General features: G+C 40.7%; 2 protein-coding genes across 4 annotated transcripts in view; both read right to left on the minus strand.

Moving 5' to 3' along the window:
- Positions 1 to 52,839: 52,839 nt before the first annotated feature.
- Positions 52,840 to 109,754, minus strand: Pgm1 (phosphoglucose mutase 1). Of its 2 annotated transcripts, XM_071667201.1 has the most exons (13): positions 109,525 to 109,754; positions 98,512 to 98,658; positions 92,779 to 92,941; positions 84,914 to 85,032; positions 81,699 to 81,852; positions 79,221 to 79,313; positions 78,337 to 78,434; positions 65,823 to 65,977; positions 65,171 to 65,281; positions 59,662 to 59,802; positions 55,277 to 55,460; positions 54,987 to 55,121; positions 52,840 to 53,728 (listed from the first exon to the last, which is right to left on the minus strand). In XM_071667201.1, exons 1-13 carry the CDS (start codon positions 109,618 to 109,620, stop codon positions 53,639 to 53,641), a joined length of 1,686 nt encoding a protein of 561 aa, XP_071523302.1. In that variant the 5' UTR covers positions 109,621 to 109,754; the 3' UTR covers positions 52,840 to 53,638. The 2 variants fall into 2 exon arrangements, with proteins under 2 accessions (XP_071523302.1, XP_071523303.1); XM_071667202.1 differs by lacking the exon at positions 109,525 to 109,754 and having other exon boundaries at positions 92,779 to 92,990; positions 98,512 to 98,647.
- Positions 109,755 to 128,738: 18,984 nt separating this feature from the next.
- The window catches only part of LOC139751604 (protein THEM6-like), a 25,858-nt gene continuing 10,417 nt past the window's right edge, over positions 128,739 to 144,179 (minus strand). For both annotated transcript variants that reach the window (XM_071667203.1, XM_071667204.1), the window contains 3 exons: positions 140,208 to 140,384; positions 130,142 to 130,356; positions 128,739 to 129,943 (listed from right to left, as the gene is read on the minus strand). In XM_071667203.1, coding sequence (XP_071523304.1) covers positions 129,710 to 129,943; positions 130,142 to 130,356; positions 140,208 to 140,346 — 588 coding nt within the window. In that variant the 5' untranslated portion in view covers positions 140,347 to 140,384 and the 3' untranslated portion in view covers positions 128,739 to 129,709. The remainder of the gene's footprint in view (positions 129,944 to 130,141; positions 130,357 to 140,207; positions 140,385 to 144,179) is intronic.

The raw sequence follows: 144,179 nt of genomic DNA on the forward strand, positions 1-144,179 counted from the left end.
TTTCTTTCTAAACTGTCTTTCACTTCTTTTTTTTTTTAACGTATAGCTTCCTCTGTAAATGTTCCATTGCAGTGGTCATTGATGGAGTTACCATTGCCTCTCATCACGTCAACAGAGATGTCCCTCAGGGTTCTGCCCTATCACTCATCCGATTCCTTCTTTCCATGAATGTTCTCTCCTGAACCTTTAATCCTACTCACTTTCAATCTGATGTTTTCACTGTACACACTTCAACCCACTTTTCCTCCCTCTCAGACTCCAAAAACTCATCCTTTACCTTGCAATGAACGTAATTTTCTCCTAATTCAGACCTGTACAGACTGAGAAAGAAGTATTTGGTTAAAATTCAATACATCAAAAACGTGATTTTTATTCTCATCTCTTGTTAACTCACCTGTTTATCATTATCAAATTTCGAAACGCTTCCGTTCATCCCTAAAATAAACATATCAGGCGTTACCATATCCTGCACTCTATCCTGGAGATCCCAAGTACTGAACATCACAATCTGCCTCTCCGAAGCTGGGAGTGCTTGACAGATGGTGATGGAGACTCCTTAATGGTGTACTGCCAGCAGCACACTTGGCGTGGCTCCTCTCTCAACCCTCTTCTACTCAGAGCGGAGGCAAAAGCTTCCTGCTGTCACCTCACTTTAACCATTTCTTTTTATCCTCTGTGATATTGTTACCCTCTTTCCGCTCTACAAGCACTACAGCTGCCACTGCTCCCATGGACTTCTCTGCGTGTGTCTCAGCCCTTAAGGCCTGGATCCACCGCACGCATCTGGCTGCTGATTCCCAAAGTTTCTGAGAGTGTACACAGCCATCAACCGTTATAATGCCTCATTCTTTTCTCGAACAGCGAAGCCGTGGAATTTCTTCTTTCGTCTTGTTTTTCAACATAAATACTTTCCACCTTTAACAGTCAAGTATACAAACACCCAAGAAGCTCAAATCAATCTCTCATTTCTTGAACATTCATTCTTTCATTTTTCCTTTCATCTACGATGACCACAACTGGGGCTCTTTGTTTCGACGTGTCTTGTCGGCTCCCAAGTGAAAAAAATGATACAGTCGCGGCCCTTTTTTTTTTTTCAACAACCAACAGTACTACCAACATAAATACCCAAGACGCTACGTCCCTCACAATTTTCACCGAGAAGCAACAGTTGCAACGACACACCGACAAAGCAATTGTTGTTTGGGACTTGAACAAGAAACAGTTGTTACACCGACCCAAGTTCTCTTGTGTTGGTTCACCATCCTCGTCGTCAGGACACGGAGTGTACTGGCCTCCTTGTCAGGACGGAGGCCATTGTAACTAATCCAGGTACAAACACTCCCACCAGCTTCAACAACTATTTCTACAACGCGACACAGGCCATCCTACAACCAGCACCCAAAACCAAAAGTTTCACCAACACAAGTGCTCGTACAACCATCCCCCAACACAAGCACTTTACAAGGGACGACCATCGTCGCTCCAGCACAGTTAGCAGGTTTCATTGGAAATTCGAGAAACATTGTCATTCTAGCGAGGTCCGCCTGAACGCCCCGCCTCTGTATTTAATGTTTGAAGTTTTGTTGCAGACGATCACTAGGGCCTCCCGAGGGTCCAGTGTAGGAGTTAAGGCAGTTCAAGATAACACGAGAGTCCGTGCATACTTCACGATAACACAAGGACCCAGCGTTGCCTTCAAGCAACTCTGATCACTTCTGGGGAACCTCGACCATTCTAAGATAAACTCGTCAGATGATGGGACTACTACGTATGTTGAGATGTAACAAGTATAGCATCCGCAAAATACGTCGAAATGTAATTGTCATGAGGTTCCGAGATCACGTTGACGTAACGCTGGCACGAGGTTGTAGACGAATTTGACATGACACTGGCATGGGTTCCAAGATACGATGACACATTTGTAAAGGTAAAAAAAAAATCGCAGACATTTAAAGATGACACTGTCAACCTGTGGACAGTTTATGACATTAAGGCCAAGTTTGGAGTCTCTGGGCAATTAGGAATAACTTTAACAAAGAAAAGATAGCATTAACATGTCATGGGGTCCACAAATGTCTTAAGTTATCATTAACACGATTTTGGAGTTTTAGACGTCCTAAGATACATTCTTACAACAAAATGAATGTTCTATATGTTAATGAAATAACACTTAGATAAGACAGTCGAGATGTAACAAAATCTTCTTGGCAACTGAACATATCCAGAACAAGTTGTGGAAGTAGCGGATATTATGAAAGATGTTATCGACGAGATGAAGATAATCTCAATAAGTCTTGTGACACAAGTTCCTCTGGTGATCAGATTGGAACAAGAGATTCTGAAGTTCAAGGACAATGCAAGGGAACACTGATAAGCCTTGGTGTCCGTGGACACTATATGTAACGACCACACCGGCATCCAACGCCTTGTACAACACCATAAACTGTAGCAATTATTGCTCACATCAGTTTAGTGAGCGCCTAGGCACTGGCTTCAGTATTCACGCGTCCAGATACTCGATGATCAAGTTTTTCTACCACTGGCCACTACTCAAGGTTGAGAACAGGGACGCTGATGTGGGCTGATCATTCTGCTACAAGTCCTTTCCACTTCCTATGAAAGTTGGGTGAAGAAAACCGGACGACCGAACCATCTAAGCTTTTCAAGATCTCAGGTCTTAGTTCCGCCAAATCATGATTTACAACTATTGAACAAGTATTGGTAAACAAAAGACGACAGTAAATCTGTAGGGTTTGTATCCTTGACTTTGAATAAATTCTCAGTCATGTTCGTGGTATATATATCATTACTGTCACTGGAACTTTCAGGTAAGAGTTTTCGTTTAATCGTAGATCTTAAACCTTTGGTGGCCAGTATACCGCAATAGTAAATGACTTCTCTCACTGCAATGGATAATTCAGGCTTTCGTATAGCTAACCTTAATATATAAATGCATCCATGACATTTTTAGGAAACCCGGTATTGTACAGCTGTTTTCTTAGAAATATTTACTAATCTCCGAATCCAAAATAATTTGAACAAATTTCAAAACTTACGTCACAGTTCGAACAGTAGTTATGTGCTGGGTTTTCTGGCTAACGACTTGGAGCATTCATAACATACCATGGATTCTATTTTCAGAAATCAGCACTTTTTAGAGCACTGAATATTCGTATATACGATATCAAAATCAAGAAATGAATCTACATTTCAGATACTATTGTATCAAACAAGGAAAACCCGTTAATGGTGGAAACTGCAGCGGCCCACTGTCGCCCTGCAAAGTGTTACCTCACTGACGACGCCCCGACTTGGTGGCAGGTCACAGCAGGCACCTTACCTGACCTAATAATCCCCAGAGAAACGAGTGTGGTGGCCCAGCATTCGGCCTCACATCTGGTATTACCCCGTAGGTGCGGCTGTGGGGGTTGGGCCACCAAACTCATTTCTCTGGGGATAATCAGGTCAGGTGGGATCACCCCCTGGAGCTGTGTAGTGACCCACTGTCGCACCAGAACTATGATACCAGGTGTAAAGTGCGTATTTGTCTGCACAATTCATGGTAAAATCTATGATTTGGTCAGAAAACGGTACATGAATGTGTTAATATATTTCCAATGAATTTGAGATTATGGGGACCATCACTCATTCGTGTCCATTCTATGTAACTAATGACTGTCACAAGATGAAGCCCAATAAACCAAGGTCTGTAACACAAGTCACACATGCAACGAACAAATACAGTGTTGTGACTGTGTTCCTCCTCAGCTTGCCCTGTGGTTCCTCGTTCTTTATCAAACATGTGTGGAAATCCGCGTGACCGAAGTTGTGTCACCACCGCTGTATGACAACACCGAGTTTGATCAAAGTGTTGAAATCTGGATATGTGTAATCACAGTCCAACTGAGAAATCCCTCACAGGCTCGGCCTAGCCTTAGCACTAGTATATACAGCAACCCTTATTGAAATCACTGATTAAGACACTGGCCAGCCATGTAGGTAGCCGGAGAAAACTACCTTACAAGTATCCATCTCTACACGTGTGGAAGCCGTGATGCCACCGCAATGATGATCATTTCGAAGCTTTAAATTGTCATTCGCTTGGGAGGATGGGTTCCTTTATCTCCACAAGGTCGTCACTACCTTAATAATGAAAGGACCCGCACGAGGCGAACGCCGCCCAAGCCAACTCCTCCCTCCGTACCTTCGTAAATGGAGAGGTAAGTATGGCCCCCTGTTGGCCGAAGCTCCATTAAAGAAATAATACCCTCGTGTTTCCTGGGCTGACTACCCAATGTTTTGCTGTTAAATATTTGGTAGAAGGGACGCACTAAGCGCTAAAGGTTGGGTTTTTACCGGGTCCTCTCAGCCGCAGCGCAAAAAAAATAGTTTTGTGAACGTCTCGAGTTTGTTTATGTGGAGTCAGGAGGTGGAGCAGTACAGGAGAGCTTGACCCACTACAACCTTCACTCGTGGGACTGTGGACTTCATCGTTAGTTGGCTGGCTGGCTGGATGGATTCAACAGACGACGACGACTGGTTGGTCATGAAGTTCATCATCATCATTGTTCATTTCAGATCACAGAACTCACGACAGCTTCCTGATCAGTCAAAGGTTATGTGAAAAACTGAAGAATCATTTTTTTCATGTCATAATAAAGATGAGGGGAGGAAAAAACAATGGCTAGATATATGAACAGGAAGAACCGAGGCCTGCAGTGACGCAACCGAATCTACATCGAGTTAAAGCACTCATCAACCTCTGGCCGTTATCGCCTTTTGATACACATTTGCAGCGAGACAGTGCACATGAACTTAGCATCATCCTGAACACCTGAAGGACGTGATTAAGATCTCTCGTTTCGTGTTTATGATATTCACGACCTTAATAACCTTGGCAGTCAATGAACCTAAAGCCCAAATAGCCAGCCAATCAGCCTATGGTTACGAAGTTCTCTTAACATAACAGCCAACCAGTCTAACCGGTCCATAGTTACCATGCTCTCTTAACCTACCAGCCAGCCAGCCTGTTGTGGCAATGTTCTCTTAACCGAGCAGCCAACCGGTCTATATTTACGATGTTCTCTTAACCTAGCAAACTTTATATTGCAAATATTTTGTGTAATATATAATCCAGTTAGTAATCCTCGTATCATATTTATTGTTCCCCAACATGGATTCGTCTGCACATTCATCAGCAAATGAATACAATATGACATCCAAACATTCCAGTGACAACGACCCAGCAGACCTTCCAGTGACGAGTACAGACGACGACACAGCAGTGACGTGAGCAGACAACGACCCAGCAGACCTTCCAGTGACGAGTACAGACGACGACACAGCAGTGACGTGAGCAGACAACGACACAGCAGACCTTCCAGTGACGTGTGCAGACGACGACACAGCAGTAACGTGAGCAGACAACGACACAGCAGAACTTCCAGTGACGTGTGCAGACGACGACACAGCAGTAACGTGAGCAGACAACGACACAGCAGCGATGTGAGCAGACGACAACAGTGATGTGAGCAGACAACGACACAGCAGACCCTTCCAGAGATATGAGCAGACGACGCAACGAACCCCTCCAGAGATGGATGCACACAAGTGATGTGAACAAAGAGCACAGCAGGTTCCAACCTCAGTGTGAGCTGACAACACAGCACGCTTCTCCAGTAACGTGAGCTGACTACGCAGTATGCACCTCCAGTAATTCGAGCAGAAGGATACAACAGACCTCTCCAGTAATGTAAGCAGATGACAGCAGCTGACCTCCAGTCATACGAGACGACGACACGGCAGGCTCCTCTTGTGATGTGAACTGACAAGGGACGAGTGACCTCCAGTGACGTGATCAAAGGACATAGCAGGGATCGCCAGTGATGTGAGCAGATGAGGCAGCAAGGATAACCAGTGACGTGAGCAAGCGACACAGAAGACCTCTCCAGTGATGTAAGCAAACGATAGATCAAGCCCTGCCTTTGATTTAAGCAGGCGACGTAGCATCCCTTCCAGTGATCTGAAGAGACGGCTGTGCTGACCTCTTCAGTAATGCCACCAGATGACAGTGTGTTGCGAGAGATGTCAGTTATGGTAGAGGAACCAGCATATTGTGGGAAAGGTATCGTCTATGGTGCAAGACTCTCCATGTTCCAACACGAACGTCAAGTGTGGTGCAAGACCCATCGTGCTGAGAGAGCGGCGTCAATTGTGTTGCCGGCCCCATCATGCTTTTAGAAAGGTGTCGACTTTCGAGCTAAAAGCACAGGATCTTCCGAGACGCGCGAGCTGTAGCGCAGGGACCAGTAGGCGACTGGTGTGTGAGCAGTAGCGCAGGGACCAGTAGATGACTGGTGTGTGAGGAAGGATAAAGTTGGGGGTAACGAGTATAGCTTTACCGGCATCTCCTCCGTGTGAGATAAGGTTAACTTAGACCAACTCAGCTTGGCTAACCATCGTGCCTCCCTTCAAGTACCACGAATCGTCTTATTATAGTCTGCCGAGGTTATCACATCGCAGCCAGGTCCAGGAGATGGAGTCAGTGTCTGTACCAGTCTCAACTCGCAACTGCCGCCACTGTGTGACGGTGGCAACTGAGAGCCCTACAGACAGACTATGGTGAGACGAGACGCTTGTCCCCGCCCAGGGCCAAGGCCAGCCAGGCAACCGGGAGCTGCACGATCTTCACCAAATATATTTTCCCCTGACACTCGCAGGTGTGAAAATAATTGGAAAAGTTGTGTTCAGTTTATGGGGAACGACGCCCAGGAAAAACTCAGATTCTGCTTTATTTTTCTGTCTATTGTTGCTACGTCAGGTTTAAGTCGCACGCCGCTTACTGGAGTAAGATGTAGACGAGGCTATAGAGACGAATGGTGTGTGAAACGGTTGACATGCATGAAAGAGTAGAAAGGAAAGTGGATAAAAGTGGGTATGACAGGGAATCATGCGTTACGGTGCAGATTTCGCCTCAGACTCTATGAAGAGGAGAGAATTTCGGAGAAAATGGAAAAAAACCTGGCTTTAAAGATGGCTAGGTCATCGTAGCTGGGAAAAACATGAGGTAGAAAGTTCCGAAGCTCAGAGGTGCAGGGAAAGTTATCAAAACGCCCTACCTCTTACTTAACAACGGCCACACAACATAGACATGCAGTAGGCTGCAGAATATTATGTAGTAAAGCAGGCAGCTCTCGGAAGCAAAAACCAAAGAAATATCTCTAAAAGGAAAGTTTACCAACGATGTGGCACACAGTGGGATAGCTAATCAATCGAACTGCTTTATAATCAACTCCGTCTCGTAAGAATGTACAACCTCCCCAGTTGTATAAACAAAGAAATTGTTAAGAGGAGAGATAACGGCAGGTGTGGCCAAACTACGGCCCGCGGGCCATTTCCGGAGCACGAGTGCTTGGCATTTTTATCATATAAATATACGCCTTAATTAAGTAAATAAAATTTGAAGTGATGTGAAATTACGCAAGATAATATAAGGCATTTTTACTTCCATTTTGTCTTCAATGCTATAAACAAAGTGGCAGGAAAGAGAAAACCAGTAGCTTGTAACGAGTACATTGTACTGTGTGGTCTAGGAGTACCTCTCCCACATGCGTTACGTACGAGTTTAGACTATGCACTCCACCGGGCCCAAATTTGCACCAGTTACTAACGAAATGGGCAAGAGGTTGTGCGCTGCCATTCGTGTATCTGCTATTATATCATTAAGGGATTGATACTGATGGCGCAGTCTATAACGAAGTAGTGAATGCAGAGTTTAATGATGATTAAGACCGAAACATGTTTTTCATCAGCATCAAAGCCAGAACAGTACGTTTGCTATGTTCAGAATCTATTGCAGAGATGAAAGAACAATATTCTCCGTCATTCTCATCAAAACGTATATAAAAATATAATGAATTTAACGAACTGCTACGACAAGACAAAAGGAGCTTTGTTGATAGGTACAGTGGACAATAAGAAGTATTCGCTAACGTTAATGCTACCGCTGAAGATGGTACAAAATTAAGTTATGCTATCAACGACCCAATTGTTAAACGACTTAAGCTACATGCGTTTAAACGGGCAGTTTGTAAACGAGCGTCTTGTAACCACAGCAGAAATGTTGTGTCTTGAATAGAAACAGGTATTTTCTAATGTTAGTCTCTCATGGCACACGGCAGTTACTCGAAGGATTGATGACGTGGCAAACAACATAGAGAAACAAACGACTGACACAGTGAGGCAATTTGAGTCTCGATGTATACATATGGATGAATCTACGGACGTACGTGATAATGTTCAGCTTGCCATTTTGGTAAGTGGCACGACCTCAGATATTGAAATAACTGATGTACATCAAATGCACATGTGAACACAAAGATTGTAGAAAGAACATCAGAAGTTATCACAACATTAAGAAAAGCCCTAAAAACTTTTCTAAATACGTTACGAGCAATAAATAAAATCAACGATAATACTTACCCATTACAAAATGTAACTAGCACCTTAACCAGCCTGAAATGGAAATTCTCTTAACAATTATATCGATTTAGTGTCAACTGTCTAAAATGTGTCAAATATACCACAATCACAACCTATTTCTGGACACCAAAAACAAAGACAAAAGACTAGACATAAAAGGTATTTAATGACATAAGCTGCATAAACATCAAGATAAACTAAATCTGAACAAATCATCTGGTCTTAACGATATCTTCCCCACAACAATGAAAGACGGTAGCCAGGTAAGAGCTCTCCCCATCACCAGAATTTTTTTAACAAATCGTTACAGGAAAGTTAACTACCAGTACACTGGAAACTTGCTAATGTAACACCAGTTTTCAAAAAAGGACTTACGCAATGTGTTCTTCGAACTTCTGTCTTATCGTCCTTACTACTATCCTTGGAACATGGCAATAACAACAAAATGAAACAATATTGTTGAATTCCTAGAAAATGAGAGAGCGACATCAAGGCGTTACAAAGTAATTCAAAAAACAGCAACATACCACTGGATCTTATCGAGGCTGTTTGTGATAGAGGAAGATGTCACACACAGGTTAGGGTGGTAAGAGTAAAATCGTTTACAGAAGTTTCAAAATGTAAAAACCAGCAGTTTTTCATACTCCAAGGGGCACAAATAATGTCAGTTGTGGACTTCAAAGTGATATATCTATCAAGCTCATTCTTTAACGTCTCTATGGTACTGTTTTCAACCACTAACTGGTATATCATTCCAAACGTAAATGATTATATTGGCGGAAAAGTACTTCACCTCGTTCGAAGTAACACGTTTGCCCACGAGTTTGTATCCATGGCTTGGCGAGAGATCAGAATTATGTAGCCGTAAGTAGCTAGCTACCTAGATCGAATTATCGAAACCTCTGACGATTTTTAACATCTTTATTAGATCACTTTTAACTCTTTTCTAAGCTATATGTATCTGTTAGCTTTCACTGGATTCTGTCTTTTTTTTAGGATGATTACCGCGACTGAACATAACATTCGATATGGGAACGCACCAATAATCTTTAAAAAATGAGGGAAGCGTTTTCCCGATTTAAATCCCAGAAATATTTCCGCCCTTTTTACTGCTTCTCTGCACTGGTTACTTGACTCCAAATAATTTTCTTCCACCATTAGTCGCTTAACAGAATTCAAACTATTTTACTTCTCGTTTGAACTACCTATACATACATTTTTGCAATGTTCGACATCATAATTCAAGTTCCACTTATAACCATGAGTCCATTTGTTTGTCTACGTCGCTTTGAAGTTAAACAGTCATTTTCAGGTGTAGATTTGTTTCCCAGCTTAATATCGTCAGCAAATTTCAATCATCAAGACATATGAGAAAGAGAAACGGCCCCAAGATTGATCTGTGCTACGCACTTGACACGTCTAATCATTCCGTCTTGGTCGTTATCAAACAACTGTTTACGGCCAGCCATCCAGTATCTCCAAACCACCGAAGTACAACCCCCATCTATACCATGTGACAATTTTTGTTTGTAACCAGTGATGAACTTCGACAAATCATTTTCCAGAAATTCAAATAGATGACATCCATTGTTTTACTTTTTGTCATGCATGTTCGTGACATCATAAAAGAAATCAAGCAGAAACAACAACTGGTGAGGCTTCACGTGATGAGGTGCCACAAGGCTCCACTCTGGGACCTGCACTTTTCATTATCAGCGACCTGGACACTGGACTCACTGGTTCAATATGGACAGACGACACCAAATTAGGTTACAGCCCAGTCCAAGGAAGACTGTCTGAAGATGCAAAGGGATGTAGGCAAACTGGCGCAGTGGTTAAGAGACTTGGCGAGTGATCGAGTTCATCGTGGAAAAATACAAATGATTCGATACAGTAATTAAGATTCATATCAAATGTTTAGTAAATATTTTCTAAAAACTATAGGAAGAAATAGATCTTTCAGTGTTTAATAATCATGACCTAAAATTCGGCTCTTTATCCGGCATGACCTAAAATACGGGTGCTTATGGGTCATGACCTAAAACTACAGGAAACAATACCTGGTTGTATACACTTAAGCCAAATGTTTGGTTTCATAGCTCGAAATATGAAAAATAAAACAGAAGATACAGTACTCACATGTACACACACGGGTCACACCTCGCTTATAGATACGCTGTTCAGTTCTGACCTCCAGACATACTCGCGAAAGACGAAAAACTAGAGAGACTTCAAAGACGAGCAACGAAACTAATCCAGTTTTCCAGAAAGAAGCCTTATGAGGAAAGACTCGGAGACGAAAAATCTTTCCACAAAAGTGCAGATTCTGGGGTGATCCAACAGTTTGCATAAACTGAATATAATGGATCTTGGCGTTGACCTCGATACATCGATATGACCGAAACAAAATAATACGCATTTTCTTTAACCTTAATAATGAACATGATTAAATAACACAATCCGAACACTTGTACGTCCATTGCTTCACAAATATAACACACACATATATATATATATATAATGGACTGTCCGGCACAAGTCACCATGGCTAACCGTGGACCATGGTGGTCTGTGACGAATAAATACTAGAAAGGTCACCTCAGAGTCGGGGGGTCCGTGCTAGGGGTAGTGGAGGGAAGGGCCGTACAAAGGACAGGGGTCTTAAGAGAGGAGGGTCATACAGGGTCTGGGGGGAGAAAAGGGGACAGCTGTAGGTGGGGTGAGGAGAGGGTGGTGCGAACAGGAGCCAAGAGCGGGGCAGGGGAAAGCGGAGAGCGGTGCAGGAGGAGGGAGGAGGGTGTGGACCACGCTCGGCCACAAAAGCGTCAGAGATAATCGAAGCTTCGAAACTTGGTCTAAGACCGATCGAACAAGCTATTATTGGACGACTTCAACAACAGAAAAGAATTATCCAAATTAGACAGTGGTTCAGTGACCAAAGATAACAGCATGGAGACTAAAGGAAGGAAGTAAAAGCAACGTGGGCAATTGTTTCAGAGCTGTAGAGACATAGACCACTGGTACAAACTGCCTCATGACGCAACAAATACAGAGACTATCATTGCCTTCAGCTCAAGGCAAGAGAAATACTTCAGTGATATCTAAGAAAAAAAAATCGGTCGATCCTTCTTCACAAACTGATACTTAAACTTGTCTTTCTCGGTGAGAGTCCAGCCATAGTGCAACAGTTTGCAAAATTGGCAAGGAACTTTCCCCATTCACACTTTCCTCGAAAATTCCCAGAGCAGTAATTTTCTCAGCGTTACATGGTTAGTCAACCTCATTATTTCCTGCCGGCACTTGAGCCGGAGTTATCCTCTGCTCCACTGTCCAATTTCTACCACAATTTAGAATCAGTCTGTACATAAGCTCAAACACCATCACTGAGGTCTCTTGTTATCTGCCCTTCCCATGTCCTCCTCCTTCAGCCAAATCCAAACCTTAATACCTCACCTTCCCTGCTCATTATGCCGTAATATTCGATTAAACATTTCTCTCTATGGATGATGCAACATACTTGCGTTAAAGGATTGAAGTATGTATATCAAAACCACGAAACAAATTAAACACGTGAAGTCCCTGATGCATTTTCGTGCGTATTACACCTTTAGAGGAGATAAACACGAAAGTGCACTCGAGATTGTAGTTTCATTTTCCCTCGTGGTTATCGGCATCACTGACTTCACTGAAATATATATCGGGACCAAGGCTAAAATGCTACAGACTTATGAATCATTCATCATACTTAACTACGGATCAGACTTATTTTTGCCCATCTGTGGTCTCATGAAAAACATTTTATATAATTCAAACCAAAGATGATACATACAAGCAGGTGAACAGTTTTATAAAACTTAACTAAATGAAAAGAAATGCGAAATAAATTGATTTCATAAAATATACAACAGACAAGTTCTCCAGGCTATAAAGCTTATCCACTTTATGGAAATAGAAAATTATAAAAATTACTTTCAAGTTTTCAAAACCCAATCCGAATATAGTACAAATTCCTAGTAAACTGCAAGACAACGAGTAACATACACTTACAAAATTTCACAATATCCACACAGCACAAAGCAACACGAATAAGTGCACCAGAATTTGGAAGGCACCTACACTGGACGGCGTCAGCTTCAACTCTGACTCAGGTCTTTCTTGGTCGTTAGTTCAAACAGGGATTCGTTAACAGGTGTCAACAAGACTTTACAAGACTGGTAAAAAAGTCACAAATATACTTCACACTTCGAACAGATAAATGACAGAGGCAAACGAATTAGGATCTATCTGTAGAGAATCAATCTAATTCAAATAGGAATAGATGATTTCAGTATCACAAATAAACGCTATGTTACTGTGAGAAAGCTAATGTAACTCGGGTTTACCTTATTGTATACAATGGCGCGGCTGTGTTATAGCAATCTAGCCCAGGTTTAAATTGTTTGATATGGAATGATTCAATTATGCTGATCTCTAATTCATCATTATCATTACCATGATCCATTACAGAAGTTACTGGAACGTGAATTATGTTTGGAGTGATGGCAATATTCTCAATATTTTATGAAACTTTACATGTAATTCACTCGTTGGAATACAATAGTGGTTCATTTAGACATTTCTAATCCACTCGTTGGAATACAATAGTGGTTCATTTAGACATTTCTAATCCACTCGTAGGAATACAATAGTGGTTCATTTAGACATTTCTAATCCACTCGTTGGAATACAATATTGGTTCATTTAGACATTTCTAATCTACTCGTTGGAATACAATAGTGGTTCATTTAGACATTTCTAATCCATTCGTTGGAATACAATAGTGGTTCATTTAGACATTTCTAATCCACTCGTTGGAATACAATATTGGTTCATTTAGACATTTCTAATCCACTCGTTGGAATACAATATTGGTTCATTTAGACATTTCTAATCCACTCGTTGGAATACAATAGTGGTTCATTTAGACATTTCTAATCCACTCGTTGGAATACAATAGTGGTTCACTTAGACATTTCTAATCCACTCGTTGGAATACAATAGTGGTTCATTTAGACATTTCTAATCCACTCGTTGGAATACAATATTGGTTCATTTAGACATTTCTAATCCACTCGTTGGAATACAATATTGGTTCATTTAGACATTTCTAATCCACTCGTTGGAATACAATAGTGGTTCATTTAGACATTTCTAATCAACCTGTATGAATATCAAGCACGTATGAAAAGAAAAAAATCGTGCACTGCAAACTGCAGAACTTATTAAAATACAGTGCAATCCTTTGCATACATTCTGAAGAAAAATAAATATGAAGATGAATAAAATAAACGAAATAAACTACTGTATACAACGAGAGTAACAATACATGCACAAAAAAATACCACAAAGCTGAGACATACAACCATGTTGCCCATGTACTATATAATATAAAAATGCGACACAAATCCACTAAAATACACAGAAGAAAGTGCAAGACCGTAAGATAATACAAAGTAAAAAAAAATGAAAATATGGAAATTCTCTTACATAAACATGACCTATATACCAGGATGTCCATCCAAAGACAAACAAAAGTAACATACAAGAAATAAAGAAATTCCACAAAAAGTTGTGATACAGAATGAGGGTAAAAGAAGAGCAAACAAGCATACAATAAATGTCTGCAAAGCAGGTAAGCAAATACACAGAAAATCAAGTACATATGTTCAGCACTTAATAAACAAAATAGGAGTAATAGGAAGTATAAGAGCAAATATATTATATATATATATATATATATATATATATATATATATATATATATATATATATATATATATATATATATATATATGGTTGCGAGGCGTGGGCTATAGATAGAGTTGTGCGGAGGAGGGTGGATGTGCTGGAAATGAGATGTTTGAGGACAATATGTGGTGTGAGGTGGTTTGATCGAGTAAGTAATAATAGGGTAGGAGAGATAAGTGGTACTAAAAAGAGTGTGGTTGAGAGAGCAGAGGAGGGTGTTTTGAAATGGTTTGGTCACATGGAGAGAATGAGTGAGGAAAGATTGACCAAGAGGATATATGTGTCAGAGGTGGAGGGAACGAGAAGTGGGAGACCAAATTGGTGGAAAGATGGAGTGAAAAAGATTTTGAGTGATCGGGTCCTGAACATGCAGGAGGGTGAAAGGCGTGCAAGGAATAGAGTGAATTGGAACGATGTGGTATACCGGGGTCGACGTGCTGTCAATGGATTGAACCAGTGCGTGTGAAGCGTCTGGGGTAAACCATGGAAAGTTCTGTGGGGCCTGGTTGTGGAAAGGGAGATGTGGTTTCAGTGCATTATACATGATAGCTAGACTGAGTGTGAACGAATGTGACCTTTGTTGTCTTTTCCTAGCGCTACCTCGCGCACATACGGGGGGAGGGGGTTGTTGTTTCACGTGTGGCGGGGTGGCGATGGAAATGAATAAAGGCAGACAGTATGAATTATGTACATGTGTATATATGTATATGTCTGTGTGTGTATATGTATGTATACGTTGAGATGTATAGGTATGTATATTTGTGTGTGTGGACGTGTATGTATGTGTATGTGGGTGGGTTGGGCCATTCTTTCGTCTGTTTCCTTGCGCTACCTCGCTAACGCGGGAGACAGTGACAAAGCAAAATAAATAAATATATATATATATATATATATATATATATATATATATATATATATATATATATATATATATATATATATATATATATATATATATTATCCCTGGGGTTAGGGGATTAAGAATACTTCCCACGTATTCCCTGCGTGTCGTAGAAGGCGACTAAAAGGGAAGGGAGCGGGGGGCTGGAAATCCTCCCCTCTCGTCTTTTTTTTTAATTTTCCAAAAGAAGGAACAGAGGGGGCCAGGTGAGGATATTCCAAAAAAGGCCCAGTCCTCTGTTCTTTACGCTACCTCGCTAACGCGGGAAATGGCGAATAGTTTAAAAGAAAAGAAAAATTGGAGGTGGAGGTGGAAAGATGGAGTGAAAAAGATTTTGTGTGATCGGGGCCTGAACATGCAGGAGGGTGAAAGGAGGGCAAGGAATAGAGTGAATTGGAGCGATGTGGTATACCGGGGTTGACGTGCTGTCAGTGGATTGAATCAAGGCATGTGAAGCGTCTGGGGTAAACCATGGAAAGCTATGTAGGTATGTATATTTGCGTGTGTGGACGTATGTATATACATGTGTATGGGGGTGGGTTGGGCCATTTCTTTCGTCTGTTTCCTTGCGTTACCTCGCAAACGCGGGAGACAGCGACAAAGCAAAAAAAAAAAAAAATATATATATATATATATATATATATATATATATATATATATATATATATATATATATATATATATATATATATATATCAAAGTGTGCAAGACATCAAGAAAGTTAAAACAAGCACACTTCAAATTCTATAATTACCAGCAGAAGCATTTACATATTGCACATAAATTTCATAACTATTACATTATTAGATAAACGCAAAAAAATCATATACATACATGAATAAAGTGTATACTTACATGAAATTATGTAGTCATAGATGCCCACTGAACAAGCAAGAACATTCAAAACTATAATAACCCATTCAAAATAAAGTAAAAAACAAATCATTAATGTTGCAGCAAAACAAGAAAGGAAAGACTCCAACAGATATGTAAACAGTAAATAACAAACAAGCAAATTCTTCTGCAGACTGTACAAAACAAAGGCAAAGTTTTTATACATTATACAGTACTTACCATATTTCTCCAATACCTTCAGTTCTGTAAGTAGAAAAAAAAAAGCATTCAAAAGCTTACTCACTGTAAGTCACTTTTGCTTATTTTCTAAGCTTTCTGTGACAGTTTGTAAAAGAAGTGTCTTTTTCCAGTCTATAGTTACATTTCTAAGAAAAAAAAAAACTTTTCATTTATATATCCTCATTTTCAGATAGGCTTAAGCAATATGTCATTTGGCATCCTCAACAGTACTTATGTCTAATATTCTGTTTTCTAATAACTCTAATAAATCCCGTCTATCATCCTAACAAAGAATGTTATCTATGAAATAGGGAAAAAATTTTCATGGTGATTTATTAAGTCAATGACTTTCACTATATACATCGTTTTCCTTTATATACATCGTTTTCCTTTATATACATCGTTTTCCTTTATATACATCGTTTTCTTTTTTTTTTTTGTCTGCATCTTTTTGATGTAAGTGTATATTCATGATAATGTATCTCTGTTATCTTCTCCAGTTAAATGACCATTACACAAATGACAATCATGATCTTTCAATGTATGGCATATACATCCTGCTATATGTGTCACTGCATTTTGTTCTAATTTGTCTGGAATACTTAAGAAATCACAATGTCCTTATTTGCATGATAGGGATTGAGAGTGGAGAAGAAATCTGCAAGTTGACCATGTTCTTCTACCATCAAATTATCATTCATTTGATCAGAGGGATCACAAGGACTGCTGATGCCTGTGGACTCTGTATGAATCAAGTGATCATTTGTGTTAGGCAAAATATAAATAAAGCCATCATCATCCTGGCTATATGGATCAAAAGATGTGAAAAATATACTTCAAGTGCATTATAGTCTGAGCATTTCCCATCAAATCTCATCTGCGTAATTACTTCATCAGGATTATTTGGTATGTAGGCCATTTAAGTTACCTATATATGTTATTTGTTTTTATATATTCAAAGTTATACGTACCTTTCTTTATCCTTTGGAAAAACATGAAGTACAAGTTCTGCATTATCTTTTTCCCTTTTTTTTCATACTGCGCACCAGTGTCTTCTTCCGCTCATCTTGACGTTTCTGAAAACTCGCTGTAAAGTTTTTGAAACAAACAGACATGCAAGCGCAGAGATCAGTAGTGCCATCTGTTGACCCCACGCAGAATCAAGCAGCCAGTGCCCACACGCAATTCAACCCGCTTTCCTGTCTTTCTCAGATAGTCTTTGCAATTACATACTCGTGGCTGGCAACCCGATTTCCTGAAGCTTCATAACCGCCGCTGATCAAATAAAAGGTTCAAATGAACCCAAAGGGTTTGGTATGAGGTGGAATACGAACTATATTCGGTCAGGCGACGCTCGCCTGGTCATTTCCGCTCACACCTGCGCACAGAACACCAGGTAGACCTATGATATATATACCCTGGTATGGAGAGAGCAAGCACCATGCATGCAGCTACAAGGATGATAGGTGATCCCCCTTTATTTAGAGGGAAAGGATCCTGAACACACAACAAAAACATCACACGCGAGCAAAGGGACGGTAGATGAAGCAATTTCGGGAGGAAGGCACAACGGAGAAGAGTTACTGCTCAGGTCACCCTCGTGTTACAACATCACAAGACTAAGAAATAGCAGCAAAGATGGAAGGTGATCCTACCAGCAGCGCTTACGCCGTAAGGGACAGGTTACATATAGAATGCAACACACGATCAGTTGTGTTTAGACTTCTGTCGTTCGGTTAATCGCTCGTCCCCAGTTGTGAGACCTGCCTGGACGGAGAGAGACAAACCGGATCTATTAGCATTAGCAAGACGGTCTGTCGAGACGGCACTGGAGTTTTGGCAGAATCATATTTTGTGACTAAGAGATGTTTTCCTCGTCGAGTTCACGACCACGTTGTGTATGGGACTCGCTTAACACAAGGTAAGCTGGTGCATGATTATGGCAAGTTATTGTTTTAGCATAGTCGATTTTCGCTTGGTGTCCATTCATTATTTTCCTGACATAACTAATGAAAGGTTTGTTGTCCTAGTCAAATAATTTTTCGTTAGTCCTTTAATCACCACAACTATGACAAAAATATTGTCCACTACAGCGTTCTTTTACATCCTAACGTCATCTATATTTTCATAGGCAGACATAACGTGGAAAATGTTGCTTCAAGGAATTACCACATCACAGGCGGACGACGACGTGGAGTTGTGTAGGGCTGCTGGCTGACACAGAGGATCATTCGCAGCTAAGAAATGTCGAAATCTTGGAAGATGTTCGAATACCATCAACAAGAACGGTACTCGCGAAGGGAGTAAGATTTCACATGTAACTGTCTCGAGATAACAGCCCTATCCACAATGCACGGATTGTAAATGGACTGGTTTGTGGCACATCTTGAGATGACATTCCCAGACCGACCTGCAAGATCACCGGACCTAAATCTGTTAGAGAACCTCTGGGCCCACGCAAGTAAACAGTGGCTGGGATGAGACTGCCGGAATCGAAGAGACTTGTTCGGCTACGTAATAGTTATAGAAGAGGCTTCGATTACATTCGAACGTGACTCATTTTATTAAGTCAAGGCGAGGAAGGCTCAGAGTTTCCACCACTGCAGAGAACGATGAATATACAAAGTATGAATGTGGTTTCATGATGGAATGTAGGGGGTGGCGATATGTGGTGGTGTGGTGGTTGTAATTACGTGTTGTGTGGTAATAAATTGAATGTGGTTATATGTAAATCATATAATAAAGGAATAGTTTATCTTTTTTGTTTTATTTCCTCCAATCAACGGAGGTGGGAGAGGCTCTAATATCCTTGGTCAAAGGTTCGAGGCTTCAAGTCTCGCCAGACACTTACAGTCATCAGAAGTTCTTGGCTCCTCCAAGCCCAACCAGTAATAATGTGCTGAAGGATTCGGCTCTCCATTCGAAAAAATATAATTCATAATAACCGTATCCCTGTGTATAACAGATCCTCTACATTTCTTTTGAAATCGCTGGCACTTGATACGACAGTCGGCCACAGTTCATAATGTTGAACATAGGAAAGGATAAGTTCAAGAAAATGTGGCACATCTTGAGATGACACTCCCAGACCGACTTCGAAACTTTTATATAATTGAAAAGCAACTATGCAAATATTGGAGTAAATGACAAAACAGTTAGGGGAAACTTGTCATAATATAGAATAGAAGCTTCAGTCTAGAATATATCAATAATTAGTTTCGCTTACTTTTCAAAATCAACTGGTCACCTGGGGCAGTTGGCAGTTCACGTCAATGTTACCAATCGTCCGTATGACACGGCAGGACGCTTCAGAAGTTTAGACCTTCCACTTGTTTTCCCCAAATTTCACATGGTTATCATGTATCACTGGTCGTGTGGTCACGTCCGGTGGTGCACTATACTCTGGAAATGCCACTTGCTTATCAAAAGTTTTTCTAATGTCAACAAGTCATTAGAGGAGGGATGATGTATGTTAATGTTTCGATTTCTTGTTCCTAATTTCATTAATTGGTCATAATTGTAACTATCAATCGCATATTTAACCCACAGTTCTTCTATTACTCCACTTACTTCATTAAGCCATAGATCATTTAATGTCGAAGTACATTATTAATCAGTTCCTGATGGCACAAAATTACACAAACCATGCCTCTTCAAACGTCAAGTATATCACTAAATCACCGTTCCGGTAACGTCACCAGTTACTTCATCAAACCATTGTCCTTTCAATATCGCCAAGAAAATCGCTGATCCGCATTCCTTTTGATAAACAGCCACATCATTAAACCTTTTTTTATTTACATCAGCTACAGCACCACCAGTAATTTTGGCCTAAGTTAGCCCGGGATACGTTTGATTCATTACTGTCTTCGTTCTTCTGGTGAGTTTAAACCTAGCTCTGTTTAACGTTCTGAGGAACATTCAACATCACTACAGTAACTGTGATAATGTTAGAGATGACGTTTTGCTTTACACTTTTGAGGGTTTTCAACACGACATTGTGAATCCTGGATAAAGAAATGTATCGGCGGTTGTATCCGGTGAATTGAGTCAGCGTTGGCAGCCCTGCAGCAGGTCAACAAACACGGCCATGAAGATGCTCCCTGTCTTACTCCAAGCAAATAAACAATCGTTGCAAGGAGACGGCCAATAAAGAACTAAGTCAACAACAATCACGCCAAGTCGCCTGGAGACGTTCACTGCATTCATACTGGAATCACTGCATTCATACTGGAATCACTGCATTCATACTGGAATCGGGTTTCGCCACAATAGCCATGGGAACCCAAGAATTCTGGGAAGGATATCTACGACGGGAATGTTAGTTCCGAGACCCGAGCTGCAGCCACAGATGGTGGCACACTTGTTCACAGCCACACGGGACTAGACATTTCCAGGCGCAACCAGACAATGCAACACTTTCCCAACCGCAACCAAGCGATGCCACAGCACCCCAGGTGAACCACTACCTTAGCACTCTAGGTGAACCAGTCACATAGCATCCAGGTGAACCATGCCACAGCACCCCAGGTGAACAGGTCACACAGCACCTGATGTGAAGCACTACCACAGCACTCCAGGTGAACCACTGCCAAGGCACCCAAGTGAACCAGTCACACAGCATCCAGGTGAAACGCTGCCACAGCACCCAGATGAACCACTGTCACACAGCACCCAGGTAAACCACTGCCACAGCATCCGTTTCTATGGATGACACGCTTAAGCCAAAAGCGCGTACAAATTAGAAAATGGAGGAACTCAAAATAACTAATTTGAAAAATATTGTAATGATAAAATCCTTATATCTATCAAAATTCATTTAGTATAAATCATATACCGTATACAATATCGGTTCTCTTAAGAAACCGATCAAAATAAAACCGTTTCAATCTTCTCCCAGTAGACATTCGAGTGTAAAGAGAGAGACTGAAAATTTCCTCCTAGATACTGAGAGCACCACACGCGTTCCCACAACGTGAGCCATTGCTAATGGCAATGAACACACTTCACAGAGTGAGGGTTAGTCTCCTGCCACCAGCCAGCTATGAGTCAACCTTGTGTGACCGATCCTCAGCCTTGCTTGAACCACTTGTGTGTCCAATCCTCAACCTTGGTGGAACGACTTATATTTGTCGGCTGGAATGAGCTCTCGTCACCCAGCTGTTACTGTCTGCTGTGATTCTTCGCAGTTTGTTGCTTGCAACCTGTCACCACCATTCCTGTCTCCATCTGTTGCAAGGACAATCCCACATGTGAGGCAGATACAGCTGCCTTTGCGTGGTGATCAGTTCGTCCATGTGGCGAGTTGAATCTGTCAATGGCCAGTAAAGCAATGCAAGAATAAGAGAAGGTAACTAACTATATTTTTGTGATCTTGCTCCTCGATCATTAAGTTCAGTGGTGGACTCTGAAGCTGCAGGAGGTAAGCCACTTCCAACAGCCCTCCCGCTGCTCACCACAGCAAAGACCACACCACTATCGGATTAGCAGCGGTGTATATATTTCTCTTGAACATTGGTGCTTTGAAGTGTGTTCTAGAAATCCCTGCTTCACCTTCCCTCTTGCATTCAGATCCTTGTAGTGTTAGTGCACTGGATTGGTCCATGGTAAGATCTGAGGCACTTCCAACTGGTAAAATCCTACAGAGATTCAAACTGAGTTATGTTACAAATCATCTCAGCATCCCTTCGAAGGACTGTCCATCCGATCAAAGGTCGATCACAGCTCCATAACTGGGAGAATCTGAAACTCCTCTCTGTAACCTGTTGTCGTAAAATCGTTCATATATTCTCAGTGCAGTCGTGGAGGTGGTTCTCCGCTCTCCTGCATACAAAGTGCAGATCCAATACAGATCCTTGAAGTTTTATCGGGCGGGATCCAACATCTTGAGAACTGTGGGTGACGCAGACGGCTGTGCCTCACATCCATAATCCAGCTTACTACGGACCAGCCCTGTACAGACTGTAGGAACGCTGTGCGGTCTGCCCCCTACGCTGTGTGCCATAGAACTGCAAGATGCCGATCGCATCCGTGACCCTCACTTTATTTGACATGAGGCAGCCACTTTAGACTTGGGTCAGATATTAGACTCAATAATTTCACCTTAACGAACTGCAGTGGGTCCATTACTGTGAGGACGATTGCCTGGAAGTTCCTCCCTCGTCCTATGAAAGTACACTGCCACGGTTTTGTTTGAAGAGGACTTGTAACCGTGGTATATGGCCAACCGAGATACTTGCTTTACTGCAGTCTGTAGACGTTCTCAGACACAGACTTCCTCCAGCCCGGTACAGAGTAAAGTCATCCACGTACATACTGCACCAGACGCCCTCTAGCACAACCTTGACAATGAAGTCGATGACAAGTGCAAAAAGAGTCACACTGAGGCCACTTCCCTGTGGGACCGCATCTATCTGGCTTTCCTGGTTCGAGAAACTGGTTCCCACCCAAACCCTGACTTACCTGTTTGCGAGGCAATCCTCCTGAAGGAGGATGAGTTTTTGTCAAGGAAAACTGCTGCTAGGTGATGCCGCTGAGGGAAGTAGTTCCTGATGGCAGTTGATAGTGTAGCAAAGGCGTCTGTTGCAGATCTTTCGAAATCCAATTTGGAATGGGCACAAAAATTTTTCTTCTTTAAAAATCCAAATCAACCTGAAATCAACCATTTTTTTCAAAGACCTTGCAGACGTAACTCGTGGTGGATACTGGTCTGCAGGTGTGTGGTAGTGCAGCATCCTTGCCAGTCTTGGAAACTGGGATGATATTTGCTAGCTTCTTTGATGTTGACACTGTGTCCTCCCGGAAAATACCATTATACAGAGACAACAATAAATTCCGAGAGCGCTCCGGTAAGTGAGGTATCATTTGCCATTGACTGTCATCACTCCCAGGAGCAGTTTTTCGGCAGAGGCTTAATTCAGAATCCATTTCCCCCTTCGTTATGGACAGGATATATAGGAGTCTTCCAGATCCTTTGCCTTGGAACGAAAGTGGCTTTCGTATTTCTCCTAGAGTCAGCCACATTATCTGCAAAATCAATCTTCAAAGCAGGGCTGGAGGACACTGGCGCTGATGTACCTGCGATCTTGCACATCTTATGCCATACCAGTAATAAGGATGTTGCTGAGCTGCAGGAGGACACGTACCACAACCATAAAGTTCATCTGGACCCCTTGAGCACCCTCCTTGCCTCAGTACGGCACCTTCATTAATGAACCAAGGTGGCAATGCAAGGCCGTCGTTTCAACTGCCTCCATGCAGCTTTTCTTGCTCTCTGACAGCTTGTTGACACTTATTTGACTACCAAGGTACGGGAGGTCGATGGTATCTCCCTGAACTCTTTTAGAAGTGACGATTCTGTTGTAAGGTGAATTCCGGCTGCCAGGTGGTCGACGGCTTCTTGGACAGAGTGGAAATGCTCGGCAGATTCCTGCATGACTGTAAGACACGCGAAACATATCCAGTCGGCACGGTCCAGACGCCATCACTCTATCCCACTTGCTGGGATGCCATCTACTTTCTTCAGAAGAATCAGAAGTTGTCGATCTCCATGCCATGCAAGGTCCAGTTCAGATTCTGCTGAACATATGGACCAGCCAGTGTTGGAGTAAGTTCCAATCTAGATGTAGAAATGTGTTGGATAATCGGCGTTGAGTATAGCTACCCCTGTTCTCAAGAGGGATGACCCCAGAGCTCTTTCCCCGGGCGTTGGATGTAGCGTGCCCCTAAAGGAGGCAGCGGCCATTGTGTGGGCGGCTAATGTCCCCTTAGATCATCCAGCGCGGTGGTGGGGCAGCCAGTGTCCCCTGAGAATGTCTATCGTGGTGATACAGGCGGCCAATGTCCCCAGGAACTGGCCATCGTGGTGTGACAGGCGGCCAGTGTTCCCGGGGACTGTCCAACGTGGTGGTGTGGGCGTCCAGTGTCCCCGAGAACCGTCCAGAATAGTGTTGTTAGACGCCAGTGTTCCCGGGAACCGTCCAGCGTGGTGGTGTGGGCGGCCACTGTCTCCGGGAACCATCCAGCGTGTTGGTGTGGGCTGCCAGTGTCCCCGGAGACCGTCTAATGGTGTGATGTTGGCAGCCATTATCTCCAAGGACCGTCCACCGCTGTGGTCTAGGAGGCCAGTGCTCGTTTGGGACTGTCCAACGTGGCGTAGTGGAAGGCATGAGTTCCCGGGGACCGTCCAATGTGGCGTGGTGGAAGGCATGAGTTCCCGGGGACCGTCCAATGTGGCGTTGTGGAGGGCATGTTTTCCCGGGGACCATTCAACGTGGCAGTGTGGGCGTCCATTGTCTGCGGGGACCATCCACCTGGGTTGTGTGGGCGGACCAAGGACCCTCCACTGTGGTGATGTGGGCGGTCAGCATCCCCGGGGACCGTCCAGCCTGGGCTGCCAGTGTCCCCGTGAACCGTCCAGTTTGGCAGTGTGTGCACACATCGTCGCCGGAGATGTTCTGAGTGGTGATCTGGGTGGCCAGGTCCCAAGGGACGGTCCAGCGTAGTGGTTTCGGAGGTCAGTGTCCCCAGGGACCATCGAGTCGGGTGGTGTGGGACAAGTGTCGGGGACCATTCAACTTGATGGTGTGAACAACCTCTCTGACTGCAGACCTTCCACCGTGGTGGAGTGGGTGGCCTCTCTCCCCGTGGACCGTCCACCGTAGTGGTCTGGGCGGCTTCTCTCTATCCAGGTAGCATCAAGCGAGGTGGAGTAGGCGACTTCGCTCCCTGGAGACCGTCCCGTCCTGTGGTGTGGGACGCCAGTTTCCCTGGGGACCGCCGGCAGTAAATTGGTTCCACTCTCCCACTCTCCACAACTCCTCCTCTCCCCCGACTCCTCCTCTCCCCATCTCCCATCCGACGGCGTCAAAGGCGCTCGGCAACTGAACGCAAGTTCCGCGTCCTGGAGCGCCACGCCAATTTGTTAGACTTTTTAATGAAGTCGCGAGTCTGCTTTTGATGCCGAGCTTTTCCTGGCCGCGTCAAGAGTGCTGGTGTCCCACTGCTAATATCTTAAGGAAAATTAAATTGTATATGATCGATGTTTGGCTGGAGCTGTTGCCGGACCACTCCCGTGAGCTTATGAAAAATTTGTTTTAACACTGATTTTGCTCTTACGTAAATAAAGTTTTCTTGGTTGTGACCTTAATATCTTTATATTGCTGCGCTTCTAGTCAAATGTTGGGTTGATTACTTTGGCTTTAGGACTATCATCTGCTAAGGTAATCAAGGCCATCAGTGTGATGATATACCCAACATCAGAACATATTTCTAAACACCTTCTGGTGTTAAAGATGATGATAAGACCACACACATAAACTCTCTTTGCTTATGGCCATTAGTGGCGGCTGCTTCAGGTCTTTATCGCGTGGAACAACCGCTGACAATTTCGTTCGCTGGAACATAACTAGTTAGACAATGACTTGAGTCGCTGGGTTATGCCGTCTGTTGCCGGACTTTTGATACTTGATTGGCCTCTGGCTGAAGACCTCAAGATGGGAAGAGATTTGTTGCCTCAATAAGAGTCCGGCAGGGAGAAAATTGCTGGCTCAAGGACAAGGCAGGTAGGGAATCACTGGTTCAAGGGCAAGACAGGGAGTGATTTCGTGATTCAAGAGGATCAGGCAGGGAAGGAATGGCTGTCTTAAGGGCAAGGCAGCCACCCCAACTTTATGGTTAACCATTGCCCCAACACCATGGCCAACCATTGCCCCATCACCCTAATCAACCACTGTCCAAACGTCCTGGCTCATCACTGCCCCATCACACTGCCCAGCATCCTTGCCAACCACTGCCCCGACAACCTGGCCACTCATTTTTTCTCAGGTATCAGATCAACCACAGCCCAAATACACTGGCCACCACTGCCCCAGCAGTCTAGTTCAAGAGGGTCGGGCAGGGATGGTCTTTTTGCTTCAGCAAGATAGACAGGAGGAGCCTTGCTGGCTCAGTAAGGTCAAACAGGAGGGAGCAATGCCCCGGCACCCTGGCTAGCCAATGCCCCAGCACCTTAGTCAACCACTGCCCAATCGTCCCAACCAACCATCCGCCTGTGGTCTAAACCAACCGCTGCCCCAAATCCCCGGCCAGTCATCCCAACGTCAAGACCAACCACTGCCCCAGCACCATAGGCCAACCAACCACGTCAACCACTATTCCAATACCCAAGCCTATGGCCCAAACCACACACCGACCAACCTGGTGGCCTTGTTTTGTATAATGAGCCATATACCGTCCACATTCCCTATGCCTATGCAGTTCAGTATTCATTATCATAGCACACAAGACGTATACTACGTCTTCACATGTGCCATCACCAAACGCCTCCACAACCAGACCACGTCATCACCGCATACCGCTCGCCAAGACGCCAACCCCCAACCTTCATTTTCTTATTAAGGCCCATAATATTAGGTTCCACCGCCCGCTGTACTCCGCAGGCTCCCTCGAGTGAAGGTCTCACCTCTCTACACAATTACTGTGTGTTCGTTCGACGAAAACATCAATATTCTGAGGAGAAACAAATACTAGTTGTCCAGCCTCCTCTCTGTTGGAACGCTCGCTCGTGTTTGTAATTACCTATTTGAAATTACCTATTTCTGGGGTATGTGGACTGAGGTCTGAAGTCGTGAGACCTCATCTTTGAACTTTCTCGACTACAATATCATTTTTCTAATCTTTTGTATCTTGCCAGAAATCAATTTCATTCATTAGTTATTCCTAGATATTCACAACGCTCATGGCATAAAAGTATTTCTTCACATCTTTTCTAAAACGTTTCTTGTTTACTCTTTTGTAAGGGTCTCCGTTTGTTATATATTTCTATCTTTAGAATATCTGTTTACTCTCAGCATCATCAAATTGATTCAAAAGTTTGAGAGTTGTGATCAAGTCACCCCTCACCTTTCTCTCGTCCATGATGGGCATGTTTCTGTCCTCTAACCTCTCGGTGTAACCCAACTCTTAATTCTGGTAACAAAATTTGTTGCTCTCCTTTAGACCCTCTCTGTTAGTTCTTTGTGCCTCTTGAGGTGCAATTACCAAACCTCCGGGAAGAATATTCTACTTCTGGCTGTGAATGCATTGCTGGTCATTCCCAGATCCACGTACACATAAGTACTCGTAACTCTAACATTCAGCAGCAGACAGTACACAGTTCTCCTCAGATGGCGCTTCGGTAACAGATTTGAGTGTCGACTCCCAGTTGCCCTATACACACAGATTCAGGATGCTTGTTTCCCACTACATAATATCCATATTATGGTTTTCTTTCACAATATTCCGTCCCCATTACTTTGCATTTACTCAAGGTGAATTTCATTGACCATGAGTCAAACTAACTCTGAAATTTGACCAGGTTCCCTTGTAAGCAGATGCAATCCTTTGTATTCCTTAACTGCATCATGACATTGGCATCAGCCGCAAACATGTTGAGGTTGGAGTAAAGTCCTTCTGGCAAGTCATCACTGTAGATCAAGAAGATCAATGGTTTCAGGATCAAGCCATTTGGAGCGACACCTTCGACTCCATCCTATCGAGATGGCTCCTCTAGCATGGGCCCTTTGTTCCTTTCTAGCCATATGAAATTCTACCCATCACTTGAGTCCCTCCTTTTCCCCGCCTAAGGGTCCACGTTCTTTACCCACCTCCTGAGTAGCATAGTGCCAAACGCTTTGAGATAGTCCTGATCACACAATCTAACTCCTCGTTTGACTAAAACTGAGCTCCGTCTGTGTCTATGTAACTCTCTCATAGAAATCTTGGAAATCTGTTTAACTTGATCTTTTTACGTTTTCTCTCACTTCTGCTTCGTAAGCACTTGTCCATTTGTTCTTTGACGATCTCTTCCAGTGTCAGAGAAACGGATAATGAGATTCAGTCCAAGTAAGTACACGGTGATGAGGTAGGGACAGAGTGAGGGAAGGCCACGGGTGTGACTACAACCCTGCAAGAAACACATCACGGGAACCTGCACGTGACAGAGCTCAAAGGGTCGACACTGTGCCTGATTTATCGCCTGAGCTGCACATTATTAGATTATAGTGACATAGGCAGACCGTCTGCAGGCAAGTATAAGAATCGCATTCAGACATATAGACATGGACACGCTCGTAAAATTATTTACAACATAGATCAGGACTAGATCATGCCTCTCACAAGTCTGGCCACCGCACCTGGGAAAGCGCAAAGATCTGACTGAGAGAAGGTACAAAAAGGGGCACCTGAGATGGTACCTGAGTTATGAGAAATGAGCTACAATGGGAAGCTGAGGGCTACAAAGCAGTCCACCATGGAAGAGAGAAGAGGCAGGGGTGACCTGAGTATTATCAGGCTATTGCCTTCAAGCTTCTAAATCGTCTGGATGGTACTGACTGGCAATAGTTCTTCAAGGGATGCAGCAGCACCAGAGTAACCAGAGGCCATAACGAAGAGCTGGGGACACAACTTGTTAGTAAGGATGATCTCTGATGGTCAGATATACTTGTGTTGTGTTAGGCTGGTGGATGGTTGGGCATGAATATAGTGAATGTTGGTAGTTTACAAAGGTTTCAAAGGCTACCTGAAAGGCATAGCCAGTTCAGGAGATGGGGCCTCACGAGTTTAAAAATTTTCCCTTCTTACTGCACAAATACGTAATTACTCACCCCCTGGCCCATCTATCAACCAGTCCCAAGGGAAGGATGAACACTTGAGCGTAGGGCGACCCCGAGCGATCCCGTTATGACTCATGGTCAGTAACGCTAACCATGACACCAAGTAGGCCCATATAGTCTGTGTGTGTTTGTAATTACTTTTTTGTACTTACGTATTTTTACTGTAAGGGGCTCCATCGTTTGAACCTTCTCTACCATCGTGTAACTTTTTAAACTTCTGCATGCTGTCCACACTTACCATTTCCTGTTCCAGTTGTGTGTGTGTGTGTGTGTGTGTGTGTGTCATTTTGTTTCTTGGTCATTCTACCTGTGTTTCTCTCTCTGTTTTTTGTTTTTTGTTGTTGATTTACCTCTTTGTTTCTCTTTCTGTTTGTCTGTCTGTCTGAGTGTTCGACTGTCTGTTCATGATGGCCTCCGTGCTCTGAGGAGGTAAACAAGAGAAGCCAGAAACAATGTATCTGAAGCCAAACTTGGCCCACGCCAGAGTTTCCTGACCCGACCAACTGTGAGCAGCGGACCAACTTCATCAAAGGTAAACGCTGACTTTTGATAACAACCCACCAGTGGGGGAGGAGTTGCCGGGAACTTCCTGCCGCGGGTGAGAAGCCATAGAGGCTGACGCTGTTGCTCTTGGGCCGCTCGACGAATATCACTCCAGCAAACCCAACCCCCCAGTCGACCGTCATCCTACACTCGACAATCAAGGAGTTAAGTGGAGCTTGGTTTTTGATCTTCCCCTTCGGCGGACAGAAGGGAAGATGGGGGTTGTAGACCAATAGTATAAACTATCCTAATGATCATTGCTATAGTTAGGAGTGTTAGGGGTATGGATTATCCTTCTGACTATACTTAAAGTTAGGGGAATTAGTGGTATATATCATTCCCTGGAGAGTGTTCATGACTTATGGAAGAAAAGGTCAGGAAAACACCTCCTGCAAAGGGGCCAAGGGTTAGGGTAACCACGAGAACGTGCCATCCCGCTTGTCCAGCTCAAGAGGAAGGAGACCTACGGTATGTCCCAGTCCCAGTGTCCTTTCTGAACGTACACCGAGTCAAAGGTACGTTATACTCCACTTGGCCAGCCCACCAGCCAGGAATATAGACAAGATAACCAGTCAGAGGCACAGAGGCTACACAATAGACCTCACTATCATCTGGTCATTCTGTAGGATCGGAGATGCAAGACGTGGGAAGGACCCAGCGGCCTGTGGTTGTCAGGCCTGGGTGAGCTCGACCCGAGGCTGGTAACCACAAGCGAGGGATGACATACTATGGAGGCTATGGTCTAAGTCTGTAAGGGAGCTATGGTCTACGTCTGCAGGGGAGCTATGGCCTACGTCTCCAGGGGAGCTATGGCCTACGTCTGCAGGGGAGCTATGGCCTACGTCTGCAGGGGAGCTATGGTCTACGTCTGTAAGGGAGCTATGCTTTGCGTCTGTAAGGGAGCTATGCTTTGCGTCTGTAAGGGAGCTATGCTTTACGTCTGTAAGGGAGCTATGGTCTACGTCCACAAGGAGCTATGGTCTACATCTTCATGGGAGCTTTGCTCTACGTCTGCCAGGGAACTACGGTCTATGTTTGTAAGGGAGCTATGGTCTGCATCTGAGCTATATTTTTCTCTTACATCGAGCGTTCTGGAAATGTCTGGTGGGGTAATTCGCTATGTAGCTGTTTTTAGCGGGCTAATTACTCTGGTAAATTTCAAGTGATTTTGCCTCACAAGGATTTTTGTATATGCCTAATAAAGTTCACAGAAATACACACTGAATAAAAAGAGAAGGATTTCCTAGTAACAACATTAATTGTTATCAAATATGAGGTGGGATAATACGGTCTCTCCTCGTACTATCTCTGTATTCACCTGCACATTTCGTGCCTTCTCTCGCTGCACTCAGACTCAAGGACGGCGTCAGGTTGAGTCGTTTTCCGTTCCCACAACCTAATGTTAGTCTGAGCTCTGACTTCATATCCATTCGTTTAAACTGTGGATTATAATATAGCAATGTTAACTGGACAACACTTTCACGATGCCTAAGCCTCAGTACACACAAGTCAGACAAGAATGGTTTACTGACCATGCACTGAAAAAAATTAGATTATTTGAAAGAAAAAATAAAGGCAGTGACGAAAGGTCCACTTCAGTGAAAGTCTGGACAACATAATCTAAGTTCTAAATCTAGTGATCTTTCTGAAAGCTCACGCCGTTACCAAAAAGCACAAAACGCAAAAATTCAGCCGAATCATCTGTTGCTAGACAACCTGTGTTCCAACCTGCCGTGATAATTTGGGGTGTCACAGGAGACTGAAATGCGCACGGCATTACTTATTGCTAAGCACACACGTCAGTACTGACATATGACCATCTGAGTAGCCTATGCAAAAACTGTTTCTCTGGCAGTAGAATCTCATCACTAACTCAAATCAAACGATCAAAGAGTTGTGGTATAATTAGGAACATTTTGTTTCCTCATTCTATGGACGACCAACAACGCCGTTGTGAACAATCATTATAGTTTTTTTACGACATAAATACTAAATACTTGGTCTCTGCCAACTTGCCCTTAAGACGAGAGGTGCCCTTAACTTTAAAGACAACCACAGAGAATATTTTTCATAACATTCAATTGATAAAACAAAATATCAACGACACCATAAGCCAGTTACCTAGCTAATGGCACCTAAACAGAAAACTGCCTTCCTAACTAAATGAATGATAAGACTCACTGATCACAACCGAAAGCTTCGATTTGTACCACAACCATAAGATCTAATTCCTGGGACAGATGAGAGAAATCAGACTATCACAATATCTTATAGCCATGACGTCCCTTGAGATCTAAAACAATATAATGCGAACACGTCACCTGGTGCTGTTGTCCTTCCTGCTAGAGTAGTGAAGGAGGCAAGTCGACGAACAGTGCTTGCGATCACCGATGTATTCCGGACGTCGCTACAAGATGGAAAATTACCGAATGACCAGCTGCAGGTTGGCAAACGGAACTGCAACTTACAAGCGCAAAATGTACACAGAAAATGCGATTCAAATAAACGAACCATTACTCTTCCTTTGATTCAGGTTACATATCAGAAACGCTCATCATATATATATATATATATATATATATATATATATATATATATATATATATATATATATATATATATATATATATATATATATATAACATCCCTGGATATAGGAGTGAAAGAATACTTCCCACGTATTCCCTGCGTGTAGTAAAAGGCGACTAAAAGGGGAGGGAGCGAGGCGCTGGAAATCCTCCCCTCCCGTTTTTAATTTTCAAAAGAAGGAACAGAGAAGGGGGCCAAGTGAGGATATTCCCTCTACGGCTCACTCCTGTTCTTAAAGCTACCTCGCTAACGCAGGAAGTGGCGAATATGTATAAACACACACACACACACACACACACACACATATATATATATATATATATATATATATATATATATATATATATATATATATATATATATATATATATATATATATATATATATATATATATATATATATATAATTTTCTCTACATCCTATTGCTACCGATGTTGGCGTCTTCACGACCACCTGAGGCGTCAGACAAACTCGGAGCTTTAGAAGAACCCCCATCATATGTTGCATTAACTCAGGTCATAACTACATCTGGGCTTAAGTGTGAAGGATTAATCCGGGCGCGGGAGATTTTACACGGTCTGTTGTTAAGTATGAGGCCACTCATGGACGTTGATTGAGCAACTGCACTTGGCCTATAATGCTACTCCCTATAAGTTTGGATCCTTCAAGTGGATGTTAGAAGAGATTACAAGTGTAGTATCACAAGTTTTAGTACAATTCCCTGTGACTGATTCAGATGAGAGACGTAAGTGCAATCTTGGAGGCATGCCCCTGAAGGTATTACTGGGTCTAGAGACAGAAGCGACGCCCTCAGACTTAATGACAAGCTTAGAAAATAACTGAACCTCAGTCAGAAGCATTTACGATTCCTGGATACACGCGCCAGGTTGACTCATCAACACGGTGTTCAAACCGATAAGTTATACGAGTTAGTTGAGGATATAAACAGGCAACTGGATTACCTCAACCTTTCTGTTGATCAACTTTTTTGAATTACTCACTCGTACAACTTCAGTTGATTCACTGTATGATCAAGCAGCGGACTATTCTGACTACTTTAATGAGTTTGTAGCTCATCAAAATCTAGTTGATTATAACATTATTACTCTCGTATTGTTGCTACCTGCAGAACTGGCCACACTCGTAGATCTGACGTTAACCATGTTACACTACATACCTGGCCATCATCTATCGAGAATTTATTCATTTTCTGAAGCCATTGTAATGCTGGAAGCCATTGGTATTTCTCCAAAGACAAATGTGTAAATTTCATTAGGTTAACCTTGCTTCATTCTTACAAGAACCATTCTCAAGTAGAAGCGGAAGAGTAATGGGACGTGAAATTGTCATACATTTAGGGGATTCTGCAAAGACAACCTCACCCCACGTCAAATGACATATCAATTTGTAAAGAAAGTCAAACCCTCACGGTGTGCCCTTCACATCCTCGACCTAGACTTCCTGTGAATACGTCCGTGTGATAACTGACAGTGCATGAGAGGTGGCTATGACTTTGTCTGACGAATATCAACTCAGCCCCTTACATAGGTTTTACATATATATATATATATATATATATATATATATATATATATATATATATATATATATATATATATATATATATATTTATACTAATCGCCATTTCCCGCATTAGCGAGGTAGCGTTAAGAACAGAGGATGAGGACTGGGCCTTTGAGGGAATATCCTCACCTGGCGCCCTTCTCTGTTTCTTCTTTTGGAAAAAAAAAAAAAAGAGAGGGGAGGATTTCCAGCCTCCCGCTCCCTCCCCTTTTAGTCGCCTTCTACGACACGCAGGGAATACGTGGAAGTATTCTTTCTCCCCTATCCCCAGGGGATATATATATATATATATATATATATATATATATATATATATATATATATATATATATATATATATATATATATATATTGTAAAGACAAATATGGTCTTGGGTCGTGTCTTGCCCGGGAACTTCTGTGACGTGTGTACATGCAGGAACCATTATCAGGTAATTGATGTAGACTGCTGAAGTTGAAAGCTACAACCTAGGAATCAGGAGGTATGTCACAGCTTGAAGATATAATGTTGCCACAAGTTATACTGGACCCTCCGACCACAGGGTTTCGAATGAACCTTGCGCCACGAGTGACAAGTGACGAGAAATATATAATAATTCAGTAAAATCCTCTCTTGTGGACAGCATTAGAACTAGTTTTAGTCATTGTGTTGAGCATGATGACAGGGACTTAATTGACTGTTCTGTAGTACATCACATAGCAGGCTAAGACCTGTACATTATATATCCTCCTTCACAGTACTGAAGTTGTAGGATGTGTATCCTACACATAATGTTAGTTTCCCGAGACATTCAGAATTGAGATAGTTCAGATCAAAATCAAGTCCTTGAACTACTGAAGTGCCACAGGGGATATGCGACAGTAGTGGCAGGGCAAAATAATTTGTTAGGCATTTAGAATTTCTAGATATAGATGTTAGTCATAGACAGAACGTCTGTCCTCCAGTGACGGCGTCTCGAAGTCGCGGCAAGTCACCTTCTACCTAAGCCTACTACGTCCTAGAGAAGGTGTTGCCTCCACCAGTCCTGCCAACACTCCCCGAGGTGCTCGCCGGCCGCCATATATACATATGTATGTTGATAGGGTCCTGTTGGTAAATAAAAACTGCTGCTGGAACTTGTAATTTACTACGATCGTAAGATGTTGTTAAAGTCTTGATGTTAGACACTGTCTCCTTCCTACTCTGTGCTGAGATGTGCTCGTCTCTCATGTGTCTCTTCGGTCCTCCGTCCTGAAGATGATGTGCGATTCTCCCGCTCAGACTCGTGGAAGTGTGACCAGTGTAGCTACTGCTAGGGCGGAGTAAGCAGTCTCCTGTGTTATATATCTATACATGTAGACTACGCTGGTCTTCGTCAGCACTAAAGCATTTTCACCAACGTTGTTTTGAGTCCTCTTAGGCCTAGAAGTGAAATGTGAATTTACACAAGATTGCATACACCAGTCTAAGTGATAGACAGGGAAATTTGTAATAAGAATCACGGGAATGTACGTATTCTGAGCGAGAGCACCCCACATGGTATGAGCTAACTGATATACTTAATAACTTCAATAATCTTTACCTTATATCAAGCTCTCCAAGTTTCTGAATGTCGGCAGGGTTTTCTCTACCAAACTGCAGGTTACGTCAAGTCTCTTCCTACGATCAGTAATTACGTTCATGCGTCATGAATTACCTTCCTGCCACCACTGGCAGCAGTCCATTACTCCGTTAATAGCTGTACCGGCCTATCTAAAGTACGTCCGTTCGATGTTCCAAAAGGAGAAAGCCCTTGACTGGCCTGAGTCACTTAAATATGCAAATGGTACAGCGGGACGATACCTGCCTCAATCCTGGGGGTCGTTCCCGGCAGAGCCTTTTTTAACACAGCTTCAAAAGTTCCATTAAGCCTCTCGTTCAGGGGGAAGTGTAAACCTGTTTTACAATGATAAAGCGTCAAACTTCATGCATTACTTGTGACGCTAACTGTGAACCTCTATCGCTTAAGATCTCTCTAGGGAATCCAAGTCCACAAAATTCCCGAGTGATTCTGTAATTCTTTCTATGTTCAGTTCCTGGCAGAGGTACACCACAGATCATCTGGTAACGGGATCAACTGTCAAAATATATCTTTTATCCTGGGCTGAAGTCGACCATGTTGGTCTTGTCAAATCTAAGGCTACTCTCTGAGGAGGAAGGTTGCCCTTTAGAACAGTAGGCTGGCAGGTATCACAAATGTGGCACCACCTCTCTACCTCCCACTGACTCTTGACCGTTGGACACTTTTCAGAATCGTGTCGGTAGTGCCTGGCCTCCCGCTAGAGATTCATGAGCTAGCATTGGTACTTTCTCCCTGTGTTCTTTAGACAGCGAATGTTTTCGCTGATACTCTCTCTCTCTCTCTCTCTCTCTCTCTCTCTCTCTCTCTCTCTCTCTCTCTCTCTCTCTCTCTCTCTCTCTCTCCTGTACACACTCTCACTTCCCAGTGCCGTTGACAGTTCCCTGGATAAAAGTGCTGAGCGATTCGTCAGCTTCTTGTTCCTCTGTGGTACCAGGGAGACCTTCATATGTCGTACTGTCACTTCTGATTATCATCAGTGACCTCAAGTGTCTGTCCCTCCGTCGTTGCCATCCTCTGGTCTCCATACCTGCAGCTTTCTCTTCCCCGAGCTCGACACTCTCCTCACCTGGACGTGGAGTCACTGCAACCGGGGTGGGGTCAGATACTTCTGTAGTCGCCTCACTGAAGTATTCGTTCCCTTCTCCAGGTAACCCCCCCCCCCACCCCCTCCCAATGGCTTGCTTTCACTGACATCGTCTCCATAGACCTTCGGGGAGTTACTGCTTCAGAGACATTTTCCAATCGTCAGGTGGCATATGGAGTTCTGCACACAGATGGCGTCGACTACACCAGTGTAGTACGGCGATGAGACGCGGATATGGGCAACTAGGCAAATCCGGGCGGTTTAGTCAATAAATTTCTTAATACTTTAAGTCATCTTCTTTAGTGATACGTATTTTGTCTTCGCCATCTCACCAGTACATACGATGTCTCTTATATCATGGCTCACTGGTGTGTCAATGACGACGCCGCCTTGATCATCATAGAACAATCTGCAGTCGACCAAGCCAAGACCGATCATCAAAGGTATAATCTCACCTGAGGGAAGGGTGACCACTTCTTCTGGCTGTTTCACACACAGCACTGTTTTCTCCTCCTTGTTGCCACTGTTGACAACACCGTGTGACAATAGGGCTCAGGGGTCTCAAAGTAGACGGCACAGATACGAGCTTGTCGTCCTATCTTCTCCCACAGGAAACATCTTCCTTCCCCAGACGCCCGTGAGGCAGCGTTGTTCAAAGGTGTGTTGCCAGGTGGGGTGAGCTGATTCGTCGGACGCTTCTCCATATCCTCCCTTGGGGTTCCGAGGAGTGGTCCTCTAGGTGCGGTCACATGCCTCTCTGTCAAGATAACCATTTCCGACAACGTCCTTGGGGTCCTCTCCAAAGACATTCTCAGTTCTTGGTGACACTCTCAGAAACTGTTCACTGGAGACGGTCACGGAGACCCACATTAGACTTGCTTATGCTTTACAGATCTGCCCATTGGTCAAAGTTTAGCGACATATCCGGGCAACGAACTGCACCCCAGTCCCTCCATGACAGAGTTGGTGTTCCCCAAGCCTCGTCCGATATCCCTCTTGTGTAAGGACATAAAGAAGCAGGATGGCCTATGTTAATCATTCATGAGAACTAGTTTGATCACTAGAGAGTATTGGAAGCTTCTAAAGCCTCACTAATCAATCAGCAGAGAACTCAGACGGACAACAGAATCGTCTTGTGGCCACTGGATCGTTGATCCATACCTTTCAAATCCTCTGTAGGAAAGCGTCAGCTTCGCCCACTTTCGTGTAGTGTTGGTAGTTCGGGTGCCGGGACAGAGGCTGAGGCGATGGCTGCCAGACTCACGATGCTGCATTGTGAAAGTCCAAGTTTTTAAAGTACATGATTTCTTCTCTCTACTTCTTGTTTACTTTCTCTTCAACTCACGCTCTGCTGTAGCTTTCGTTTACTGCTGTTCCACAAACCTGATCATCATTAGCTTCTTTCTAATTGCTCTAGTCTTAGTTAGGGCAGTTAGCACTGAACACAGACTCATCCCGACTTCTCATAAGCATTGTTGTGGAGTTAAGTCTCGTTGTGTGGAACTTTACGGTTTCACTTTCTGACGGATGTATCTCTCGGCTCTTTGTCATTTACAACACCGAACAATGTCCAGAGTCTGGGCGTCATCCGACAGTCACATTTACATGTTGCTGGTGTTCGAATCACGTAAAATAAGAAAAACCGTCTTATTTTCTGTATATCTAATCACAGTAACCTAACTTTCATAGCTGTTTCCCAGCCAACTCTGGCAACTTTGTCTCCATGCTAACTCTCGTAGCCTTCTCCATCCTTAACTTTCGTTGCAGTGTCTCTAAGCTACCTACCATAGCGGGGTGTCTTCAATCTACCTCTCGTAGCTGTCTCCAAGCTAATTCTCGCTACTGTGTCTCCTAAATAATTCTTGTGAACGCGTCTCCAAGCCAATCCTCGTTGCCAAGTCTCCAAGATAACTCTCGCAGTCTTGTCTTTAAGCTAACCCTCAAAGTTGTGTCTCTAAGCAGACTCTCATGGCCGTGTCACTAGGGCGACTCTCATACCCACGTCTCCCAGCCAACTCTTGTGGCTTTGTCTCCAAACTCTCGTGGTCATGTCTCCAGTATAACTCTGGCAGTCGTGTCTCCAAGCAGAATGTATGCCTCTACCCAAACAGGACCAACGTCTTGTCTTCTTACGTAAACTTAGCTGTCACGTAGCAGTTCATCCACACATGTGATACTCGGCAGAAACAATCCTTTTTCTTTGCACTTGCAATAAAGCAGAATAATTCTAATAACAAAACTGTATATTAGTTCCATTAGCAAAAATTGCAATTCATCTGAAACTCCCTGACGCTACAGATCATAATGTAAAACTCGTCTCGAACTAAAGGAACAAGATCTTAGTCAAGCAATAATTAGATACATCATCACATGGGCGAGTGTAACACAGAACGACAGATCAGCAGCCTCTGTGCCACTCCTACATCCAGCCCCTCTCTGTGGCACACGACTTCCCTGTAATCTCTTAACGACCACTGAACTATCATCATCGAAGGTGAAAACCGCAGATAATCGTAAAGGCACAGTTCGTCCTGGACCTCCACGAGATGAGACACTTAGTTATAACACCAGCGTCAGAGCCTGATCTTTGTTTGACTTGATTCTAAAGAAAAGCGGCCGTTCAAACCGTTCTATTTCGCCTCACTGTTCTCACTTCTGCTGTCTCTAAGTCTTCGAAACTCTCCTCAACTCTTACTTTCTTAAACACTTAAATCTCTTCTTTCTCATCACCAGTAATGTTTTCGTGGTACAAGATCCACCTCGGTGGTTTTTCTTACGGGCCTTAGCTCTGGTTCTTCTCTTTCAGGAATTTTGATGAATCTTGAGTCCTGACCCTCGACATCTCCCAAGCAATAGACAGGGTGTGGCATAAGTTTTAGCTAACTGAACGTTCTTGATCTGGCTTTTCTGTTTCAGTCTTCTCGCATGCGCATAACTTCCTTTCAAGCCGTTTCATCACAGTTGTCACTGATGGAGCTATTTATCCTCATATACTGTCAATAGTGGCCTGTGTGTGTGTGTGTGTGTGTGTGTGTGTGTGTGTGTGTGTGTGTGTGTGGCACTTTAGCGTATATATTCATTTTAAAACAAAATTGGAAAAATTTGTGTTATTTTGTTGTTTTGCGAAGGGGGCTAGTGCCTCCCTCCCACTGCAGACGCCAGCAAAAACTTTGGAGTTTCCAAAAGTGGACGAATCATGTCTTTAATGTATGGCAGCAATAGTTTAAAAAGATAATACTGATATTTGAATTCGTTACGAAAGCCCTAAAGGCTTTTATTTCAGTTGTTTCTGCAAAATGTGAAGAACAAAAAGCCATGAGGTGTGTGTGTGTGTGTGTGTGTGTGTGTGTGTGTGTGTGTGAGATGCCGGGGGGGGGGGGGGGGGGGGTGAGAGTGGTGGATGACGCAGTCACTAGCCTCGCCTCGCCGTGGGCTGAAAACCCGGAAAATTTTCCCTTGGCCAATCACTGGAACACCACCTACCGTTCTTTCTCCAGTCCAATCCCCGTGAAAGTATAGGTGGGACAAATTCATTATGTGACAAACTTTTAATATCTAACTATTCAAGTAAAGTGATATATATATCATTGCTCTATTAATAACTGCTTTGCTTACATTTGCTTTTATCGTACAAAGGAATACATCAAGAAAAATGACAAGATGATTCGTCTGTCCGTATGGCAGTATAGCGGGGCTGTGTGCATGGGCAACACGGCGGCCTTGTGGACCGCCTCACCTGATCACGACAAAGAGCACACATCATCCTACATCATGACCCCTTCACCTTGCCTTCAGTCCTCGTCCGTATTTGTATCAGCTTACTCTCATCATTATATTGATTTTAACTTTTTTGAGAGGCCATTTGTCATTCAGTCTCATCACCGTACCACAACTCTACACACACAGTAGTCTACGTATTTACCGAATTACAAAAGTACTTATCAGGATTTATGTTTCTGTTTCTTGCATTTCTCTGGCCAGTGTAGAGGACAGGACAGAACCTTGAGGGACACCGATATTGATAGAGAAAAGAGGGGAAGGTGACCCATCAACAACCACAGAGTTAGATCGGCCAGAGAGGAAGCTAGATACGATGGAGGAAAGCCAAAAGAGGGGAACTTAGAGATGAGACCCCGATGCCAAATCCAATCAAAAGGTTTGGATATGTCAAGAGCAACTACACATGACTCCCCAAAATCTTTCAGGGACGATGACCAGACATAAGGAAGATAGGAAAGAATATCACCAATGGATCTCGCCTTACGGAAACCGAACTGGTGATCAGAGAGAAGACTGATTTTCGAGGTGTCTAAGTATATGGAAGTTGAGAAGGTATTCAAAAACTTTGGAAATGGTAGATTTCGAAGCAATAGGACGATAGTTAAAAGGGTCGGAACGGTCACCCTTCCTAGGGATGAGATGTATCAATGCATGCTCAAGGAAGAAAAAGTTTTGGTCTTGAAACAGAAGCGAAACAGGCGAGCAAACACAAGTACAAGTTCAGAGGCACACTTTCGGTACAAGGAGATGGATGTCATCAGGACCATATGCCTTGCTTGTGTCCAGAGAAAGAAGCACTTTTTAAAAAGTCCAAAAAGAAATTACGGGGAGGAGCATAGGATTAGCAGGAGGAGCATCATGGGGTGAAGGACTGGGTCATCCAAGGTGGAGTTAAAGGAGAAACGGAAACCAGAGAGAGCTGCTTTGTCTATGGGAGAGACAGTTATAGTACCGTCAGAGCAGAAAAGTGAAGGAAAGGGTGAACGACAAAAGTTGTTAGAGATACCCTTGGCTAAAGATCAGAAAGACCTATCAGGGGATGATGAGGAGAGCTTCTCAAGTCTGTTCAATCAAAACAGTTACAGGCCTCCGTACATATGCCACACATTCCCCCCCCCCTCTCTCTCTCTCTCTCTCTCTCTCCTTGTCTTCAAGATCTTCCCCTCACATGATCATTTTGTTATATTTGTCTTTTTTCACCAGAACCGTGTAAGCCATCACATCATCTGACTCGAGAGCCACAGCTACTGCACCCATGAAGCATCAATACATCAGTGATAAAGCAGTGTCTCTCGGGGCACCGTTAGAAAGTAATTCCCTGAAGTTGCTTCAGAGCGGCAGTCCCCGTTCACCCAGCCCCCAGGATCCACCACTCAGCCCGGCTCCCGGCTTGAGGAGAGGTGGTAGATATATATACAGGTGGGCCGAGGTCCCACCCTCACACCTTCCCTGCACCAGGTGAGACGCGTTCCCTTCTCCACTCACGACCTGTTACTTGTATTTTTCTCTCATCATGTTGGTAATTCAGGTATAGCACATAACTGTCATGCAAGAATAGAGTATAGCTGCCATACAAGAGTAGTGTATAACTGTCATACAAGAGCAGTGCGTAACTGCCATGCAAGAGTAGTATACAGCTGTCATGCTGTGGGAGCAGGTGAGGAGCGGTGCTCCAAATGAACGTATGTTTACGTCTGTCATTTACAGATGGTGACGATGGCGACCGTTAACATGAAGACATTGCTGGTCCTAGTGCTGTGTCTGCTGCAGGTGGTGACGCACGCAGCTCCCGAGGTAGGTCCTAGTACTGTGTCTGCTACAGGTGGTGATGCACGTAACACAGGGGCAGATCCTAGTACTGTGTCTGCTGCAGATGACGCATGCAGCACCCGAGTTAGGTCACTCCTGAAGGTGGAGGGGCCGTGGGTGTTATCCCCCCCTGATCGTGAAAGAATAGTGACTGGTCTGCCACCTGAGAATGTGAATGGACCGTGTGTGTTCTCCCTCCCGAGGGTGAAGGGACCATGACTCTTCTCCCTTAGATTCTAAGGGTGACAGGAACGTGACTGTTCTCCCTCCTAAGAGTGGAGGGACCGTGGCATATCTCCTAATGAGGGTGAATGGATCGTGGCTGTTCTTCCTACTAAGGGTGGAAGAACCGTGTCTTCTCCCCTCTTGATGTGAAGGGACCAAGTCAATTCTCTCTCATGAGACGGGAGGAACCGTCAATTCTCCCTCCTGAAGTTGAATGATCATGTCTGTTTTCCGTCCTGAGAATAAAGGAACTGTGCTAAGTCTGTTCTCCCTCCTGAAGGTGGAGGAACCGTGGGTGTTCTCCCTCTTACGGTTGAAGAAACCCTGTCCATTCTCCTTTTGAGGGTGAAGTGACAGTGGCTGTTCTCCTTCCTGAGGGGTGAGGGCACAGTGTCTGTTCTCTATTTTGTGAGGGTGGAGGAACTGCATCACTTCCCCTTCCAGAGAATGAAAGGACCGTGCATGGTTTCCCCTCCTGAGGGTGGAGGGACAGTGTTTGTTCTCTCTCTCGATGGTGGAGGGAGGGATGCTGTTCTCTCTCTTAAGGAATGGTTGTAGTTCTTCCTGAGGCTGGCGCAAGCGTGTCAGTTCTCTTTCTTGGGAGTGATGGGACTGTGTCTATCCTCCCTCATGAGGGTGGAGAAACTGTCTGTTTTCCCTCTTGTGGTTGGATGAACCGCGTCTATTCTCACATCTGAGGATGGAGAGACCACGTATGTTCTTTCTCCTGAATGTGGAGGGTCCACGTCTGTTCTCCCTCCTTCGTGCGTGTGTACGTGTGTTCGTTCTGTGTATATGTGTGCGTGTCTGTCAGTCAGCCTATCAGTGTTACAGTACGTCCTCGTGTGTGTGTGTGTGTGTGTGTGTGTGTGTGTGTGTGTGTGTGTGTGTGTGTCCACATCATAAGATGTCGTATGTGCTCTGGTCACAGTATGTTATGCATGTACACTGGCCACAGCGTGTCACGCATGTACTCTGGCCACAATATGTTATGTACTCTGGCCACAGTATGTCATGTATGTACTCTGGCCACAGTATGTCATTATGTACTCTGGCCGCCACAATATGTCATCCATGTACTCTGATCACAGTATGTTATGCAAGTACTCTGGCCACAGTGTTTCATGCATGTACTCTGGCCACATTGTCATGTATGTACTCTGGCCACATTATGATATGTATGTCCTCTGGTTGCACTGTCATGTATGTCCTTTGGCCGTAGTATCTCCAGTATATCCCCTGGCCACAGTATGTCATTTACATGTCCAAAGGCCACAGTATGTCATGTGTATGTCTTTAGGACAGTGTTATTATCATTATCATTATCATCATCATTATTAATAACCTGTTCCCAGGTCACTGTATATGCTTCTACGCTACAGTACACGTGTATGTCCAAGGCTACAGTATATCTGTATGTTCCCAGGCCACAGTATGTTATATGTATTCCTCTAGACCACAGCATTTGTGTATGTTCCCAGGCCACAATACTTCGTGAGTATGTCTCTAGGTCACAGTGTAAGATGTAACTAACAGCTAACAACCAGTACAATGTTGTACCTTAACTCTGCCTATACCCTGCAGGAGAGACCAGTCGATCTCTTCTCATCCATGTCGGAGGTGCGGGTGGAACGAGACGCTAGCCAGAAATGCTGCTCCTGCTTAGCGACCATAACTTCAGATGGCAAGGTCGTGGTGATCACCAGATATGGACACTACGATGAGACAGGGAATCACTGCTGCCCCTGCTATACCCCGTACTAGATGCTTCCGGATAACCTCCTCTCTCTCTCTCTCTCTCTCTCTCTCTCTCTCTCTCTCTCTCTCTCTCTCTCTCTCTCTCTCTAATCCAATCATAGTCTTTATCTAAATAAAATTATAAAAACTTTTAGAAACAATGGTGTCAATGTCCTCTTTATACACTAAACATTGGATTTTGCTCCGCAGAGTCTAGACATTAATTCTTGCAATGAATCTAAAACAGTATAACGCATCTTATCCCGGCTTAAGATTATGATAATACAACGTCTTGAAGTACAGCATATTGTACACCGACTGGATCTAGATGGCTGATATAGTCAACAACTTCTGAGTCTTTGAATATGGAATATATTATCAAACGTTGATACTTATAAATCCGAGCAGACATAGATCTCTATTCCCCAAACAGTCGATAGGTCTGTGTCGTAAAAGGATAAGTCATTACAAAGGGTAACAATGTCAAATCCATTCTACTATGGTATAGAGGACTTGTCTGTTGTGTACACAGGATCTCTGGGGACCATATGGCAGTGTAAATTGGCGAATGTCCAAGCAAACGTTGTCAAGCTTCTTGACTTCTAATTGGTCTGCCTTCAGCAGGCTGCCTCACCTTGCATCCGCCATTCGTCTGAAATCTGTTGAAGATGGTACTATTGCCGTTGTTGCAATACAGTGTATCACTATAATGTCTTTTCCTTCATCTGGCTAGCACAACGTATTTCAAAGAGTCAAGGATATGTGCAGAGTGGTGAACGGCGCGACAATAGCACGTCGTGTAACCGTCTTGGTCGAAGGTGTTACCATTGCCGTCAGAACTGTGGCTTGTGGGTGAAGACAGAGGGTTGGCAGAAAAGAAGTCGACCAGTGTCGGAGATCAACAGGAGAGCATGGCTCAGTAGGTAAGAGTGCAACTGAAAGAGGTCACCAGGGGAGTCGGTAGCACATAGAGATGAAAAGTTTTCCAGACAGAAGATTCTGACAAAGTGGCCCTGTAGAAAGGATCGCTGGAACAGATATCGGTGAGGTAGAGGACAGTAGGTGTGGAGGGAGGGCACTGCAGGACACGAGTCAGCGGCAGTGAGGTCATCAGGATCGTGCTTAAAGGGAAACCTGACGAGAACGAGAAGGGAGAAAGGATGGCTGGAAGTCGGGTGTGGCAAACCATATCAGCAAAAGTGTCAAGGTGCAACGCTTTTCCAGGCCAGAGAAATGTAAGAAACAACATACCACTAGGTGATCTCGAGGCTGCTCGTGATAGTAGTAGACAGAAACACAAAGCTTGACATGAAGAGTTGAAACGCAAATTGAAGCTTAAGGAGAAATGGAAGTATATCTTCACATCAGAGGTGTTAGGATATGCAACACTCACGTGATAGACGGAGATGACCTCGTTCTTGCCATTGCGCTCGAGAGTGAAGCGCATGTAAATCCGTAGAAGCACCTTTGAAAACCCTACGTATGACTGATGCAATGATGTCTAACTCCGTAAACACGGTCGATGATGTAGTTACCAGTGTGTAGGCCCGAGTTACATGCGTTAGTCACGTGGAAGGGCAACGAGGTGAGGTAGTCCTGACAGGTACCAGTCACACACTAAGTACAGGGATCCAACAGGGTTGTAAGAGATGCTAGTTAGTGGTGTTCACTAGGTAAACTAAAGTACAGAAGCCGTAGGTCAGTTATACTACTGAGATGCCCACGTTTTCTTTTACTGACGAACGGATACTGAAGAAGACCAGAGGAAGGTTGCCAACCCAAGCTCACGATGAGGGTGTGCCATGGGTACAGTCTTGAACTGTAAGTGGTTTTTTTTTACCGTTCCCTTGGATGTTGGGAGGTAGGCTGCGATGTGGTGACGAAAAGTGCCAAGAAACTCATGTAAGTCTTTCCACAGGGTTGACTTGCACTGGCGATATTGCTCATCAGTGACTGTAGAATGTACACTGAACTGATGCGATTATGTATAATGGATTCAGTAAACACATCCAGCATCGGCAAAGCTTTAGGGTCGGTCAGAAAAGTGGTCAAAGGACAAGAAATAGCAGTCACTATGGGATGAGATGAAGAGGTCCAATAAGATCAACATGTACTACACTGAACCCACAAGAATAAACTGGAGGATTTCTTGGATGTGACGGTGGACCTTGGATCATTGGCATTAGAAAAAGCAGTGGGCCCAATGCTGTACATCTGCACTGATGAATGTTGTTCATTCTGACAGAAACATAGTAGAGTAATAGACATAAGCTGCTAGTCCTAGTCAGGTTTTAATTTTCGTTTCGCCAGTTATCTTTCCCAGATGAAGAAGACGGTGGAGACAGCCAACATTTTACGAGAGGATGACATCAGTGCATTTGCTGGAAGTTACTGATGGACTAAACCAACCGACAGACTGGCAGGTGGAGCTTTGTCAAATGTTAGCAGGCATGATAGGGTATCACCTTGCCACAGCAACTGGGAACTTGGTTCAACACCATTGAATGTAACCCCGTGTGAGACACTGCCGTCTCATATTCTCATAAGGAAGATGTTGAGAATTCATTCATGATGTCTCACTGCTGCCTTATTACCTATCTGCATTGATCCTGGACCAGTTGGCTAGTCAGGTGATAAGCCGCAACATTGCCCAAACTCTAGGGTAGGAATTGAAAATCTCCCTATGGTGCAGGCTTGGAATGTAGAATGAAGAACACAGTGGTTTGAAGTGCAATACAGGTAATTCTTAAACCAGTGGCAAGCACAGGGACATCATTGATATGAAACACTGAGGAAGGTTTACTTAGGCAAATAGGTCAGGGTTCCATTGTTCAGCAGCTGCTATCAATAAGTTATTGATAAAACCTGGGTTGTGAAGAATACTGATAACGTAGCGGTCAACTTTCATGCGATGGGTATCGTCTAGGGGACAAGCGGTGGAGTAAAGAGCAAGAAATTCCCTGTTGAGGGTATTGTGTCTACAAAATGCAGCCACTAGGAAAAGAACTCTATAAGCAGTCTCCTTCCAGTGATGTGCTGGTGAAGAACAGCGTCAATGACAGTGGAGGAAGCATCAATGGTGAAGGTGGGCAAGTAAATTGTTTCACAATCAGCTTGATAGTGTTCAAGGCATCTGCAACAGGAGTCCACATATTAAAGGTGTGGGTGTTCTATCTCAGTCCCTTGAGGAGACCATGGAGAAAGTGGAGTATGTCCACACTGTAGTAAATGAAGCTGTGTTGCAAGTTGATAACCCCAATGAAGTGTCACAGCTTCTGTGGTGACAAAGGTAACTTCTTGATGACCTTGACCTTGTCTTCCAGTAGCTGCAAGACAGCAAGCAAAACCTGCAGCAGATATTAAACACAGTTTTACTGAGGTTTATGCGGAGGTTATAGTCCTAGAGCAACGTGGAGAGTTGGCAAAGATTCTGCAAATGTTGCTCAGGCTACCAAAATGTCACTGTAGGTACAACAGGAGGAAAGACCTTTGAGGACTTAGTCATGAGCTACTAGTGTTGGGGTTGCATTCCATAGTTTAAGAGCATAAAAACAAATTCAAACAACCCAGAGGGAGAGGTTATAATGGTCTTAGAGATGTTAATCAGCTCCAATGGAATCCAAGACTGCACAAACAAATCTGTTCTGGAGATCACAGATGTATGGGTGTCATGAGCCAAGTCCTGGAGATATGGAATTTGGCAGTGATCTGACTGATCGTTGCTAGTGAGAGCAAGGTAGTTACCACAGGGGTAACACTCGCCAGGGAATCATCTGGAGATTATATATTTAGGTGAGGCCCAGAAGCCATCATCCAACTTCACCATTTTGTTGAACTTGGCTTAAGCGGCTTTCCCCTGTTCTGGGGGAGGATGTCGAAGTTTGGATTCCCCAGGGTGTGTTTGTGGTGAGAAGCAGCAAGAGTGGAAATGAATTATGCCTTAACTTCATTAGAAAGGATCAGTGCTTGGCAGGGTTGGAAAGTACAGGTTAATTACTGGTGTTAAGTTTGTGGCTGCAAAGGGGAATGGATATCAGAGATAACCACTTGTAGGTTCCATGATAAGTTTAAGATCCTCAGGAAAAACAAATCCCAGAATCAGCTGCTTCACACTGTGGAGACCCAGATCAAGGGTGAGCATGCACTATCCATAGGTAAAGATTTTCATGCCATTGGGTATGAGGAGATCCTAGTGATCCTAGTAGGCAGGATGTAGGAGGCTTGACAAAGAAAGGAAGGACAATGACTTCTGCTCCTGTGTCTATTAGGGAGCAACAGCTAGAGAGTTGGTCAGATATGACAAATGAGGCATCCTTAGTAGGAAGAGCACTGTCAAAGTTTCCCAGCCAGGTATCAGCAGACTTGCATACTGAATTAACAGCTGGTGGCTGGACATCCTCACAAGGGATTTCACAAGAATTCCTTAATAGTGGTGAAGGGCTGCTCCATGGAGTATGTTGATGTTTTGTAACTTCCTAAGCATTGGCATATCCTCCTGTAGAGTGGCTAGTGACGGGACAACGGGCTTGATGTTGGCTCATGCTACCCCCCATGACAAAAAGGGTAGCTTGTAGCATAAGTGGGTCAGGTATAGTAAGTGTTCTCTGCATTTGCATTTGTAAGGTAAGAGGAGAGCACAGACTATCATTTGCAGCAGGTACTGCAAGTGGTGAAAGGACCTAAGACAGCATGAGGTTCCTGACTTGAGGTCCGAGAAGAGCTGGTCCCAATTTATGTCCCTTAAAGATTTGGTAGCTTTAGGTAGGACCCTCTTGGCTTTTTCACACAAGTGGGTAGCAGGATCAATGCTTGATGCTGATGCAAATGTCTTTGAAAAATCTGTAGACAGCCCTACCTGGACTTGGGTGAACATATCGTCCTCAGTGATCTTGTTTAGAGTGGAAAAGGCTTCCATTTAGCACAACCATAGGTCAAGTGTGGTTGGTGTGTAGGTCAGCAGTTGGGTGTGCAATGTAGTATGCAGCATTTTTGGAATATATGTATGTTATGTTATGGGGCTTGTATCTGCATATATATTAGGACCCCATAAAAGGTGTTTTGCCTCAAGTCCCACACATACCAAAGGCACTGGCCCTGGTCCCGGCAATGCTGTTTTCCTGTGGGGCATGGTAGCAACAGGAATGGATGAAGGTAAGCAAGTATGAATATGTACATGTGTATGTATGTAATGTTTGTGTATGTGTATGTATATGTATGTAAATGTGCGTATGTGGGCGTTTTTGTACTTATATGTGGGGAAGAGCAGTGTGGTTTCTGAAGTGGTAGAGGAAGTGTGGATCAGGTGTTTGCTTTGAAGAATGTATGTGAGAAATACTTAGAAAAATGGATGGATTTGTATGCAGCATTTATGGATCTGGAGAAGGCATATGATAGGGTGGATAGAGATGCTTTGTGGAAGGTTTTAAGAGTATATGATGTGGGGAGTAAGTTGCTAGAAGCAGTTTTTACCAAGGATGTCAGGCATGTGTACAAGTAGGAAGAGAGTAAAGTGATTGGTTCCCAGTGAATGTCGGTTTGGGGGAGGGGTGCGTGATGTCTCCATGGTTGTTTAATTTGTTTATGGATAGGGTGGTTAGGGAGGTGAATGCAAGAGTTTTGGAGAGAGGGGCAAGTATGCAGTCTGTTGTGGATGAGAGGGCATGGGAAGTGAGTCTGTTGTTCGCTGATGATACAGCACTGGTGGCTGATTCGGGTGAGAGGCTGCTGAAGTTGGTGACTGAGTTTGGTAAAGTGTGTGAAAGAAGAAAGTTGAGAGTAAATATAAATAAGAGCAAGGTTATTAGGTTCAGTAGGGTTGAGGGACATGTTGTTTGGGAGGTAAGTCTGAATGGAGAAAAAATGGAAGTGGGCGTGGATTTAGCAGCGGTTGGAACCATGGAAGTGGAAGTGAGTCACAGGGTGGGGGAGGGGGCAAAGGTTCTGGGAGCATTGAAGAATGTGTGAAAGGCGGATCATTATCTTGGAGAGCAAAACTGGGTCTGTTTGAAGGAATAGTGGTTCCAACAATGTTATATAATTGTGAGGCATGGGCTATAGATAGGGTTGTGCAGAGGAGGGTGGATGTGTTGGAAATGAAATGTTGGAGTACAATATGTGGTGTGAGGTGATTTGATCGAGTAAGTACCGAAAGGGTAAGAGAGATGTCTGAGTGTGAACAAAAGTGGCCTTTTTCTTCTTTTCCTAGTACTTCTTTGCAGGAAGGGGGGTGGTGCTATTTCATGTGTGGCAGGGTGGCGAGGGGAAAGGATGAAGGCAGCAAGTATAAATATGTACATGTGTATATATATGTCTATGTATGTATATGTGCATATACGTTGAAACGTATAGGTATGTATATGTGCGAGTGTGGACATTTATGTATATACATGTGTCTGTGGGTGGGTTGGGCCATTCTTTCATCCATTTCCTTTGGGAGATGGCGATTAAGTATAATGAAAATAAATAAAATGGGTATATGAGCGGATGGGCCATTCTTCATCTGTTTTCTGGCACTACCTTGCTGATGCAAGAAACAACTATTATATATAATAAATGACTAAATAAATATTTTGAAAATAGTTTCTTGACAACTATATCCTACACGACTTCATTCTGGCTTACAGAGGGTCTTCCATGGATCTGACAGATTTGGTTTTCATTCTACACTTTTAGACTATTATTTACTATTTCACCAACCAATGCATCAAGTTTTGAGTATCCATGATTTTCTGTAGCACCATCCAAATTTTATCCAAGCACTGGGCAAGTATGAAGTGGCTGTGATGTTTCAGGCAGAAAATATCATCATGAAGGTTGCAGGTTTTGTTCGCCTAGGAAAATCCATGCAGTTTAACTCCTGTATCCTCCTGAATTTTAACGATCATAATGAAAGGCAATCTTGAAAGCTTCTGCAACATTTATAGTTTGTATACTTAGGAAGGTCAACAGTGAATATGATTTTGTGCCGCTTGTCAAACATGAAACTTTTCAGCCCTATCATAGTGTTTCTTAAATGGCAGGTCACAACTTCCCAAGGGGTTGTAAGTGGGTATCCAAGGGAAATGTAAGCAATCCACACTGAAATAATACCATATTTTTGCTCTAAGATAAAACAACTCTGAACGAACAAATAATGAAATATTTCCAGACCAATATCTTTTTAAGAAACTAAAGATCAAAAAGAAATGTAAATCTTGAAGGATGAGCTCTAGGAGCATCTGAGAGAGCACTTGTTCACTTGGAAAGATGGATAAAACACAGTTCTGACCACCAAATATAGTTTGTCACAATGAAAATTCACCCTCTTGCACCACCATAATACTTACAAGGTTGATAATTGGTGGTTCACATATGATAGGGTCGACAGAAATGCCTTGTGGAAGGTCTTTTGAAAATATGGCATGGGAGGAAAGCTACAAGAAGCAGTGAGGTATGTGTGCAAGTAGGAAGAGATGAGGGTAAGTAGTTCCAGGTAAAAGTGGGTCTTTGATGTCACCAAGGCTGTTTAATTTGTTTATGGACGAGGTGCAAGGGTCTTCGAAAGGGGTAAGTACGCTGTCTGTACGGGATGTAGGAGCTTAAAAAATGAGTCAGTAGTTGTTTGCTGATTGGTGGCAGATTTATGTGAGGAACTCCAGAAGTTGATGTCTGAGTTTGGGAGTGTGTGAAAAGATGAAGTTGAGGTAAATGACAAGGTTATTTTGGTTTAGCTATGGACTAGTTGAGGTTTGAGTTTCAATGGATAAAATCTAGAGTAAAAGTGTTTTAGATACCTGGGAGTGGACATAGCAACAAATGGGACCATGGAAGCAAAGGCAAGTCATAGGTTGGGTGAGGGGGTGAAGGTTCTAGGAGCATTGAGAAATGTGTGGAGAGTTCATTGTCTGGGAGGGCAATAGGTATATTTGAAGGTATGGTAAGCTTAACAATGCTGTAGGGATGTAAGGCATGGGATATATATGAGAATGTGAGGAGTAGGGTGGATATGTTGGAAATCAAATGTTTGGACAATGCATTGGAAGAGGTAGTTTGACCAAATAGTAATGGAATGGTAAGGAAGAGCTGTGGTAATGAGAATAGTATGGTTGAGAGAGCTGAGGAGGGTGTGTTGAAAAGCTATGTACATAAGGAGAATGAGTGAGGGGAGGTTGACAAAAGAGGGTACATGTGTCAGAAGTGGAGGGGGCAAGGAGAAGAGGAACACCAGAGTGGAGATGGAAGGATAGACTGAGAAACATTTTGAATGTTCGGGGCCTAAACATGCAGGAGGGAGAAAACCAATCACAAGATAGAGTAAATTGAGGTGATATGGTATACATGAGACAATGTGCTGTCAGTGATCTGAACTAGGGAATATGAAGCAACTGAAGGTCTGTGGGGCCTGGTTATGGGCTGTGAACTTTGGTTTTCATGCATTACACAAGAACTAGAGAATGGATGTGAGCTAGAGGCTTTTCTTCTGTTCCTAGTGCAACTTCAATAAAGTGGGAAATAGTGAACAAGTATGTAAAGAAAAATCATATTCTTGGGGTTGATATGGAGTTTTAACTCCCTGCTGAGCATGTGAAACCTCAGATGTTAATACAGCTTATCTGTATATGAGAAATCATTTATACATTGGATTGAAATACATACAACTCACCATGGTTTTATTTTCATCATGGAGGTACAATAATAAATGATGATTGAACTTTGTTGGTAAGGTCTTTTGATATTAGCTCTCATAAATTATGTTAACTCCATGCATAATACTGTTATACAAGAGGCTTCATTACACCCCCAGAAGTGTGTACAAATTATAAAAAACTGTAACCACTAAGCATTGCAAGATATAAATCTTGAATTTCTTAGAATTTCACTAATACTATGGAAGATTCTCTAAAAACAGCTTTAGTTGTTTATTTTTCATTCTACAACTGGGTGATCGATCCTCGGAAATACTAAACCTGGCCCTAGACAAATAAAAAAAAAAAAGGCAAATAAATCAAAACTAGAATAAAATCCTTTATCAAATACAGTGTTTCACTCATAATCATCAGTGGTAAAAATCATCAAAATTATTCATAAAATCTGACGTACATAAAAGAATACAAGTGACTGCATCCATTTCAAGATGATTAAGGTCTAACATAATCTCAATTATAAAAACATAACCATTATTGCACTTTGCAATCTTTTCATGTAAATGTTTCCTGTACTTCAATATAACTAGTAATAATCAAGCAATGGATGTGTAGGGAACCCATGACATCATCTGTTTCATTAAAACTCTGAGGTAATAATACTGATTTTTTCTGCTCTGACATAGGTGAAATTAATCCTCACAGCATTTTCTAATACTAGGAAGTATTATATGACATCATTCTCTATCTACGCCATTCTCATCTTTTTAAGATGATTCTTTTCCACTTAACCATTATTCAATACAATAATGAATGACAGTATTAATTTTGTGCCTATATCTATGATAGCAAACCTACAATGATGACAGGCCTTACAAGGACGTAAATTTTTGAAAACTAATGACTCTATGTAAAGTTTTAACAATGATAATAAAGGATAATAATGATCATCAGCATTAAAAATAGTAATAACAAAGACTAATAAGAAATAAGTAATGACACAACAATAATGTAAACAAATAATATTCTTGAAAATTATAAGAACTTATATATTGTTACATGTCAGGCTATTTCCTTACTGATAATTCAAAGAATTATTGTCCCACTTATGGATTGTTCACATTACACTTGCAATACTTCATTTCCCTCAATCACCGTGTTGTAGTATCTAAGTAATGACTGTGGGTTTTTGGCGACCAGTGTAATCCCCAAGTTTAGATAACTTCAAAGCAATCTCCACCAATGGTTTCAAGACTTCCTGTGGATGCAAACATAAATTTCTTAGTAATACTCCAGAGTTTGTGCTCATATAAGGTAAAATAATTCAATGGCATGGAAAATAATTCACCAGAAATATTTAACTCAAATGCTCAATTAATAATCCATAAATGGATCTCCACACATTCCACCTTAATTTAGGAAGGAAAGTAATCACAGCAAACTGTGAGGTAAAGTGCACATCAAAACATTAAAATTTATGGGAAATCCCACAGCAGGTTCATATCACTGCACTTTTTTATGCTTCTCCTTCCTAAGCACAGCAACATCAGAGCAAATAAACAAATGGTCAATCATTTGCACTCACCCAATCTCTAGCTGTCATATATTATGTACCTAAACCAGAGCCCTCCATCCATTACCATTCCCCGGAGACTACTCTATAGTTTGTCCTGACCACTTCATATACCCTGCTACATTTCACAGTATATAAAATGTCTTTAGATAGGTGCAGGGCATTAGAAAAACTCCTTACTGTGAAAGGCAACTACATAATTGCAACAACTTTATCAATACATAATCCCAAGTATGGTATATATGGCCATATACATATACATATCTACTCTGCTCCTGAGAATAAGAAATACTTGCCAATGATAACTAACAATTCAATGAATTACAATCAAAAATTCTACATGAGGGAGGCTAAGCAAATATCAACATCAAAAGAAGATAGAACTACTTGCCTTTGTAAACTTCATGGTATGCTATTCATACTGCTTCATGGCTCCTGATTAAAAGAAGGAGTTTGGCCTGACTATGAGGCACTAAACACTTGTCTGCCTGAATCATGTCAAAGTCTTGCCTTTCTTACACAAGCAATTGCAGTACAGTGCTGTCTTATTACATTGAATGTTCATCATTGAAAAAAAAATGCATGTTGATAAGAGGGATGTTTTGGACAAGGAAACAAGTGGTAATTGTACTAATATCTAAAGGCAAATTCTGAGATGGCCATGATCTCTTTGCATGACTTGTAACTTGTTTAAAAATGTAATGGTCACTGTGAGAGGGTGGTATTTTGGCAAACAATTTGTTTATCAATTGACCCTCCCTTATGAGATGTGGTCCAGTTGTACAAATGAAGGCACCTTGTCATGTTATCCATAACTCACTTGTTTGGCACATATATAAATGCACACCATAAAATACCTCTTATGTCTTACAATAAAAGACTGCTGGACTTCTGCAAAGGGAGGAAAGAGTACTACAGTCTTTTTGGTACAGCCTAGACTTACCTGAGCATCCTTTGTGAAAGTAGAAGAATCAGATTCATAACTTTCAATATACATGCGAACTGTAGCACCAGAGCTACCTGTGCCACTCAATCGGAACACAACACGAGACCCATCACTCATCAGAATTCGGACACCCTGTGGTATTAAAAGTATGAAAATTATCATTTTGTTCACCATATAATGGAAGTGATGCAAATTATATATTCACATGTGTATGAATTACAAAAAAAAAAAAAATGCATCTTTTGTTTGAAGATAATCATCCTGCTGAATGTATTGTAGAATCTAACCTGCTTCTTTGCTACAGCACCATCAATGGGGTCTTTGTACTCAAAGTTATCAATCTTAGCAATGGTATATGACTTATCCCCATGAGAGAGCTTCTTCCCCACCATGGATGCATCACCACTCATGGCATCCAAAGCAGTCATCATTTCATTGCATGGTGCACTCTCACAATTCTCATAGTCATATCTGCAAAGAGATTGCAGTAAGCACTTTAAGTTTACATGAGGGTCAAGGTATATTATATAAGCCCACATCCAAATAGTAGTTGAAAGAATGATCACGTTCAGGTAGCACACTGGCTTGCTCATACTGCTTACTGCTAGCATGGATGTCTAAGTAGTTCATCCTACTGTATCAGCCATAGTATACCATAGTATAGTCTTAGTAAAATAAACAATAGAAAGGAAAAATTTTCCTATTGATATTCCATTATCTATGAATGGCATTATCACTAAACAAAATCAAAATCTATCTTGCTTAATAATCATTTAATCATTCTCTTAACACATTCTTACAACCAGTCATCCACCATTCTAATTTCTACCCCTGTAGATCACTCTTTCTTCCTTAATAGAAGTTATCTAACTCCTTGATCACTGTCATTCTCAATTATCCAAGGAAACTTTATTCTCTCATAATGCAAAGAATTAAGAACCATTTCTGTGGCTAACTAACTATACTATCTAGCAGAAAACAATGACAGATGTTCTGTATGTCATTGCTTGGTCTCCCACACTTAAGTTATGAAGATGTAAAAAGAATGACTGTCTAAAAAAAATATCATGCATTCTAGATATAATCAAGGAGTACATAAAGACCAGAAGAGATTTTTAGTATGGAATATCTTGATCACAAATACCTAATCCAATATCAAGACCCCTACATCATTTAATTGATATAGCGTGTACAATTTTCATCCAAGCTCAAGTGAAACATCAGAATGCAATATGTATGAATGCAGAAAAATCATATAAAAAATTACAACAGACAAAGTGAGAGTAAAGCTTCGAGAATTCATATAAGGATGAAGTAAAACAAAAAGATTTTCTACATAAGAACATCTGCAAAAGAAAAGAAAAGATAAAGTTGGTCTAGACAAGAAGCAGTACAATCAGACCATTAATTACTTTTATCCCTTCATTGTCAAACAAACCAGCAAAAATTCAGAGCAAAGCTCTCACATCTGGCTTTACAATGATAGCCCTGCTTTCCTTACAAGGGAATATATGGAGTCATCACTAACATTACTCCTGTACTTGCCATAATGCAATGACGTTGCAATCATGCTTACCAACACCATCGAGACTTCAGGAGAGGCAGTGTTTAGTTTGAAATCCATTGCACACAGGGTAAAGGTAAATCTTTTTTCATGCAAATTTGCCATTTCCCGTATTTGTGAGGTACCACTGAGAACAGAGGACTGAGCCTTAGAGGGAATATCCTCACTTGGCCCAGCTCTCTGTTACTTTTTTGGAAAAGTAAAAAATGGAAGGGAAGGATTTCCAGCCCACGCTCCCTCCCCTTTTAGTCGCCTTCTACGACACGCAGGGAATACGTGAGAAGTGATCTTTCTCCATTATCCCCAGGGATAAAAAGTAATTCATGTCTTAATTTACATGGTAATTACTAATTTGAAAAATCATAAAACAGGCTGAATGAGGAAATGTTGTGAAATGTATTGAGATTCTGTGAAGAACAAAAAGTTATATCAAAAGTAAAAGAATTTTAATAAGAGATATAAACGTGTGTTACATAGAGTGAAGGATTAAAGTACTAGTCCATGAACACAACTGAAGTAAAGCTGCAATGTGACATATCACCACAGATACTCAACATCTCCAGGAATAATAACATCTCCAGGAATAATCAGCAGTGGTGAAGTAAAGTCATCAAGGTTGCTGGAATGGGTAGCATCCAAGTGGACAGTGGCAAAATCATAGTAATCTGAACTCTGTATACAGTTCTTTTAAGGAAAACCTGAAGAATTGTAAATGAATATTAAAAGCTTTGTAACAGTGTACCAAATCAATAAACATAAAACTACTAAGCATAAAAATGAAAAAAAAGGCTAATGCATCTGAGAGAAGCGAACCTATATTTGAAAAAAGGATGAAAGGCAAAATCATTTTGAAACATTCTAGCTTTTGTGCAAGTTAATGACCATAAATACAGCATCAATGAATAAAATATCCAAACATTTAAACCTCAGACAATATCAGTTAATACATGATGAATGCCCTAATAGGCCAGGAGCCATCACATGAGAACTATCATTCATGGGCTTAGTTTGAACCATCCACTGATATTATGAAATCTTGATGGCCATTAGGTGCTGCCTTGGTCACTACCCATACGTGGGCAGCATGGGTCGTAACTCGGTGATGCCTCAGGCAATGACAACATCTGATGAACATGAAGTTTGCCTAAGTACATTATGGGAGGTTTCATATGAGTGCTAATGCTCAACAGACTATTTTGAACCCCTTTGCCAACATCCTAAAAATTGTAGATACTAGGTGTTGCCTCGGTCACTTCCCATGTGTGGGCAGCATGAGTAGTGACAAAGTAACATCTCAGACAGTGACAGTTATCAATACACAGCCTACACCGCCAAGGACCTACACACATAATTCATCATTACACCTGACCATCACAGAAATGCTTTGTCTATGTATACCTTGAGAAACAATCTTTTAAATCTAAATCTTCAATATTCCCTGTAAAAGCTCTCCTGAAGGGTATGTATGGTGTAACTAAGTCTTATCAATTCGAATATAAAATTCAATAAAGTTTAGAGCTAAAATCCATTTGTGGCATTCTGTACTTTCTTATCTGAGTATATAACATAATAATTGCAGAGGTATATAAGTTTCCTGAGTGTACCAGGTAAGTTGTAAGGGAGAGTAATGACTGATAGGAATGAAGGCATGTATAAAGGATCTCACTGGGGAAGAACAATGTGGTTTTAGAAATGGTAGAGGATGTGTGGATCAGGTGCTTGTTTTGAAGAATGTGTGAGATATATTCATAGAAACAAAAAGATCTGTATGTGGCATTTCTGGTGTGAAGAAAACATATGAGAGGGCTGATAGAGATGCCTTGTGGAAACTGTTTAGAATATATGGTGTTGGAGGAAAGCTGCTAAAAGCAGTGACAAGTTTTTATCACGAGTATAAGGTATGTGTAATGTAGGAAGAGAGAAGAGTGAGTGGTTCCAAGTGGAGGTTGGTCTGTGGCAGGGGTGTGTGATGTCACCATGGCTATTCAATTTATTATATGGATGGGGTGGGGATGGAAGTAAAAGTAAGAATCTTGGACAGAGGGGTGAGTATGCAGTCTGTAGGGGATAAGGGGACCCGGGAAGTGAGTCAGTTGCTTGCTAATGACACAATACTAGTGGAAGAGTCAAGTGAGAAGATGCAGACTTTGGTGACCGAGGTTGGGTAAGCATTTAAAAGGGACAGGTTAGTTGAGATGTGAGTTTGAATGGAGAAATTTTGGAGGAAATGAAGAGTCTTGGGTGCCTGGGAGTGGACATGGAAGCAAATGGAACCATGGAAGTGAAAGTAAGTTCATAGGGTGGGTGAGGGGGCTAAGGTTCTGGAAAAGAGAGGTCATTATCTGGGAGGGCTAAAATGGGTATGCTTGAAGGTATAGTAGTCCCAACAATGTTGTATGGATGCAAGGATATTCAGAGGTGGGCAAATATGTTGGAAAGGAAACATTTGAGGACAATGGATGGTGTGAGGTCGTCTGATCAAATAAGTAATAAAATGGTAAGAAAGAGGAGTGGTAATCAAAACAGCATGGTTGAGAGAGCTAAAGAGAGTGTGCTGAAATGGTTTGGTCGCTGGCTGCCTACCAACTACTACCTACCACTATGCTTAAGCAGTACCTGTAATTATAGAAACCTCTCACCTACTGCCCTAAAGTAAGTTTACTAAAACTTCACATGCCACTCTTCAAAAATTAAAGGGATGAAAAAAAGTCTTAGCTCTAATCAGCCAAACATTTCAGTACAGCAAATGTTTTGCCATTCCCCAAATAGGGAAAAACTAAAGAATTACCCTACCTATCTCATTTATTGTCAGAAATGGATAACTGCCATAAAAAACAAAACTGCTGATCTTGTTATTCCTTATGGACAGAAAATAAATGTGATTTAGATTCAACTTAAGTGTTCTACAAATATATCAATTAAAAGTTTTCCAAGGAAAAAGCCAATTTCTGAATTGGTATGCTCAAGGGTGTCATATCTATTTTAAAAGCACAAAAATATAACTGAGCTCTTTAGCCATACAGTCAATACAAATGATTATTAAGGTATGCAGGAACCTACTGGACAAATTTGGATATTGCATTAAATTAAATACATAAATAAATGTACCTGGTGAAGAAGTTCCTGCCATATGTTCCCCAGTGACTGAGGAGGACCTGCTCCACTGACATATTTCGGACAGCTAAAATGGACAACCAAGCCAGTACTGCCCATATACCATCCTTCTCACGGATGTGGTCACTCCCTGTTCTGTGGAAATGCATCAGGATCTGTCACATCCAAATTAACTTGTCCCTCAACCCTACTGAACCTAATAACCTTGCTCTTATTCACATTTACTTTCAACTTTCTCCTTTCACATACTTTTCCAAACTCAGTCACCAACTTATGCAGTTTCTCCCTCAAATCAGCCACCAGCGCTGCATCATCAGCGAACAATATCTGACTCAATTCCCTGGCCCTCTCATCCCCGACCAACTGCATACTTGCCTCTCTCTCCAAAACTCTTGCATCTACCTCCCTAACCATCCCATCCATAAACAAATTAAACAACCTTGGGGACATCAAGCACCCCTGCCACAGACTGACCATCACCGGGAACCAATCACTTCCTACTCATACACATGCCTTACATCCTTGGTAGAAACTTTTCACCTCTTCTAGCAGCTTACCTCCCACGCCATATACTCTTAAGACCTTCCACAAAGCATCTCAATCAACCTTATCATATGCCTTCTCCAGATCCATAAATGCTACATACAAAGCCATCTTTTTTTCTGAGCATTTCTCACGCACATTCTTAAAAGCAAACAACTGATCCACACATCCTCTACCACTTCTGAAACCACACTGCTCTTCCCCAATCTGATGCTCTGTACATGCCTTCACCCTTTCAATCAATACCCTCCCATACAATTTCCCAGGAATACTCAACAATTTTATGCCTCTGTAGTTTCAACACTCACCTGTCTCCCCTTTGCCTTTGTACAATGGCACTATGCATGCATTCCACCAACCCTCAGGTACTTCACCATGATTCATATATACAATGAATATCCTTACCAACAAATCAACAACACAGTCACCCCCCTTTCTTAATAAATCTTACTGCATTACCATCCAAACCCGCCGCCTTGCCAGATTTCATCTTCCGCATAGCTTTCATTGCCTCTTCTCTCTTAACCAAACCATTCTCCCTAAACCTTTCACTTTGCACACCACCATAACCAAAACACTCTACATCTGCCACTCTATCATCAAACACATTTAACATATATATATAGGTGTAAACAGACAATAAATATTTTGTTACCACTGGACTGTATTCCTTACTGTTAAACAAACACTTTTCTAAATACACTCAGTGCAAAAAGGGGAGATAATACTTTTTCTTTCGGTAATTTTTTCTTCAGAATGGATTATTCTGTCAATATAAGAGTGGTGGGAACTAAATGATTATATTCTATCAATTAAATTAGCCTGCATTTCTGGAATTTTCTGTTTGCTAAAACTTCAAAAGCCTAGGAAATATTCACTATTAATTCATTCTATTTATCATACTTAGTCACTGTCTCCCGTGTCAGCGAGGTAGCACAAGGAAACAGACGAAAGAATGGCCCAATCCACCCACATACATATGCATATACATAAACACCCACATACGCACATATACATACCTATACATTTCGATGTATACATACATATACATACACAGGCATATACACATGTACACATTCATATTTGCTGCCTTCATCCATACTCATCGCCACCCTCCTCCCCCCTGCACACGCACGAGGTAGCACTACGAAAAGACAACAAAGGCCACATTCATTCACACTCAGTCTCTAGCTGTCATGTGTAATGTACCAAAACCACAGATCCCTTTCCACATCCAGGCCCCACAAAACTTTCCATGGTTTACCTCAGATGCTTCACATGCCCTGGTTCAATCCACTGACAGCATGTCCACCCCAGTAAACCATATCATTCTAATTCACTCTATTCCTTGCATGCCTTTCACCCTCCTGTATGTTTAGGCCCCCATTGCTCAAAGTCTTTTTCACTCCTTCCTTCCACCTCAAATTTGGTCTCCCACTTCTCCTCATTCCCTTCACCTCTGAAACATATATCCTCTTTGACAATCTTTCCTCACTCATTCTCTCCATGTGACCAAACCATTTCAATACACCCTCTTCTGCTCTCTCAACCACACATTTTCTACTACCACACATCTCTCTTACCCTTTCATTACTTACTCGATCAAACCACCTCACACCACATATTGTCCTCAAACATTTCATTTCCAACACATCCACCCTCCTCTGCACAACCTTATCTATAGCCCATGCCTCAAAACCATATAACATTGTTGGAACCACTATTCCTTCAAACATACCCATTTTTGCTCTCTGAGATAACTTTCTCGCCTTACACACATTCTTCAATGCTCCCAGAACCTTCGCCCCCTGTGACTCACTTCCACTTCCATGGTTCCATCTGCTGCTGAATCCACTCCCAGATATCTAAAACACTTCACTTCCTCCTGTTTTTCTCCATTCAAACTTACCTCCCAATTAACTTATTCCTCAACCCTACTGGACCTAATAACCTTACTCTTATTCACATTTACTCTCAGCTTTCTTCTTTCACACACTTTACCAAACTCAGTCACCAACTTCTGCAGTTTCTCAATCAGCCACCAACGCCGTATCATCAGTGAACAACAACTGACTCACTCCCCAAGCCCTCTCGTCCACAACTGACTACATACTTGCCCCTCCCTCCAAAACTCTTGCATTCACCTCCCTAACAACCCCATCCATAAACAAATTAAACAACCATGGAGACATCACACACCCCTGCTGCAAACTGACATTCACTGGGAAACAATCACTTTCCTCTCTTCCTATTCGTACACATGCCTTACATCCTTGAGAAAAACTTTTCAAAGCTTCTAGCAACTTACCTCCCACACCATATACTCTTAATACCTTCCACAAAGCATCTCCATCAACTCTATCATATGCCTTCTCCAGATCCATAAATGCTACATACAAATCCAACTGTTTTTCTAAGTATTTCTCATGTACATTCTTCAAAGCAAAACCTGATTCACATATCCTCTACCACTTCTGAAACCACACTGCTCTTCCCCAATCTGATGCTCTGTACATGCCTTCACCCTCTCAATCAATACCCTCCCATACAATTTCACAGGAATACTCAACATACTTTTACCTCTGTAATTTGAACACTCACCTTTATCCCCTTTGTCTTTGTACAATGGCACTACGCATGTATTCTGCCAATCCTCAGGCACTTCACTATGAACCATATATACAATGAATATCTTTTCCAACCAGTCAACTACACAGTCACCTCCTTTTTCAATAAATTCCACTGTAATACCATCCAAACCCACCGCCTTGCTGGCTTTCATCTTCCGCAATGCTTTCACTTCCTCTTCTCTGTTCTCCAAACCATTCTCCCTGACCCTCTCACTTCATGCACCACCTCAACCAAAACACCCTATATCTGCAATTCTATTGTCAAACACATTCAACAAACCTTCAAATACTCATTCCACCTCCTTCTCACTTCATCGCTACTTGTTATTACCTACCCATTAGCCCCCTTCACCAATGTTCCCATTTGTTCTCTTGTCTTACGCACTTTATTTACCTCCTTCCAAATCATCTTTTTATGCTCCCTAGAATTTAATGATACTCTCTCACCCCAACTCTCATTTGCCCTCTTTTTCACTTCTTGCACCTTTCTCTTGACCTCCTGCCTCTTTCTTTTATTACATCTCCCAGTCATTCGCACTATTTCCCTGCAAAATTTGTTCAAACGCCCCTCTCTTCTCTTTCACTACCAATCTTACTTCTTCATCCCACCACTCACTACCCTTTCTAATCTGCCCACCTCCCATGTTTCTCATGCCAGCATCTCTTGCGCAAACCATTACTGCTTCCCTAAATACATCCCATTCCTCCCCCACTCCCCTGATGTCATTTGCTCTCACCTTTTTCCATTCTGCACTCAATCTCTCCTGGTACTTCCTGACACAAGTCTACTTTCCAAGCTCAGGTACTCTCACCACTCTCTTCACCCCAACATTCTCTCTTCTTTTCTGAAAACCTCTACAAATCTTCACCTTCGCCTCAAGATAATGATCAGACATCCCTCCAGTTGCCCCTCTCAGTGCAATGACATCCAAAAGTCTCTCTTTCACGCACCTATTAATTAACACGTAATCCAATAACGCTCTCTGGCCATCTCTCCTACTTACATACGTATACTTAAGTATACCTCTCTTTTCAAACCAGGTATTCCCAATCACAAGTCCTTTTTCAGCACACATATCAACAAGCTCTTCACCATTTCCATTTACAACACTGAACACCCATGTACACCAATTATTCCCTCAACTGTCACATTACTGTTCTTTGCATTCAAATCACCCATCACTATAACCCGGTCTCATGCATCAAAGCTACTAACACACTCACTCAATTGCTCCCAAAATACTTACTTCTCATGATCTTTCTTCTCATGACCAGGTGCATAGGCACCAATAATCACCCATCTCTCTCAAACCACTTTCAGTTTTACCCATATCAATCGAGAGTTTACTTTCTTACACTCTATCACATAATCCCACAACTCCTGCTTCAGGAGTAGTGCTACTCCTTCCTTTGCTCTTGTCCTCTCACCAATCCCTGACTTTACTCCCAAGACATTCCCAAACCACTCTTCCCCTTTACCCTTGAGCTTCATTTCACTCGTAGCCAAAATATCCAGATTCCTTTCCTCAAACATACTACCTACCTCTCCCTTTTTCTCATCATGAGTACATCCACACACATTTAGATACCCCAATCTAAGCCTTCGAAGAGGATGAGCACTCCCCGCATGACTCCTTCTCCTGTTTCCCTATTTAGAAAGTTAAAATACAAGGAGGGGAGTGTTTCTAGCTCCCTGCTCCCGTCCCCTTTAGTCGCCTTCTAAGGCAAACGGGGAATGAGTGAGAAGTATTCTTTCTCCCCTATTCCCAGGGATATTCATACTTTGGAAAAATCATTAGTCCAGCACCTGCTTGGTCTCTACCATTTCAAACTAAAGACTTTTCACTGCAGTACTAAAATGCAATATTTCCTTCTATCTCTGTCTAAGAGTCATTCATTTCCTTTGCTTAATTTCAAAACCACTATTCAACCCTTTAATACCATAAACATACTATGCATAACTTTCTAACGTTAGCTGAGATGGCACAGGCAACTGAATGCCCTAATTAAGGCCACCTGATTAATGCTATGGACTGTGGACCAACTGCCACAACCATCATTCGTATCTATGCAGGCTCGACCGCAAGCAGCCAATTGATGTTTCATAGTCAGGAATGCTAACTGCTACATCATGGAGGTTATCCATCCTATGCTGGACACCCCACATAATCAAAATACCAAAGTCTGTTTCAAGGTCACAGTTTGTTAAAGCCATCCAAGATGTGTTATGTGAGGCCTGTGTGACAACAGCAGGAACATAGATAAGTTTTAAAACCTGTCCAGATTTTGGACTGCCACATGTACAAAAAGATGAGTAACATATAACTCACCCAAAGCTCTCTTCACCACAGATTGAGAGTCTGCCAGCATCCATTAGGTTTCCAAAATATTTCCAGCCAGTTGGAACTTCAAAGACTTCCATCCCTTTCTTCTCACCAACTCTATGAAAGAGGTATACTGTCTTAGAAATGAATTAAATAACTTTAAAATGTACATGAAATAAGATATATGAATTTATAAGAATATATTATATTACATTAGTTAAGAGCATACACATTTCCTAATTCAAAATACCGCACATTAAGAATGGTAATTCATGAATAAACTTATGTAATATGGTTGGAGTATGTAAACAATAATTTGTGCTTTCACCAATATCAGGTCTCAGAATATATAAACTTGCCAGAAAATACAGCTGCATCAACATACTGATGTATTAGCATTCTCTGATGTTGATCATGCTTCCAACAAAATGTAAGAAGAATACTAAGATCTAAATCAGTCAAATAAAGGAGGTGGACTTAACAACATATACAGTAATCAGTGCCACACCCTTTTAAACAGTGATTGCTAAAGGGGAAAAGAGTTTTGTGAAAAGAGACTTCCAATCTTATTTGCAGAAAAATATAAATCAAAGATAAATCAAGACATAAATACCATTAATTTAATGTTGTAAGTGGTGATGAACAATCCTGTCACTACCTGTCAATAGCACATCCTGTAGGCATACTGCGAGCCAATCCCTTTACACCATTCTTCTTGAAGTATGGAATACAGTCTGTGTTGTCTGCAATAACTGCCACAGAGTCTGAAGGGGTCACAAAGAATGCTTTGTGACCTAGGATCATGTTACGGTCCTGTGAAAATAAGGAAGGTGTTAAACAAATAACTTTTAAGGTATCATATCAACTGAATACTAAAAACACAACTGATGCTGAGAGAATAGATTGTGAGGGAACCACGGATAATATGACTGATCTAGAGAGAGTTAAGTAAGGCTCCACTCTTATCTGCTGTCGCACAACCGTCCATGCTAATGACCATTTTCATATTACTAAATTAATCCATAGCTTCTAATTCATCCTCCAAATTGCTGTCAAAACCTAGTATTACTTTATCTACATTTAGTTTCAAAATCATCCTCATATACAACTCATTGACCATTCAATCTAACTATCCTGTGATTTTACTATGATGGCAGCATCACTTACAAGTAACAACTGTGCAACTGATATTTTTTCCCATAATGACTCAGCAGTTCAACAATTTAGTTTCATCTCATGCAATAAATCATCCATAAAAACAAACATTTCATTACACAACTTTAACACATTCCCACAGATAATGCAAACTCCTCATTCACACCTCCATTCGCACTGAGAAAAGCATCATTTACACTACAAAAGCCCTTTAAAGTTCAAGAGTTTTTTTTTTTTTTTTTTTTTTTTTTTTTTATACTTTGTCGCTGTCTCCCGCGTTTGCGAGGTAGCGCAAGGAAACAGACGAAAGAAATGGCCCAACCCCCCCCATACACATGTACATACACACGTCCACACACGCAAATATACATACCTACACAGCTTTCCATGGTTTACCCCGGACGCTTCACATGCCTTGATTCAATCCACTGACAGCACGTCAACCCCGGTATACCACATCGCTCCAATTCACTCTATTCCTTGCCCTCCTTTCACCCTCCTGCATGTTCAGGCCCCGATCACACAAAATCCTTTTCACTCCATCTTTCCACCTCCAATTTGGTCTCCCTCTTCTCCTCGTTCCCTCCACCTCCGACACATATATCCTCTTGGTCAATCTTTCCTCACTCATTCTCTCCATGTGCCCAAACCATTTCAAAACACCCTCTTCTGCTCTCTCAACCACGCTCTTTTTATTTCCACACATCTCTCTTACCCTTACGTTACTTACTCGATCAAACCACCTCACACCACACATTGTCCTCAAACATCTCATTTCCAGCACATCCATCCTCCTGCGCACAACTCTATCCATAGCCCACGCCTCGCAACCATACAACATTGTTGGAACTACTATTCCTTCAAACATATGTCCTCTCTATATCCATAAATGATACATACAATTTCTTTTTTTTTCTCCAAAACTTTCTTCACTATTTCAGTAAAATATCTGCTCTACAAATCCTTCCACCTCCTAATTTTGTTTTGGTCATCACCAACATGGGGTTCACTTAATCTCTGACCACTCTATCACAATCCTATCATACATCTCATCGACTATGTGTGACAAACAAACTACTCTATAATTCTTATATCATTTCCATTCCCTCTATCTTTATACAAAGGAACAAATAATACCTTTTTCCAATCATCAGGTCCACAAACGCTTTTCCATTCTACCAAAAGCACTTTCCAAATACATGCAACAAAAGATTTATTGCCATTCTTCATCATCTTACTCACCAATCCATCTATACCCAAGCTTTTCAATTCTTTAGCCACTTTACCGGTCCTCTCACCACTCATCTAGCATTCCTTCATCTCCCCAACACCTATTCTACATTATCCTTAACACTAATTCTATTGTACTAAATGCCACATCTAATTTCCCATCATCTCTAACCAGCTATTCATAGCAGTCTCTTCATCTATACAAATTCATATATTGTCACACTCATTCTCTCAAACTTATCTAATACTTTCTCACTCATCACAAAAACCTCCCTTCTGTAATTACTGACCTCTTTCCAAAATAGCTTTTACCTTTATGAAATTCTCATTACCTCTTCTCTAGTGATCCACTCTTTCTGCCACCACTATCAGTACCAGCAATCCCCTTCCCATGATCCTTACCCCTCTAACAGACTTGCATCTTTTTCCATTCATTTCACCATCATCAGCAGTCTTCTTAGTAACCTTTTTTCCCTTGAACAACATTTGGCTAGTACATCTCCCTAACATCTTACTTCTCTAAAGAACTCAACTGCCTAATGATGTTTTCATCAATCTCTTTCACTTCTCAAACTATAACCTTCACTCAATTCTGTTTCAAAGGAAGGGTATGTACTTACTCCAGCAACAACATGCTTCCTGCATCCCTGAAAGACCATGAATCATCATACTCTGATATTATCTGGCTTAAAATTTGTCTCTCAGAAACCATTATTTTCCTGTTTCACCTATTGCTATCTTAATTCTTCAGACTTTACAACTTTCTATGGTCATCTAAATTCTGAGATGAGGATATGAAATCCTTTCATTCTCAAGCTGAAGTCCTCTACTTAGGAGACTTCAATGTATACAAGAGGGATTGGTTGAATCCTCCAATATTTGAGGGTAATGGGGCTGATGCCCTCACATTTTCAGTCTTCATGACTAGGATCAAATCATTACCCAATTTACCCACCTTCTAGATGGTCATGATCACTCGCAATACTGGATGTGTTTTACCTCCAACCCTTCATGCATGTTTAGAGGACTACACTCTTGTAAATGTTTCCTTACTAACTGTACCTCCTCCTCCAGGTGCATTGCTCTAAATGTCAATAATGGAACTTTAATACTGATGACTGGACCAAGTTAATGAAAATTCATTCTTGACTTTACTTAGAGAGATTACTGTCTCCTCTGGTGGTGCTTCTGACTCTGCCCTGCTGAGCATACAACTAGGTTATTGTCGCAGGACTGGAAGAACATTTCTCCTCTTCTTCTAGAACTATGTTTTATGCCAATCTATAGTTCAATCATTCCTAAACTAAGGCCATCTGGGCAAAGAACATAACCCATCAGACTTGGAAAAATTCCTTCCTCTGACCTGCATTCAGTTTTCATGTCAGCCCAAAATGACTGCAAGTGTGTTATCCTTGGGCAAAGTACTCCTATATCCAAAGGAAACACGAGTCTCTCCTCAACTTCCATGGATGGATTTTTTAATCCTAAGTCAAAAGCATCTCTAAAAGCTTCTGCTAAAATATGCTTCCTTCACTTTTCCATACCACTAAAAATTAAATGTCTTCCAGACAAACAAAGCAACACTTACTGGCTCTCTTTTTCCCTCCAACTCCACCTTTGGTGACTATGATTCCCCAACCTCATGACACACGTTTTACTCATGCTATCAAATGGCAGCAATAATCCAAAATTTCTATTGCACAGCAAAAAAAAATTCCTTTTGAAATGATAAATCAGCTTTTAAAAAAATAAAACATACACAAGAAGGTATATTATTACCTTTGCATTGGCCTAATCCAGTGCTCAGTGAGTGCTCAGGAGCTTGAATGACATGTTTTTACATCTCCTGATTAGACTGGAAGATGTGGGGTGATCTTATTTTCTTTATACTGAGCTTGGTTTCCAGTTGTACTCATATTTCATACTAAGGGAGAGTGGTGGTGATAAAGAGCATGAATATATTCACAAACATTACACCTTTCACACAAACATTGACTGTGGGGGAGATTGGCTGGTAAGAGTGAGGAGGATACCGAAGGATGTATTTCTTTCGTTATGCTGAACACTTAACTCGAATTTTAAACACACTCTTATTTTCTATAAAGACAAATCTTTGATAGTGAATAACATGAACCTAAACAGAAATATCACAACTTTCATACTACAAATAATTGAGTGCTTTGAGCCACTGGGACATGTGGGGAGGATTTTGGGAAACATTTTTCTCTGGGAATATTCTAGCTCTTTTCCTATCATCTGCATTACCCAAGGAATAGATAAAAGAAAAATTAGTAGTCAATTTCTTTCACAAATGTGAATTCAGCAGGGGCACAACCCATGCAGACTTCCTGGTTCTTTGCATAATCTTGTTAAATCATTCTGTAAATTGCTTATTTCTTCATTATATTATTCTCACATTAATCTTCTTCACTTACCTCACCAACTGATACATATAATTTCTTTATCTAATAACTCTTCTCATTCAATAATCTTTGAACTTTTCATGAAGTCACCATGTGCATGTTCTTCAGGTGGGCAACCACATGTAATGGTGGATGTAGAGACACTAATAACAGCAGAATTTTTTCTATCTTTTCCTAGTGTTGGAAAAGACCTCTGTAAATGACTAACTGTATGGCAAGTCAGCTGGATATTGAAACAGAGCACATCATTCATTTGTCAAATATCAGGCAAGGATTATGGACGAGGTGTCATCCCTCCTCTTGTTTTAAAGGAGTGTGCTTCTGAGCTTGTATCCATTTTTGTTCATCTGTAGCATCATTAGCCACAAAACTATAATGATGCTACAATACTCAATTGTTAGATGGTGAAATCATAATCCTACGTGGACGTCTAGGATAATATCATAACTGACAGTAACAATGTGTGACCTCAAATAACCTCTCCATAATCCCCAAAGGGAGCAGTTTCAGTAAGTTTGACAACCATGCCTATACAATTAACATTATTAGCATGACTGACCAGACTGCCTTTAAAATACCCTAGGCATCACTGATGGCAGCCAGTCAAGCTGTCAATTTGCCTTAAGTCTACTTTCACACACTGGTTCTTGGACAACACCATGCCTGGCACCTGAAAATGTTTGCAATGTGACACAGAGGATCAGCATTCCCAATTTGGAGCCCATGGGGCATCTCTATCAGCAACAGCAACCCCTAGAGAATGCCATTGATTCCTCCTGACGACATGGGCCCCATGGGAAATCATCAACGCTATCTTATCCTGCAGTTCCTACAGGGTCTCAGCTAAGCCTCTCTCCCCTGCAGCACAATCTAGCAAATACCACATTCTCTACAAACTTCAAAACTTTAACTTCCTCCCATCTGCCAGACTAATAGAAAATGTATGGAACCTTCTTCCATTCTGCTGCAGGATTGCATGACCTTAGCACACCACCTCTCCTGTAGTTGCACTCTGGCAAAAGATCCAGGTTACAATGAACCTCCTGTAGGACCCCTGAACCAAAAACAAAATCACAAGACTACAGCATGCCTCCCAACCTCACCTCACCTTCTTTCCATCATCCTGAACCACTCATGCCAGCTCATCATCTCCATACTTATTCATTTATCAATTACCCTGGAACCAATTTCTGTGAAAGAGTTCTGGTGTTACCCAAGACCTCCTCCTAAAGTCTCCTGCAGCATAAGGCTGCACTACTACTAGCAGCAGAAAAATGAGAACTCCTTCATGAGTGAAAAGTTCTCTGACAAGACTAATGTCAATGATAAAGCCTCGCCAAGGGAAACATTTCACTTGCAATGTAACAACTGCAGGCGGAGCCCGGAAACACCTGACCTCAATACTTACTCAATAAAGAACACTAATGTAATTGCTACTCATGTTTCTGTACATCCTCTCTCATTTCTTACCATTATAGAAGATGCATAAGACACATAAGAATGCTGATGACTCCAGAGTGACTGAGTGAGACATTTGGATATATTCACATAGTACTAATTGTCAGCCTCCCTTTACCTAATCTCACCAGCCCCAACAGCCATAATCCTACCCCTACCCCATGTCCAACAGTCTCCCACATCTGCTTCTCTATCCTCTTGTCTCTTTAACAGGTCCAGGCAATATCTAATAATGAACACACTAATCCAGCTGCCTCCTGCACTCTACTATGGCTGCTGTAAAGTATGTGAATGCTCATGATTCAATATAACTTTTAACTCTTCCTTTTCCCCTCCCTCAGCATTGAATGTTCAGCCAACTACAACATTTACTTTAGCATCATCCCCAGAGTCAAGGAAGGAGAGCCATGTGGTGTCATCAACCACAACACTATATGCTTCTGCTTAAAAACGAAGCACTTTCCATTTTGGAAACAAAATTGTAGAGCCTGATGGATGACAATTCTAACCCTTCTAACTTCAGTCCTGTTGCTCTGAATTTTGTTATTTCTAAAGTCTTTATGAGTTTCTCCTTTAACTCTAACTCCCTTGATTGTGTTGAAACTCATCTCTCAGTTTATCAGTATGGCCTTCACAAGGCAAGATCCACAAATTATAACCTTTACTAGTTTACCAAAGTCTAGTCATCCCCTCTCAGAGGTTTTGGGAAGTCGTAAGTTACAGCCCTTCATACACTTACAGCTTTTGAAAGGATGTGGCATTAGCTTCTGGTATCCAAGGCCCTTTATTCCTGCTCCCTTCTTCACTCAGTTATCTCATATCCAGCCTTCTCTCTGGCCTAATTCCAAAATTCTTAAGGATTAACTTCTACCTCTCTCCCTATCAACAGTGGTGTCCTGCAGGGTTCCATTCTGTCCTCAAGAACTTCGCTCCTTTTTAACAAGTTTCTTCAGCAAATAACCAAATACTCTCATGCACCTTAAGCTGACAAAGGATTCCTTTATTTCTTTCAAATCCACTACACCTTCTTTAGTTTGCTTTACTTTTTGTCTCATCACAACTATGTAAACTCAGAGCAGCACAGGATTTGCAGTACAGCAGATGCAGCCTTGTTAATTCTAAAGCCTCTAAAACCCAGGATCTGCTCAATACTCATTTGAAAATTTACAAACTTCCCATCTTTGACGGCTCTGTAATTTCATAAAACAATAAACGTACTTGGTACCACCATAATATCTAACTTATCTTGGAAACCTCCAATCACAAAAATAGCTGTCTACCTTTATGAAACAAGACCTGTTCAGATGCCATGGATTATTCTCATCTAAACATTTATTCAGATTTCATTAAGGAGCAATTTGTCCTTATATGAAGTATTGCTCTCACATCTGGGGAATTTTTAGCTTTGTATATTGTATATACTTACTTGTATATACTTATTGTATATACTTACTAGACAGCATCAACTCCGAAGTAATTCAGATTAACAACTCTCCCTATCAGGCATCAAACTTGACCCACTTGCCCTATGCTATAGTGCTGGTTCTCTTCATCCTTCTTCCCAACAACTGGCTGCTTGTGTGTCCTTACCATTACCTATAACATGATATACCCTCCTAATTTCTACACCACATGAAAAGTGTGTGGTAACCAGCAACTTTAGGGTGGGTCATCACAATGTCTGTTTCTTCCACTACACAATAAAGCTTTGAAACTCTTTACCCTCTCATGTATTTCTTCCAGATATGGTCCATCATCTTTTAAAAGGTAAGTTTCCCCACTTATGGCAAATTTCCTGAATCATTTTCCCTCTTCTTTACGTATTTCTCTATCTCTAACACTTTTTGAACTTCATCTAAAGCCAGGCCTTATTGAGGACTTTTGTCTTTGCCAGAACTGGATGGCAATCCTGATGAAGAATTAGCAAAGGGACTGCTTTAAAGATGACAGGGAAATGAATTCAGGGCTGATGCGAGTAAAGATGAAAGATGCATATGAAGTGAATTAGTTATAAGATAAGAAATATGCAACAGTAACTCACATGACACTTAGGCATTAGTCTAACACTTCATAGCATATTATGCTGAAACATCTACAAAACTACAATACGTTTTGACAGTGAAGATAGTGAATGAAAAATACTTCTGAAGTTATGTTTTCCTTGTTACATGTAAATCTGGTGAGTTTTGCACCTTAGGTGTATGGGCAAGTGGTGACTAATAGGGTGGTGGCATGCACAGAGCACCAGAATGGGGAGGAACAATGTTGTTTCTCAAGTGGTAGAGGATGTATGATAAGGTGTTTGCTTTGAAGAATTGTGACAAAAGCTCAGAGAAACAGAAGGATTTGTAAGCTGCATTTATGGGTCTGGAAAATGTATATGACAGGACTGATAGAGAAGCTTTGTGGAAGGTGTTATGATAATTATAGTGTGGATTGATGCTATTATCAGCAGTGAGGGTTTTTTTATTTATTCTATCTATTATACTTTGTTGCTGTCTCCTGCATTAGTGAGGTAATGCAAGGAAACAGACGAAAGAGTGGCCCAACCCACCCACATAAACATGTACATACATAAACGCCTACACACGCACATATACATACCTATACATTTCAATGTATACATACTTATACATACACAGACATATACATATATACACATGTACATACTCATACTTGCTACCTTCATCCATCCCTGTCGCCACCCTGCCACACATGAAATGGCACCCCCTCCCCATTGTGCGCATGTGAGGTAGCACTAGGAAAAGACAACAAAGGCCCATTCGTTCACACCCAGTCTCTAGCTGTCATGTGTAATGCACAGAAACCACAGCTCCCTTTCCACATCCAGGCCCCACAAAACTTTCCATGGTTTACCCCAGATGCTTCATATGCCCTAGTTCAATCCATTGACAGCACATCCACCCCGGTATACCACATCGTTCCAATTCATTCTATTCCTTGCACACCTTTCACCCTCCTGTACCTACAGGCCCCGATTGCTCAAAATGATTTTCACTCCATCCTTCCACCTAAAATTTGGTCTCCCACTTCTCGTTCCCTCCACCTCTGACACATATATCCTCTTTGTCAATCTTTACTCACTCATTCTCTCCATGTGACCAAACCATTTCAATACACCCTCTTCTGCTCTCTCAACCACACTCTTTTTATTACCAAACATCTCTCTTATCCTTTCATTACTTACTCGATCAAACCACCTCACAACACATCTTGTCCTCAGACATCTCATTTCCAACACATCCACCCTCCTCTGCACAACCCTATCTATAGCCCATGCCTCACAACCATATAACATTGTTGGAACCACCATTCCTTCAAACATACCCAGTTTTGCTCTCCAAGATAATGTTCTCGCCTTCCACACATTTTTCAACACTCCCAGAACCTTCGTCCCCTCCCCCACCCTGTGACTCACTTCAGCTTCCATGGTTCCATCTGCTACTAAATCCACTCCCAGATATCTAAAACACTTCACTTCCTCCAGTTTTTCTCCATTCAAACTCACCTCCTACCTGCCTTGTCCCTCAACCCTACTGAATCTAATAACCTTGCTCTTATTTAAATTTACTCTCAGCTTTCTTCTTTCACACTTTACCAAACTCAGTCACCAGCTTCAGCAGTTTCTCATCCAAATCAGCCACCAGCGCTGCATCATCAGCAAACAACAACTGACTCACTTCCCAAGCCCTTTCATCCACAACAGACTGCATACTTGTCCCTCTCTCCAAAATTCTTGCATTCACCTCCCTAACAACCCCATCCATAAACAAATTAAACAATCATCACACACCCCTGCCACAAACCAACATTCACTGGGAACCAATCACTTTCCTCTCTTCCTACTTAAACACATACCTTACATCCTCGAGAAAAACTTTTCACTGCTTCTAACAACTTACCTCCCATACCATATACTCTTACTACATTCCACAAAGCATCTCTATCAACTCTATCATATGCCCTCTCCAGATCCATGAATGCTACATACAAATCCACCTGTTTTTCTAGGTATTTCTCACATACATTCTTCAAAGCAAACACCTGATCCATACATCCTCCACCACTTCTGTAACCATGCTGCTCTTCCCAAATCTGATGCTCTGTACATGCCTTCACCCTCTCAATCAATACCCTCCCATATAATTTCCCAGGAATACTCAACAAAATTATACCTCTGTAATTTGAACACTCACCTTTATCCCTCTTGCCTTTATACAATGGCACTATGCATGCATTCCGCCAATCCTCAGGCACTTCACCATGAACCATACATACATTGAATATTCTCACCAACCAGTCAACAACACAGTCACCCCAATTCTTGATAAATTCCACTGCAATACCATCCAAACCCGCTGTCTCACTGGTTTCATCTTCCGCAAAGCTTTTAATACCTCTTCTCTGTTAATCAAACAATTCTCCCTGACCCTCTCACTTCGCACACCACCTCGACCAAAACATCCTATATCTGCCACTCTACCATCAAACACATTCAACAAACCTTCAAAATACTCACTCCATCTCCTCACTTCACCACTACTTGTTTTTATCAAGAGATAATGACATGTGCAAAAGTAGGTAAAGACAAGGGTGAGCTGATCCTGGGGAAGGAGCATTTGTGGTAGGGTTGAGTGATGTCACTATTTTTTGTCTAATCTGTTCATGGATTGGGTGATGATGAAAGTGAATGCAAGGGCTTTGGGAGGAGGGATGAAAGATCTTGGGAGGTAAGTCAATCACTATTTGCTGATGACATGGTACTAGTGGCAGGTTTGATTAAGGAACAGTAAAGTCAGTTTCTGAGTTTGGGGAGTGCATAAAAGGAGGAATCTAAGAAAAAATGTGAGTAAAAGCAAGATTGTTAAGTTCAACAGAACAAAGAGAAAGGTCAGCTGGGGTATGACTTTGAATGGAAAACCCTTACGAAGAAGTGAAGCCTTTTACATGTTTTAAAAAGGGCTGAAGTGGTTATGGAAAAGACTTTGACCTCTTGAAAGTCACTGACCAAACATAACATAACAGTTTATGGTATCCTCGAATTTTCAATGATGATTGGTATTTCATAGTGATCTCATAGAGGAGGTACATTATGAATGCATTTGGGTTTTGATAGTCATATAAAAGGCAAAGGAGGATAGTAAACTGTATCATCTGGGGCTGGAATGTTAGTTCAACCAGTTAATAGGTTTACATCTCACTGGCTCCTTCTATATAAACACCTGTCATAATCAGCTTGTAATCCTCTGTAACTGGTATGGAAGACAAAGACAGAGATTCTATGTCTTAACTAGTGTACCAATAATACACTAGAGAAACTGATTTAGAGAGTAACTGCCTAGGAAAAGTCCTTGCAATACTGTCCCTCACAGGACTGTTCCTTTACAAAACCTCAAAGGACCATGACTTCCCTCAGTACACAAAACCCTTGTGGTTCTAGGTACTGATCAATTTTTGATTAAGATCACCTCGTACCCTTGTGCCATCAGTAGAGAAGACATACACAGACCCCCAAAGATAAATGTCAAAGGCACAAAACTTTAATTGTTCCTGGTGTTCTGATCATCTCATAACCCTGTATCAAACCTTGTATCATGAACTGAGAAAGCAAAGTCAGATCACATGGCCTAAGGCTGCATGTCACAACTAGTGTACCCATGATACACTAAGTCGGATGGCATCTATCCAGAGAGGGTATTTGCAATACCTCATGGGGGTGTTCCTCAACTGGTTCTCAGTATATAGTATACTTTACCATAATTCTTTTCCTCATGAGAATATAAGCTTTTAAACTGAGGATTTATAGCTTTATCTTGTTTTCTTTTAAAGCATTCTCATTATGTTAGGAGGGATACTTGTAATAACTTATAACAGAGAATTTACTTGGACTCTTTGCAATTCTACCATCATATATTCAGAGTTAAGTGCTATAAGTTACTCAAGCACTAACAAAATATGGATGAAATCTCTAATTCTTAAAAGTTTTCATCTACACCAAAGTCACTGACTACTCTGTACAACTCTACTGCTCATTCTATTACCGTCAAAGTATAATCCAAACATGACATCCTTAGCCTTAGGCCCATTCTAACACTATTACTCGCAATACATTCCCTTTGTGTTTCTGGTATCACTGATTTCAGTCTGTGTTAATAAGCATAGCTTTCTTTTAACAACAGCTGACAGTTATCATGCATCCATTATCATAATATAAATTTTTAAAAATAAAGTAGATTAAGTGCTTTAAACATGTTGCAAATACATACTGATACACTAGATACATTACCAATGTAAAAGTCAATATTCACCTAATGTGAGACAGCTTCAAAGTGGTAAGAGTGCACGTGCATGCAGATACAAATGCAAAACTCGCATTTTGCTGTAAATAAGAAAATCAAATAACATCACCAACATTTACAGTTTTACACCCAAAGGTCTAACACTCATTCTAAGCAAACTGGCAGTCAGTGAGTTATCCAGCTATTTCTTTTATGAACAAATATGGACAGCCTCTGGCAATATTCAGCAAAGATGAAAAATGTATAATGAAAAAAAATCCCTAGTGACAACTTTAACTATAACTAATTCTTTCATGCCTAACCAGCAATGCTTACATAAACAGCTTTTCCTTATGCTTTGGCTGACTGAAAAAACTGCACAATCCAAAATTACAACAGCAACCAAAATCTTAATACTGTACACTAACAATGAATGCACTTCATCTTTATGAATGCCACATACACAAGTAACAAAATCTTTTAGAATCTAATCACTAGAGTAAAATTTATCAATTTTGATGAAAAAATAAAGAAAAAATATAGAACAGTTCTTGACAAACATAAGATAAAGCTTAACAAAAAAAAATAAGTTGTGATATCAACTTACCCCATCCCCATCAAAAGCAGCACCAAAGCCATAGTCCCCTCCTTTCAAAGCTTGAACTAGGTCAGCAGCATAGGTCAAGTTTGGGTCTGGGTGGTGGCCTACAAGGAACAAAACATTCTCCATTCTACAAACATTGATTTGCTCCAGAGGGATACTTTCTTAATTACTATTTTCTATGGTTATATAAGTATGGAGATTAGTTACATACAATCCTTCCACTATTTCTCTAGGTGCAGCCTATGAATCCCCCATTTACTTTTCAATAAATCAGTTTGGGATGGGCCACCATGTTCTCTGGGTCAAGAATTTTCCCCTCTTGCAAAAAGAAAAAATTTCATTTGAATATCTATGCATGATGACAAACTGCTTTATATAAGATACCATTAGTCACTGATATCTATCTCTCTTGATCTCACAAGTTCATTTCACATCTAAAAGAGTTAAATTAATTATTCTAAACTTGCTAACACTTCCATTCTCATATATCCGTAATTCATCTCTCTACCATTCTATCAAATTATGATGACAGATAAACAGATATATAGAAATAAAGATAAAAAAAGACATTGACAGATATAGATAAAGGGATGGATGGATAAAATGAAAGACAGACAGAAGGAGAGATAAATAAGTAAATGGACATATAGATAGGCATATGGACAAGTAGGTTCTATTTACTCATATAAGCCTGTATCTCCCATTAAAAGTAGTTGTAAACACACTGCTTTCATCCAAGGCCACTTGTACTTTTTTGAAGGATCAACTTGCAGACCTGAAATCACTAACCCCAACCCTGCAGGCTAGCAGAAAAATGCATGGACTCTAAACTAACTGAGGATGCCTCACTATTACTGTTCCAGTAAAACTGTAGTTTAATGACTTACCTCCAAAGTCCTCCAGTGGTTCAATGTTCACTACACTATCTGGAGTGGCTTTTAGTTCTTCCAAGAAGATGCGTCGAACATATGGACCCGTCACTGATAACAAAAAATAATAATAAGTTAATAAAATGTAATTCATATCTCTACATTTGAAAATTTCATCACTTTACAAGAAGTTTTTCTTCGATGCATTCACTCTTTTCAAATCACAACAACTTTATTATGTAATCTTTCAGCAAATCAAATGTAAATACATTAATGTTATAAAAATTCAAGAACATACTAATTTGCTTTTATGAAGCATCAATACAAAAGTCTAAAAACACTACATATCCCTTAGGATATACTATCTGACTGCAGTCTATTGAATTTCTAACTAGGAAGTCCTCATTACAAGCAGGTACACAGTGTGCAAATTCACCCTGGTATCAGGACCCTATTTATACCAAAATTTCTTTACATACAAGAATAATTCAGCCTGCAGTTGGGGAGAAAGAAATCTATCTCCATATTCCATACATGTTGTAAAAGGCAACTAAAGGGAGTGGGAGAAGAGGGTTGGACACTCCCCCTTCTTGAATTACGTTTTCTAAAAGAAGGAACAGAAGAAAGAGCAAAGCAAGGAGTGCTCATCCTCCTCAGTGGTTAAAGCTGGATGTGGGTGGCCATGGCAAAAGAGTCTCCATAACTGGTGAACTCCACTACTGCTTCTTAGCCTCTAGTGCCTCACCCTCAACAGGCTACTGGCAGAGGGCAACTCAAGGGCAATGCTTCAGATGCTCCAACCTAATGTTCCTACAGACTACTTTTACTTAATGTGTCTACCTAAATTTCCTGCCTAATACTCCAACCTACTACTTCTAATTAAAGCTCTCACTGAATGTTCTTGCTTAATGTTCCAACTTATTACTTCTACCAAAAGGTCTCACCTAATGTTCTTACCTCCTATTCTACATAATGCTCCTGTCAAATGTTCCTACCTACTACTATACCTTTTCTCATCTGAAATAAGTTACACAACTGTGAGCAATATTCTCTTTTAGTATCTCTCAGGTGATGAAGAGCTTTGGTTGCTGATGATAACCATCATTAGCAATCACTTTTGTCTCCTTTGCCTTTATACAATAACAGCATACACACATTCCCCTAGTCCTCAGGAACCTCACCTTAAGCCATATATATTTTGATAATCCTGACAAACCAATCAACAATAGTGTTACCACCTTTCTTGAGAAATTCAACTACAATCCCACCCATTCCAGCTGCTTTGCCACATTTCATTTCACAAAAAGCTTTCACTACCACTTTTCACAAACCATTAACCATGGCAATCTCGTTTTGCAAACTTCCACATCCAAAACACACTACATCTGCTATCCTATCATCTAACACATTCAAAGAAATCATCAAAATACTCACTCCATTTCTTCTTTACCTTTTTTGTGCCTGATATCACTTCCCCATCAGGCCCCCCTCATTGCTACTCCTATTTGTTAAATTGTTCTCCTAACACCATTCATTCTTTCCAAAATCTTTTCTCATTTGCTCTAAAGTTTTTCATTACTTTCTCACCCATCTCTCATTTGCCCTTTTTACAGCCCCTGCAACTTCCTCTGGACCTCCTGCCACTATTTCTTGTACATCTCACAATCATTTACACTACTTTCCTGCAGGTATTGCCCGTACACCTATCTTTTCTCCATAACTAGCACCTTAATCATCCCATTACTCACTTTCCTTCTTTAAATGCCACCATCCCGCCTTCCACATACCACACACTTCATCCACACATGAGTAATGCTTCCCTACATACCTTCCATTCCTTGTCCACTCCCTTGGTTCTCTTCACTCTCATCCTTTGCCATTCATCTCATCTCTCCTGCTATCTACATAAACAAGCCACTATTCCAAGCTCACTCACTTTCACCACCCTCTTCCTCCCATGTCATTTCCTCTTTTTGTACAGCCACTAAACATTTCCACACTTGACTCCATCTAAAAGTGATTAGACAACCTGCCAGCTGCCCCTCTAACACATCTACATACAAGATTTTCTTCTTTTCATAAATAACTATTTGTACATAGCCCAATACTTCATGCTGACTCCCTACCCCACTTACCCACATATAGTTACGCACGTCCATTTTTTTTAGCCAGGTATTCCTAATCACCATCTTTTTCAGGCACAAGACTCCTCAAGCTGAATGCCCTTTTATTCACACCAAGTACCCCATGCTCCCTAATTACGCTCTCAAATATCACATCATACTAATCATAAATATCAGAAGCATCAAAACAGGATTATGTATGATTAAATGCACTTTTTTATGAGCTTGCTTTTTTGCCCATAGTGATGTAGCAACAGGGGCTGTCTTCCTATTCTTAGCCACAACTTTTCTTTCCGTAACAATACAAATCTATGAAAACTAATTACAACATAAGTAACAAGGATCATTTTACCTTATTTGAAACAAATCTTACCTCCATGCATTGCATTTATGAGAACTTTAAGTGGTTTGCCCTTAGATCCATGAAGGATGTCTTTAATGATACCAAAGTCAAAGATCTCCTTCATGTACTCCACATAGTCTTCAACCGAATCGATCACTTCCACCGTAAATGGCCGTGAATCAACCTATGATGAGAAAAAGTTTGGTAGAAAATGACTCTTCTGAACCTTGAAAACATAAATAGAAGATACAGTAAGTAGTAAAATTTGTCCATATAATATTCTAAGCCCACAGATGAGAGTAAGCTAACCTCTAAACTAATCTCAACAAGTAATTAATCATAGTCAACTTTTCATAAATAAAGAAACCTTGTTATCAGAGTCTAATGCTAGTTACCAGCACCTCTACTTCAGATTATCTTCCCAGAACTAATCAAAATATATATGTCCACTATGCATGGTACAAACTATGTTTATGAGCTGTCTTCATCCAGCAGCACAATCAAAGGTATAAAACCTTCATCACATGGCAAATCAATGAACAACAAGACAAATGCAAATCACCCATTCTTCTGAGATTCAGGATTCCTGTAGCTATAAGAAAGTTAAAAAACATCATATGAAATGCTGCCCTCAAAACAGTATACAAAAATGATCATGAAAATGCAAAGAACTTTTGATATAGGTAAAGTATGCATAATGTTCAGAAGCAAATATTAAGTTTTAATTACAGGCAACCATAAATTGCACAATGAAAGCCAAAACTGCTCTGATTTCTTCAATACATGCAAAAGGGCTCATTTAAGAAAATTCTATGAAGTTTCTTGGCCTCCATTCTATAGGTCTTTCCCCAGCAAGCTCTCCCTCTTTCCATGCCTCAGTCATAAGGCATATCATTTCCAGACTCTTCCCAACAACTGTGCCAAATCATATGAAGAATACTAGATCACTCTTAATTTCAGCATTTCCAATTTCTGAGATTTCATCTGAGTCGGAAATAGAAGTGATGTCCAGCAATTTTTTCCATGAGCCGCTGAGTAGGGGTTATACTTTCACATATTTTTTCTTGTCAGCCTCAGAGTCCCAATCAATATCTCTAAATGCAAGACTGAGGTGAGTGTATACAGATCATATCCAATTCATATCATTTAATGCACTTATGATTACTTTGTCTATGCTGTAGTTTATGTTCGAACAGTTTAAATGAGAGGCTCAATCACAATTCGAGCAAGCAAATAAAAAATTCCTTGCTGAGCAATCAAGGTGGTTTTGCATAAAAGATAAGGCAGTCTCCAGTCATTTTCCAACATATGTCACTTCCATTTTGTATGTCAACAATCTATATTCCTTTTTTTTGGTGTCAGATGTCTCCCATCCAACCTGCAATTAATTCCTACATCTACTGACTACACTGTTAAATATTCATGATTCTGTTCATACACTATCTCACTGTACGTCTTTTCTCCTCATGCCTTAATTTTTTAGTCTTCTAATGTTAGTTTTTCACCTATTTGTTCCTTTATTTTCTCTCGTGTGTAAATTATCTCCTTTTCTTTTTCAGCCCCACCTTTACTCACTTTTTTTTCCCCTGAGGGGTATGAGTTGGAGTTATGTCAGGTCAATGTTGCTGCTATGAGAACTTTTTTCATTATCACTATTTCTTCTCCCAGTATGACCTATTTCCAGATAATAATTTTAGAAATCACCATACTTGATTTCTTTGAGTAGGTCTCAAATTTTTATCTGCTGTATAATAATTGGTGAATATACCAATGCTAAACTGCACCACTAGTGTATGCTTGATGACCTTTTCTGTACCATCCAGACCTAGGTTTCTACAGATTATGCACTTTTCACTTTGATTTTCTTCCACTTTCTATTGCCTTCATTCTCTCTTTCCTCATAATGAATCTGCATGTATCTGGCAAAAAATTTTGGAAAGAACTGCATAATCTTTATGAAATTTTATTTTTCACTTGGCCCCCTTCTCTGTTCCTTCTTTTGATAAAGTAAAACAGGAGGGGAGGATTTCCAACCCCTAGCTCCCATCCCTTTTAGTCCCCTTCTACAATACACAGGGGGATACATGGGAAGCATTCTCTCTCCCCTGTCCCCTGGAATACCAACCTACACCTTTTTAAGGAAGAAATGCATTAATAGGCCAAGTTATATATCATTTTGATTTTAACCTTGTTGTTCTAGAACACTTTCAGATGAATGGTGCTTGTTTATTTACTCATCAAAAGTAAGCTTGAAAGCGGTTCTACTCCACAACAGAAATAAGTTCCCCTCCGTTCCTCTGGCTCACGCAGCTAATATGTGTCTGTCTGTTTCATGTTCACCGATCTTGACAAACCTGGCAAGTTATTTTTGTTGGTCATTTTTGACTTTTCAAAAGGCTTTGATCTTATAGACCACTTTGTGTGATCTGGAGACTCTTCGAACTAGGACTGTGACTCACACTTCTCCGCTGGTTCTGCATTTTCCTCAACGATTGGCAAAAATGCAATACAAAATAAATTACCCAACTAAAACAAAAATGACAGATGAGTGATCCCTTTACCCCAAATTCTGTTAAAGACAGCCTCACAAAACCTAAAAATCTAAGGATAAAAGATAAAAGTAAACACCTAGGAATCCCAAATATTACCTGGAGCATTGGTTCTACATATTCACAACTGTCATTTCATTAAGTCATTTTGACTTCAAACCTGCCTATCATTCATTCTGTCCCCTAACCCATCCTTTCATATTGGCATTCTTAACCACTCTTTCTAGTTCCCTCCAAAAAAAGTACCCTTAACCTGTTCTTTATCATTACATGACACATGTGCAACCATTAGTATCATATGTACACCAGTTAATCTCTTGCTCATCCATTAAATCATTTATGCATTCACCTGCATACCCACCTGATTTCAAACTGATAGGGTTTTCATGTAAATGAATCATAATGTTCCTCTATGAAATGATTAGTGTATTCATCTGTCAACTGATCTTTCCAGTCAACTTTCATGTAAACAAAGTTAATTTGTCATCTCAGCTAAAGTGCTAACTAGTTTGAAAATCAAGCTTACATTTACCTGCACATTCTCTGAATTTCCCCGATTACATTATCTACCTTTTTAAATGCCACATCAATAATGTCATCTGTCAACTGCCTTACCATCCTAAATCACATTAATTATCAATTTTACTTTAATCAACAAAATATTGCATTACTTACCCGGAAAACTGAAACACTTACCACAAACTCTCTTTTTCCAATCAGGGAAATGTCACACCTGACATCGGGACTTATCCTGTATTCTACTATATTTTTGGAGAGTTCATAAATCTTGTTGGTAACAGCATCAGGAGCAGGGCCTAAAAACCAGAACTGTATTAAATTCATTTGAACTACCTAAGGCCTCAGTGGCTCTTCATGTAATGTCTTCTAATATTAATGAAAAGTAATTCATACTACAATTTCCTAAATATGAAGTGAAAACTTCCTAAGTAGAGCAAAACATTTGGGGTATACCATATAAGTCAACACTTCTATTCTGCCCAAATGAAGTTATCAAGTAAGGTCCTACCCCATGAAAATAAAGTGCATGTCTACATAATGGTTATATGTGCTTCACACATCAACCGAACTCTTAAATCTATCAAGATGAATTACACAATATTGATTTTCTTGCATCTTATCAAAATATTGTTAACAGAAGCATTAATAACTAGCCTACTTTCTATATTCAAAACCATCATATGATTTGTTGGTATTCTAAATACTTCCAGTCAGTGAATCTTAGCAATACTATTATCCTTAATCACCCACATTCTCTCTTCCCCTCACTGGGTTGCCTATGCTTCTGGCAAGCAACCAAAATCTTTATCTCATCTGAAATGATATACTCTTCAAAGTAAATGTGCAAGTAACAACTTCAACTGTGTGAGGGTTAATCAAAATGCAAAATAATTCAACACAGTATCTGAACACTGTTTTAAGATGCCTACCTCAACTCATACAGCCAAAAAATCACTTGTATTTACTTGAATGTTCATTGAAACAAAGTGCTATCATGCCACTTTTTTAATTCATCTAATAATAGCATTCTTAACAGGAAATAAAGTTTCATATATGGTGCAGTGATATAGCAAGCACATAATTATCAAAAGCAGTAGAAATATGGGTAGTGAAAAATCTAAAAACCTTTTCTCTAAAAGGTGGTGTCTATGTAAGAAAAGGAAAAACATATTTATATGGTGTTTTCTCTGCACGATTTGCCCACTACTACGAATCCTCCAGTGTTCACTTAGATTTGGACATTCTCCAGACATATCATTGTTAGAAACTTCTAGCCCTCTATCTTCCTGGTGGGAAATCACTGGCTTTCTTCAACTGTTATCAAACTCCCAATAAGAAAGCAGCAGTTCACTCGATTTCAGGCTATTAGTCTCTTAGCTGATCAGAGACTGCCTCAGAGATGTTATTATCAACCCACTTGCTCCTGACCAGTCACAGCTCAGAATTCACAGACTGAAGCCATCAACCCTATTGCAGCCACAGCTGTTATGGAAAATAACTATAAAAAAAAGAGGCCACGAAGAAAACAGAAAAAAATTCTTGTAGGAAGACTGCCTTTAAGAGGAAAAGTATTTCAGTCTTTCAGTATACATTTCCTTCCTCCACAATCTAACTGGTTATAATTACTATCCAGCAGGATATAAGCCTCAGGAGCCTGTATATGAGAAGGACTTTGGAGTCTGCATCATCCCTAACCTGTCCCCAGAGATTGCTGACATATATTAGAATAGCTTACAAGTACAGTACATGGATAAGGTAATATTTAGCAAGTTCTTGGTCACCACACCTTTAGACCTACAAGAACTGAGTTACAAGGATTATGAGAGATGAGTTACAGGAAAAGGCTTGAGGCTTTATCTTTGCCCATCTTGAAAAGAGTGAGGTTGAACTGATAACAACCTTTTTAAGTTTTAAAACACATCAACAACAATGACATGGAGCAGTTCTTCAAGAGATGTATGGATAGAACAACCAGAGAGCATAACATGAAATTAAGCGAGAAATGTGCTAAAAAAGATGTAAAGAAGTACTTTTATAGTATGAGAGTGATGGATGAATGGAATAAGAGGAATGAGGACACGGTAACTGCTGACAGCATACATAATTAGTCATATGATATGAGAGAATGTTCATGAGTTGGGATCCCATGAGTGCAAAACTCCCTCCTGGTACAGTACCAATAGGTAATACAAATCGGTAATTACATAATAAGCCAAATTGAGCAGAGGAATTCCCATGCTCCATGGAGCTCTAATGACAGAACAAAGTATCTAAAATTCATGTCATGAAATGTAACTAAGGGATGAGAAAACAGATCCAACTCCTTTGAAGGTCAAAAGCACAGGTTACAAGGTGAAAATAGTTTTAATAAAAGCAACGGTCAACAGGTCCATGCTGCAAATGTATGTACAAGTGACTGACATGGGTTAGTGCATGGGAATGCATCACTAAACCAATAATGTTAAGACCTATATAGGTTCCTATATCATTGTTGGGTCTCTGTGAATGAGTATTGGCCAGTCTCATGCTTAGTTTGAATGAAATTCAAGCAGATATCCTCTTTCCCCAATGGGTAACTGTTCGCTAATGCTTATGCACATTTATCTGAAGGACAGAAAAATATCAGTTATGCTTTTGATTAACGTGTTTACCTCTATACCTATACCACCAGTATCTATGAACATCTTTCTGATATTTATCCAGTACCTTTAATTGTGTTATATTCATTGTATTTACATTTCTATATGCATTTCTGGCTGTTAAACTGGTCAAGTCTCAGATCTAGCTTCTCATTTGGAGTTTTTCCCAATAGTTCTGGAAAAGTAATTTAACATTGTTTTTCCTTAAACTGACTTGCCAGAACCTCCTGAGAAATACATACCTCTCTAACATATGTAAATATATATCATGGTGAAGGCAAGAGTGAAGGTCTGTAGAAGCCTTCAATAAGGTAATGAAAGTAAGAGAGCTTGGAAAAAGGTTAGTGTGGAGTAGGAAAGACTGAGTGTACATGGCAAAAGTTAACGATGCTATGGGTAATGGGTAAGGAATAGGAAGTATTTAGGGAAGAAGTCCTGAAATGCACAAGTGAAGTGTGTGGCAGCTGATAAAGGGAAATAAGTGGTGACATGGCAAAGTCAAGTTGCTAGTGACAGAGAAAAGAGGTGTGTGGGCATTTCTTAAGGGAAGGAGTGTGAGTGTATGGGAGATGTACACAAGAAAGCAGCAGGAGGTCATGAAGAAGACATACAAGCTGAAAAGAAGGGAGAATGAGAGTTGGGGTGAGCAGGTATCAATAAATTTCAAGGATAATAAGAAAATGTTAAGGTAGTTAATAATGTAGTACAAGAGGAAAATGAGAACAAAAGGAAACATCAGTGAAGAGGAAAAATAAGCAAGTGGTAACAGGCAAAGATGAGATGATGAGGAGATGGAGTGTACACTTTGAAGATTTGTTAAATGTATTTGATGTTAAGGTGGCAGATGTAGGGTGACTGGGTCGAGGAGGTATGCAAAGTGAAAGTGCCATAGCAAGTGGTTTGGTGAAATGAAAAGAGAGAATGAAAGCCTTGCTTAAGATGAAATGTGGCAAGGAGGCAGAAGCAGACAGTACTGCTTCTGAATTCCCCAAGAAAGGAAGAGACTGGTTTGTTGACTCGTTAGTTAGGATTTTCAATGTGTGTATGGATCATGGTGAGGTGTGCAAGGACTGGCTGAATACCTACCTATGCAGTACCAAAGTATGATGGCAAGGGGTACAATGGTGAGTGTTTGAATCACAGTGGTATAAGTTTGCTGAGAGTACCTGGTAAGATGTATGGAAATGAAGTGACCGAGAGGGTGGTGGCATGCAGAGAGTTTCAGACAGGAGAAGAATAATGTGAATTCAGAATTAGCAGAGGATGTGTGAATAAGACGTTTGTTAGAAACATTAGGTAGAAGTAGTACGTAGGAATATTACATAGAAATAGTTTGTAGGAACAGGTAGAAGCCTCTGCAAACACAGCATAAGAGTTGCCCTTTGCCCATGACCTGTGAGGAACTAAATACTAAGATGAGGCATTGGAGTTCACTAGTTATGAAGGCTCTATTGCTAAGCCCCCCCCCCCATAAGGGAGCTCCTTTTGGGAACAGGCATCAAAGATATATAGATAGTGTGAAAAATACATACAGAAAAAGGCTTTGTATGTGGCATTCAAGGATCTGGAGAAAGCACAAGATAGTATTAAGAAAGATGCTGTGTGCAAGGTGCTATGAATATATGGTGTTGGAGGAAAGCTATCAGAAGCAGTGAGGAGTTTTCATCAAGGGAGTAGGGTGTGTGTGCAAGTAGGTAGAGAGAGGGTAAGAACTTCCAGATGAAGGTAGATGTACAGAAGGGGTGTGTGATGTTCTCATGGCTGTGTAATATGTTTATGGATTGGATGGTAAGGGAGATTAATGCAAGTGTCTTCAAGAGAAGGTCTGCTGGGGATACGATGCTTAAGAGATGACTCAGTTTCTGTCTGCTGATGACATGGCACTAGTGGTGGATTTGAGTGGAAAACTGCAAAAGCCGGTGTCTGAGTTTGGGAGAGTGTGGTAAAGGAGAAAGTTGAAAGTAAATGGGAATAAAAGTAAGTTTATTAGGTTTTGCAGTGAAAAGAGACAGGTTATTTGGAGTTTGAGTTTGGATTGAGAAAACTTGGAAGAAGTGGAGTATTTCAAAAAACCTGGATGAGGATAAGGCTATGAAGGGAACCATGAAAGCTGAAGTATGCCACTGGGTGGGTGACGAAGCAAAGGTCTTGGGTGTGCTGACAAATATGAGGAAAAAGAGGGGTGTCTTTTAAGGGCAAAGACAGATATGTTCGATGGTATAGTAGTCCCAATGGTGTTGTAATGATGCAAGGCATGGACCTTTGATGAGAACATAAAAAAAATAAGGTGAATGTGTTAGAAATAAAATGTTTGTGGATATGCAGTGTAAGGAGAGTTGATCAAACAAGAAATAATATGGTATGAGAGAAGTGTGGTAATAAGAGGAATATGTATGAGAGAGCTGAAGAGGGCATGCTGAGATGGCTTAGACATAAAGAGAGGATGAATATGGACAGGATGAAACAGAGCTTATATATGTCAGAAATGGAGTGAACAAAGAAAAGGAGGAACCACGAAGCAGGCATTAGGATGAAGTGAAATGCTGCGAGAGACTGAAATCTCAACATGAAAAAAAGATGCAAGGTGTGCAAGGAATAGAGTGAAATGGAACAATGTGGTATAGAGAGAGATGATCTGGTGTCAAAGGGTTGAATCAGGGATTATGAAGTTGTAGGTGAAAACCTCAGAAAGGCCTATTGGTTGTAGATTGGGGGTTCTAATTTCATTGCATTATACATAACAGCTATAGAGTGGATGCTTACTCCTAGCACTGCCTCACTAAATTGAGAAATGGCAAAAATGTATGAAAAAATACACATATGTGTGCAAATGGTTTCTTTAACTATTTATGGTTATCAGCTTGTGCAAACCTGAATGACAATAATAATAAGTTTATCAGAGTGAGAAAAACAAATGTGACTACAATGTCACTCTCACTGCTAAGCTAGAACGGCCGATCAGCCAATCAAATTAAATCATGTTCTACACAACATGTTATGGGTTAAGTCCTAGGTAAGAACAGAAGGAACATCATTTGCCTCATCCTATAAAAGCACTATTTCTAAAGCCCCCATTCTTTCCTCTCCTGGCTCCAAAGTAGGTCACCACAGGCCTAACCTCATCTTAGAATCTGTAGAAGAATCTTGTGTACAGCAGAATAACTGCCTTAATCAGTTCAAAGGTAAGTTCATCCTTTACTATTCAGTCATAAGACTGACTGGACAGCAAAACTTTCACATCATTACATTATCATCAAAAGTGTCTTCTTCCACAATCTGTGAGTGATGACAAATGCTTTATATTCCCAAAACAGACATGTAGGAAGAAAACAATGACCAACAGTCCTTACAGTCTGTCTTACCGACATCATTACTACTAACAGCTGTTACTCTTGATAACACACTTGCAATCTGCAAGCCCATATTGTATGGCAGGTGGGAGGTCTGATTATTCTCTGGCTAAACTAACCTGGTGATGCGACATATTTGACAGGTGATTCTTCTGAAAGTCACTTGTGGCTGTTGGACTATCACTGAGGGAGGATTGCATTAAGCTTCTCAAAGCTTCATAAATTGTTACATCAGTCAGACAGCCTTAATCTGTTATCAGTTCCAAGATTGTAAGGGAAGTATTCAGGGATTTTACATCTTTTAGTATCTTTGTGTAGGGTATAACCATCTGTGTGTCCATGCACCTAAAGCAGTCTGGATAACACATTTTTCATGAGCCCTTTAATGACATCTTTTCACATTCATCTCTCCATTTTCAAGCAAGTTGCCTTTCTTTTCTAAACTGATTCTGCATGAATGACTTAATAAAGTGTCCAAACAACCCTCCAATTTAGGGGAGAATCAGTAATTCCAATGTATCAGTTGCATGTCATAGAAGGTGACAAAAAGGGGCCAGAGTAGGAGGCTGGAAATACTTCTCTACTATATTACTACTCTGCAAGTATAGAAACAATGTAAGAAGCTAAAATTGGACTTTTCCTCAAAGGCTTGGTCATCTATTACTGATGCTACCTTATTGAGATGGGAGACAGCAAATTCATGAAAGAAAAAAAAGATATTTTTATATGGTGTTTCCTCAGCCAGATTTGCTCACTGCCAGGAATCCTCTGATGTATTCTTAGCCAGATTTGCCCATTGCTAGGAATCCTCATGTATGGTTGACATTAAATGAACTTAGATATATGAAATTGTGAGGCAGAGTTTCATTAAAATGTGGGATCTTTTGACTGATCATATTTGAGGCTTTTACTATGATCTAAATCAATATCTGATACTCTTCACTTTAAAAAATGTATTTGGAGCACTTCATATCCTACTGAAGCACATTCTGAATATTTTCTTTAACCACTTTCACTTTCATCTAAGACCTAGCAACACTTTCTCAAGTTCAAAGATATTTCATTTTCCCACAGAGCATCTCTATCAACTCTATCATATGCCTTCTCCAGATCCATAAATGCTACATACAAATCCATTTGCTTTTCTAAGTATTTCTCACATACATTCTTCAAAGCAAACACCTGATCCACACATCCTCTACCACTTCTGAAACCACACTGCTCTTCCCCAATCTGATGCTCTGTACATGCCTTCACCCTCTCAATCAATACCCTCCCATATAATTTACCAGGAATACTCAACAAACTTATACCTCTGTAATTTGAGCACTCACTCTTATCCCCTTTGCCTTTGTACAATGGCACTATGCACGCATTCCGCCAATCCTCAGGCACCTCACCATGAGTCATACATACATTAAATAACCTTACCAACCAGTCAACAATACAGTCACCCCCTTTTTTAATAAATTCCACTGCAATACCATCCAAACCTGCTGCCTTGCCGGCTTTCATCTTCCGCAAAGCTTTTACTACCTCTTCTCTGTTTACCAAATCATTTTCCCTAACCCTCTCACTTTGCACACCACCTCGACCCAAACACCCTATATCTGCCACTCTGTCATCAGACACATTCAACAAACCTTCAAAATACTCATTCCATCTCACATTGTGAGAAGCCAAAAGCTATCAAAACCAACCTAAGGGAAAAACATTCAATCTTTTCTTTACAAATCATGATGAAGTGATGCACACATGATACAAGGATCATAAGCTGCAGAAGTATGAATAATAATGTCCACATGCCTCATAAGAATGTCTATTCAGTGATACAAAAATTCACTGGGACACCATACTCCAGTATCTCAAAATATCAGCTATGAGCTGGAAAGCTTTCCAAAATTCCCACATAAATGTTGATCCATGAGAACTAATGTTTAAAATCTGAATCTATCTAATTTCCAGCAAGGGAAAAAGAAAAGGTGCAGTCCATTCTGACAATCTATGAGATAAACAATATTCAACTCCAAAATTGAAAACAAAAATTTCTTACCTCCATTAGAGATGTTGAATTTTATGCCAAAGTCAGCATCTGGTCCACCAGGATTGTGGCTTGCAGTGAGGACAATACCAACAGCAGTTTTGTACTTTCGAATCATACATGACACGCACGGGGTGGAGAGAATACCATTCTGACCAACCAGCACTTTTCGAACCTATCAAACCATTGATTTTAGAATGCAAATCTCATCTTTCATTCTGAACCTAAAAAAGAAGTATAAATGATAATCACCCTAAAGAAAATTTCCATATCTAACTATCATTTATCATAATCTGTCTAGAAATAGTACTTTTTCACTACCAAAAAATGGTGCAAACAATCTCCCTATGTATGTTTAGCCTGACTAAAGTGTTTCAATTTGTCAAGAATTGTCTTAATCTTTTCTTACTTCCATACTTCTACCTTCCTATGTTACAATCCTTTTTCTTTTCACTTACCCTATTTCTGTATTAAAAGCAGACACCCACTTAGGTGATGGACAAACCAAAATGAAAAAAATCTAAGCATATGCTCCAAAGACTGCTTTCAGATATTCAACTCTAATGGATGTTGAGATGGTCAATAACTGAAGCAGACAGTCAAGATTTAGTATATATAAGCTTCCCTTTAATGAAACAAGTTGCAGACATAAATCCAAAGAACAAGAAGAGAACTGACATCAACAACAGACTTTTTGTCACCAACAATTACTTCTGGGTTACAACTTTAACAGTCCCTTCATAAATCCCCCACAATAATCCACTACCCTTAACCTCTTAACACCCCTAGATGGATATTTACACAAGCTAAATGATGCCTCAAGACAAACATCTATGCATAAAATGTGGGACATTCAAGGCTGGGTGGTAGCTGAGGTGGCAGTGCACAATAAGCTCTCTCCACATTTAGACATCTATAAACCATTCCAATGAGAAAGCATATACATTGAGTTTTCTCGGAACTGAATTGAGTAGCTTTACATTATATTTAGAGTACCAGGCACAAGATGATCCTGAATCATTTAATGGTAATGATCTGTTTTTGGATTGTATGGATAAGGTTTTTATGGCCACTTGGTCTTTCTGCTTCAAAAGTTAAACAAGAGGAGGCAAAAGAAAGTGTCCTAACAAAAGTGGGGGCAGTATTGCCGGCATCTGGCTAATCTTGGCAACGCTGCGTCTAACTGGTGCAGCAACTAATTTCTAAAAAATCTGTAGCTTTGCTGCTATCAAAATTTATCAATAAATGAAACTGATTACAGCAAAAAATGAATTATCATATAAAATAAAACATAATGAAAATAAGTAATCAATATTTTGGAGTTGAAAAAATAAAGGATAAAACATGAGCCTCACTTAACACTCAGGCCTTCTTAGAGCACTGTGCTGAAACATCTACAAAACTTCTACATGTTATTGCAGTGAACTTAGGGAACAAAAAATACTTCTGAAGCACTTTTTCATAAATAAATAAATATCTTTAACAATTTTTTTTTTTTTTTTTTTTATACTTTGTCGCTGTCTCCCGCGTTTGCGAGGTAGCGCAAGGAAACAGACGAAAGAAATGGCCCAACCCCCCCCATACACATGTACATACACACGTCCACACTCGCAAATATACATACCTACACAGCTTTCCATGGTTTACCCTGGACGCTTCACATGCCTTGATTCAATCCACTGACAGCACGTCAACCCCTGTATACCACATCGCTCCAATTCACTCTATTCCTTGCCCTCCTTTCACCCTCCTGCATGTTCAGGCCCCGATCACACAAAATCCTTTTCACTCCATCTTTCCACCTCCAATTTGGTCTCCCTCTTCTCCTCGTTCCCTCCACCTCCGACACATATATCCTCTTGGTCAATCTTTCCTCACTCATTCTCTCCATGTGCCCAAACCATTTCAAAACACCCTCTTCTGCTCTCTCAACCACACTCTTTTTATTTCCACACATCTCTCTTACCCTTACGTTACTTACTCGATCAAACCACCTCACACCACACATTGTCCTCAAACATCTCATTTCCAGCACATCCATCCTCCTGCGCACAACTCTATCCATAGCCCACGCCTCGCAACCATACAACATTGTTGGAACCACTATTCCTTCAAACATACCCATTTTTGCTTTCCGGGATAATGTTCTCGACTTCCACACATTTTTCAAGGCTCCCAAAATTTTCGCCCCCTCCCCCACCCTATGATCCACTTCCGCTTCCATGGTTCCATCCGCTGACAAATCCACTCCCAGATATCTAAAACACTTCACTTCCTCCAGTTTTTCTCCATTCAAACTCATCTCCCAATTGACTTGACCCTCAACCCTACTGTACCTAATAACCTTGCTCTTATTCACATTTACTCTTAACTTTCTTCTTTCACACACTTTACCAAACTCCGTCACCAGCTTCTGCAGTTTCTCACATGAATCCGCCATCAGCGCTGTATCATCAGCGAACAACAACTGACTCGCTTCCCAAGCTCTCTCATCCCCAACAGACTTCATACTTGCCCCTCTTTCCAAGACTCTTGCATTTACCTCCCTAACAACCCCATCCATAAACAAATTAAACAACCATGGAGACATCACACACCCCTGCCGCAAACCTACATTCACTGAGAACCAATCACTTTCCTCTCTTCCTACACGTACACATGCCTTACATCCTCGATAAAAACTTTTCACTGCTTCTAACAACTTGCCTCCCACACCATATATTCTTAATACCTTCCACAGAGCATCTCTATCAACTCTATCATATGCCTTCTCCAGATCCATAAATGCTACATACAAATCCATTTGCTTTTCTAAGTATTTCTCACATACATTCTTCAAAGCAAACACCTGATCCACACATCCTCTACCACTTCTGAAACCACACTGCTCTTCCCCAATCTGATGCTCTGTACATGCCTTCACCCTCTCAATCAATACCCTCCCATATAATTTACCAGGAATACTCAACAAACTTATACCTCTGTAATTTGAGCACTCACTCTTATCCCCTTTGCCTTTGTACAATGGCACTATGCACGCATTCCGCCAATCCTCAGGCACCTCACCATGAGTCATACATATATTAAATAACCTTACCAACCAGTCAACAATACAGTCACCCCCTTTTTTAATAAATTCCACTGCAATACCATCCAAACCTGCTGCCTTGCCGGCTTTCATCTTCCGCAAAGCTTTTACTACCTCTTCTCTGTTTACCAAATCATTTTCCCCAACCCTCTCACTTTGCACACCACTTCGACCCAAACACCCTATATCTGCCACTCTGTCATCAGACACATTCAACAAACCTTCAAAATACTCATTCCATCTCCTTCTCACATCACCACTACTTGTTTTCACCTCCCCATTTACGCCCTTCACTGAAGTTCCCATTTGCTCCCTTGTCTTACGCACCCTATTTACCTCCTTCCAGAACATCTTTTTATTCTCCCTAAAATTTACTGATAGTCTCTCACCCCAACTCTCATTTGCCCTTTTTTTCACCTCTTGCACCTTTCTCTTGACCTCCTGTCTCTTTCTTTTATACTTCTCCCACTCAATTGCATTTTTTCCCTGCAAAAATCGTCCAAATGCCTCTCTCTTCCCTTTAACTAATACTCTTACTTCTTCATCCCACCACTCACTACCCTTTCTAAACAGCCCACCTCCCACTCTTCTCATGCCACAAGCATCTTTTGCGCAATCCATCACTGATTCCCTAAATACATCCCATTCCTCCCCCACTCCCCTTACTTCCATTGTTCTCACCTTTTTCCATTCTGTACACAGTCTCTCCTGATACTTCCTCACACAGGTCTCCTTCCCAAGCTCACTTACTCTCACCACCTTCTTCACCCCAACATTCACTCTTCTTTTCTGAAAACCCATACTAATCTTCACCTTAGCCTCCACAAGATAATGATCAGACATCCCTCCAGTTGCACCTCTCAGCACATTGACATCCAAAAGTCTCTCTTTCGCACGCCTGTCAATTAACACGTAATCCAATAACGCTCTCTGGCCATCTCTCCTACTTACATAAGTATACTTATGTATATCTCGCTTTTTAAACCAGGTATTCCCAATCATCAGTCCTTTTTCAGCACATAAATCTACAAGCTCTTCACCATTTCCATTTACAACACTGAACACCCCATGCATACCAATTATTCCCTCAACTGCCACATTACTCACCTTTGCATTCAAATCACCCATCACTATAACCCAGTCTCGTGCATCAAAACCGCTACACACTCATTTAGCTGCTCCCAAAACACTTGCCTCTCATGATCTTTTTTCTCATGCCCAGGTGCATATGCACCAATAATCACCCACCTCTCTCCATCAACTTTCAATTTTACCCATATTAATCGAGAATTTACTTTCTTACATTCTATCACATACTCCCACAACTCCTGTTTCAGGAGTATTGCTACTCCTTCCCTTGCTCTTGTCCTCTCACTAACCCCTGACTTCACTCCCCAGACATTTCCAAACCACTCTTCCCCTTTACCCTTGAGCTTCGTTTCACTCAGAGCCAAAACATCCAGGTTCCTTTCCTCAAACATACTACCTATCTCTCCTTTTTTCACATCTTGGTTACATCCACACACATTTAGGCACCCCACTCTGAGCCTTCGAGGAGGATGAGCACTCCCCGCGTGACTCCTTCTTCTGTTTCCCATTTTAGAAAGTTAATACAAGGAGGGGAGGATTTCCGGCCCCCCGCTCAATGCTGTAATCTTTAACAATGTAAAGTTAAATATGCCTTTAAATGATTTTAAAGATGTGAATTTTGAGGGCTGGAAAGGATAACTTAGATGGTCGCTGAGGGGCTAATTCAAATATTTACATAAAACACTGACTGAGGCATAATCATACTGCCTTTTTATTCAAACCATAAAACACATTCCAATAGCAGAACCCTAATGTTATCTTGTTTGACTGTGCAGTATCATACTGGTAAGAACAACTTCCTTAAAATCAATGCTGTAATCCATACTTTACCTCTTTCTCTGCATTCGTCCTAGCTTGGTAAACCAAACTCTCACTTACTTCAAATCATCACTCATCTGTGTTCACCCTACAACACTGCCAATGTCCATATATCTTGCATGCAGTGTTTGCACAGTCTTATCAGGCTAATTCACTTTTTCTTTTACTGATGCTTTATTGATAATCCATTATAATTCAAAGAGATCGAACACAGAGTCACATTTCGCTCCAAAATAATATACATAGAGATAATAATATCTGTCTGCTTAATCAACAAGCTAGTATTCAATCTGAAATTTTCAGAAATGCCAAGTTGAAGAAAGGTCTTACTTAAGAGGTTGGGGTTAAACTTATAACACAACTTGGTTAAATTAGTAACAACCGTCCAGTGGTTAATGTGTAACACCTTGGTGCACATACTACTCAAACCTTGTTGACCCACTTCCCAGGATTTTGAAATGAAACCTCTTAGTAAGTCTGCAGAGGTCCTCCCTTAAGAACTGGATGGGATTTGTTCAAGGGAAACTGAAAGATGTTCCCCAGAGTAAAGTCAGAAAGGAGGAATATTTCGAGTAATAATCTGGGAATTATGAGGAAAGAAAATAAGTGCAATGTTCTAATTACAAGGGTCTAGCTCTTCGAAATGTACTACACCACAGGTTCTCTTCTAGGTTTTATAAGATTTAGCTCCAACAGTATTTCCCTTCTCTTTTTGATCTGCATTAAACAATTATATCTGTTGAACATACCCCATTAGCTGCACACATCTTGATGATTATATCAACAGCTTTCTTGCCAAAGTAGCGTCCATCACCTCCAACTACAAGTGTGCAGCCAGTGAGGGCACCACCCATGGCACTCAGGATACATTGTACAAAGTTTTCTGTGTAGTTCTCCTGTTAAAGATAAAGTATTTGTTACATAAATATATTTGTGATTACAAAATACTTACCAGTCTCCTGAAACAACAAAAAGGAACCAGTATAATTCATGTCATACAAGGACGAAAATCAGACAAGCAAGTTGGTAAAGTTATTCAAGAATTAGACAAAAAGACTGGCAAGAACATAGTGGGTATACAAGAGTGTAAGCAGCAACTACAAACAACGAAGTAAAAAAAAACTACCATAAGAGCTTGGTTGGAAACTGAAAAATGAGGATTAAGACGAACCCTAAGCCGCCAGTACATATGTGAGAAACATCTAACCCCGACATATATAAAAAAAACGGTTCTGATGAGTTACAGCCTTAACAGAAAGCATTGCCTGATCTACCCTAGATCAGATCAAGTAACATTCTCCAGACTGTTTCTCTTAAAATCCTTTTCAAAATTACTATCATAAAACCATATGATCCCTTTCATGGGGCTCTAACAGCGCGAAAGCTGCACTCCATAGAGAAGCAAGAAAATGGTGGAACCCTTTCTAGTGAGAGGGACCTCAACAAGGATATATTCCTTTCCATCCCTTGATGATGATAGAGCCTCAGTAAAAGCAACTTCTCACTAGGAGCATAACCACTTGCAGGTGAAGCTCTGTTGTACCTACATAGCCTTATCTCACCTAACATTAAAGAGGGGAAAAAATGGAAAACCTTTCTAGGTCAGGCTAAACTAAAGTCAGAACTTTCATGAATCCATAAAACAACAAATCATACTTTTCCCTCCTACCGTAAATAGCATAGTCTTGGGCTACAGGGGCCTCTGGAGAGAGATATCTTGGGCAACATCATGACTCTTTTATAGATAGAGGTCCTTCGCTGGTTATAAATAAATAACATCTTATCTTTTAATGCTTAAGACTCCAGTCATGGACAAAAGTCCACATGAAGGCCAGGCCTTAATTGAAATATCGAGAGAATATCAAAAGGGAAAAACAAAAGACAAGGGAAAGTATTTGCGAATTTAGAAGCAAATGAAAAACCTGTCTTTTAAAATATGGCAGGTCATGGTTATTGGGAAAGATATAAGAAGGCAGAGAGTTCAAAAGCTTCAATGTGTAGAGAAAGAAGCAGTTATGGAAAAAAAACACCCTTAAGTTACCAATGGCCACATAGTAATCAAGTGATGCAGCAGCTTGCCAAGTACTGCATGGTTTACCAAGTGGTGGGGGCACACAAGCAGCTAGCTCTCGGGAGCAAAACCTGAAGTACAGGTACACCGCCGATTTTTAGGCAACTGATGGTTCGGCGCCTCCTTTAGTCCAGGAAAAAATTAAGTGAGAGAACTTGAAATTACCTCAGCCACCAGACTAGTTTACTGGGCAGCCATAGATGTGCTGAGAGGGGCAACTAATGGGATGTCTGATCATTACCTGGTGAAGGTGACGGTGAAGATTTGTGAGGCTCTTGGAAAAGAGGAAACATTATTGATGAGAAGTGGATGGTGAAAATATGTGAGCTTGGAAACAAAGACTTGTGTGAAGAGATACCAGAAGAGATTGAGAGTAAAATGGCAAAAGGTGAGACTAAAATAAAGCTATGGGAATGAGTGAGGAAAGGAAGTATCCACAGAAGCAGTTTTAGAAGTGCAAGAAAAGTGTGTGGCATGTGGAAGCTGGCAGGGAGAGAGGCAAGAAAGGGTGCTGAGTGGTAAGATGATGAAGTTAACTTGCTAGTGAAAGACAAAAGAAAGGTGTATGGGTATTACTAACAACAAAGGAATGCAAATGATTAGGAGAAATACAAGAGAAAGCAATAGGAGGTCAAAAGGAAGGTGCAAAAGCTGAAAAAGAGAGCAAATGAAATTTGGATAGAGTAAACACCAACAAACTTCAGGGAGAATAAAAAAGTGTTTTGGAAGGACATCAATAGTGTAAGAAAAACAAGAGAATAAAGGGAACATCAATTAAGGAGGTAAATGAGGACATGATAACAGGCAGAGATGAGATGAAGAGACAGAATGAGTACTTTGAAGGAGTGTTGAATGTATATGCTGAAAAGATGGTATGAATACTTTGAAGGAATGTAATATGAGTTTCATGATTGAGTAGCAGATGAAACGTGTGTGAATTGAGGAAATATGTAAAGTCAGAGAGTCATGGCAGGTGGACTGATGAAAAGAGAAGAGGTAGTGAAAGCCTTGCACAAGATGAATGTGGGAAAGTGGCTAGAGTAGATAGTATTGCACTTGAATTTCTTCAAAACAGGGGTAACTGAGCCATTGGTTGGTTACACAGGATTTTCAGCGTACGTATGGATCATGATGAGGTGCATGAGGATTGGCAAAATGTGTATATAGTGCTACTGTATGAAGGCAAAGGGAACATAAGTTAACGTTCGAATGACATAGGAATATGTTTGCTTGAGTGCACAGGTTGTACCTTTCTAAACAGGTGCTTTGTGGTCTGGCAACTCCCATGGTCAGGCACATTTTAAAGACGCAGCCATTAGTTTGTGGATCTGCCACTAGGGTGGAGCTGTTAGCAGTGCTAAGGCACCAAAATTTGTTTACACTGCAGCTGAGATAATCAACAGTCCTGTTAATTTCATATAGCCCCAGAACAAGTGTATAAAGCTAACAAATCTGCCCAGTATTGGCATCGTATGCCATGAAAAACCCTTGCCCAAAATATTGAGGAGTCTCCATCTGGAGATAAGGAATCCAAAGAAAGGGTAACAATTCTTGGCTGCACCAATGCTGCAGGAACTCATAAAACCAAGCTGATGGTAACTGGTAAGTGTTCACCCAAGGGGCTTTAAATGGGATAATTCCTGTTTTCCAGCATTTTCTGTGGTCCAGCAATGGCCAGGTCCCAAGACAACCTGATTAAAGAGGTACAACCTGTACCAGGTAAATTGTATGGAAGAGTGGTGATTGACAGGATGGTGGCATGCTGAGAGCTTCAGATTGGGAGGAACAATATGGTTTCAGGTGTGGTAAAGTAAAGGATTTGTGGATCATATTTTTACTTAGAAGAATTGTGTAGGTATGGATGTGGTAACTGATAGGGTAGTGGTATGCACAGAGCTCCAGACTGGAAAGGAATAATGTGGTTTTTGGGGTGGTAAAAGGGCGTGTGGATCAAGTGGTTGCTACGAAGAATGTGTGTCAGAAATGCTTAGAGAAACAGAATTTGTGTTATTTATGCATCTGGTGAAGCCATATGATATGGTTGACAGAGATACTTTGAAGGTGTTATGAATGTGAGAGGAAAACTGTTACCAGCAGTGAAGAGTATTTATCAAGAGAATATGGCTTGTGAGCAAATAGGTAGAGGGATGGGTGTGTCATTCCAGATGGTTCTGTGTCATGAGTGTGTGATGTCACTATGGCTGTTTAAGCGGTCTATGGATTGGATGGTGAGGGAGATAAATTCAAGGTTCTTAGAAAAAGGTGGTCATGTGGTTCCAGGTGAAGATGGGTCTGTGTCAAGGGTGTGTGATGTCACCATAGTTGTTTAATTTACTTATAGATCAGGTGGTGAGGGATATAAATGCAAGGTTCTTAGAGAAGGGCATGCATGCAATATGTTTGGGGTGGGGGTCCTGGAAGGTTAGTCAGCTGTTTGCTGATAATAAGACACTGGTGGCAGATCTGAGAGAGAAATAGGAAAAGTTGGTATCTAAGTTTAGAAGGCTGTGTGAAAGAAGAAGTTAAGTGTAAATGTAATTAAAAGCAAGGTTATTAAGGTCAGCAATACAAAGGGACAGGTTAATTGGGTAGGAATTTAAATGAAAATTTACAGGAAGTGAATTGTTTTAGACACCTGGGAGTAGATATCACATCAAAAGGAATTATGGAAGCTGAGGTGGGTCATAGGGCAGATGAAGGGGCAAAGGTTCTAGGAACACTGGGTAATGTTTGGAAAGAGAGGTCACTATCAAAAGGGACAGAGATGGATATGTTTAGAGGTACAGTAGTCTCAACGGTGTTATATGGATGTGAGGAAGAAGCTGTAGACTGGTTTTCTTCCTCATATATATTGATGTTGCTGATAATGGCCTGCACTGTACGATATCAAAATTTTCACAGATGATATAAAGCTGGAAAATAAATCTACAACAGAAAATACATATCTGCACCTTCAAATTGACAACAGAAAAACTGATGAACTTGGCTCACAGGTGACAAAAGAATCTTAATTATCAGTAAGTGGATAGCTTTACAGACTATAAGTAAAATCAAGAATGAAAGCTATTGTATGAATTCTGAAGAGTTACAAAATGTTAATGAAGAAAAAATTTGGGTGTAGTAATTTCTGGTTATCTAAAACCATGTAACCCTTGCAAAGAAGAAGTAAAAATGGGGAACAAAATGCTTGGGTGCATATATAGGACTTTCAGTTTTAAGTCTACATACAGTATAGTGGACCTCCAGTCCTGTGGTTCTATTCTTTCCTGGAGCGATTTATTGAAAATCTGGGTTAATGGTGCAGCAATCGTGTCTGACGTTTTTAATGACTTGTGGATAGAAACGATCAGGACCTTGGCTTTTATTAGGCTTCAAATCATCTATCTGCATTAGCACTTCTCTAACTGTGATGGCAAACCCTCATATCATCTGAGAGCAATTCATCACTGTCTCAAAATTCATGTCATCTTTCTAGTGTAAAAGCAGAACTTGTTCAGGGTTGTTGCCATGCTTTTATTGTCCAAAATGGATTCACCATTCTTGTTTACTAAGGGTCCTATTGCACTTCTTATGTGTTTCTTATTAATTATCCCTGGGGATAGGGGAGAAAGAATACTTCCCATGTATTCCCTGCATGTCGTAGAAGGCAACTAAAAGGGGAGGGAGCGGGGGGCTGGAAATCCCCCCTCTTGTTTTTAATTTTCCAAAAGGAGGAACAGAGAAGGGGGCCAAGTGAGGATTTCCCTCAAAGGCTCAGTCCTCTGTTCTTAACACTACCTCGCCAACATGGGAGATGGCGAATAGTATAAAAAAAAAATAATGATATATCTATAAAATCTCTTAGGAACTCTTATTACTATCTCTTGCAATACTCACTTTGTATTCTCTCTTGGCATTTTTTATAAGAGATTTCACTTGTCTCCTGATTGTCTTATATTGCACTGAAATATCTGGGTCATTCTCCAATTTCTTAAGCTTACAAAGTTTATTTCTGAATCATATAGCTCTTGCAATATCTTGTACCATTCAGGATTGTTGTTGGTTTTCTTGTCTCTGTCATGCATGGGAATAAATGTGACTCAACGATGCATAAACTGAAGCTTAAAACTGGCCCATCTGAGCATGAACCAACAAGGCTGAGGAAATTACATGGGTGGGAGGGAGGTAATGAAATTGAGTGAGCTTGCAAAAGAGACTCATGTGCAGAGATTCCAAGACAGACTGAATGAAGAATGGCATATGGTGAGAATAAATGAAAGAGGGGGAGTGGGCAAAAAGTAGAAGGTATTTAGCAAAGCAGTGCTTAGGTGTGCAGGTGAAATGTGTGGTATGTTGCCATAACAGAAAGGGCAATAAGTCATGGCATGGAGAAGTTGCTAATGAAAGACAAAAAAAAAGTGTATGGAAGGTACCTGAAGGAAAAGAGGAATGTGCAGGGGTTAAAAAATAAAGCAAATGACAGATGGAGGTGGGAGAATATCTTCAAACTTAAGGGAGAATGAGAGAATTTTTGAAAGAAGGCAAACAGTCCAAGAAAAATAAGAGATCAAATGATAGCATCAGCAAGGGTAAAAGATGGAATATGGTGACAGGCAAAGAAAAGATGAAGCACGCATTCTGAGGGACTATTGAATGTGTTAGATGACAGGGTGGCAGATGTAGAGTGTTTGGGAAGAGCTGACATGTGGAGTGAGAAAGTCATGGTGAATGGTTTGGTGAAGACAGGTGATGAAAATCTTGCTTCAAAGGAAATGTGGCAAAGCAGCTGTAGTAGATGGAATTTCAGATGAATTTCCCAGGACAGGAAAAGACAGTGTTGCTGATTGGCTATTCAGGAGTTTTGATATTTCCATGGCCCATAGTAAGGTGCCTAAGGACAAGCAGAATGCTTGTATAGTGCCATTCTATAATGGAAAGAGAGATAAAACTGAAAAAATTAATTACCATCATACACTGTATAGTCTTCAGGCATTACATTTCTATCACATCCACCCCCTTCCATACATTTGCATTTAGGATACATGACTCTCATGACAGCATCAGGATTACTATACCATGAAACAGACCCATCTTTGTCCTCACAGACAGTGACCTCACATTTTACATATTCCTCAATGTACCCAGGGCCTTTGCCTCCACATCCAACCAATGGTTTACTTTAGCTCCCATACTCCATCTTCTAACAACTGTACTCCCCACATATTCGAAATACTGCACTTACAGCAGGTTTTCTCAATTCAGACACACTCAACTATCTCTTTCCTCTACTAAACCTTACTAACTTAATTTTACTTACATCAACTCTCAACCTCCTCCATTCACACACTCTCTCAAACTTAGACACCAGCTTCTGGGGTTTCTCACTTTAGTCAGCCACCAAATTCAAGTCATCTGAAAACAGTAACTGACTCCCCTGCCAATGCAAATCCACCCCAAGACCCTCAAATTTACCTCCCTCATCACTCCATCCATAAACATATTAAACCATGGTGACTTTACACACTCTTGCCAAAGAACCAAGTTCACCTAGAACCACTCACCCTCTTTTCCTCTTACTTATAAATATACCTTACTCTTCACAAAAACTCCTTACTATTTCTAATAGCTCTCCTCCTACACAATATACCTGTAGTATCTTTAAAAAAGGATCTATATCAATCCTATCATACAAGGATCTATATCAATCCTATCATACATTTTCTCCAGGCCCATAAATGCAACATACAAATCCTTCTCTTTCTCTATGTATTTCTTACACAAATTATTCAAAGCAAATACCTAGTCCACTCATCTTCTACCACTCCTGAAGCCACTTTGCTCCTCCCCAGTCTGATGTTATATGGTTAGATGCATGTCACCACCTTATAATCACCACTTTCCTACACAGCTCACCAGGCATACTCTATCTATATATCTACATCTCTGACACCCGTTCTCTTCATGAACTTTCATCAAGGGGTGGCCAAGGCAAAATAGTTTCCACTTATCCCTGGCCTTACATGCTTGCCTCTCATACACCATTCCATGCATTCTTCCATCATTTCTCTCCCTCCAGTATTCTTCCATCCTATTTGCCCATGTCCCAGTAAGCTCCCTGTCTTGCATTCTTTCTAGATGCCCAAACCACCTCAAAATATTTCATCTCACCCATTCTATCACTCCACAATTCATTCCCTTTGCATTCCCTGCTATACCAAATCTCTCTTCGTTCCATCTAGTCACACCACATGCTCTTATCAAATAGCTCATTTCTACAGCCTGGATTCTTGACCTCTGTGACTCATTCCATCAGGTCCATGTTTCTGCTGCATAGGTCAGGGTTGGGAGGTCTGTGCATAGGTCAGGGTTGGAAGAACTATGCTGGCCCTTAATCCTCTCTTCATTTCCATGCTTACATCTCTACCCTTCAACATTCTATTAAGGGACCCAATAACTCTTCCACCCTGTACTGCTCTCTCCCTTATCTCTCCTTCCATATCACCAATCTTACCCAAGACAGCTCCTAAAAACTTAAATTCTCTCACTTCTTCCAGTCTTTTTCCCCCCATATCCACAGCACAATTTAGTACACTTTCTTCTTTCACTCTATATGGTTTTACAAAATTCATACTTTTCCTGTTTCTTAAACAGAATTATATCAGCATAATTTGAACATCTTATCCCTGGGGATAGGGGAGAAAGAATACTTCCCACGTATTCCTTGCGTGTCGTAGAAGGCGACTAAAAGGGGAGGGAGCGGGGTGCGGGAAATCCTCCCCTCTCAATTTTTTTTAATTTTCCAAAAGAAGGAAGAGAGAAGGGGGCCAGGTGAGGATATTCCCTCAGTGGCCCAGTTCTCTGTTCTTAACGCTACCTCGCTAACGCAGGAAATGGCGAATAGTTTGAAAAAAAAAAAAAAAAAAATTTGAACATCTATTTTTAATGCCCATGCCTTCATAAAATGGCATTATACAGGCATTCCACCATTCCTCAGGCACCTCACTCTCTTCTATAAACTGAAAATCTTAATTAACCAATTAATAATTTTACCACCCTTTTCTTGAGAAGTTAAACTGCTATCCCATCCAATCCAGCCACTATGACATACTTCATCTTACACATGACTTTCACCACCTCTTCTTGCCATATCATCTGCCATGACTCTCTTCTTCCACAATACCTCCAGGCACCATACATCCCACATATGCTACCTTAGTACCCACTACACTCAACAGTCCTTCAAAATACTCCATCTCCTATTTACATGTTATCTCTCCTCATCTGCTCCCCTAAATGATGCTTGCCATTTGCTCTCCTTCCACTACTGCCAACTGATTCATCAATCAACCCAACAATTTCCCTAATACAAATAATCCATACAACCTTAATCAGTATCATTCAATTAAATAATATGCAACAAGTCATGATCTGAAACTGGTATTGTATTTCCTAAATACACAATAACAATGCAGAAGAAAATCACGCGATGTTTAAAGTTAATACAAATATGGGGTTAAAATGAACTTTAACCATCTGTTTACCTCAGATTTTCCCTAGTATATATGTATGTATATATTTGGAAAGAGGGGCAAGAATGAAGTCTGTTGTGGATGAGAGAGCTTGGGAAGTGAGTCAGTTGTTGTTCGCTGATGATACAGCACTGGTGGCTGATTCATGTGAGAAGCTGCAGAAGCTGGTGACTGAGTTTGGTAAAGTGTGTGAAAGAAGAAAGTTAAGAGTAAATGTGAATAAGAGCAAGGTTATTAGGTACAGTAGGGTTGAGGGTCAAGTCAATTGGGAGGTAAGTTTAAATGGAGAAAAACTGGAGGAAGTAAAGTGTTTTAGATATCTGGGAGTGGATCTGGCAGCAGATGGAACCATGGAAGCGGAAGTGAATCATAGGGTGGGGGAGAGGGCAAAAATCCTGGGAGCCTTGAAGAATGTGTGGAAGTCGAGAACATTGTCTCGGAGAGCAAAAATGGGTATGTTTGAAGGAACAGTGGTTCCAACAATGTGTATGGTTGCGAGGCATGGGCTATGGATAGAGTTGTGCGCAGGAGGGTGGATGTGCTGGAAATGAGATGTTTGAGGACAATGTGTGGTGTGAGGTGGTTTGATCGAGTAAGTAATGTAAGGGTAAGAGAGATGTGTGGAAATAAAAAGAGCGTGGTTGAGAGAGCAGAAGAGGGTGTTTTGAAATGGTTTGGGCACATGGAGAGAATGAGAGAGGAAAGATTGACCAAGAGGATATATGTGTCGGAGGTGGAGGGAACGAGGAGAAGTGGGAGACCAAATTGGAGGTGGAAAGATGGAGTGAAAAAGATTTTGAGTGATCGGGGCCTGAACATGCAAGAGGGTGAAAGGCGGGCAAAGAATAGAGTGAACTGGATCGATGTGGTATACCGGGGTTGACATGCTGTCAGTGGATTGAATCAGGGCATGTGAAGCATCTGGAGTAAACCATGGAAAGCTGTGTGGGGCCTGGATGTGGAAAGGGAGCTGTGGTTTCAGGCATTATTGCATGACAGCCAGAGACTGAGTGTGAACGAATGAGGCCTTTTGTTGTCTTTTCCTAGCACTACCCCGCACACATGAGGGGGGAGGGGGATGGTATTCCATGTGTGGCGAGGTGGCGATGGGAATGAATAAAGGCAGACAGTGTGAATTGTGTGCATGGGTATATATGTATGTGTCTGTGTGTGTATATATATGTGTACATTGAGATGTATAGGTATGTATATTTGCGTGTGTGGACGTGTGTGTATATACATGTGTATGGGGGTGGGTTGGGCCATTTCTTTCATCTGTTTCCTTGCGCTACCTCGCAAATGCGGGAGACAGCGACAAAGCAAAATAAATAAAATAAAATATATATATATATATATATATATATATATATATATATATATATATATATATATATATATATATATATAATGCTTATCACCTAATGTAATTTCATTCAATATGATACTCCAAATCATGCATTGCATATTTTTTTTTCATTTCTCTAAACATTACACTTTTACCAGGTTATGTCCTGCATTAAGTTTTAGGTAATGGCCTACAAGATAAACTAGGAATCAGGCTCAGGAATCACCTTAGAGCATAACCTTGGAACTAGCCTATGATGACCTAATTTCATCAGGGCAACCTGATGGGCTAACTTTGGGAATCAATTTAACTTTTGCCATAAAATAGGTAACCTACCCTTAGGGTCTATCCTTGGATTTATCACAGAACCTAGCAGAACCTAAGATAATCTAGTAGAAGAACCTAGCCTAACCTAACAGAGACCCTAACTGAAGGCCAACCTGGGACTTAAACCTAAGTCCTAGACTGAAGTGATACCGGCCACACAGAGGACAATCACCAAACAGGACCATACATGTGTCAAGACAGTAATTGTGTTCGTAATTACCAATATGGACATTATGAGTAGTTTTACATACCCTAAGCTAACTTAAGGTTGAAGGTGAGTTTGGAGGTTGTGAACACTTGTCTTTTTTTGTTAGCCGAGACGGTAGGGGTAACTGAGGCCCGAATCATGAACAGCTAGGTTGACTGGATTTTCTGTACACAGTACTGTCAGACGACTATCATATATGGCGGCTTTCCTTAAGGGAGCCGGTAGTATTTTGGCCACTGTTGACCCTAGACCCAGCCTAGGTCTTAATCCAAGGTGCTACAAGAATGACCCTCTTTTACTTGCCAGTTGAAAAACTTTGACAGCCTTTCTTAACCCACTGGTTCCGGGCTTCTGACCCTCAAAAGGCCTGGTTGACTTGGTATAACACGAGAGAGACATCTTTGCAGTAAGGAGACAGGAGTCCAACTAAAGTGCGCCTACTAACAACCTTCAAGTTCTTCAACTTGCACCGCTGGCACTGAAATCCAAACGCGGACCCCGGCACCAAGACACTCTCACCAATCAGCTGTTGTACTTGTCCTAAAGCCTGCACTTATAAACATCCCTTCTTATTCTTGTTAAATAGCTATGATTTCGACTTATCCACTATTTTTATAATAATTATAGGAATATATTGTATATTTCTTACAGGCTAATGCTCTCCTAAAATAATTTCTAATTAATTATAAGGACTCAATTGAAAATACATCCAACAGCTCCGGACACCCTAAAGCAGACGACAGACTGTCGGTCGCTAAGGTGCATTGAAGGTTATACAGGACATAGCAAAATATTTCTGCAGTGAAGCTTTCTTTTTCGTTTTTATAACTTAATCTTATTCATAAGTATAGGATAATAATTTACTGCAATTACAGACCACTAGACTGCAGTGTGTCTCAGTATTATATAACAGCTTCTTAGTTCCTTAAGATGGACCAGTTTAGGGTACGTAACTAAAAATAGGTCTGCCCGTTGCATAATTTTTACTTCTCACAGTAAACTAATGTACTTCTTCAAGGAGTTTCTAGAATTCTGAGATAATGTTAAACGAAAATATATGTAGTATGAATTAGCGTCTTTTTTAAGACAAATTAACGGGAAAGTATTCAGTATCTGTAAAAGTATTCAATATAAGTAATTTGTCATGATATTCCTACAAACGAATAATCAAATAGTTTTCCAGCGTTTAGTAAATAGTTAACTTTCCTCTTTAGTCTATGAATAGATAGGGGAGGGGGTTTAGTGACAGTGGAACATTTGACATATCATAGCCAGAAAAGAAGATAAAAATACACGAATATCCACGCAAGGCAAAATTTTATGATTCGAAGAGAATAAGAAAAAAAAAATCACACAGGATATCTGCAAGAATCCTCTAGAATATACCAAAAATATGTCAGACAAGATTATATAAGATCTCGACAATCAAGATACTTCCAATGTCCAGTTACGTGGAAAGAAAAAATATGCATCGAACTTAGACACCTCTAAAAGAAGGCTGAGAAAATGCTTAACACAGTCCTCGACGAATGTAAGACTGACAGACGTGTTGAGTGCGTGGTGCAGCAGAACACTGCAATTTTGAGTCACACACACACACACCCACATATACATTATCTATATATATATATATATATATATATATATATATATATATATATATATATATATATATATATATATATATATATAAAGGGAGGGATTATTATGCGGTACTTATGGATCTGAAGAACGGCAAAAGAAAGGAATGAGTGGAACCAGAGGTATGTCGAGGAATGGGAGGTATTTAGTGAAGCCGTTCTTACATATACAAGAGATATGTTTGGTATGCGGAAGGTGTGAACACGTGAGGAAGGGTAACTAGTGTTGGGATGAGAAATTTAAGTTGCTTGAGAAAGATAAAAGATAAGCGTAAAGAGTGTTACCAGCAGGGAAGGAGTGGGTGTGGTCACGGATAATGAGACGAGGGTGCAGGGGGTACATACATTGTACCCAGGCCAAGGGGTCCAAAGGGGCCCCGGGAATTTTCTAGGATCTCAGAACATTTTTGCATGCATTGAAGACGCATTCACATTTTGTCTGAGCCTACATAGATAAAATATTCTTAGAACACAATCAACGATGTTCAAATCAATAGCGCTTTCTCCCCTCTGTTCCTCTTTTATTTATATTCATATTTATCATGGAGGGAGTTTGGGAGCATAAGGTCTCAAATGCAGAAAATCAACAGAGCGCTCATTTCCACCCCTCGTTCATCTTCCACATCCCTTGTGGTCTTACAGGTCATGGCATAAAACCGTAATGGATAAAAACAGGATGACTAATTGAGAGGAGAACGGTACCCGAAACTTTGTGCCCCCTGATAGAATTCCTCTCAGAGGCCCTGAGCGTGATTAAGAAACGCAGCAGTGTCGAGCCCAGAGGCATCTAACCTCGCTGTCCTCCCCAACCCCTACCCTTGGAAGGTTGGGGCTCGACATGGCTCTCTCTCTCTCTCTCTCTCTCTCTCTCTCTCTCTCTCTCTCTCTCTCTCTCTCTCTCTCTCTCTCTCTCTCTCTCTCTTGTTATTTGTAAGAACCTGCCATAAAAAAGACTGGATTCGGACAGCAACGAAAACATGAACAAATCAAAATGTATGTAAGAGAAGTTCGGAGGATAGTTTTCAATCGATTTTAAAAATAGGATGAAGTGGGATTTGGTAAGATTAAACTCGGTAGGGCCCAACGACGGACTCTGAGCCCCAGACAGTGACCTTCAAAAGCCCCTTCCCAGTTACATCATCGTGTCAAAGGAGACCTGCAAGAAAAAGCTGCAGGAAGTCAAGTGGAAGGTACAGAGGTTGTAAAAAAAGGACATATTAGAGTAAGCGTGAGAGAGTATCGGCAGACTTGAAGGAGAATAAAGAAATGTCTCAAGAGGTTAATGGTCTGAGGAGAAAAGAAACAAGACGAGCAATTGGGAAAGTTGTAGCAGGCTGACAGGTGATGTTTTGAAGAACTGTTGAATGTGTTAGATGACAGGGTGGCAGTTGTGGGGGTGTTCGAGATGTGGAGTTAAGTGAGCGAGTCATGACTAGTGGTTTTTGATGAAAAGAGAAGAGATGGTGATAACTTGCATAAGTGAAGTGTGGTGAGGTGCCTGGAGTGGATGGGACTGCTGTTCAATGCTCGAGAAAGCCGGTGGCGATATTGTTGATGGATTAGTTAGGATTATCACTGTATGAATGGCTTATGGTGAAGTGCCCGGGGAATGGCGGAATGCGTGTATAGCGCCACTGTATAAAGACATGGGTGACAAGAATAAATGTTTAAATTACAGCGGTAAAAGTTTGTTGAGTCTAACAGGTAAGTTGTGTAGGGGAGTAGTGATTGAGAGGGATGTAACATGCACATAACCTCAGTTGCCTGATCATTATGATAGGATTCTTGAAGCTCTGGAAAACAAAGAAAAGGCTAACGTAATTTACAGAGACCATACAAAAGCATATGACAGATGTGACCACGCTGACATAGACATAAAATGCACATGGAAATAACCAGAAAAATTGGGGGATGGACGTCCAGTTTCTTAACTAACAGATTACAACACGTAGTTGTAAACCATGCTATATCCAGTAGCTCCGTGGTGAAAAGCTCATTCTTTCCTATTCCTCATTCTTATATTTGACATTAACGCAAGTACAAGCCACAGTTCTACATCATCCTTTACAGATGATACAAGAATAGGTGTGAATATCTCACCAACAGAAGATGCAGAAAGGCTACATAGTTACATAAACGAAGTTTGGGCAACAAATATTTTCACTGGAAATGAATTTCAACTCCGGTATGAGGAACTTCAAATAAAAAAAAAATTACCAGACAGACACAGACGCTATCATAAACTAGATGAATAATGTGAAAAACCTTGGAGTAATAATGTCTAACGACCTAATCTTCAGGGAACACAACGAAACAACGGTTGCCTCACGCAGAAGGATGGTAAGCTGGATCCTGCAGACCTTCAAGACAAGAAAAAACAAGGTTATTATTCAAGACGCTAATTCTTTCATAAAATTAATATTGCTGCGTTCTAACATCACCCTACATGGCGGGCGAAATTGCAGATTTACAGATTTATGTGTCCAGAGATATTTCACAGCCCATATTAATGTGGCACTGGAACTAAATTAGTAACTAGGAACGACTAGGGACGCAGACCTGGAGAGGTATATCATCTATACCTGGAAAATCCTAAAAGGTATGGTTCCCAACTTACAATTGGAAATGATATCCTACAGGCACGACAGGCATGGAAGACTTTGTAAAATACTGCCTCTGTAAGCCAAAGATGCAACATGCACAAAAAGAGAATAAAAACATCCGTGGTCCGACTCAATACCGTGCCATCTACTATCAGAAACAGGATGGAATGCACGGTAGAGAAGGTTGAGTGCATTTGACAAGTATCTACAAATGTACCTGACCAACCAAGCTGTGGGGTATATGTGGGCTGAGGGCTGCTGCTTCCAACAGCTTGGTCGACCAACGACCAAACCCAGTGGCATGGGCTCAGCCCAGTCTGCGGGAGTGTAAACCACCGAAGGCTCAACGAGGTATCAACGAAGTATTCACATGTCTGGCATGAAACAGTTTAAAAGGAGATCCTCTAGCCAAGCAACTAAGTAGGGAGCATTTCCCCAAAGCCTCATGGTATCCCAGCACCAAATTCAGCAATGTTTCCGTATCGGTGATTGATGTGCTTAAAAGAATGCTGATTCCTACTGAGTATCATTCCACGACTGAAAACACCGAAATCTAGGGGGACGAAAAAAATTTTCTACCAGGTAAATTGGCAAGTTAAAGCCATTTATAAAATTGATTTATACTTATTTACCTGTGTATATTGTAGCAACTTATAAAAACGAGTCTGCCAATATTGCTAACATTGTTGATATTATCAATACTTGTAATATTGCGTTACTTCACATAATCACCTTTTTCACTACTTGAATACCATACAACGTCGCCATGTCATACGAACGAAACACTCAGCTATGAAACATGTACAAACTAAAGAACTCAGTAGTAAAACGTGTAGCACGAACAAATAACTCACGTGTTAGAGCTGTAACACTCGCTGAGTTATTGTCCCAGGCAGTTTATTTAAAGAATACACGTATTTGCCCGAGAGAACTCGAAAGACTTTCGCTATTTGTATCGGTAAATCACCGACGAATAGGAGAAAGAATATATCGAGAGGTGATTGTGCGTGACCTCAAGCTGTAGCAGGTCAATACGGGGACGAATCCTTGGCAAGAGAGGTTGGTTAGCGACTGTATATATACACCTCGTAAGAGGCATGCGGGACAGCGTGCCGCCGCCACCCTTCCCCTTCTTAAAGCCACGCTAGACCAGTCTGTGTTTAGGGATACATAATGATGCATCAGAGTGTTGCTCCTTTGGTGGATGTTGCTTTTTGATGGCAGGGAATTAAACGGCCATATGATTAAACATATTGATTAATACGGAAAAGGAAAGTGAATTGATGTATGTAAAGTAGACCTGTCTGCAGAGTGAATAAGGTTAAACGGAGAAGAGATCAATTGTATCATGAGAAGACAAAGCATAGACTATGGTACAAATCCTGAAGGATCATTGTTGTGGATAAGATAAGAAGGGCAAGTCGCTCCATGAACGACCACTCGTCATATTTAGAGGCCCATGTGCATGACAAAGAATTAAGGAAATTTCTGGTTTTATGAAACTTTATTTCAATTAAAGATACAAAAATCCTGCAACAAGCTATTCTATGACTCATTAAACAGTGAAGCATCAACTTCCATAACAGCCAATGAATTGGTCCATGGATCTCGAAGTTAATACTATATTAGTGTGCTCAAGGACAGTCTGTTATTTTCATACTTTCCAAGATGAAATGGTAGTTCTTAAAAAATTATTTCTGCATAGATATCAATTCACTAAATCAGTTTTGAGAGTTATAACATTTAGAGTGACTATGATGATAATTATTTCTAATTTTACCAATTTTTAATCATACGAAGATTGTTACAGTGTACAAGAAGCCTCCATGAAATAGCACTTCGTTTCACTGCAGATTTATGGATATAAAATCCAAGTGTAGAGGGTTCAGGATAGTTCAGAAATAGGAGCAACTGATGAATGATTTATGTAGTATAACTGGAATTAAAAGGATAAATAGAGTGAAGACATGAGAAGGTTAAGTGGTGTGTAATTGCCATTAGAAAGGTGCATGGATGAAAGATTTTGGATAGCATGGACATGCAGAATATGTGGCATATAATTAAAAATACATTCGAAGGTACAAGGATGGGAATAAACCCACAGAAGAGATGGAGTGTGAAAATTGATTCGAGCTAGAGGTGTTTCAGGTGAACATGCTCGAGAAGTGATTAAGGGTAGGATGATAAAAGGTGCATTTTGTGCGTGGAGGTAATGTGAATGAAGTTGGTTTCACTTGATGAGTTAATATGAAGTGTAAAGTGAAAACGTAAAAAGTTCTTGTAGAAGAGTTAAGGCTAGAAAAACATGAGCTCCTTAATGAACCAAAGCTACTCCATCATCAGAGATAAGAAACTGAGCGAAACTCTCGAGACCACCCATGGGTATGGATTGCTCAAGTTTCTATAATTTCATGGTCAATTCTATGGTTGCTCTATCCCTACATCTCTCAAAGTCCTCTCCACTGTCTACTTCATTAGTCTCTTTTTTTATTATTATTATTATTTTGCTTTGTCGGTGTATCCCGCGTTTGCGAGGTAGCGCAAGGAAACAGACGAAAGAAATGGCCCAACCCACCCCCATACACATGTATATACATACACGTCCACACACGCAAATACACACACCTATACATCTCAATGTACACATATATATATACACACATATACACCCATGTACACAATTCACACTGTCTGCCTTTATTCATTCCCATCGCCACCTCGCCACACATGGAATACCATCCCCCTACCCCCACATATGTGCGAGGTGGCGCTAGGAAAAAACAACAAAGGCCCCATTCGTTCACACTCAGTCTCTAGCTGTCATGCAATAATGCCCGAAACCACAGCTCCCTTTCCACATCCAGGCCCCACACCACTTTCCATGGTTTACCCCAGACGCTTCACATGCCCTGATTTAATCCACTGACAGCACGTCAACCCCGGTATACCACATCGATCCAACTCACTCTATTCCTTGCCCGCCTTACACCCTCCTGCATGTTCAGGCCCCGATCACTCAAAATCTTTTTCACTCCATCCTTCCACCCCCAATTTGGTCTCCCACTTCTCCTCGTTCCCTCCACCTCCGACACATATATCCTCTTGGTCAATCTTTCCTCACTCATTCTCTCCATGTGCCCAAACCATTTCAAAACACCCTCTTCTGCTCTCTCAACCACGCTCTTTTTATTTCCACACATCTCTCTTACCCTTACATTACTTACTCGATCAAACCACCTCACACCACACATTGTCCTCAAACATCTCATTTCCAGCACATCCACCCTCCTGCGCACAACTCTATCCATAGCCCACGCCTCGCAACCATACAACATTGTTGGAACCACTATTCCTTCAAACATACCCATGTTTGCTTTCCGAGATAATGTTCTCGACTTCCACACATTCTTCAAGGCTCCCAGGATTTTCGCCCCCTCCCCCACCCTATGATTCACTTCCGCTTCCATGGTACCATCCGCTGCCAGATCCACTCCCAGATATCTAAAACACTTTACTTCCTCCAGTTTTTCTCCATTCAAACTTACCTCCCAATTGACTTGACCCTCAACCCTACTGTACCTAATAACCTTGCTCTTATTCACATTTACTCTTAACTTTCTTCTTTCACACACTTTACCAAACTCAGTCACCAGCTTCTGCAGTTTCTCACATGAATCAGCCATCAGCGCTGTATCTTTTTAAAAACTTAAAAGAGTTGTAATCAGGTCACTCCTCATTCTTCCAAAGTGGGTAAGTTCAAAGCCTCCAGCTTTTCCCTATAGCTTAGCTGTCTTAATCCTCATTCTGTCAATATTTCTTTCCTCTTGACCTTCTAGAAGTTCTCTGTGCTTCAGGTGGTGTGACCACTCACGAGAAGCATATTCTCATTTCGGCCTTATGTAGGATATGAATAGCTAGTTAAATATTTCATTATCCATGTACTTGAAAGGTATTCTTATATTTGCCAGCAGACAGTTTATCTCCTTAACTATTCTCCTAATATGCAACACTAGGAACAGGTTAGGGATGATGTCTGCTCCCAAGCTCCTCAGATACACAGAATCCTAAAGCTTATTTCCTGTTAGGTAATATCATATTGAGGCCATCTTTCAAATTGTCCCATCCTCATGACTGTACATCTGCTTGGGTTGAATTTCGTCACCCATGTTTCAGACCAACTTTAAAGTCTGCTTAGATCTCCTTGTAAGCTGATGTAATCCTCCTCACTTTTCACTTTCCTCGTAACCTTTGTATTATCTGCAAACATAATCAGGTAGGAATCCACACCTCCATGCAAGTCATTAATAAATATAAAAAAAAGAGTATTGATCCCAGAACCAAACCATGACATTCCATTAGTCATTCTAAACCATCTGGAAAAGGCTCCTCTGACATGTGTCCTTTGTTCCCTCCACCGAGATAAACTTCAATCCAAAAAAAGGAGTTTCCTCCTCCTTCTTGCTTATTGATCCAGCTTCTTAATCAGCCTTCTATGTGGTACAGTGTGAAATGCCTTTTGGTAGTCTACATATAGATGGGCCATCCTGCATTACCTTTTGTCCATGACTGAACTCACTGTCGTGTGAAACTCCAAGAGGTTATTTACACGACTTACATTCCCTAAAACCGTGCAGTCTCTCAATTAGGAGACTTCACCGCAGAAAGGCATCCACTTACTTTCTTGTAATCTTTTCCAAAAACTTACACATCATACTACTTCGTGAGAACAAACTGTAGTTAGATGCCTGTTCCCAATCTCCCTTCTTATACATAGGTATGATGTTTGCCTTTCCATTTGCTTGCCACTATGCTTCTCTCCAATGACATCTTGAATAGTAATTCAAGTGGTCTATCAAGTGTAAGTTCTTTAGCACATATGATGAAATCTTGTCAGGTATATGAGCTATCTCTGTTTATATCTCTGATGCTTGTTCCCTCCAGGAACTCCTGTCAAGGGAGTGGCCACAGCAAAAGAGTTTCCACTTATCTCTACCCTTACATGCATCTCTTGCACACACCATTCCATGCATCCTTCCACCATTTCTCTCCCTCCAGTATTCTTCCACTCTATTTGCCCATGCCATAGTTGGTCTTCTGCTCAAACTAAACCCTTCAATTGTACTACCATACACTCTCCTTGTAGACTCCCAGTCTTGCATTCTTTCCACATGCCCAAGCTACCTCAAAGTATTACAGTAATATCACCTGTTTTACTCCACAATTAATTTCCAAAGTATTACATATCATCTGTTCTACCACTCCACAATCAATTTCCTTTGCATTCCCTGCCATACCACATCTCTTATACACCCCTTCACTGATTTTTCCATATCATCTAGTCATACCACATGCTCCTCTCATACAATTGATTTCTACAGCTTAGATTTTTGACTTCTGTGACTCATGCCATGTCCATGTTTTGGCTGCATAGGTCAGGGTTGTGTCTCTTAGTCCTCTCCACTTCCATACTAACACCTCTACCCTTAATTTATTCTACCTTGAACTGCTCTCTCCCTATCTGTGCTTCCATATCACCAAACTTACCTAAAACAGCTCCTAGAATCTTTAATTTTCTCACCTCCAGTATAACAAAATCTATACTTTCACTGTTTCCCTTCAAACACCATTACTTTACTTTTACTTGCATTTACCTTCAGTCACTTATGCTTACAGACATCATAAAACACATTTACAAGCTTTTGCAACTCCTCTCTACTCTCAGCAAACAACAGTTTCATTGACAAACAGGCTTGCCATCAGCCATCATATCTCACTGCCACACTCCATATCTGCATTTTCCTCTCTCCAGTTTTGCTCTCATCTCTCTTATCACCACCGAAATATATAGTAAAAACTATGGTGACATCACACAGCCCTGCTTCACACCCACATGTCTACCAAAACTTTCTCTCAACTCTCCATCCTCTCCTACACATGCATTTGCTCCTCTATGAAAGGCCTTTACACCATCCAACCATTGTCTTCCTACCCCATATATCCTTAACACATCCCATAAAGCATTGCACTTGACTCTGTCATATGCTTTCTCCAAATTCATAAAAGCTTCATGCAAGTCCTTATCTTTAACTAAATACTTTTCTACGGTCATCTTCACCACATAGATCTGATCCACATATCCCCTACCTTTCCTAAAACCACCTTGCTCCTCACTTATTCTGCGTTTAGTCACTTCCATCACTCTGTCAATCAACATTCTTGCATTTTGCCTGGTATACTCAAAAGACTTGTTTCTATGTAATTGCTACAATCATCCTTGACATCTTTTCCTTTGAATAAAGGAACAATAATAGCTTTCACCTAATCCTCAGGATCAACCTTCTGTACCCTTGTCAAATTACATATCAGATACATCCATTCTAACACATTTTCTCCTCCAAACTTGGGCATTTCAGCTGTAACCTCGTTAACTCCAGGTACCTTTTCCTACAAATAAATACAGATGGATTGGTAAGAGAGATGCAAGTAAAATCTGGGAAAAGGGGTGTAGAGATACAGTCTGGTGGTAGAGCATAGTGGCTAGTGACAAGCCTGTTTCTTTTTTGCTAATTAGTAGTGAAGAGGAGTTGAAGGTAAATGCAAGTAAAAGTAAAGTAATATTGTCAAAAAGGACATAGAGTGAAAGTATATATTTTGCAAAGCCCTGTAGAGTGAGAAGAAAGTGTACTAAACTATGTTATAGATGTGGTGATAGAAAGAATGGAAGAGGTGACAATATTCAAGTATCTGGGACCTATCTTGGGTAAGTTTGGTGATATGGTTGGAGAAAAGGGAGAGAGTACTACAGGCTAGAAATGTCATTGGGCCCCTTAACAGAATAGAGGTGTAGGTATGGAGGTGAAGAAAGGATTAAGAGACAGCATAGTCCTCCCAACCCTGATCCAAGCAGCCAAAACATAGGCATGGAATGATTCACTGAGATCATGAAGCCATACTGTGAAAATGAGTTCCATGAGAGGAGCATGAGGTATGACTAAATGGAATTATGAAAGTAATGAGAGGGTGTATGAGAGATCTGGTATGGCAGGAACTGTAAAGGGAATAAACTGTGGAGTGATATAAAGGGTGAAATAAAATACTTTGAGGTTGTTTGGGCATGTCAAAAGAATGCAAGATAGGGAGTTTACGTGGGGAGTGTATGACAGTACAATTAATGGGATTGCTGTTAGAGGAAGACCACCTGTGACATGTGGAAATAGAATGGAAGAGTACTTGAGGGAGAGAAATGGGGGAAGAATGCATGGAATAGTGTATGTGAGGGAGGGATGTAAAGTTACTGCATCAAATGATTACTGTGTGGCTGTCAGCAACTCAAGAGTGGGCCGTTATGATAACTGCTTCTTTCCCTATATGTCAGAGCTTTGGAACTCTCTACCTTCTCATGTCTTTCCCAATAACCGACCTGGCACATCTTTAAAGACAGGTTTTTCACTTCCTCCATAACTCATAATTACTCTCCCTTCATCCTCCAAAACTCATAATTACTCTCCCTTCATTTTTTTTTTCCTGTTTCATAATTCTCTCTATATTTCAATGAAGGCTCGGCCTTGATGTGGACTTTTGTTCATGACTGGAGCCATCACATCAAAAGACAAACAAACTAAAATGGGAGAACTCTTTTGCAGTGGTCATCCCCCTTATAGGAGTCTCCAGAGGGATGGGCATCAGAGATACTGACAGATATAGAAGAGATATCTATTTTTCTAACTATTTCTAACTAGTTAATTGTAATTGGGAAAAAGATAATGAAAGTTAGAGTAAACAGGTTATCACTATTACTTTATCATTAATGGACAAGATTGCAGAGAAAGACTAGAATTAAACAAGTATACAAATGGAATGCATTGCTGGATTAAATACAATTCTATTTACTAACATGAAAAAAATTCCCATTTACATGCAGTGGATTATGGGTATATAACCATCCACCTTATTTGGGAATCAAAGTCGCAGAACTAGGGTCTCAAACCCCGACCCTATCCCTGCAGGCTGGGTCTTATTTCTTTTAAAACCTACTGTAATTGCTTCTCCAGCATTAGCAGAGTGGCATCAGGAACAAACAATCAACTCATTTCCAAAAATTCACTCTCTGACAATCCTGTATAATGCATTGAGACCAAAACCAACCATCAACAGCCAAGATCTACAAAAGCACACTTTGACAGCTTCATATGCCATGAGTCAGCCTACTGACAGCATGTCACCTTCCATATACTATATAGATCAAAATATCTATAACAAATTTATGAAGATGAAAATGAAGTAATACCCTATGAATGAAAACATTTTTGACTGGAGATGGTATGTCATCTGTTATAGCTAATGATATTACTTTAAAACCATTAATTATTCAATAATGCATATCAATAAATCATTTGTTAAGTTAAAGACAATGCTATGGATATTGCACCAAGATTTTCTCATACAATTACGTGAAATAAGGATCAAAGTGCATAAAACTGTCAGTTGAAATGCATGTACAATTTCAGAGCACAAGACCCAAATATGTATACAGTTCACATTGAGTATTCACAAACATGAATGCACATATTAAAGCATTATCAATATCATAAGTGCCTCATTCTTATTAAATCAGGCACACAATTACTAATAAATAATCTACACTGAATTATCCTAAGCTTGGCCAAGTTAATAAAAACCTAATTTTATAGGTTATGCCTTAGGAATCATTTTGCTCATCCAAACAAGGTTTACCTCTTATTTTGTCAGATCAATGGCTTTTCCAAATTAAGGACATCACCTTATATACTGTATCCTGAAGATGAGGTGTTTTATTACATATAAGAAATCACTTGCATTGTTTCAATTTAAAGAAATATCAAACTGTTTTAACATCAAAAAGGATAAAACTTTGGCTAATGACTTACTGAATGTTAGAGTATCAGCATTCTTTGGCTTCACTGTCCTTTCAGCATGTCTTTATACCAGTACTTTTCATGCAACCTGCCATCATGTCTGAAACTCTTCCACACAATACATATATACATGTAGAGAGTTTATTTGCTTCCATTTGTTCATATCTATAACAAACATAAATATCTATAAAGTGTGCCATTTCTAAAACATCTTGACACAAACTATGCATAATTATTCATGAACGTAAACTCCAACGTAATTAGTCAAAACAATGCATGCACAAATCAGTAACAGAGAACTGCTATCCTATAACTCCATACAAGTCAGGACACCATGAAAATCTGCAGCACAGAGAGTAGTGTACAACTAAATAACTGGAAGATGATGAGCAAATGTAATCAAGTGTGACTTACTCTGCAAAAATTCTCAAAGTACACAGCACTATTTATCTCAAACTTTAAGATCCTTATTTTTCACGTATTTGTTTAATATCCTTAAGATACTAAAATAACAACAACAAAAAAAGACTAATGACAGTCCTTTAAGCTCCTTATTCATTCAATAAATGATGAGGAATTGTGTTTGGGACCACCAATTACTGTGGGCAATGCAATATCATATGATATTCTCAAGTAATTTGAAATAAAAAAAGTGCATAAAACTGTTACTTAAAACCTAAAGCTTTTTTCAAAGGACAAGATGCAATTACATATACAGTGTACAGCAAGTATTCTTAATCATCTATATAAAAATTCAAACTATCATTACAAATGCTTTTTCTCTGACTCCCACAAGGGTGGCATGTACACATGAGGTATACAAGTTAATTATAAATATCATAAAAAAAAAAGAGAATCCAGAGCTTAGCCCTTCTTAACCATATGAGAGATTACATCCCAAATCTAGAGGTTATACCTGAGGATTCTTTTTTTCAGATGCTTGGTAAAATTTGAACAAAACATCCTTCCAAAACATCTAAATACCTCAATCCTGCCATATTCATACCCTTTGAAGAGATCATATAATTTCATATACTGTATAATGAAAAGGGTATTTTATATCACAATAAAAAAAAACATTAAAATTGTTTCATTCACAAAAATTATGAAAGCATCTTAGTGTTACAGATGTATATATATTTCTATCAATTTATTATACTTGATCACCGTTTCCTGCAACAGCAAGGTAGCTCCAGGAAACAGATGAAGAATGGCCCATCCAATCATAAATACCCATACACGTACATATACATACACATATATATCACCCTATATATTTGTACTTGCTTGCCTTCAATCCATTCCTGGTGCCACCCCACCCCACAGGAAACAGCATCACTACCCCCTGCTTAAACACAGTAGCGATAGGAAAACAGACAAAAAAAAAAAAAGCAACATTCATTCACACTCAGTCTCTGGCTGTTATGTGTAAATGTACTACAGCTATGGCTCCTTATCCATATCCAGGCCCCAAAGACCTTTCCATGGTTTGCCCAAGAAGTTTCTCATGTCGTAGTTAGCACATCAACCTCAGTATACTGCATCATTCCAATTCACTCTCCTTGCACACCTCTCACCCTCCTGTATGTTCAGGCCCCAGTCACTCAAAATCTTTTTTACCCCATTCTTCCACCCCCAAGGCAAGCAAGTATGAATATGTACATGTGTATATAAGTCTGTGTATATGTATGTATATGTATATACATTGATATGTATATATATATGTACGTGTATGGGTGTTTATGTGTATATTGTATATGAGGGGATGGGTCATTCTCCGTCTGTTTCGTGGCATTACCTCAATGATACGGGAAATGGCGATCAAGTATAATAAAGTAGCTGTTAATGTGCTGAGAGGGGCAACTGGAGGGATGTCTGATCATTATCTTGTAGAGGCGAAGGTGAAGATATGTAGAGGTTTTCAGAAAAGAAGAGAGAATGTTGGGCTGAAGAGAGTGGTGAGAGTAAGTGAGCTTGGAAATGAGACTTGTGTGAAGAAGTACCAGGAGAGATTGAGTGCAGAATGGAAAAAGGTGAGAGCAAAAGATATAAGGGGAGTGGGGGAGGAATGGGATGTATATAGGGAAGCAGTGATGGCTTGCACAAAAGATGCATATGGCATGAGAAAGGTGGGAGGTGGGCAGATTAGAAAGGGTAGTGAGTGGAAGTAAGAGGAAGTAAGATTGTTAGTGAAAGAGAAGAGAGAGACATTTGGACGATTTTTGCAGGAGGTACTGCAAATGACTGGGAGATGTATAAAAGAAAGAGGCAAGAGGTCAAGAGAAAGGTGCAAGAGGTGGAAAAGAGGTCAAATGAGAGTTGGGGTGAGAGAGTATCATTAAATTCTAGGGAGAATAAAAAATTTTTTGAAAGGAGGTAAATAAAGTGCATAAGACAAGAGAACAAATGGGAACAATGGTGAAGGGGTCAAATGGGGAGGTAATAACAAGTAGTGGTGAAGTGAAAGGGAGATGGAGTGAGTATTTTGAAGGTTTGTTGAATGTGTTTGATGATAGAGTGGCAGATATAAAGTGTTTTGATCGAGGTGGTGTGCGAAGTGAGAGGGTCAGGGAGAATGATTTGGTAAACAGAGAAGAGGTAGTGAAAGCTTTGCGGAAGGTGAAGGCCGGCAAGGCTGCGGTTTTGGATGGTAATGCTGTGGAATTTATTAAAAAACGGGGTGACTGTGTTGCTGACTGATTGATGAGAATATTCAATGTATGTATGGTTCATGGTGAAGTGCCTGAGGATTGGCGGAATGCATGCAGAGTGCTATTGTACAAAGGCAAAGGGGATAAAGATTAGTGTTCAAATTACAGAGATATAAGTTTGTTGAGTATTCCTGGGAAATTACATGGAAGGGTATTGATTGAGAGGGTGAAGGCATGTACAGATCATCAGATTGGGGAAGAGCAGTGTGGTTTCAGAAGTGGTAGAGGATAAGTGGATCAGGTGTTTGCTTTGAAAAATGTATGTGAGAAATACTTGGAAAAATAGATGGATTTGTATGTAGCATTTATGGATCTGGAGAAGGCATATGATAGAGTTGACAGAGATGCTCTGTGGCAGGTATTAAGAGTATATATTGTGAGAGGTAAGTAGCTAGAAACAGTGGAAAGTATTTATCAAGGATGTAAGGCATGTGTACAAGTAGGAAGAGAGGAAAGTGATTGGTTCCAAGTGAATGTTGGTTTGCGGCAGGGAACTTGATGTCTCCCTGGTTGTTTAATATGTTTATGGATGGGTGGTTAGGGAGGTGAATGCAAGTTTTGAGAGAGGGGCAAGTATGATCTGTTGTGGATGAGAGGGCTTGGGAAGTGAGTCAGTTGTTGTTCACTGATGATACAGCGCTGGTGGCTGATTCGGGTGAGAAACTGCAGAAGCTGGTGACTGAGTTTGATAAAGTGTGTGAAAGAAGAAAGCTGAGAGTAAATGTGAATAAGAGTAAGGTTATTAGGTTCAGTAGAGTTGAAGGACAAGTAAATTAGTAGGTAAGTTTGAATGGAGAAAAACTGGAGGAAGTGAAGTGTTTTAGATATCTGGGAGTGGATTTAGCAGTGGATGGAACCATGGAAGCGGAAGTTAGTCACAGGGTGGGGGAGGGAGCGAAGGTTCTGGGAGCATTGAAGAATGTGTGAAAGATAAGAACGTTATCTCAGACAGCAAAAATGGGTATGTTTGAAGGAATAGTGGTCCCAACAATGTTATATGGTCGTGAGGCATCTATAGATAGAGTTGTGCGGAGGAGGGTGGATGTGTTGGAAATGAGATGTTTGAAGACAATGTGTGGTGTGAGTAAGTAATGAAAGGGTAAGAGAGATGTGTGGTAATAAAAAAAGTGTGGTTGAGAGAGCAGAAGAAGGTGTATTGAAAGGGTTTGGTCACATGGAGAGAATGAGTGAGGAAAGATTGACAAACAGGATATATGTGCTAGAGGTGGAGGGAACAAGGTGAAGTGGGAGACCAAATTGGAGGTGGAAAGATGGAGTGAAAATGATTTTGAGTGATCGGGGCCTGAACATACAGGAGGGTGAAAGGTGTGCAAGGAATGGAGTGAATTGGATCGATGTGGTACACTGGGGTCGATGTGCTGTCAATGGATTGAACCAGGGCATGTGAAGCATCTGTGGTAAACCATGGAAAGTTTTGTGGGGCCTGGATGTGGAAAGGGAGCTGTGGTTTCGGTGCTTTACTCATGACAGCTAGGGACTGAGTGTGAACGAATGTGGCCTTTGTTGTGTTTTCCTAGCGCTACCTCGCATGCACACGGGGGGAAGGGGGGTGCCATTTCATGTGTGATGGGGTTGCGGCTGGAATGGATGAAGACAGCATGTATGAATATGTACATGTGTATATATGTATATGTCTGTGTATGTATAAGTATGTATACGTTTTAATGTATAGGTATGTATATATGCATATGTGGGCGTTTATGTATATACATGTGTATGTGGGTGGGTTGGGCCATTCTTTCGTCTGTTTCCTTGCACTACCTTGCTGACGCAAGAGACAGCAACAAAGTATAATAAATAAATAAATATTTTTTTTATTATCCTTAGTTGCTGCCTCCCACGTTAGCAAGGTAGTGCAAGGAAACAGACGAAAGAATGGCCCAATCCACCCACATACACATGTATAGGCATAAATGCCCACACACGCACATATATATACATACCTATACATTTCAACGTATACATATATATACATACACAGACATATACATATATACACATGTACATATCCATACTTGCTGCCTTCAGTCATTCCTGTCACCACCCCACCACACAAGCAATGGCACCCCCTTCCCCCACGTGTGCAGGAGGTAGCACTGGGAAAAGACAAGGCCATATTTGTTCACACTGTCCCTAGCTGTCATGTGTAATGCTCTGAAACCACAGCTCCCTTTCCACATCCAGGCCCCACAAAACTTTCCATGGTTTACCCCAGATGCTTCACACACCCTGGTTCAATCCATTGACAGCATGTCAACCCCAGTATACAACATCATTCCAATTCACTCTATTCCTTGCATGCCTTTTACCCTACTGTATGTTCAGGCCCCGATCGCTCAAAATCTTTTTCACTCCATTCTTCCACCTCCAATTTGGTCTCCCACTTCTCGTTCCCTCCACCTCTGACAGATATATCCTCTTTGTTAATCTTTCCTCACTCATTCTCTCCATGAGACCAAACCCTTTCAATACACCCTCTTCTGCTCTCTCAACCACACTTTTTATTACCACACACCTCTCTTACCCTTTCATTACTTACTTGATCAAAGCGCCTCACACCACATACTGTCCTCAAACATTTCATTTCCAACACATCCACTCTCCTAAGCAAAATCCTATCCATAGCCCATGCCTTGCAACCATACAACATTGTTGGAACCACTATTCCTTCAAACATACCCATTTTTGCTCTCCGAGATAACATTCTTGCTGTCCACACATTCTTCAACGCCCAGAGAACCTTCATTCCCTCCCCCACCTTGTGACTCACTTCCACTTCCATGGTTCCATCCGCTGCTAAGTCTACTCCCGTATACCTAAAACACTTCACTTCCTCTAGTTTTTCTCCATTCAAACTTACTTCCCAATTAACTTGTCTCTCAACCCTACAGAACCTAATAACCTTCCTCTTATTCACATTTACTCTCAACTTTCTTCTTTCACATACTTTACCAAACTCAGTCACCAACTTCTGCAGTTTCTCACCCAAATCAGCCACCAGTGCTGTATCATCAGCAAACAACAAATGACTCACTACCAAGCCCTCTCATCCACAACAGACTGCATACTTGCCCTTCTCTCCAAAACTTGCATTCACCTACCTAACCACCCCATCCATAAACAAATTAAACAACCATGGAGATATCACGCACCCCTGCCGCAAACCAACAAATAAATGCCCATACATGCACATATACATATATATATACACATGTACACACCCACATTTGCTTGCCCCAATCCACTCCTGGCGCCCCCCAGCCCTACAGGAAACAGCACTTTTGATACATAATTGCCATTTAATGCATCAACAAGGCAGCATCAAGAACATAGGACTCAGTTGTCTGTTCTTTACATTACCTTGCTATCTGCAGGAAATTGCAAATATGTATGGACAATTTTTTTAGTGTTACATGAATGTGCATGTATGAGGTTACACCAAGAACTAAACATCACCTATGGCAAAACTGTAGCATCAGAAGTACAGTTGTGTCATAAAATTTCTCACTCCAAATGAGTCCATCATTTCCCTACAACTGGAAATGATGCTGCCTCAGAGCTGCAAGAGATCCTGGCCAAGTGGTCCTTGAGTAAGTACAGGTCCCTTTCAAGAAAGGAGTCCTGGGGCAATCATAAATAAATAACATATATAAATTATAGTTTAATGAGATTATCAATGTTCTTTGGCTTTGTTATCCTTTACATGTAAGTCCTTATGTTCTTCATGCATGTTGCCATCACTTGCATATTGCTTAGTTCCACACAATACATAATACATCAATATGTGAATAGATTATATGCTCATGCATTCATAAATGTAATCATGTGCGAATAAGTATCTTGTGTGCCCCTCCAAACACGTCTTTCTACAAAATATGCATAATTATTCATGCAAGTGAATCACAAAGATATGCTAATTTACACTTCCAAACAACAATTTCGTCAGCAAACTTCTACTATATGGAGAGAAAAGTGAAATACAAAACCAAAAAAAGGAATGTAATTGTCTACAAAATGCGATCATGTAATTTATTCCACAAAGAAACTAAAAGGGCAATGCTTTCTATTTTGCTTTCCATTTACATTCAAATTTTATATTCTTATTTCCTTTCAAGATTTGTTGAACACTTTCAACAAATCGGAAAACAGTGGTATACATGTGCTACAGAACAAAATTCATGCCTAAGATTATTTTGTGTAACAATGATTAGTTGTTAATTCATAAAGCATAATTCCTTCATTGTAGCTCACTTTTCTCTTTCAAAAAGTTTTAATAAATATGTCAACTTTACTATTATGTTTTTTAAAGAAATAACTAATAAGAAGTAACTACTTAACTGAACTCAGTGTTTTACAAGAAAAACTGATATGATTTGTTGCTTTTGACAGAATGCCTTTTTTATTTGCAAATAACGAAAACAAAAAATGGGTAAACTGTGTCCCACATTTATAAAGCAAAGGAGCGCACTGTTATCAATAAACATAAATATAAGAATATGTCTATCAGTATTATTATTCAATACATCTATTTCACTCTCATAAATAATGCTTTGTTAATTTTTCTAACAGTCTTAAGTACAACTTTCTATTAAATGGGTTACAATGATTTTTCCACTCATCTAATTATGTTTTCTAAGATTCTGGCTACTTTGTTGATTATAATGTATCCAAGACAATAAATCATCCGGTGCTTCTGGTTGTGCAGGATCTTCTGACAGGGCAATTGAAAGAATTTCCTTAGGACTAGATCCTACAACTGCTAGTTTCACATAAGACGTTGCTCGGAGAAAGTTATCATGAAATGTCTCAAAGTCCTGACGGTAGTACAAGTTCTTGTCATCCCAGTAAACAAGCTGTGAAGGAATCAACATAATAAAAACAATATGATTTTGGTTATAAACTAATCAGCTCCAAATACACCATACTTAAACATGCCAACCTTTTAACTCAAAAATTAAAAATTTGGCCAACAAACTCTATATAAAATGCATGAGATAAGCAAAACTAAGGTAAACAAGACTCATGATAACTAGAGAAAAGCCTTTACGTACCTGAGAATTAAGTCTGTATGGCATAAACAAATATACAGGTTTGCGATATCTAATGGTGCTAGCAGCAACTAAAACTTTTGCATTTTGCTTTTTCACAGCCTGGTAGAGTCCAGCACGGATACAGTGATCCACTCTGCCAAAATCCATGGCACGAAGATAGCGTGCATTGTTTATGTGGTTCAACAGGAAGTCAATGTCTCGGGTAGTACACATCCCTGTAATTAAGAAGGCAACACCTTTCATTAATTGTCACAAAATCTAATGAGGTTCATTTAGCTTAAAATGGTACTGTATTGGGGAAAGATGGGCTAATCAATGTAAAAGCATGTAAAACTTGTGTGAAAAAAAGACAGAACCTATGAAAACCCTACTTAACCAGTCCTATCAGCTAAAATGGAAAGTAAAATTATGCCAACCCTACTGTGGACCAAGAGGAAGTGCAGTAGCACAACTTGATGCTCAGGTTGTCTATGTTTGATGACAATCGATGTCAGCTGCACAATACTAGATCACGAGTGAGACTGGTATATTTTGACTAAATACTGAGCATTAAGATAAATCTCCACTGCTAGGGAGGTTAAATGAGGTTTTTGTGGGTTCTTGACTTTTAACAAGTCCAATACCCACTTATACATTGATTTTTTCAGGCAGTATTTAGCAGGCAGACACTGACCAAGGAGGTATATAACCAGTAGTACCCGCCTAGGTATCAGGAGGGTCAGTGGAAGCAGCATAGTGAGCCAGCACTTCAGTGGTTGTCACTTCTAGAACCTAGGTAGCTGTCTTTTCTTTCTGCATCATCCACACGTGGAATGCTGGCATTTTGTTCACTGTCACACATAACAACACTTAAGTCACACAACTCATTCTTTGTAACTCTAGAATTTTCTGCAGAGTACTATGTAGGAGCAATAGATAGATGCAGTAGATAGGAACATCAGACAGGAGCATTAGGTAGAAACAGTAGATAGGATTTATTTATTATTTATTTATCTATTTTCCTTTGTCACTGTCTCCCGCGTTAGCGAGGTAGCGCAAGGAAGCAGACGAAAGAATGGCCCAACCCACCCACATACACATGTATATACATACACATCCACACACGCAAATATAGGAACATCATGTAAAAGTAGTAGGTTGGAATATTAGGTAGACAAATTAGGGAATGGTAGATGGTTGGAGCATTAAGTAGGGGCCTCTGTGAACACTGCTAGAGTTGCCCTTTGCCAGTAGCCTATTAAGGATGAGGCAATAAAGGCTAAAAAGGTGCACAAGAGTTCACCAGTTATAGAGACTATTTTGCTGAGGCCATTCCCTTGAGGGAGTTCCCAAAGGGAACAGGCATCAGAGAGATAGACAGATAGATAGATCACCTCACTTTTTCCCTTATATACATAACTCTCACAACTATTGCCTCATGAAATTTCATTCATAAAAATATAGTGATCCAAATCCCACTCTGTAACTGTCATTCATTCTCTAAGCAGTGTACTTGCATTGCAGTAAAAATCACAAAATTCAAGTTGAGAGTGATGGGAGCTAAATCAGATATCTAATATGATATAAAGATTTTTTATTAAAATGTACAAAATATCAACAGAGACAAATGTCAACATCTTTGCTCTTACTTCCAGTCTAAGCAGATCTCACCAAGTAAGAGAGTATCAGTGATGAGAAAGTGGCATCAGTGATTTTTCACGGACATCTTTGCTTACTAATTTACAAAATTGCAAGGCTTATGCATGCTGATTTGATTTTTCATGTTTAATGATGATGGTGGATTGAATCAGGGCATGTGAAGCGTCTGGGGTAAACCATGGAAAGCTGTGTAGGTATGTATATTTGCGTGTGTGGATGTATGTATATACATGTGTATGGGGGGTTGGGCCATTTCTTTCGTCTGTTTCCTTGCGCTACCTCGCAAACGCGGGAGACAGCAGAAAAAAAAAAAAAAAAAAAATAAGTTGATATACAAATAGTATAGTATATGCACCATATGAAAAGTTCACATCTGCAAGGGATTAACAAAATGTTCCTGCCCTTCAGGTTGCCCTGATCCCATTACTTTATTGTACAGCAAATGTCAAAGTGTGAGACCGCCAGACTAAATCTAGCCCAGATGATTCCAACATGTCCACAGTGACCTGAGAGGTGATCTTTGCCCACAAGTTGTTCCCAACACTTTCTATGAAAAAGAATACTCCCCTCCTCATAGGAATGAGTTATGGGAGCCACTGTCAACCAAAATAACAAATAGTTCACTTGGACAAAAACCAACAAAGCAGAGGCTTGACTGGCTGACTTTCTATCCTGGATGGCACAATATAAGGGTCTGAACCACTGTCAACAGTCTGTGAAGACATTGCTCTGATCCTGTGGAAATTCTCAAAGGAAAAGGAAAAACAATCTCAAATCTGGGTGACAAGACATTCTAGAAAAGGGGAAGAGGATATTATGTGTTACCATCCCTTCAGAAGGGGATACAATTTACATAAATAAAATCATTAATTGTACAAGTTAATGCAACTCCATAAAACATCACACTCTAGCCAAATCAGAAAAGGATACTTCCCACCTATTCCCTGCATGTCATAGAAATAAAGAACTGAGATGGGGGTCAAGTGAGGAGTTTTCCCCTCAGAGGCTCACTCATATGTTCTTGAATGCTACCTTGCTAATGTGGAAAGTGATGAACATGTATGGAAAAAAAAATATAAAGGTGGGGAGAAAGAATTCTACCTCCATATTCCCTAAATGTCATATACAGTGACTGGAAACCCTCCCCTTCTTGTGTTTCAATTTCTAAAAGAGGAAACTGAAGGAGTCAAGCAGGCAGTGTTAATCCTCCTCGAAGGCTCAGATTGGGCCGTTTGAATGTGTGTGGATGTAACCGAGACGAGAAGAAAGGAGAGATACGTAGTATGTTTGAGGAAAGAAACCTGGATGTTCTGGCTCTGAGTGAAACGAAACTCAAGGGTAAAGGGGAAAAATGGTTTGGAAAAATCTTGGAATAAAGTCAGGGGTCAGTGAGAGGATAAGAACGAAGGAAGAAGTACCTTTACTCCTGAAGCAGGAGCTGTGGGAGTGTGTGATAAAGTGTAAGGAAGTAAATTCTAGATTGATGTGGGTAAAACTGGAAGTGGATGGTGAGAGATGGGTGATTATTGGTGCTTATGCACCTGGTCATGAGAAAAAAGATCAAAAGTGGCAAGTGCTTTGGGGGCAGCTGAGTGAGTGTGTCAAAACTTAAAGAGCATGAGACCAGGTGTTAGTGATAGGTGATTTGAATGCGAAGATGAGTAATGTGGCAATCGACAGTAAAATTGGTGAGCATGGGGTATTCAGTGTTGTGAAGGGAAATGGTGAAGAGCTTGTGGATTTGTGTACTGAAAAAAGACTGGTGATTGGGAATACCTGGTTTAAAACAAAGATGTACTCAAGAAGATGTATGTGAGTAGGAAAGATGGTCAAAGGGCATTATTAGATTACTTATTAATTGACAGCAAAGTAAAAGAGACTTTTGGATGTAAATGTGCTGCAAAGGGCAGCTGGTGGGATATTCGATAACTATCACATGAAGGTGAAGGTGAAGATTTGTAGAGGTTTTCAGAAACAAGGAGAGAATGTAGGGGAGAAGAGAGTAGTGAGAGTAAGTGAGCTTGGAAAGGAGACTTGTAAGAAGAAAAACCAGGAAAGATCAAGTTTAGAATGGCAAAAGGTAAGAGCAAATGAAGTGAGGGGAGTGGGTGAGGAAAGGGATGTATTTAGGAAAGCTGTGATGGCATGTGCAAGAGATGCAAGTGGCATGAGAAAAGTGGGAGATAGGCAGATTTACAAGGGCGGTGAGTGGTGGGATGAAGAAATAAAACTGTTAGTAAAAGAGAAGAGGCATTTGGACAGTACTTACAAGGAGCTTTGAAATGACCTGGAGATGTATCAGAAAAAGCAGCAGGAGCTCAACAGGAAAGTGCTAGGGTTGAAAAAGAGGGCAAATGAGAGTTGGGGTGAGAGGCTATTATCAACTTTGGGGAGAATAAAAAGATGTTATGGAAGGATGTAAATAATGTGGGAAAGACAAGAACAAATGGGAACCGGTGAGGTGGGGAGGGGGGAAGTGATAACATGTAGTGATGGAGTAAGTATTTTCATGGGTTGTTGAATGTGTTTCACAACAGAGTGGCAGATGTAGAGTGTTTTAATTGGAGTGATGAGTGAAGTGAGAGTCAGGGAGAGTGGTTTGGAAAAGAGAGAAAATGTGGTGAAAGCTTTGTGAAAGATAAAATCCAGCAAAGGAGTGGGAGTGTATGGTACTGCAGTGGAATTCTTTAAGAAAGAGGGTGATTCTGTTCTTGACTGGTTGGTAAGGATATTCAATGTATGTATGGATCATGGTGAAGTACCTGAGGATTGGCAGAATGCATGTATAGTGCCACTATACAGAGGCAAAGGGAATAAAGTAGAGTGTTCAAACTACAGAGGCATAAGATTGTTAAGTATACCTGGAAAATTGTATGGGAGGGTATTGATTGAGAGAGTGACGGCATGTACAGAGCATCAGATTAGGGAAGAAGAGTTTGGTTTCAGAAGTGGTAGAGGATGTGTAGATCAGGTGTTTACTTTGAAGAATGTATATGAGAAATACTTAGAAAACAGATGGATTTGTATGTGGCATTTATGGATCTGGAGAAGGCATATGATAGTTGATATAAATGCTTAGTGGAAGGTCTTAAGAATATATGGCATGGAAGGTAAGCTGCTAGAAGCAGAAAAGTTTTCATCAAGGGTGAAAAGCATGTGTACGAGTACGAAGAGAGTGATTGGTCCCCAGTGAAGGTAGGTCTGTGGCAGGGGTGTGTGACGTCACCATAGTTGTTTGATTTGATAATGGATGGGATGGTTAGGGAGGTAAATGCAAGAGTTTGGAGAGAGGGGAGAGTATGCAGGCTGTTGGGGATGAGACGGATGGGAAAGTGAGTAATTGTTGTTCATCGATGATACAACACTGGTGGCTGATTCGAGTGAGAAACTGCAGAAGTTGGTGACTGAGTTTGGAAAAGTGTGTGAAAGGAGAAAGTTGAGAGTAAGTGTGAATAAGAGCAAGGTTATTAGGTTCAGCAAGGTTGAGGGACAAGTTAACTGGAATGTAAATTTGAATGGAGAAAGATTAGAGGAAGTGAAGTGTTTTTATTATCTGGGAGTGGCCTTGGCAGTGAATTGAAGTGGAAGTGAATCATATGGTGGGGGAGGAGGTGAAGGCTCTGGGAGCAATGAAGAATGTGTAGAGAGAGAAAACGTTATCTTGGAGAGGAAAAATGAGTATGTCTGAAAGAATAGTAATTCCAACAATATTATATAGTTGCGAGGAATGGGCTGTAGATAGTGTTGAGTGGAGGTGGGTGGATGCATTGTAAATGAAATGTTTGTGGACAATAAGTGGTGTAAGGTGGTTTGACTGATTAAGTAATGAAAGGGTAAGAGAGATGTGTGGTAATAAAAAGAGTGTGGTTGAGAGAGCAGAAATGTGTTGAAATGGAATGGACATATGGACAGAGTGAGTGAGGAAAGGCCGACAAAGAAGATATAAGTGTAAGAGGTGGAGGAAACAAGAAGCAGGGTACAAAATTGAAGGAGCAAGGATGAAGTGAAAAAGATTTTGAGTGATCGGGGCCTGAACATGCAGTAGGGTGAAAGGCATGCACAGAATAGAGTGCATTTGGAACGATATGGTATTCTGGGGTTGATGTGCTGTCAATGGACTGAACTAGGGCATGTGAAGTGTCCAAGGTAAACTATGGAAAAGTCTGTGGGGCCTAGATGTGGATAAGGAGCTGTGGTTTCAATGCATTACACATGGCAGCTAGAGAATGAGTCTGAGCAGATGTAGCCTTTTTTTTTTTGTCTGTTTCCTGGCACTACCTTGCTGACACAGGGATTGGAAGAAAGCGAGCAAGAATATATATATATGTATAGGTATGTGTATGTATATGTGAATATGTTGATATGTATATGTAAGTATTTGTACATGTATTTGCATGTATGTATAAATGTGCATATTTGAATAAATGGGTCTTTCTTTGTCTATAAAATTGGCCAACCATATCATGTTATGGACACTGATGTCAAGTATCTTCTGTGAGGTTATGTTGGAGTAGAGAGATGAGTGCTTTGTTGATGTACATTGCCACTAGTAATGTGCAGGATGGGGACCGTGGTTGGGTGAAGCCATCTAGAATATGCTTTGTGAGGTCAATGTGCAGTTAGATCATGGAGTAGTTGGTTCTGAACCAATAATGAGCTGGGGAGAGAGGGATGTTTTGTTAGATTCTGTAATGGACAAGCTTCTTATAAAGTTTAAATATACAAATGAAAATAGGGTTAACATAGAGGTACATTAATGCAAATATACATGTAGTTGTCTGAACTGAGGGGCTGTAAGTACTTGAACCACCCTAAATAAATTGGAGTGGAAAATAAGACATTTATATTCAGATATTTCAGCTGTAAAGGTGATTTCCCACAAGCTATGTTCCATTAAATACCAACTAAATCATTTATTTATTTATTTTGCTTTGTCGCTGTCTCCCGCGTTAGCGAGGTAGCGCAAGGAAACAGACGAAAGAATGGCCCAACCCACCCACATACACATGTATATATATACACGTCCACACACACAAATATACATACCTATACATCTCAATGTACACATATATATACAAACACAAACATATACATATATACACATGTACATAATTAATACTGTCTGCCTTTATTTATTCCCATCGCCACCTCGCCACACATGGAATAACAACCCTCTCCCCCCTCATGTGTGCGAGGTAGCGCTAGGAAAAGACAACAAAGGCCCCATTTGTTCACACTCAGTCTCTAGCTGTCATGTAATAATGCACCGAAACCACAGCTCCCTTTCCACATCCAGGCCCCACAGAACTTTCCATGGTTTACCCCAGACGCTTCACATGCCCTGGTTCAATCCACTGACAGCACGTTGACCCCGGTATACCACATCGTTCCAAGTCACTCTATTCCTTGCGTGCCTTTCACCCTCCTGCATGTTCAGCCCCGATCACTCAAAATCTTTTTCACTCCATCTTTCCACCTCCAATTTGGTCTCCCACTTCTCCTCGTTCCCTCCACCTCTGACACATATATCCTCTTGGTCACTCTTTCCTCACTCATTCTCTCCATGTGACCAAACCATTTCAAAACACCCTCTTCTGCTCTCTCAACCACACTCTTTTTATTTCCACACACCTCTCTTGCCCTTATATTACTTACTCGATCAAACCACCTCACACCACACATTGTCCTCAAACATCTCATTTCCAGCACATCCACCCTCCTGCGCACAACTCTATCCATAGCCCATGCCTCGCAGCCATACAACATTGTTGGAACCACTATTCCTTCAAACATACCCATTTTTGCTTTCTGAGATAATGTTCTCGACTTCCAAACATTCTTCAAGGATCCCAGAATTTTCGCCCCCTCCCCCACCCTATGATTCACTTCCGCTTCCATGGTTCCATCTGCTGCCAGATCCACTCCCAGATATCTAAAACACTTTACTTCCTCCAGTTTTTCTCCATTCAAACTTACCTCCCAATTGACTTGACCCTCAACCCTACTGTACCTAATAACCTTGCTCTTATTCACGTTTACTCTTAACTTTCTTCTTTCACACACTTTACCAAACTCAGTCACCAACTTCTGCAGTTTCTCACATGAATCAGCCACCAGCGCTGTATCATCAGCGAACAACAGCTGACTCACTTCCCAAGCTCTCTCATCCACAACAGACTGCATACTTGCCCCTCTTTCCAAAACTCTTGCATTCACCTCCCTAACAACCCCATCCATAAACAAAGTAAACAACCATGGAGACATCACATACCCCTGCCGCAAACCTACATTCACTGAGAACCAATCACTTTCCTCTCTTCCTACACGTACACATGCCTTACATCCTTGATAAAAACTTTTCACTGCTTCTAACAACTTGCCTCCCACACCATATATTCTTAATACCTTCCACAGAGCATCTCTATCAACTCTATCATATGCCTTCTCCAGATCCATGAATGCTACATACAAATCCATTTGCTTTTCTAAGTATTTCTCACATACATTCTTCAAAGCAAACACCTGATCCACACATCCTCTACCACTTCTGAAACCACACTGCTCTTCCCCAATCTGATGCTCTGTACATGCCTTCACCCTCTCAATCAATACCCTCCCATATAATTTTCCAGGAATACTCAACAGACTTATACCTCTGTAATTTGAGCACTCACTCTTATCCCCTTTGTCTTTGTACAGTGGCACTATGCATGCATTCCGCCAATCCTCAGGCATCTCACCATGAATCATACATACATTAAATAACCTTACCAACCAGTCAACAATACAGTCACCCCCTTTTTTAATAAATTCCACTGCAATACCATCCAAACCTGCTGCCTTGCCGGCTTTCATCTTCCGCAAAGCTTTTACTACCTCTTCTCTGTTTACCAAATCATTTTCCCTAACCCTCTCACTTTGCACCCCACCTCGACCAAAACACCCTATATCTGCCACTCTATCATCAAACACATTCAACAAATCTTCAAAATACTCACTCCATCTCCTTCTCACATCACCACTGCTTGTTATCACCTCTCCATTAGCCTCCTTCACTGAAGTTCCCATTTGCTCCCTTGTCTTACGCACTTTATTTATCTCCTTCCAAAACATCTTTTTATTCTCACTAAAATTTAATGATACTCTCTCACCCCAACTCTCATTTGCCCTCTTTTTCAACTCTTGCACCTTCTCTTGACCTCCTGCCTGTTTTTTTTATACATCTCCCACTCATTTGCATTTTTTCCCTGCAAAAATCGTCCAAATGCCTCTCTCTTCTCTTTCACTAATAATCTTACTTCTTCATCCCACCACTCACTACCCTTTCTAATCAACCCACCTCCCACGCTTCTCATGCCACAAGCATCTTTTGCGCAAGCCATCACTGCTTCCCTAAATACATCCCATTCTTCCCCCACTCCCCTTACCTCCATTGTTCTCACCTTTTTCCATTCTGTACTCAGTCCCTCCTGGTACTTCCTCACACAAGTCTCCTTCCCAAGCTCACTTACTCTCACCACTCTCTTCACCCCAACATTCTCTCTTCTTTTCCGAAAACCCCTACAAATCTTCACCATCGCCTCCACAAGACAATGATCAGACATCCCTCCAGTTGCACCTCTCAGCACATTAACATCCAAAAGTCTCTCTTTTGTGCGCCTATCAATTAACACGTAATCCAATAACGCTCTCTGGCCATCTCTCCTACTTACATACGTATACTTATGTATGTCTCGCTATTTAAACCAGGCATTCCCAATCACCAGTCCTTTTTCAGCACATAAATCTACAAGCTCTTCACCATTTCCATTTACAACACTGAACACCCCATGTATACCAATTATTCCCTCAACTGCCACATTACTCACCTTTGCATTCAAATCACCCATCACTATAACCCAGTCTTGTGCATCAAAACCACTAACACACTCATTCAGCTGCTCCCAAAACACTTGCCTCTCATGATCTCTCTTCTCATGCCCAGGTGCATATGCACCAATAATCACCCATCTCTCTCCATCAACTTTCAGTTTTACCCATATCAATCTAGAATTTACTTTCTTACACTCAATCAAATACTCCATTTACTTTCTTACACTCTATCACATACTCCCACAACTCCTGTTTCAAGAGTAGTGCTACTCCTTCCCTTGATCTTGTCCTCTCACTAACCCCTGACTTTACTCCCAAGACATTCCCAAACCACTCTTCCCCATTACCCTTGAGCTTCATTTCACTCAGAGCCAAAACATCCAGGTTCCTTTCCTCAAACATACTACCTATCTCTCCTTTTTTCTCATCTTGGTTACATCCACACACATTTAGACACCCCAGTCTGAGCCTTCGAGGAGGATGAGCACTCCCCGCGTGACTCCTTCTTCTGTTTCCCCTAAATGTATTACTATATATAAAAAACAGTAGTCTTTACCATATAATCTTGAAGGCTTTAGCGGATGAATTTTTGGTAAGAAAAACCGGGATGCAATTCCATAAAATACAGCTTTTACGAAGTACCCAAACTCAAGAGAGACAAGCAGCCCAATGGCAACAGTCGACAGCTCTACCATCTCTGACGCTCTTCAAAGCAAACAATTTCCGTCACAACCTGCAATATAAGAAAATCAGTTGTGCTACAACTAAAAGGCAATAAGTATTCTCTTAGAATCATTAAGATCCTCCTATGATTCAAATAATCATGTGCAAGTGAAAGATTAACAAATTTATATATCTGTGAATACCATGCTTGTCAACAGTGCTATAATTTACATATTCACACACTATAATCACTTCCAAAGATTCTCTTACTTTTCCAGTTCTGGTTTCCAGTTGCAACTAAAAACTGTTATTCACAATAAACTATCTTAAGTGAAGTCTAACCAGCTTGAACTGCCATGGGAATGGTGATGAAATCTTTCTGGTCTTATCTCAAACACCTTCAGTCATTCAATTATTTTCTCATTTTTCTATGCTGATGTGATCCTTCAGCATTCTCTCCAACTGACAAAATAAAATAAGCTCTTTTTAGATCACTTTTCTCCTCTAGTTCAATCCTGAATTACTTAGCATTCCCTCATCCCCCGACACATCTCTTACAAATCCTATGTCCCTTCTTTTGGTATCTTTTTGTACAAGTTTAAAAAGCATATCTCTCTTTGGATACATGGAGGGCATATTGACTTCATGGCCTCCCTCTCCATGTTTTCGAGTGTGCTTCTTATGTGCATGCCTATTCCAAGCTTGTCTGAAGACAAGCATTTTTCCTTCTTCCTGGAAACATGCAATGGTACAGCCTATCCCCTGTTATAGTTCTGTTCTTCCAAATACATCATATTGCTTTCATTTATTTACCTGCATTTCCAAACTTTGATTCTTTCCTCAACTCCCACTTCCTTAAAGATTATGAATCTCATCTTGAGTCAGTCAGGCCTTTGCAAGGTGAGATACACTGGTTATATCCTTTCCCAAGTCATTAATGTAAGTTTCTCTGAAATGCTGTGGGAGTCCTTGCTGACGTCAATGGTCAGTGAATATCAAATTTATGGTCCAGGATAAGGCCTGTCCAAGAATGACAATATATCCAAGCATTTCATCTTTTTTCTTTACAGAATAGCAGTCTCCAGATTCTGGCATCTCTAATTAGATTAGAATATGTTTTCTACTCATCCTTTCACATATTAATGTCAGTAATCTTCAATGTCATTAGATTCACTCTATTCTACAAAATATCCATTGAGAGCTTTCTGCTGGCTACCATGCCAAAATGAGCAATGAAAAGATAGGAGCCCTCTGCTCTACTGTCTGTCTCCATCAACAAAAATTTGGAATTTATGATACTGGTACTGTTCTCCAACAGAGGCATCACAAACCATCAAAGCTTATTTCATCTGGCTATCCCATGAAGCCACATATATTGTAACCCTTGATAATTTGGAAGTACTTGATAGGGTGTGGCAATGGAATTTCCTCTCCAACCTCATGTAGCTACATAAGCTGTAACCCTTGATACCTTGATAGGGTGCGGCAATGGGATTTCCTTTCCAATCTTGTTGTGTAAAGTGTTGAGGGACAGGTTAGTTGGGGTAGGAATTTGAATGAAGAAAACTTGGACATGAACTGTGATAAATACCTTGGAGTGGACATGGTAGCAAATGGAGCCACATAAGTGGAAGTGTCATAGGGTGGGTGAGGGGGTAATGGTTCTGGAAGCACTGAATAATATGTGGAAAGATAGAACATTATCTGGGACAGCAAAAATGGGTATGTTTGAAGGAACAATGGTCCCAAAAATGTTATATGGATGCAAGACATAGGCAAAAGATAACACTATGTGGAGGAAGGTGGATTGTTAGAAGTTAAATGTTTGAGGATAATATGTGGTGTAAGGTGGTCTGACTAAGTAATTAAAGGGTATGAGAAGGTTTATATGAGAAAGACAGACAACATGAGGCCTGATTGGCCCACAACTGGGTTGCCTTCTTTAAAAAAGTTTAACTTGACAAGAAAATGTAATTCCACTCACCTACTCCCCAATTCTACACATTAGCCTTCTACTGTCCCCATTACTACTGTTGTTAATACAGTTTATTTCTGGCATTCTTCACAGAGTATACCTGAATTTGTAAAACATTTGTCTAAACGACTTTTGAAGGTATTTATAGTCTTAGCATTCACTACGTCTGACGGTAACTTATCCCAGTGTTCAACACAACTATGGGAAAAGAAGCTTTTTCTCACATCCATACTAAATCTTTTAGCACTGAGTTTTCCATTTATCCTGGTAACCATATTTTCCTGTATTTCAAAAAAATGTTCATGACTTACTTTATCAAACATTTCAAAATTTTGAACACTTGGATTAAGTCACCGCGGTCTACATTTCTTGAGGGAGAAGAGATCCAATCGTTTTAGCCTTTCTTCGTATGACAGATTTCTAAGGGATGACATAAATTTTGTCGCATGTCTTTGTACTCGCTCTAATTTTTCCTCATCTTTTTTATAGTTCAGGGACCAACACTGGACACTATATTCAAGGTATGGTCTTACTAGAGAATTTTAAAGTGTGAGAATTGTTTCTGGTATCTTGTAATCTACGTTCCTGGCTATGAAAATTAACATTTGGTTGCCATTTTTACTTGCTGCTTGACACTGTATAGTGTACTTCAGATTGTTGCTAATGACAACTCTTCTTTTACTTTAGTTAGAGTTTCCGAATAGTTTGAAGTCATAACAAATATTCTTGTCTCCAAAGTGCATAACTTTACATTTTTTTTTTTTTTTTCATACTATTCGCCATTTCCCGCGATAGCGAGGTAGCATTAAGAACAGAGGACTGGGCCTTTGAGGGAATATCCTCACCTGGCCCCCTTCTCTGTTCCTTCTTTTCGGAAAATTAAAAAAAAACGAGAGGGGAGGATTTCCAGCCCCCCCCTCCCTTCCCTTTTAGTCGCCTTCTACGACACGCAGGGAATACGTGGGAAGTATTCTTTCTCCCCTATCCCCAGGGATAAAACTTTACATTTGTCGACATTAAACTTCATTTGCCATGTCTGACCACTCTCTGCTAGTAAGTTAAAATCTCTATGAATCATTTCACAGTCCCACCTGTTTACAGCTCTACCTCCAAGTTTAGTATCATCAGCAAATTTGGAGATCTTAGATAGGAGACTGAGTTTTAGGTCATTAATGTATATTATGAAGAGAATTGGGCCTAGGACCAACCCTGTGGCACACCACTCACTATGTCTTCTCAATCTGAGGCTTCACTGTTTAATACTACACACTTTTTTTTTGTTTCAGTAAGCCAGTCTCTGATCCACATACAGAGTTCTCCATTGATTCCATGTGCTTTGAGTTTATGTAATAATCTCTTGTGAGGTACTTTATTGAAAGCCTTCTGGGAATTAAATATTCTTCATCAGATGGTACTTTTTCATACCATCTGACAAATAGTATTAAAAAAATTCCAGCAAATTTGTCAGGCAGGATCTTTTTTTTATATTTATATTATACTTTGTCGCTGTCTCCCGCGTTAGTGAGGTAGCGCAAGGAAACAGACGAAAGAATGGCCCAACCCACCCAAATACACATGTATATACATACACGTCCACACACGCACATATACATACCTATACATCTCAATGTATACATATATGTAAGGGTAAGAGAGATGTGTGGAAATAAAAAGAGCGTGGTTGAAAGAGAAGAAGAGGGTGTTTTGAAATGGTTTGGGCACATGGAGAGAATGAGTGAGGAAAAATTGACCAAGAGGATATATGTGTCGGAGGTGGAGGGAACGAGGAGAAGTGGGAGACCAAATTGGAGGTGGAAAGATGGAGTGAAAAAGATTTTGAGTGATCAGGGCCTGAACATGCAGGAGGGTGAAAGGCGGGCAAGGAATAGA

The sequence above is a fragment of the Panulirus ornatus genome, chromosome 11 (genome assembly GCF_036320965.1).
Source record: "Panulirus ornatus isolate Po-2019 chromosome 11, ASM3632096v1, whole genome shotgun sequence".
In the NCBI taxonomy this organism is placed as follows: domain Eukaryota; kingdom Metazoa; phylum Arthropoda; class Malacostraca; order Decapoda; family Palinuridae; genus Panulirus; species Panulirus ornatus.

What these genes read in the sequence shown, in the direction of transcription:
- Pgm1 (XM_071667201.1), bottom strand. Translation starts at nt 109,620, where the DNA reads ATGTCTCTCTCGTGTTATACCAAGTCAACCAGGCCTTTTGAGGGTCAG. An exon ending in CTGTCAAAGTTTTTCAACTG is followed by an intron (nt 98,659 to 109,524) that starts GCAAGTAAAAGA and finishes TATCTTTAACAG; the next exon opens with GAGAACTACACAGAAAACTT. An exon ending in ATTCAACATCTCTAATGGAG is followed by an intron (nt 85,033 to 92,778) that starts GTAAGAAATTTT and finishes TCTGGTTTTTAG; the next exon opens with GCCCTGCTCCTGATGCTGTT.